This window comes from Magnolia sinica, chromosome 1 (assembly GCF_029962835.1).
Source record: "Magnolia sinica isolate HGM2019 chromosome 1, MsV1, whole genome shotgun sequence".
In the NCBI taxonomy this organism is placed as follows: domain Eukaryota; kingdom Viridiplantae; phylum Streptophyta; class Magnoliopsida; order Magnoliales; family Magnoliaceae; genus Magnolia; species Magnolia sinica.
The window spans coordinates 141,032,116-141,176,294 of record NC_080573.1 but is presented as its reverse complement, the minus strand read 5'-3'; the positions used below and the strand labels follow the sequence as shown (position 1 = coordinate 141,176,294).

At 40.8% G+C, this 144,179-nt stretch overlaps 5 protein-coding genes across 11 annotated transcripts; 3 read left to right on the top strand and 2 right to left on the bottom strand.

The window, feature by feature from the left end:
• The first annotated feature begins 26,356 nt into the window (after positions 1-26,356).
• On the top strand, positions 26,357-104,221 carry LOC131221439 (guanylate kinase 1-like). Its single transcript, XM_058216694.1, has 11 exons — positions 26,357-26,822; positions 27,090-27,197; positions 27,324-27,400; positions 27,485-27,614; positions 28,176-28,538; positions 28,681-28,802; positions 28,891-29,026; positions 29,139-29,184; positions 29,297-29,405; positions 29,498-29,716; positions 104,211-104,221. Exons 1-10 carry the CDS (start codon positions 26,820-26,822, stop codon positions 29,628-29,630), a joined length of 1,227 nt encoding a protein of 408 aa, XP_058072677.1. The 5' UTR covers positions 26,357-26,819; the 3' UTR covers positions 29,631-29,716; positions 104,211-104,221.
• LOC131221444 (nuclear transcription factor Y subunit A-7-like) lies at positions 38,046-49,646 on the bottom strand. Of its 6 annotated transcripts, XM_058216723.1 has the most exons (8): positions 49,551-49,599; positions 46,937-47,284; positions 44,812-44,930; positions 44,048-44,119; positions 42,623-42,787; positions 38,897-39,025; positions 38,558-38,797; positions 38,046-38,461 (listed from the first exon to the last, which is right to left on the bottom strand). In XM_058216723.1, exons 2-7 carry the CDS (start codon positions 47,199-47,201, stop codon positions 38,582-38,584), a joined length of 966 nt encoding a protein of 321 aa, XP_058072706.1. In that variant the 5' UTR covers positions 47,202-47,284; positions 49,551-49,599; the 3' UTR covers positions 38,046-38,461; positions 38,558-38,581. The 6 variants fall into 6 exon arrangements, with proteins under 6 accessions (XP_058072706.1, XP_058072691.1, XP_058072685.1 ...); XM_058216708.1 differs by having other exon boundaries at positions 38,558-39,025; positions 46,937-47,242; positions 49,551-49,646; XM_058216702.1 differs by having other exon boundaries at positions 38,558-39,025.
• Positions 81,037-83,047, bottom strand: LOC131221477 (probable cytokinin riboside 5'-monophosphate phosphoribohydrolase LOGL10). Its single transcript, XM_058216739.1, has 7 exons — positions 82,689-83,047; positions 82,426-82,523; positions 82,308-82,338; positions 82,141-82,240; positions 81,970-82,040; positions 81,717-81,860; positions 81,037-81,280 (listed from the first exon to the last, which is right to left on the bottom strand). The coding sequence occupies exons 1-7, from the start codon at positions 82,821-82,823 to the stop codon at positions 81,182-81,184; spliced, it is 678 nt and encodes a 225-aa protein (XP_058072722.1). The 5' UTR covers positions 82,824-83,047; the 3' UTR covers positions 81,037-81,181.
• On the top strand, positions 99,450-118,392 carry LOC131221423 (sulfite reductase [ferredoxin], chloroplastic-like). 2 transcript variants are annotated; one of them, XM_058216677.1, is made up of 8 exons: positions 99,450-99,950; positions 104,971-105,756; positions 105,840-106,136; positions 106,420-106,617; positions 107,557-107,691; positions 107,846-107,962; positions 108,101-108,259; positions 118,033-118,392. In XM_058216677.1, exons 1-8 carry the CDS (start codon positions 99,783-99,785, stop codon positions 118,237-118,239), a joined length of 2,067 nt encoding a protein of 688 aa, XP_058072660.1. In that variant the 5' UTR covers positions 99,450-99,782; the 3' UTR covers positions 118,240-118,392. The 2 variants fall into 2 exon arrangements, with proteins under 2 accessions (XP_058072660.1, XP_058072667.1); XM_058216684.1 differs by lacking the exon at positions 99,450-99,950 and adding an exon at positions 100,212-100,332.
• Positions 118,393-119,988: 1,596 nt separating this feature from the next.
• LOC131221491 (uncharacterized) lies at positions 119,989-121,473 on the top strand. The gene is made up of 2 exons (XM_058216761.1): positions 119,989-120,450; positions 120,967-121,473. Exons 1-2 carry the CDS (start codon positions 120,171-120,173, stop codon positions 121,209-121,211), a joined length of 525 nt encoding a protein of 174 aa, XP_058072744.1. The 5' UTR covers positions 119,989-120,170; the 3' UTR covers positions 121,212-121,473.
• Positions 121,474-144,179: the final 22,706 nt, after the last annotated feature.

Here is a 144,179-nt window from a genome sequence, read left to right as displayed (position 1 = left end):
CGCGAAAGGCCAAGGACCAGTCATCGCGTTAATGCTTCGGGTGCTTGCCTCGGAATTACCGCGAACCGTTGGCATCTGTCGCATTTTTGAACGAGCTCGCGGGCGTCGTGTTGGATAGTGGGCCAGTAGTATCCCTGTCGTAGGACCTTGTAGGCGAGGGATCGCCTCCAGAGTGGTTTCCGCAGATTCCTTCATGAATTTCCCGTAACACATAGTTTGCCTCGGTGGGTTTGAGGCACCGCAGCAACGGGGCGTAGTAACCTTTCTTGTAGAGGGTTCCGTTGAATATGGTATAACGGGAGGCTCGAATCTTAATTCGTCGAGCCTCGGCACGATCCTCGGGCAACTTTCCTTCGTCAAGGTATTGGCGGATTGGATCAATCCAGGAAGGTTCCGAGTCGATTGTATTGACGGCCTTGCTAATTGGTTCATCTATGCTGGGCTTGTCAACGTATTCGACAGGGACGGACCTGGGTATCTCATCTTCATCGGCCGAGGCGAGCTTTGCTAACAAATCGGCTTTGCTGTTTTTCGTACGAGGGATCCGAGTGACGCGACAGAGTTGAAATCCGTTGATGAGTTCCTTTGCTTTCTGCATGTATGCCCTTAACTGGTCTTTTCGTGTCTGGTATACACCGGTAACTTGATTAACAACCAACTGAGAGTCGCTGAAAACACTGAGGTGCGTGACCTCCATGCTAGTGGCGAGTCGGAGGCCGAGTAACAACGCTTCATATTCCGCCGTATTGTTCGTCGCTTGGAATCCAAGTCGTAAGGCATACTGTATATAAGTATGATCGGGGGTTTCCAGCACAACCCCAGCCCCACTGGCCTTCGAGTTGGAAGAACCGTCAACATACAGATTCCACGGAATAGGGCAAGGGGGAGCGGTTGAGGTCGGAGCTGCACCGTCCTTCGGTGTATCATTTGCTGAAAGTTCGGCTGAAGACGTTTCCTCGGCGATAAAATCAGCTACGGCTTGCCCTTTGATTCTGCCTTTGGTCGGTATTGAATATCAAACTCACTCAGCTCGATAGCCCATTTGGTGAGTCGGCCGGAAGCTTCTGGTTTCTGCAGTAACTGGCGAAGCGGAAGGTTGGTCATTACAATGATGGTGTGGGCATGGAAGTACGGCTTAAGTCGCGAGAGGAAGTTATTAAAGCCAAGGCCACTTTTTCCAAGCTTGGGTATCTCGTTTCTTCTGGCAATAACGCTTTGCTGACGTAATAAACCGGCAGTTGCTTTCCTTCGGATTCTCGTATCAAAGCCGAGCTAACCGCTGCCTACAACTAGATAGAGGAGCAACGACTCCCCCGGTTCAGGTTTTGATAAGAGAGGTGCAGAACCGAGATATAATTTTATTTGCTGGAATGTTGCTTCACACTCTTCCGTCCAACCCATCGCTTGTCTTCCTTTCAATTGTTTGAAGAAAGGGAGACACTTGTCCGTTGCTCTGGACAGGAACCGATTGAGTGCTGCGACTCGTCCGGCCAATCTTTGGACGTCCTTAATGGTTTTGGGGGATTCCATATCAATCAGAGCCTTTATCTTCTCAGGGTTTGCCTCTATTCCTCGCGACTGACCAAGAAACCGAGGAATTTAGAGCCTACTCCAAAAGCACATTTACTTGGATTGAGCTTCATCCGGAACTTCCGTAGGATTAGAAACATTTCTTCCAAATTATTCACATGATCCGCCGCGTGTATGCTTTTGACGAGCATGTCGTCGATGTATACTTCCATGGTTCGGCCTATAAGCCGAGCAAAGATTTTGTTAACTAATCTTTGATAAGTTGCGTCGGCATTCTTCAGACCAAATGGCATCACTCGGTAACAATAAAGGCCTTTGTCGGTGACAAAGGTAGTTTTGATTTATCTGTTTGATGCATTACAATTTGATTATACCACTGAATATGCATCCATGAAGCTAAGGAGCTCATGTCAGGCTGTAACTAGCTGATCTATCCTCGGAAGCGGAAAGCTATCCTTGGGGCGAGGCTTTATTTAAGTCGGTATAGTCGATACTAGAGACTCGCCACTTCCCGTTGGATTTCTTTACAAGCACGACATTCGCGACCCACTCGGATAGTGTATTTCTTCTATGAAATTAGCACTGGAGGAGTTTATTGACTTCTTCTTCGATGATAGCGTATCCTTCGTGGCCGAGCGGTCGCCGCTCGTCGGATCGGTCGTCTGACGGATCGATGTTAGTCGGTGAGTCACCACGAGAGGGTCGATCCGGGCATGTCCTCGTGACCCCATGCAAAGACGTCGGTGTACTGTTTCAGTAGGCTATCAGCTTTTCTTTCAAAGGGGACTGCAGAGACGAGCCAATTGCCGTCTTGGATCCATCTGTCTCGACCAAGGGGACCGAGACAAGATCCTCGACCGGCTGTCCTCGTTCATAATTCTCGCCCCGAGGGTCCAGCGATTCGATTGTTAATATGTTGGTCGGACTTTTGTCGGCGGCTCCTTTTACGGCTATCATGTAGCATCGCCTCGCATCCTGCTGGTCTCCTTTGACAATCCCGACTCCCGATTCGGTCGGGAATTTCATGGAAAGATGGTAAGTGGACACCACGGCCTGGAGGAGACTCAACAAAGGTCGGCCGAGTATTGCGTTGTATACCGATGGTTGATCGACGACCAAGAAGTCTACCATCACCGTCGTCTGACATGGGGTACTGCCAGCAGTGAGTGGTAACGAGACAATCCCTTCAGGCAGCACCTGTCCTCCGGAAAAACCGATCAACGGGGTCCGAACTGGGCGCAGTGTGGATCGTTCGATCCCCATTTTGTCGAACGCCTGGGTAAATAACACGTCTGCAGATGACCCCGTATCGACGAGTATACGAAACACCTTTCGGTTAGCGATGGTCAGGGTGACAATCAATGCGTCATCGTGGGGGTGATAGATGCCTCGGGCATCTTCTTCTGTGAACGAGATGCGATATCTTTCTCTTTTCTTCTCCTTTGATGGCCGATCTATAATCATGAGCTCGGACTGAGGCTGACTAAGTTTTCGCGCATGATTCCTTCGCGCGTTGTTTGAGTCGCCCCCACATTGTGGACCACCGATAATCGTCCGGATTTCTTCCATAGGATGACTCTCGGTCGGGCGCGCCTCAGATGCCCCAGCTTTGACCATATGTTCTCTGAGTCGGCCGTCTTTTATGAGTCTTTCGATCTCTTCTTTTAAGTGACGGCAATCACTTGTGTTATGCCCGTGATCGCGATGATAATGGCAGTACTTATCCTTATCCCGCCGATTAGGATTACTCCTGAGCTTACTGGGCCAGCTAACAAAGCCTTCGTTTTTTATTTCCATCAGTACCTCTTCCCGAGTCTTATTCAGGGGAGTATATGTGGAAAATTTTCGATCCGGCCGTTTTCCTGACCTTCGCTCGTCACGCGCTTGATCCTCTTTGCGTTTCATTCCAACGGCCGAGTCGGCTTCTTTTTTGGCCGACTCTTTGGCCGAGGTTTTAGTTTCACGCAGGATTCGCGCTTCCTCGGCGTTGGCATATTTATCGGACCGTGCCATAAACTCTGCCAGAGTATCGGGCGGAGTTTTGTCTAGAGATGCCAGGAATGGCTTATCCCTAACTCCTTGCATGAGTGCATTGAGGGCCGTTTCTTACGAATGATTCCGAACTTGAAGGGATACGAAATTAAAACGCTTGATGTAATCTAATAGCTCTCCCTGCTTCTGAACTAGGTTATTCAGATGTGCAGGGGGCTTTAATTTTTTCTTTCCGCCGATGAAGTTGGTGAGGAAGGCGTTGCTCAGCTCAACGAATGAACTGATGGACTTTGGCTTCACTGTTTGAACCACGGTCGAGCTACATCGGTCAATGTAAGAGAAAAGGCCCGACACATTACCGCATCCGAGGCATCGTGGAGTTCCATATAGGTTCTGAAGCACTCAATATGCCGGTCGGGTCGGTCTTGCCGGTGAAAGGAGTGATTTGAGGTAATCGAAACCTCTCGGGCAATCGGGCTTTCATTACCGAGTCCACAAAGGGGGACGCTTTCGCTTCGGACCCGGAATATACATTCTGGCCGTGCTTTATGTCCGCCATCTCTTTTGCCATCTCTTCCCGCACTTCTTTTTTGAAATTTTGAATGTCGGCTTTCCAAGGTTAGCTGGCCCGAGCAGGGGACCCTCCGATGCCAAAGTCAGGCCTGGACTCGGGGTCTCAAAGTATTGGAAGGTTTTTAGGAGGAATTTGTTTCGTACCTCTCAAGGTGACAAGGGTCCTCCTTTTATAGCTGCTGGGGTCCTCCTGATATTGAGCGCGGGATCTTCTCGGGTATCACGTAGATAGGATCGTGCCCATCTTGAGCCATCATCCGATCCCGTGAGCTTCGGGGTCGGAGATCTTATCCCAAGATATCCGGGATGAGATCTGACCTAGCGACGGTCGGTCTTGCAAGGCGGTCCGCCCGACACATGCCCGAAACGCTGATAAGTCGTTCGAACCGACTCAACCATTGTCTCGGTTTAGCGAACCATGCCTCGGATTTGACGCATCCTTCGGCGACCCGAGGTATCAAGTCCGAGTCCCGAGGCATTAAGTCCGAGTCTGTAGAGGGTCAATATCAATGATAAAACCTTTTTCCAGTAATGGACTATTTTCGTATATATACAGCAACCATGGTTTAACATCCAACACAAAATGCACATTGTCTGCATTGACGAATGATCTTATAAATATTTCATTGATTGTGGAAATTTTCTTATTGACCTTTTGTTCAATAGCCCTTAAGTAGGTCGCAGATGCAATAGGCATGGCACCTGCTTGCTGCTCAAATATCATAATATCGGCATACATGGGTAGACAGTGATGAATGATGCAGTCTCCTAGAAATTATTAAGAGATCACATAGAGTCATGCAATTAAGTCAAAATAAACTTTCTAAATTATCATCCCCTTATATGTATCTTGAAAAAGAAATTGTGTTAGCTTGATTATCTAATTATTGGATTGGTGGAGATTTATTGGACAATTTAAATTGAAAATACCCTCTACCTATTTCAACAAACAAATATACACGCATCTAAGGTTTGAATTGATTAACCAATCCCATGATTATAGGAATGGAGTTTTACTAAGCCCCTACACTTGCACAAATCATCTAATGCATGCACAAGCAATGCAGGAGGGGGATATTTTTGTATGGGGTATAACACATATCAGAAAATGGGCATAAAATGTACATGTTGGGGATTTAAGTGATTTATTAAATAGGATACAACGTGGACATGCCATGGACCAAAGATAATGTTTATTTGTTAATCGGATAGATCCAAGAAAAATGGACTTTTGATCTAAGTATGAAATTTCTAAACATCTTCCAATCATCGTTCACGAGCTGCTACAGCATGCAAGTTTTTTCCTCTTGGAAATATAAACAAGTAGGATACGGCGTCGTTTACGCGATAAGTACAGCGATACGATATTTTAAGACGATATATGTGACGCCGGTGTATTTGGGAATGCTCGAGTACGACGGAGTTATTACATCCGCGTTTTTCAAATCTAACTTGATTGTGGCAGCTTATCCACCGTCCATCTCGAATGGAATTACACAAATCAGAACCATAAACATCCATGTCCATGTTGTAGAGCATATCCCGAAAATAACAATGATCAGTTTTTACTATCTTCTTGATTTCCCTTCTGAAAATTTGGATATTTGATGGCCACTCAACGCTCGCATACATTCCACTATAATCAGGAAAATTTTTTGGATGGTACGGATTAACGTGTGTACGGTATACGTACAGTTACGGGGAGCTGCCACAATGTAGTGAGTGATCATAAACGCACATTGTAATTTAAGTGGTTCAAGTAAATAAAGAGTCAAGCCGACCGGTCGTTGCGGGCCGCTATCAGCTGCTAAAGTGGTGGTCCGTCAACGGCACTTTCGCCCATCCCAAGAGAAATTTAGGACTGTGGACCCCACCCTTTTTTCAGCTGTTTTTACGAAACAATACAAACTTTGTTTGGCAACTTAGACCTGCGCGTACGGACAGCGAATCTGAGGACGAAAATACCCCCTTTCAAAGACGAGCGCTGCCGTTCCTCCAACCGAGAGTTGTACGAACGGCTCAAAAGAGATCAAAGTTAAATGGCCCCACAACTATGTATTTATTATATCCACAACGTTCATCCATATTTCGAGATCATTTCGGAGCATTATCCAAAAAAAAATCATATCCAAAGATCAACTGGACCACACCACAAAAAGCAGCGGGAAAACTGATTTTCACTGTTAAAAATTTTGTAGGGCCCACCACTTGATAGTTAAATCTGTCTTATTTTACGTATCAAGCTTAATATTAGCTTGCCAAATAGATGGACGGTTTGGATATAACACAGACCTCATGATGGGACCCATAAAAGGCAGTGGGGATTGCAACTGCAAAAAATAAATAAATAAGGAAGTATAAAAAGACCAGGAACCTGTAGCTACGGATTATAACTGTAGCCATAGGCTTTTTCAATATATATCAAAGGTCTTTCGATATATCGAAAAAGGTCCCAAACTGTCCAATGAGTTTGCCTCAAAATCCTTGCAGTTTTACCTATGGCTACAAATTATAACTGTAGCCATATCTGTAGCCGTGCGATTAGTCCAATTTTTTTAAAATTTTTTACATGGAGAACTTTATCCTACCTACATTTTTCTCTAATACATATTTATATAAATATGTATATATAAGCATATAATTTTTTTTCTCTCTTTTAATTAATTTCTTTGTCTATTTATTCAACAAGCGTATCTCTTAAACTATAATAATTTACTTAACATACCATATATGATTTTGGGGTAGGAGAAGCTAATTTAGCCAACAAACCTAGTTATTTTCCAAGATTCTATCGGGTCGCTGGTTGAAAATCCATTTTATTCACTTCGTGGTCAATTTCAATCACTTCGCGGTCAAACTGGAAATTGAACGGGGCAAAAATGAAATTGAGAGGGGCAAACTAGAAATTGAGCGGGACAAACATGAAATTGAGCGAGGCCAACGAGAAATTAAGTGGTGCAAACATGAAATTAAGCGGGGCAAACACAAAATTCAGCGGGGCAAACATGAATTTCAGTGGGGCAAACATGAAATTCAGCGGGGCAAACACAAAATTCAGCGGGGCAAACTAGAAATTCAGCGAGGTAAACATGAAATTGAGCGGGGCAAACTTGAAATTGAGCAAGGCAAACTACAAATTTAGCAGGGCAAACATGAAATTGAGTGGGGTGAACATGCAATTGAGCGGGGGGCCAACGAGAAATTAAGCGGGACAAACATGAAATTGAGTGGGACAAACATGAAATTGAGCGGGACAAACATGAAATTGAGCATGGCAAATGGTGAGAAACAAAATATAGTTGTATTTTCCCCTCATTAATGTTTAAGAGACCTTATGAACTAGTTAGATGGGAAAAAAACTTGTTAGGCCTAGAAGCACTATTCTGTCTAGAACTCAGAACTGGTAAGGCAGTACCTAATCCACCGTTAGACTTTTTTAACATGTCAGCGCCTCAAATGATCGCGTGTTGTGCCGAAGAGAGAAGCTGATTGGCTAGTGTACAACTGTTGTAGGTACGTGTCGTTGGAAGAGGAGCACTGACACTCCTCGATCTCCGCATTGTACGAATGGTTCAAAGGAGATCAAAGTTACATAGCCACACAGTGATGTATTTATTATATCTACATTATTTTAGAGCATTATCCAAAAAACTAAATCATATCCAAAGATCATTTAGACCACACCATAAATAGTAGTAGCAATAATGATTTTCACCATTAAACAATTTGTAGGGCCCACCGTAATGTTTATTTTACGTCCAATCTTTTCATAAGGTCACAAACACCTGAATGAAGACTAAAAACAAATTTCATATTAATCCAAAACTTTTGTGAGCCCAAAAAGGGTTTCAATGGTAAACGTTCAATCCTCTACTGGTTTTTGCAGTGTGGTCCACTTGATAGTTAGATCTGTCTTATTTTTCATCTCAAGCCTTAAGACAAGCTCCTCAAATGGATGTACGATCTGGATATAACATATACCCCGTGATAAGACTCATAGAACTCTCTCCCATAGCTACTCCCCTATATAAAATGTATTCGGTCCTTAACACAGACCTCATGTTTGCCCCGCTCAATTTCATGTTTGCCCCGCTCAATTTCTAGTTTGCCTTGCTCAATTTCATGTTTTCCCGCTGAATTTCTAGTTTGCCCCGCTGAATTTCTCGTTGGCCCCGCTGAATTCCATGTTTGCCTCGCTCAATTTTCAATTTATCCCATTGAATTTCGTGTTTGCCCCGCTCAATTTCGTGTTTGCCTCGCTCAATTTCTACTTTGCCCCGCTCAATTTCTAATTTGCCCTGCTCAATTTTCATGTTCGCCCCGCTTAAAGGAGATCAAAGTTACATGGCCCCCATAATTTTGTATTTATTATATCCACAACGTTCATCCATAGTTCGAGATCATTTGGTAGCATTATATAAAAAAAAAGAATCGTATCCAAAGATCAACCGGACCACACTACAAAGAGTAGTGGGAAAATTGATTTTCATCGTTAAAAATTTTGTAGGGCCCACCATAACAAAAATTGAGCGGGGAAATTAGAAATTGAGCGGGGCAAACTGAAAATTAGGCGGGTCAAACATGAAATTGAGCGGGGAAAACTAGAATTTGAGCGGGGCAAATTGAAAATTGGGGGGGCCAAACATGAAATTGAGCGGGGCAAACTGAAAATTGATCGCGAAGTAAATGAAATGAATGAAATTGACCGCGAAGTGAATGAAATGAATTTTCGACCATCGACCTGATGGAATCTTTAAAAATAACCAGGTTAGTTAGCTAAAGTAGCTTCTTCTACCCCAAAATCATATAGGGTACGTCAAGTAACTAATTTTGGTTTAGAAGATATTCTTGTTAAATAAAGAAATAAAGAAATTTAAAAAAAGAGAGAAATTTTTTTTATATGCTTACATATACATATTTATATAAATATGTATTAGAGAATATTGTAGGTAGAATAAAGTTCTTCATGTAAAAAAATAAAATAAAAAAAATAAAATAAAAAATAAAAATAAAAAATAAAAATAAAATTTGCTTAAATAGGTACAGACTACAGTTATAGCTACGGTTATGGGTTCTTCGATATATCGAAAGTCTTTTAATACTATCGAAAAAGTCCAATAGTGTCCAGCAGCCTATAAAATGGTAATTTTCGATACACTATAGCTACGGATTATAACCGTAGCCATACTGCGCGGCGGCACTCCCGCTCCAATATGTGATTTTTTTTTTTTTTAATGCTATGTTGCTTATGTGGGTCCCATGATGATGTCTGTGTTATATCCAAACCGTCCATATATTTTGTGTACTCATATTAAGTCTTGAGACGAAAAATAAGATAGATCTAACTATCAAGTGGACCACACTCTAAAAGGCAGTGGGGAATTGAACGTCTACCATTGAAGCCTTTTTATGGGTTACAGAAGTTTTGGATCATTATGAAAGTTGTTTTTCCTCTTCATCTAGGTCTTTGTGACCCTATGAATGAACTTAGACAGGGAGGATTTCTCACAAACATCACATTGGGCCCCCTAAAGGTTTCTAATGGTTGACGCTCATTCAACACTATTTCCTGTAATGTGGTATCCTTGAGATTGGGATATGCCTTATTTTTGGTCTCATATCATAAAATGATCTGGAAAAGTATATGGATGCCATGGATGAAAAGTATACATCGGGTGCGGCCCATAGACCACTGACCATCCACCATTGGCTGGTGGTAGGCGGAGTACCCAGTCCGTTTCCGTGAAAGGAGGGGTATTTTCGTCCTCAAATTCGCTGTCCGTACGCGCATGTCTAAGTTGCAAAGGAAAGTTTGCATTGTTTCGTAAAAACAGGTGGATAAAAGGTGGGGTCCACAGTCCCAAATTTCTCGCATCCCAATGTCGACCGGTGGTCCCGTACATCGAGCGATGGTGTTCGGTGTGCTGTGCTGTACATCTAAATCAATCCAAGCCATTCAAATCGGTGCATCCCCTTGTAGTAGACAACCTGAAATGGTAAAGTCGCTGATCAGGTGGTCCTGATTTTTGCTCTCGTGTCTATCAGATGGAGGTTACGTGAAAATGGTAACTCAAGGGTCCAAAATCAACGAATAAATGTTCACAGATCGAAACATTGAATCAACGCATAAAGCCCAGATTGTGGACCCCACGATTTGGACTTTTTGGATTGATGCATATATGCCGCGTGTAACACCCTTATCTATAGCTTAAGTGGTAGACTGAGTGGAAAGATACTTCGTTTTAACAGTGAAGTCTGAAGTGGGGTGGCTAACAGTGAAGTGTGAACTGACGGTGGAAACGGATTGGCTACTCCCCCTGACACCAGCCAATGGCTGGTGGTCGGTGCTCTGTGGGGCCCACCATAATGTATGTGTTTCATCCATTCCGTCCATATATTTTTACAGATCATTTTACTGTAGTAAACCAAAGATGAGGTATATCCCAATCTCAATTGGACCACATTACAGGAAACAGGGTGAATGAGTGTTGACCATTAAAAATATTTTGGGGCCCATAAAAGTTTTGGATTGAGCTGATTTTTGTTTTTTCCCTTCATGTGAGCATGTATGACCTAATCAACAGATTGGATGTCAAATAAATAGTACAGTGGGCCTTAGGATGATTTTAATGGTGGATATCCAATTACTATTGTTTTCATGTGGTGTGGTCTACTTGAGTTTTATATACATCTCATTTTTGGGATAAAGCTCTAAAATGATCTTTAAAAATGAATAAACATAATGGATGAAACATATACATTATAGTGGGGCCCACAGAGCACCGACCACCAGCCCCAGGGCTGGTGTCAAGGGGAGTAGCCAATCCGTTCCCACTGACGGTGGAGTGTACTGGCAAGCTAACAGAAAAAATAAAATAAAAAATGCCGCGTGTACGGTAGATGTGGGAGACGGATTGGCTACTCCCCCCTACACCATCCCCGTAGCTGATGGCCGGTGCTCTGTGGACCCCATTATGATGTATTTGTTTCATCCATTCAGTTCATCCATTTTTACAAATCATTTTATGAATTGATAAAAAGAATGGTAGGGATATAAATCTCAGGTGGACCACACCACAGGAAAATAATAATGATTGGATATCCACCATTAATATCCTCCTAAGGCCTACTGTACTGTTTATTTGACATCAAATCTGTTGATTGGGTTATAAAGACCCAGATGAATGAACAAAATAAATATCATTTTGATCCAAAACTTTTATGGCCCCCAAACGTTTTTAATGATCGCCGTTCATTTAAAACTGTTTCCTGTAATGTGGTCCACTTGAGATTTCAATATACCTCATTTTTTTCTCCCACAACATAAAATGATCTATAAAGATAAATGGACTGCATGGATGAAACGCATACATCATGATGGGGCCCACAAAGCACCGACCACCAGCCATTTGGGTGGTGTCAGGGGGACTAGCCAATCCGTCTCCGTAGATGTGTGTCCTTAGGCTGCAAGCATGGCAAATAAGTCTTCGGCGTATGAAAGAAGTAGTCTCGCCGACAAGGTAGGTGTCAAGCACATTCCGGACGCGGATTGCGTCCTACCCATGCCCGGACGGTAATCCGTCCGGGTAGGGCTCTGTGGGGCCAAACGACATGTTTTTGAGAAATCTACACTGTTCATCCGTTTTTTGAGATTATTTTAGAGTAATATACCAAAAATAAATTGGATCTAAAATTCAACTGGACCACACGAGAAGAAACAGTGGAAATTAAGTGAGAACCGTTGAAACTTTCTTGTGGCCTTAAAAGCTTTGTGTCAGGCTTAAATTTTTGTATTTTCATTTCATCCCAATGGTAATGACTTTATAAACGGTTTGGATGACATATAGACATCAAGGTGTAGCCCAGGAAGGTTTCAACAGTAGTTATTTCTTTTCCCAATTGTCCCTCTAGTGTGGCCTACTTGAGTTTTTGATCCACCTCGTTTTTATTCTATTTTCTTAAAATGAACTCTCCAAACGGATGAACGGGGTAGATTTTCCAAAAAACATGGAGGTGGGCCCAACCCAGCATCCTTGCGCAGGCTTTCGCAGGAAATCCGCGTCCTTCCCGAGGGAGCTGTTAAAATGGTGTTCCTTGGGAAAGAAGGTTCATGGAACTGCAGCAGCAAGTGGTGTCGATGACGTAGGAGAGCAGATGAGGCGACAGGTTGGTGGGCCATCTTATTGATTGGCGAACGCTTACCTAAAATGGTGGTGTTTTGACGTTTGGAAACCACTTTTGATGACTTGCCAGGTTAGCATGTGCCGACGTTCACTGAACTCATCAGGTGGGGCCCACTTGACCAATCCTTGTCCGTACGTTAGGCTGGTTCACTCGTTATGTGGCCCAACGTGTTTGTCACTCCAATTGCCTCTGCCCTTCGGTCATTGGAAAGTTCCTTTACATAAACCCCAAAATTAATATTCGTGTTTCCCATCATTCATCCTGCCCGCGTTATCCTTATTTACAGTTTGGATGACATGTAAGTATTACCATCTGCTCAAAATAATAATAAATAATTATGACATTTTAATAATCACTATTTTGGCTCACTAGGGTTTTGAATTTATTTAATTTTGGGCCCCAGTCCCATGGTAAGATTGTTAAAACATATGGATGGAATAGATATCTCAGCAGGCCCACCGAGGGGGATATCTATTGCATCCATATAAGTATTACCATCTTCTCAAAATAATAATAATAATAAATAATTATGGCGTTTTAATGATCACTATTTTGAGTTGTGTGGCTCACCCTAGTTTTGAATTTATTTAATTTTGGGCCTCAGTTCTATGGTAAGATTGTTAAAACCCCCAAGAGTCTACCATCGGAGCAAGAGCAAAGATCCACACACGGTTTGACTGTGGACCTGAATGAGACGTGAATGAGAAAGTTTTAACCAAAGAATTATTATTATTATTATTATTCTTAATGTTTTTTTTTTTTTTTTTTTTGGGGTGTGCCTAAAGTAAGTATTGAATCTACTTCATTTTTAGTTCCCAGTCCTATCGTGAGGTTGTGGATCAGATGGATGTAATGCATCTGCGTAGGCCCCATGTAGCTTTCTGTCAAAGAATAGTACACGGTTCAACTTGTGACTCCGAATTGGAAAGTTTCAAGTATGACATTTTCTTCATCATTGTTTTTAGCAGTGCATTACTTGAGGTTTGAATCTACTTCATTTCCATGTCCAGTCACGTGAATTAGATGGATGGAATGGACATGTTGACATTCAATTACTATTATTTTCCAGTAAATTGTACTACTTAGATCAGCCTCATTTTTTAAATCAACTTTTAAAATAATTTAAAAAAATAGATGGACAGCATGAATAAAAACAGATTTATTATGGAGTAAGCATAGCCCTTACTATTAGTCATTTGACTAGGGCCAGCGTCCATACCTAAACCACCACATCTCCCACATCGCTGGTTCTGCCATCGGCCTCCTAGCAAAGGGATGGGGTAGTAACCCTGCCATTAGTGGATAGTGGTTGGTGATCCCTGAAACCTACTATGATGTATTAGATTCATCCAAAAAATGGCCCTATGGAGATTGATCCAAATCTCAAGTGAACTACATGACAGGAAAAATGTTGATTGACGGCTCACTATTAAAAACTCCCGAGGGCCACAGGCGTTTTGGATCAAGCTGATATTTGTTTTGACCCTAAATCTAGGTCCTAATCAATAGGTTGGATGCCAAATAAACATTGCAGTGGGCTTTAGGATGTTTTTAATAGTGGACATTCAATCACTACTGTTTTCATGTGTGGTCCACCTGAGATTTAGATCCCCTCCTGATAGGGAAAATGGATGGACGGCTTGGATAAAACACGTACACCATGGTGGGGGGCCACAGGAGACCGACCACACCGACCACTAGTCACCTTGCTAGTGTCAGCGTCACTGGCCTAACCGCGTCCGGTCCTAGCCAAGTCGCGCCCTGCAGACACGTTTTGGCGGGGTGCTGCACATCTTTCAACGGAGAGGTCCCCACCCACACACCCACCCACCCACCAAAAAAGGATCAATTGTAGAAAGATCCAAGTCACGAATATTTGGACCTGAAATTAGTTTTTAGTGTGGACCATTATTATATCTCTTATGAACCGTTTATCTTACAGTTCACCAGTCCGAAGGTTCATATAGTCCTCAAAAAGATAATTACACCCTTTGCTTCAAATATAAATAATAAGTTAAAGAATTTTAATATAAAACACTTATTTTCCCATCTCTTCTCTATTGTTGGAGTTAACCAGACACTTTGAAAATAAGGAGAGAAATAAATTTAAAAATAAAAAATATTCCATATTTTTCTTAATTTTTAGATCTATTATTTTTCTAGCAACGCCACCGTTTTCCTTACTGAACGGTGGTGATTCACCCTTCTCGATGCAGACTGTCCAATCATGGCTGTGTTGTTGATGGAGCATACTTGCCCAGAAATCAGTTGGAAGAATTAACACATGAACCATCAGCTTAATTTGTGACCACAAATTGGGTAGGTAAGATCATGGTTCTACATCTACAGTGGGCCATGCTTGAATGATCTAGATTTCGTGTGAATGCATTCCAAAGTATTTAGTGGACAGTCTCCAACCATCCCCATTAAAAAAATGCGGGAAGACATAAGTCTCTACGGTGGACTTTTGCTATCCCTACTATAAATGATAGAGTCATCTGAGCCTTACACTTGACAGGAAGATCAACTGAGTGCAAATCAGGTTGATTCATCATAAGGTGGGCCTCGAATGTAAAAGAAATTAAGTAATGGATGATTTTGAAGAAACTCGCCAACAGTCCTCATCTAATATTCACGTGTTGGCACGCCTGTTACATGAATTGGGCCAGAGGGCTGCCGCGGCTTTTGGCACGCTTGCCACGTCTACTAGAGAGGCAGCGTGTGGCGACAGCCAACCTCCTAACATTGGACAACGTAGCCGTCACGACGTTGCTCACACTCAAACTCCACGTGTCCTAAAATGCTCTACTAGAACATGATATCTGTGGGCCCCATGGCTTCAAATACTCGTGAGGACCTTTCTTTTGCATGTCTCTGCACCCTCTCAGATAGGGTTCATCTTACGACACCTGTTTTACGCACAATCGAGCTCACTCCTTCAGGTGATGTGAGAGCCCTTGTGAACCGTACGCACAAAATATCATCCCGATCAAAACCTCCCATGTTCCACACCAACGCTAAAAACTCAAAGTTGCTCGTAGCACCTCCAAGGTCACATGGTGTGGCCTACATATGTTTTGGATCAGGATGATTTTTATATATTCACTTTAATCTACTGCGTTACATTTGATTAACGGATCTGATGAATACATACACTATGTTGGCCTACGATTATTAGGTTTAATTTCCGACTGCTTACGCATGCACCATAACAACTCAAATCGTGCATAAAACGGACGCGGATTGGATACCATCCCCGCCCATCTCGAACACCGCAGCACAGGCGGGCGCGGATTAGCTACCGACAGGTTGAGTAGCGAGGCTCGCTACTGAAGTGACGTCACGTAGCTCGGTGGGCCCCACCATGATGTATTTTTGTATCCACACCTTCCATCCATTTGGAGAGATTATTTTAGGAAAGAATGAGTTAAATCCAAAGCTCTATTGGACCCCAGCACAAAAACAGTAGGGACAATGACGCCCACCATTAAAAACGTTTAAAGGCCACAAAAGTTTTAGATCAAGTTGATATTGTATTTTCTTTCATTTCATTTCTTTTTTAACTTTTAAACAGGTTAGATTTCAAATAAGCATTATGGTGGACTTTAGAATAGTTTTAACAGTGGGAATTATGCTTCCCACTGTTTTCTATAGTGGGTTTAGTACAAATTTTTATCTACCTTATTCTTTCACTAGTTACTTAAAACGATATCTCAAAATGGATGGGCAACTGGATACAACAACTTCGGCTTCTCAACCTGTCAGTATCTAATCCGCCTCCAGCCAGACAGGGACTCTGTGTGGCCACCGTGATGTATGGGTCTTATTTACAGCGCTCACCTATTTTTATATATCATTTCAAAGTATAAGCTAAAAAATGAGGTATATAAAAGCTTAAATGGAGCCTTGGATCTACCTAATTTTTAGGCTTACAGATTAAAATGATATCATGTGGGTGGCTACATGTTTTTGTGAGTCTCAACCGTTGATGCTAAGACCGACGCAGTTTGTCTAATAACCCCATCATCAACCAGCTAGCTGATGTCAATGCCCTGTGGGCCGAACATGATATATGTGTTTTATACACTGCTTGAGTCCATTTTGTTAGATTATTTCAAGGCATGGCCCAAAAATAAGGCATATTCACTTTTAAGCAGAACATAATATAGAAAACAATGGAGATTCAAATTTTAATGTGGAAAACTTTTTGGGTTCATAAAGTTTTGGATCAAGCTAATATTTGTACTTCCCCTCCGTCCCAATCTGTGTGACCTTATTAACTGGTTCGATGGCAAATAAACATTAAAGTAAACCATAGGAAGTTTTTAATGGTGGATATTCAATTGACACTGTTTTCCTGTGGTGTGGTCCACCTGTGATTTGGATCTGCCTCATTTTTTTGATGCATGCCCTAAAATGAGCTGTAAAATGGATGGATGGTGTGGATAAAACACATACATCATGGTAGGGCCCATAGAGCATTGACACCAGCTACCTAGCTGGTGGATGGATGGTGTGGATAAAACACATACATCATGGTAGGGCCCATAGAGCATTGACACCAGCTACTTAGCTGGTCTTTGGGTGCCAAACCGCGTCCACAATGGACGAGTGACGATCCTAAAAAAAATCTGGCTAGTAATGAAACACCGTACGATTGTATTAACAGTCGCATATCAGATACATGGAATGAACCAATCATAAAAAATTTATAGGAAATATTCCATATCAGATACAGGGAATGAACCAATCATAAAAAATTTATAGGAAATATTCCATATCAGATACATGGAATGAACCAATCATAAAAAATTTATAGGAAATATTCCATGGTAGTGTGGCCAATCAAATCATCGTTCTGGATAATAGTACCATTGGCCTAACTTGTACAGAATGGTTGAATGAGGGCACCACATCAGGACTCTAGAAATCCGCGTGACAAAAACACTCGAACTGATTTCAAGGAATCATCATGGGGCTATTCGGCCTTTGGCCTTTTCCCCAGAGGTGTAAGTTGTTTGATAAGGAGGCTAACTATAATGTACTAAGATTTATATATCCACACTCATACAAACAGAATGCGTACACTAGCCATTCATGTACCGCATCCAAGTGGGCCAAATAGTGGGGCCCACTGAGGATTAGTTTAAAACCCGAAGAAAGCGTTCCACCGAAAGCAAATGTCCACTTTGAACGTGATTCTGGAGCTGTCTGCTGTTTACAGTAGGTCACATGATTAACTGGATCGTAGGTGATGATCATATTCATTCCATTTGGAGATGGTGAGTTAGGCCCACCGACGTGTGTGTGTACCATCCAAACCGTCCATTACATGTGCCCCATGCTATGCATATATCTAGATTGATCCATAATTTAGTGCAGGGTTCAGTGTATTATTTATATGACATCCAACCCATTCATCAACTGTGGTCCATCCACATGAAAGGGATCCGGTCATTTAAGAGCTCAGTCGGGATTAATACCATTATTGCACGGTGATTGCATATCTGAAAATACTGTAATATTTTAACCCTCCAATCTTCATGTTTGGGATTAGATTCCCCCTAAGGCAAAAACAACCTAGTCAGCAAATCCCAAGGAATTGTAATCCAGGGACCAGATTTACAATTGATGTCAGTAACTTGCACACACATACACTCTCACGTGAAGTGTAAATGATACATATGAATGGACAGCAAAGATAAAACAATTGCATCAATGTGGGGCCACAGATGCAGTGGATTGCAAAATACATTGCAAATCCATCATAGGAATTTGGACGGAACGAAATACAATTCCATTCCCACTTAAGCCCACGTACGAAACAGGACCGTATATATGTATTTTGCACTTGAGTATTGCATCAGGATGATTCTCGTTGTAGTTGTATCGATGATCATATTCACAGGAGGGTCTGTGCCCAAACTTCTCCCCAAGTATATGATAAGAGTCTGGTTCAAGACCTATCAAAATAAACTCAGACCCAATGAACCCAGACTTTTGCTAGGGACCGCGGAAGCACAAAAAGATAAATCACGTGGAGTAATCCAATCACACCAAGCAACCACAACACAAACACAACAAATTTAACGTCAAAAAGCCATTGTGGGGAAAAACCACATCACAAAGCGACATAAAGCACTATAAAAGCTGAATATTACAAGAGATAAAGAGAATACCCAATTCTAACAAGCCTTAAATCTCCCTTACAAGCCCTTGAAACCTTATGAATGAATTACAAAACCTTAAATACACCATATTCCCGATTACACCCAAATATATAGCCTTTAGAAGAATTTCAATCAGATTTGGAAATAAATCCCGCAAATCTGCGAAAATCTGTGCGAAATCATTTGATGATTATGTAGAGCGGGTCACGGACAATTTCATGGCCAAGATGGATCAGAAAAGGCCCGGTCGACGACAGAAGTGATTCGGACTGTCAAACCTTAGATCGGGCGTATCTCACAATTCGGAATAAGTTATCAGGCGAAAAATATATGATTTTGAGGTAGAACAAGCTACTTTAGCCAACCAACTCCGCTATGCCGGGTTGCACAAGATGAATTTGTGAAATACCCCCGGATCGACGGTTGTTTCCTTATTTTAATTCCATTTTTACTATAAATAGTAAGTTTTAGTTTGATTATAACTCTTCATCCATTGGGCTTTAGGAGTTGCGCCCAACATGAAAAGAGCTTAGAATAATTAGGAGAACGGTTTAGTGAAGCCTAATAGGACACTAACTATTTTTGGCCGAAAACCTTGCGCACTAATAGACATCATGACTGTCTATAAATAATAAGTTTAGCGAATTCTAGGAGTTTTAGTTGTATTTTGCTTTTGATTTCTCTCCCGTTGCTTGGTATCTCTATTTAAAGGGTTGTGAACTCGTTTATTTCATTCATTAATCAATTTCAATTTTTATATAATTTATTTTCTATTTTTCTTGCTTTCTTTCTCGTGGATTGAAGAAGCCTCTGTGAAGAGTCCAAATAAATTCCGTGGATTCGAAATAGTTATCCTTTTGAAGAAGACGGTGCTCGACCTCATCACGTTCATCCCTACATCAGATGACATCAAACACACTTCGATGATATGGAAACTTAACCTTAGATGACATCAAAGCCACTTCGATGACATGGAAACTTAACCTTCGATAATATCGGCATCAAACTAATATCAAAACATTCCAACGACCAAATATGAAAATTGGATTTTCTCGATTGCATTGAATCATCTTCGATGGCAATGAACTTGATATTCGATGTCATCGAACCCTCTTCGATGTCATCGAAAAAACATCAAATATGTCCAACAACCAACTGAAAGAAATCTGGAGAATCTTAATGGCATCGAGCTGACTTCAATGGCATCGAACTTATCATTGAGAGACTGTTGAATTACAAATTTAAAACATTAAAAAAAAAAAAAACTTTCATTTTTAAATGAATTTGATTGGGACCTGCTGAAAATGCACTGAACCCAAGTTTAAATTCGATATACACCTGAGTGCCACATGTTTGAATATTACCAATCTCATGGAAACATACCAAAATTGCCCGGTGACCCAATTTTGTGGGGCTCAGTATGATGTGGGGCTTGTTACAATGGATGTGTTTTATTTACACCATCCATTTATTTTGTCAACTCATTTTAGGGCATGAGCCCAAAAAACACAACGAGAAACAATGGGGATGGAATGCCTACCATTAAAAAAAATAATAATAAAAAATAGGACTATTGATTTTTTTTTCAAGCTGATATGTGACTTTATGAACAAGTTGGATAACAAATAGACATCATGGTGGCACTTAAGAAGGTTTTAACAATAGGTGTTATTATCTCCACTATTTCCTATGGTGTGGTCTATTTGAGCTTTGGATCCACCTCATTTTTTGGCTCATGTCTCAAAATTAGATAGCATAATGAATAGACAACATGGATAAAACACATACATCATAGTGGGCCCCATAGAGTCCGGTCATTAGGAGATAACCAAGGATATCCCTATGGATAATCCGTCTCATGGAAGCAATGGATATGGAAAAAGTTTCCCTTGGATGGGATGGTGTGGTATGAATAAATATAATAAATGAAAAGGAGCAAACGATAAAGGCACTGCACTTTTTTGTCACTTGGATTCTTTGGCATAAGAAAATGAGGGTTTTCTTAAATTAAACATGAGGTTTAGCAGGAGACTTAAAATAAACCCACTTTTTAAATATTTATTTTTAAGACTTTTGACACTTTTAAAAAAAAAAAAAACATTTTATGGACAAAATTGCTCATTGATCTTCTTCTCTATATATTTTTCTTTTCTCACTATTCTATAATTAACTCTTCTTTTATCACCATACTCCAATAATGTTTAATGTTTTCTGACCACTTTCCTATGATTTTTTGTACTTTTTTTTTTTTTTTTTTTTGTTGTCTCTAATAGGAACTTATTTTTTGAAACTATTCTACTTAAATAGGTTTGTTTGGGATGAAAATGAGAGGAAATGAGATTAAAAAAAAATTATTATAAAAAATTTATTTTTAAAAGGTGAACTCTTCTTTCCTTAAAAGATTTTGAATAGATGTATCTTTTGCTAATAAATATAAATAAATAAAAAGTAAAGAAATAGTAAAAACTTTAGGTTTAGAAGATTGGTTCTTCTTTCTGTAAAAATAAAAAAATAAAAAAAATAAAATCAAATCTATTCGAATAGACTTACTTAAAAAGAAATTGACAAAGGTAATTGAAAAAAAAAAAAACCTCAAGTTCTAGAAAATGGTTTCTTCTTTTCTTAAAAATTTAGGCTTAGATGAGTCTTTTGTTATAAGTTAGACTTTCAGCCAACTTTTTGAAAAGTTAAATAATATATATATAAGATGATTCTAGTCTAATTTGAATGTCTTAGAATGATTTTTCCAAAGACCTTAAGAATGTCCTGATATGATCAGTGATAAAAGAGTCATGACCATTTTTGTAATAATAATGGACTCCATTTTGTAACAGTATGGATTGCTATTATGACAAATGAGCAATCATTTTTGTTACACATGAACGATTGCTATTATAACAAAAGCGCAAAGCACATAGGAGTGATCGATTTTGTCATATCGGATTGCATGGGTTGTTACACAAAAGTGATCGCTTTTGTAATAAATGAGTGCTCACTATTGTTTCAGCAACACCAGTAGTGCACAATTTCATGGAAACACTTATAACTCCCTCATTAAAGGTCAAATCAGGGAGATTTTGAGCTCATTAGTAAAATAATTTGGTTACCCTTTTAAATAAGTATTAAATTATCTCATTTGGACATCATGCAACCTTTTAAAAGTTGGCATAAAAACTATTTTATGTTTGCTTTTATTTCTAAAAGTGAAATTTTTATCTATTCTCTTTTTTTCTATCCATTTCTTGTCAAGCCGAATCTTTTAAAGAAATAAGAAGATTTCATCTTTTTAAAATAAAATTTTTGTAATATTTTTTCATTTCATTTGCTTCTCAAACAAGCTCATAACTCATTTTTCTGATGTGAGATCTTCTGCCGAAAAATAATTAGAAAACACAAAAGATTATTAAAGAGTAGTTGGGCATAAAAGATCATTGGAGCGTGGTAATAAAAGAGGAGATGGTCAATGAAAAAGGCACGAAAAAAAAAAAAAAGGGATTAAGGGACATTTTTACCATAGAAAAAATAAAAAACACTTTAAAAATTATGTTTTTAAAAGAAATACTATTTTGGGTCTCTTAACAAACCTGGAAATATTACTTGAGGAAAAGTTTGAGAAATATATAACCAATGTTTTATGAATAAGTGTTTTTAACTGACATTGGAACCAGAGCCTTAAAAGTAAATTGCAAGTTCATAAATATAATTATTACCTTTCCTTACTCTTTTCCCTTGAAGTGCATGTATCTAAATATATAAGTTTCGTGCATGTGACTTATTTGATTCACACGTGTATAATTTTGCCTATCCTTGTGTCAGCACAGCAGAAGTGCCAATATGGCACTGCAATATCGAAGTCGTTGGTCAGGTGGGCCCTGCCATACTAGATGTTACCTGCAAAAACATGACTTTTTCTTTTTATATCTGAATCACACCTAACCTAGACCCACCTAAAGCCCATTAAATAAATGGATTTGCTTACCTTGACCTGAATCTAAGCTGGATTTGAATAGGTTAGTTGCAGAGCCAAGATAGAGACTCCATTGTTAAATGGGATCCATTTTTCTCACCTAGATGCAGTGGGCCCCACAAGTGTCACCAAAACTTAAGAAATCGGATTGCATACTGAGTTACTCAGTACCCTCTTGTCGTGCTGAGTAAACTCAGTAGGGCCCACCTTAAATGTATGTGGTCTATCCACACTGTACATCCATTTTTCCATTTAATTTAAAGGGTTGAGCCCAAAATTCAAGTATATCCAGAGATTACACCCTGATCCATAGCTCAAGTAGTAGACTAGGTGAAAGATACCTCGTTTCAACACTGAGGTCTTGGTTTCAACACTGAGGTCTTGGTATCGTTTTTGTGTGGGGGTGGCTAGCAGTGAAGTGTGAACTGCCGGTGCTTGTACTAACAAGCTAATTAAAAAAGAAAAAAAAAAAGTATATCCAAGGATCAAGTGGATCAGTGAAACTGTGGGTATAAAGATTTCCACCGATGAAACCTTGCTAAGACCTACAATGATGTTTATTTGTCATCCAACTTATTTATAAGATCATACAAACATGAATGAATGGAAAACACAAATATAAGCTTGATCCAAAACTTCCGTCAGCCTGCAGAAAATTTTCAACGGTAGAAGTTCAAGTCAACTGTTTCCTATGATGTGGTCCATTTGAATATTATATATGTTTAATTTTTGGTCTCAAGTTCTAAAATTATGTGGGAAAATGGATGGACAGTGGGTATAAAATACATAAATTATGGCTGACCTCACCGGATTTACCCAGTGCGCTAAAGCGTAGTGAGTTACTCACTACGCAATCCGCTTCCAAAACTTAAGAAGTGGAGGGGTCCCAATCTCATTAGCTGGTTATCTGTGGTCCACTTATCAAAGGCGGTGTTTCTTCAATGAGTAGGATTTGAAGACATCCTCCCCAGGAGGTCTGGCTACCAGGTCAATGGTACGGATCATCGAGTCATTGAAAGCAGATTCCCGTTTAGTGGCAACGAAAAAAACGTATTCATATACACAGGTGGGACCCACATTGAAACGTTAAAAAATTTACCGCCAGAAATAACAAAATTTCCCTTTTAACGGGAACGGATTGGCTACTCCCCTGCCATCAGCCAATGGCTAGTGGTCGGTGCTCTGTGGGCCCCACCATGATGTGTGTGTTTCATCCATGCCGTCCATCTATTTTTCTAGATATATGACGAAAAATGAGATATATCCCATTCTCAAGTGGACCACATTACAGGAAACAGTGTTGAATGAACTTAGACCATTAAAAATTTTTTGGGGGCATAAAAGTTTTGGATCAATATGATCTTTGTTTTTTCCCTTCATCCAAGGTCTTTATGACCTAATCAACAGATTGGATGTCAAATAAACAGTACAGTGGGCCTTTGGAGGATTTTAATGGTGGATATCCAATCGCTATTGTTTTACTGTGGTGTGGTCCAACTTAGATTTATATCCCTCTAATTTTTATCATCAAGCACTAAAATGATCTTTAAAAATGGATGAACGACATGGACGAAACACATACATCATGGTGGGGCCCACAGAGCACCAACCATCAGCCACCGGGATAGTGGCAGGGGAGTAGCCAATCCGTTTCCCCTTTTAACTGTGTCCTGAATCCAGCATACTATATATATATATATATATATATATATATATATATATATATATATATATATATATATATATATATATATAAAAAGAGTCAGCGAAGCCCATCCATTTCGCTGCCTTTTTGACCGCGTCCATCCCAAGCATTCACCACCGATTCCACCGCAACAACGGCCCGGACACAGTTTCCTGGAAGGTTCTGTTACAGATAAGTTCTTGCAACAAAAAGCTACGTGGGGCCCACTGCTATGTTCTCATGAAATTCACTCTTTTCATCACTTCAAGTTCATGACAGGATGACAGCTCAAAAATAGGCTGGCCTAAGACTTAAGTGGGCCACCACACCGAAGATAACACTATCGAAACACCCACTGTAGAAACCTACTGGGTTTACCGTAATATTCATATGCTATCCAACTCATTTATAAGATGATTCCAATGGGATTAAAGAGAAAAAGACAATTATCACAGCAGCCCAAAACTGTTGTGAGCCCATTGTTTCTTGTGCTGTTGTCTACTTGAATACTGGATATCCAGTATTTTTGTCTTAGAACTGGGAAAAGTGATGGATGAAGTAAATTTCACAAGACATCAAGATGGGCCCCACAATACTTTGGGTTACAGCACTGAAATTTATGTAGCAGTAAGATGTGCAGGGACATATAGACACACATGACAATTTCATTCTAACCATCAATTTTTACTATTTATAGTTAATTTTAATTTAATTATAACTCTTCATCCGATTTAGAAGTTGCTGAGATTAGCATGGTAAAGAGAAATAAGATACTATTTTTGCCCGAAAAACATGAGGTTTAATAGGAATCATTACCGTATATAAATAATAAGTTTATTATGAAAGGAGTTGGGTTATTACCACTCAGATAAACTGTGGCACAATTTTATACTTCCGATACAAGACTTTTGTAACCCTACAAAGTATCCAACGGTGGTCGTTCAATCCCTGCCGTTTCATGCGGTGTGGGTCACATCAGTTTTGGATATACCTGATTTTTATATTCCTGTACCAGTGTTGTCTTGAAAAACTGGATGGACGTAGTGGATTTGTCATAGGCATATATGTAGGCGCCAGACAGCTTCCAATAACTGGAACTTCCCAGGAGAGGCAGGAAACTCGCGTCCCAGCAGCCCCAACGGTTTCTTAAAGTATTCATGATGGTGGGGCCAACCCTTTGGTCGGTTTAGATGTTTTCACACACATAACAGCGTGGGCCCGAGTGGCGATCCCGAGACGCGAGCCGAAACGTACGAACGAGAGGGAGAGATCGGACGCGGATTTCCTTCAAAGCCTTTCGCGGGAAGCTTCTGCGCAAGGATTTGGGGGCCCGATATAGATGTTTTTTAGAAATCCAATCCGTCCATCCCTTTTTCTAGCTTATTTCAGGTTTGCGATAGAAAAAGAGGAGGAACTAAAACTCAAGTAGGCCATACGAGATAAAACACTGGGGAAAGAAATGCCTACCGTTGATGCTTTCTTAGGCTCCACCTTATGCTTGTATTTCTTCCAAATCGTTTATTGGGTAATTTTCACTGAGATGGAGTGAAAACACGAGCACTTAAACCGATACAAAACTTTCGGGCTCACGCAAATGTTTCAACGGTGGTCACCAAATCCTCACTGTTTTCTCTCATGTGGCCATTTAAGTTTTGGATACACTTTCGTTTTAGTCATATCTCCTGAAATGAGCTCAAAAAATGAATGGACGGAGTAGCTTTCTCACGATCATCTCAGTGGACCCCACATAGAATCCTTGCGCAGGACGGAATCCGCATCCGGAGAGATTGCTCCATTCTCGGTTTCCCAAAAGCGGTTTTTAAAAGCGGTTTTCTCATTCATCGGTTTTGAATGGAAAAAAAAAACAAAAAGAAGCTTCGTAAAACACCTTTATAAGACTGGCGTTTGAACGCCCCAAATTCAATGCAACTCTCTCTCTCACTCTCTCTCTCTTTCTATCCTCTCCAAAGAATCTTTCCTTTCTTTTCCCTTCCAAAGAATCATTGGGACCAAATGCTCATTTGAAAAAAAATCGGGTTTTGATTGTCATCGATCAACGCTGAAAAGCTACTATTTTTAGCAAGTTCTTGTTTAGTGGTCTATTTTCATCTGTTTTTCTTTGATCTCTGCTCAAAACACTTATCAGATCCAAAGATTTCAACGAGGTTGAGGTGGGTTTTTCTTTTCTCTATCTGCGGAACAGATTTTCTCAGGCTTTTCTTCCTTATTCTCATCTCTTCTTTTCTTTTCTTTTCTTTTCTTTTTTTTTGAATGGGCTGTTGGCTATTTTTATTTATTTTTGCTGATGGGTTTTCTCTATTTAAGCGTTTGAGGGATGGATATTGAGTAACATTCAGAGAGATTGGGTCTTTAGTTTGATGAAGCTGAGTTTGGATTTTGTGGTTGATGGGTTTCATGTCTCTTTGCGAAGGAATTTAATTTTTGCATAATTTTTTTTTTAATTTTCTCTATCTATTTTTTAGTCAAATGTATTGTTTTTAGGCTAGAAATTTGGTCACATTTGATGGGTTTGTCTATTTTGCCTCTTTTTCTCGTTCTTTTTTTTTTTTTTTTTTGTCTCTCAAATTGTTTGTTTTTAAAGATTGTTTAGATTTTAACTTTACGTGGGATGGAGGGTTTTTTAGGCTTATATTCATTTTCTATTTCTGTATATATGATTTTTCAGGTTGAAGCTTGATTTTGGGACCAAGATTTCTCAATGGTAAGTGTTTATTTATTTATTTTTTTATTTTTGTGCGTGACATATATATCAGTCAGATGCACGATGGAATGGTGCATCTGACTGATGGGGTAGATGTGCGAAACCCATCACAGTGGGGCCCACACAGCTCGACCTCATGGGACGGACTTGTGAGGTCGAGCGCATAGTACCTTTTCCCATATATATATATATATATATATATATATATATATATATATAAATGTTGGTTCCATTAGTTGGGGAATGATATATTGTCTCTGTAAGCAGGGAGAAGCTCAGGAGTTCTTTCTAGATGAGCTACAAGAAGTTCTTCCAGTTGGGTTTGATTCAGAATCCAGAGGCTACCAGACAGCTACCGTCGTTGGCGAGAAAATTGTGAGTGATTTTGATATATTGATGTGATCTTTTCTTCTTGCTTCTGGTTCTGCGATAGATACTGAATCCATGCGGATTGTAAGTCTGATTGGTGGTTGCAAATTTTTTTTCTTTCTTTTTTTTCAGTACGCAATCGGAGGGTCAGATGATGGAGTGACCTTGTCGATTAGTGTCCGTATTTTCAATAAGTCGACAGGCAAATGGTGTGATTGTTAGTCGAGTTTGTTGTATTGCTACGTTTGGTTATCATTTGGAATTGGATTGTTGATTGATTCATGCATTGGCAGGGTGATTCCGACTATGTTAGGAATGAAACCTGCCCCATGTAAAGGGCACTCTGCTGTGCTTCTAAATAAAGATAGGATTTTGATTCTTAAGAGGGACGCCCCACCGGATGATTGCACTTGGTTTCTTGAGGTTTGAACTCTGCTTGTGGCTTGTATTCAATTGATTTCATTGATGATTCACAACATACATTCATAGGCATAACAATCAACTGGATAGTCCCCATGAGATTATTGAGTGAGCGGTGCCACTTTTGCGGTTCTGATGAATTCATATCAGGCCACCTCATGCCATCGATATGGAATAGATACTGTTGTGGGCCTGTTGATAACCAACTTATCCAACGTTTGAGATGCGGTAAATTTCAATCCAGCACCATTTTCTGCACTTCCCTTTACCTCTCATATAGAGATATACAACACTCAATTGAGCATTTGCATGGCCCAATAAACTGTAGATGCTTCCAAGTGGGTTCACATGACCATTGGTTGTGATTGCCCATTTTCATTGGATGGATAGGATCAGTTGATATGGAAGATATATAGCAATTGCCAATTTTCCCCATCCTATGTGTGGGCCACCAGATACCATGGAGTAGGTTACTAAGATATGGGTCCCAATCGTACCATTGTTGGGTCTATTGAAGGAACACAGTTTTATTGATCGTGCATCATATGAATTCCTCTGGTGTAGGTTGACACCCCGTTTGTTAAAGAGCAGAAGGAGATACTGGACACTGAGGTGGTTGCTTGGAGTAAAGGGGTGAAAGGTGAAGGGCCTAAGCCAGTTGTGATCAGCGGTCCCTCTGGTGTGGGTAAAGGTACATTAATAACCAAGCTCGTGAATGACTTCCCGTCCACCTTTGGGTTTTCCGTGAGCCACACCACCCGTGCTCCAAGAGACAAAGAGAAGGACGGAATCCATTACCATTTCACTGAACGAAGCGTGATGGAGAAAGATACACAAGATGGGAAGTTCCTCGAATTTGCACATGTTCATGGAAACCTCTATGGAACGAGTATTGAGGCAGTTGAGAAAGTGACAGATTCGGGAAAGGTAAAAATGCCATATTCTTCTCTAAACTCAAGCAGATAGACTCTGCCCTTGCAGTTATGATAATTCATCATGGTATTTAACAAATGATCACTGCATATTTGATACAATTGGGATTGTGTCCTTTGTTTTTTTCTGTTTGTAGAGATGCATTCTTGATATTGATGTCCAAGGAGCTAGATCTGTGAAGGCAAGCTCTCTTGAAGTGATATCCTTCTTTATCTGTCCACCTTCATTTGAGGAGCTTGAGAAGCGCCTCCGTGCACGGTAATTTCAAATCCCAATGTCTAGGATTTTCTTCTGAATATCGACCAACATCTAATTAGATATGGTTGTGCTTATGACTATTGAGTAGGGGGACCGAAACAGAGGAACAGGTCCAAAATCGTCTTAGAAATGCAAGAGCCGAGCTCGAGCAAGGAAATTCGTCGGGCCTGTTTGACCATATATTGGTAAACGGCGACCTCGAAACATGCTATGGAAGTCTTAAGGTGCTTGTTGCTTTTTCAACAATGAACTCTTCTCATTCACTATACAAATTTCAAAGCTGATTAGTAGAAGTCAACATCAAATTGACTGTTTGATTTAATTGGTTTGACTTAGAAAATCCTCGGTCTGGATGGGAGCACCAACACCGGCTATCAACCATGTAGGTCCTATATTTCGGTCTCTTGTGATGATTCCTCAACTTATCTTTTGTTTACTTTGTCCATTCTCTACAAAACTGGAATAAATAAAACAAACCTTTAAACATCATCCAGCTACGAAGAACATTGAAATCCCAGCAGCAGCCCAATCAGTCTTTGAAATGGATCAGAAGGTTCTAATACAGTGTGGAAGTACTGAACTCGGAAAAGCCTCAAATAGCTTGTAAGTCTTTCTATCCCAGTTAGTAATGGAGTATATTTCCCACATACATGTTGGATGCTCATATAACTTCTCCTTTTATATGAACTGACCAGGTTTGTGCTTGATGTATCTTCGCTTCGTGGAGGCGCTCCTGGCCGGACAAGAGGGTTAAACATGTATGCCATTTGGAAATGGCCCAAAAATAATCGAACAACTTCAAAATCCCACATTGAAACTTTGGAATGATCAAACAGAGAGCTTTTGCTTGTGCTAACCCATGCGCAAGTTTTGGATTAACTTGGAAGGACTAGATAAATATATTCAATTGCAAGTTTTTTTTTTTTTTTTTTTTTTACACGCACACACACCCCACACACGCACGCTGTGGGATTTCACCACCGTGGGTACTCAAACCCTTGACCTGGTGTTGAAACTCCTGGGAGTCTACCACCCGAGTAAGAGGCCGGACCCTATTCAATTGCAAGTTGTTACAGGAAACGAACTAAGATATGGATACTGCTGCTCTCGTCGCATTCTTTATTTGTTGCGGAGAACTACAATATATTAACTTTTTTTAATATCTCGACTTTCGAGGAGAAATTGAATGGAGAGAGGATAAATGTGTCTGGTTTGTGTTCCTTTGGGAGTTGGCTGATCTTTGTTGTACTAGTAGTGTCATCTTCTGCAAATGCTTACTGAAAATTCTAGGATGTCTTTTCATGTAGTGACAGCTTAATGATATATGGGCTATTTAGTTCAATGGATTTTTGTACCCATTCCTAGATATACTAAAACTAGAAGCATTTGGTTGCACCAAATTTCATGAAATATGAAAATTTGCATCAAATTGGATTAATTAATCATGAAATTTCATAATAATTTGGTGCAACCAAATGTGCTCTATAGGCATGGATGACTCCCTTTCTTCCAATTTTTTTTTTCCCCCCTCTTTAAAATAGGAAAGTCATTCGCATGGCCAATAAAACCACATCTAGTCATACCATGGTTGGTCTCGAATACGAACTTGCAAGGACACTTTGCGAAATATGTAGAAATTGGGATTGGGCGTCAGCCTCATGTACTTTATGATCATTGGCCTACAAGTTGAGATTTTTCTAGCTAGTGGCCGTATTTGGCTTAGCTATCCTCATCTTCTGACTGGTATATGCCAAATCCCCATTAACCTAAAAAGCCTGTTGAGGTGCTGTTGGGATATGCATTGGAACATGTGGATTTCCTTTTCCGTGATTGTTGCGTCTCCAAATTGAAAAGAATCGCTATTTTGTTACTGATTGGATTTGATGGGCAATTAAAAAGTGAAGAATCTTTTTTCCGTGTAGGCCAATTGCAATCAGCCCTTCCCTGTATTTACAATTCCATCTCTATCAATCATGACAAGTACCCAACAACTCATCTTCTTGGCTTCAACCAAACTTTGATACCAACTGTCACCGACTTTTATTGTGGTCATGTATCGCCTCACTTGTGCCGAGTTGTATTGTTTCTGCGCCGTCTTACACGTATGTTGTCAGGGCACACGTATTTAATATTCTTTTTGGCACATCTGGTACCAGACTAATGCCAGTCCATTATCATGTCATTGTACTGGCAAGCAGATGCAATGATGTAAGGGGGAAAAAAAAGAAAAAGAGAAGAAGAATGAAAGTTGATACTGGAAACATGAAGAAGGATGGTCACCATGCAAGAGCATCCGCCTGTCACTTATCTCATAGGACGAGCATCAAATTCGTTACAAGACGGGCATGGATGGTGGGAAAAGCTTGCAAGCAATTCCATTGAGGAAATGCACTGAACAACGGCAACGTGACTTGCTGTTTCCTAGGGCAACTTGGTATGTGAAACATGTGTTTTAACCTCACAAATGCACCAGTTGTTGGACAAACACAATGTCACGCCCTAAACTAGGAAACCGGGCTCACAAAATTTCTGTTTGCCAAATCCGGCGTGGACAGCCTCCGTAGTACCCCATTCTCAACTCCCGGCACCCATACACCAGGTTCCGATCTTGGGATGCTACAAGGAGGATTTCTAATCATCAATCTAATTCGTAATGAGCATAACCACAAGCATAACGCACGAACAATAACCGCAAGAACACCATCACAAAATCCACTATGATAAAAAATTTTGAGTACAAAGCGTATGAAAGGAAAATACAATACAATGAAAATAACAAAAACTCCAGAAGCTCGGCTGCACGCTCCAATTGCGGCGAGGCTATGGCTGCATCCTGGCGTCACCTGCACGCATCAATCATGCATAAGCTTATAGAAAGCTTAGAGGGTGGTGTAAGTATATGCGCAATATGAGCGTGCTCAGAATGCAAGGTCAAAGTAATGCAGAATCATGCTGATGAGTACATGAATGCAATCAGCCGTACCAAGGCTATGTGGTGCAAGATATGAATGTTATCGACCATATCAAGATCATGCGATGCATAATGCAAGTCAAGCATGCCAATCCACATCCACATATCAATGCAGCTCCTCACTAGAGCATCAAATCAGTACGGTTCTCAGTTTGGATAATCACCGGGGTCTAGTACACTCTACACCAGCTTGCCGCCCCTATCCGAACGCATAACTGGGAGAGTGAAAGAGACCTCACTATCCGCCTGCCAATATCGATCTCGGCTCGTCGATAGCGGACCCATTCCTCAAGCTGGTCAAACTCAACCTAGAAATTGCCGTCTCACTCAGGCGGGTAAGGTCACACTCCTTTCCAACCGACCACGATACATTGGGAGACGCGGCCTATTGGTATACGGCCCTCGCGTGCTCGTGTATCCACTCGGTCTCGACATTGGAGTCATCCTCTGGTACCATCGGGTTTATGAATTTTCATCCAAGGACATCTATGACGCCCCGATGCTAGAAATAGTATTTTCAGTATCTAATCTAGCCATCCACGATGTATCTGTGGAGGCTATGACCCTGATGTCGCTAGGACATACAATAATCATAATCACACAAATACAAGTACATGAATCACTCTACCAGACATGCAACAAATCTCACGCATACTGCGCGCTTATGAATGGCAACTCCGCATATTAGGGAACCCATAAACAATCTACCCGAGGGCATATACTATGATCAGTCACTCCTCATATCAAGCATAAATATGATGCGTATGATCATGAATCCTGGATCTATACTAAGCATGTTATATGGTAATAGACTCCATTCATAACGAAGATGGGCCTAAATGGCCTACACACTACAAGTATGGGCCTATTGATGGGCCTTAGGGAGAGTGACAATGCGAACATTTAACCAATATCATCCTTACAATGTAGATGTCAAACCAACATCGCTCCCAAGGCACGGCCTGCCATGAATCACACATTTCAATGGGCCTTATGTACATCCTATTGGGCCTTGACCCAAGGGCCTCCGATACATCAAATGGGCCTCATATATATCAAGTGGGCCTCAACATCGGGCCACAAATACATCAAGATGGGCCTCTAATTACACGGGCCTCATATATATCAAAGTGGGCCTCAACAACATACCTCATACACGTCAAGGTGGGCCTCAATGGGCGGACCACAAATACATCAAGTTGGGCCTAATCACATGGGCCACATGTATATCAAATGGGCCCACCCAAATATAAGTGATGATAATGATTTCCACCATTAAAATTCCCAAGGCCCGCCATAACCTTTATTTCCCATTCAATCTGATCATAGGGTCCCAAAGGATTTCCAATGGTAGCCGTTTAATCCTCACCGTGCAGTGTGGTCCACATGATAAATAGATCTGTCTTATTTTTGCCTCAAGCCTTAAATTTGTCTTTAAAAGGGATGGTTGGACAGTTTGGATGCAACACATGCATCATGGTGGGTCCCATAGGGATGGGAAGGATGTACGACATAGATGAGGTACATACCTCATGGTGGGGCTCACACTAATGGAAGGTGTGGATCACAATACATACATCATGGGGTCTCATGTGGGGCCCACCATAAAATTTATTTTTCCACTCAGCCTGTTGACAAGGTCACACAAATATGGGGCCCACCGAAATGTTTATTTTCCACCCAACCTGCTGATAAGGTCACGTGGACCTGGGGCCACCGAAACGTTTATTTGCCATCCAAACTGACCAGGGGCCCACGGTGATGTTTATCTGCCACCCAAACTATTCATAAGGTCACGTGGACCTAGGGCCCATGGTGATGTTCATCTGCCATCCAGCCCGTCGATGAGGTCATACGGACCCAGATGAAGTGGGAAAACAAATTTCATAATAATCTAAAACTTCTGGACACCCAAAAAGGGTTTCAATGGCAGATGTTCAACCCACTGTTTCCTACCGTGTGGGCCACCTGAGTCCCATGTACAGCCGATTTTTGGGGTCGCCCACTGTCAGAGGGGACCCGACAAAATGCACGGTGTTGATGATAGACACACATCATGGTGGGGCCCACGGCTGGGACCGTGGGTCCCTGCCAGGTCGTCCGCCCTCCAAGCATAGGCGCAGGCGCTGCCTGCGTGCATTTTGCAGCAGCAGCGTCAGCTGCTGCACCTGTTTTTTTTTTTTTTTTTTTTTGAAAAACTTGAATTTTCGTGGTTTTTACTAGGTGGGGCTCGCATCAGATGAATCCACTCCAACCATTGGTTTCCATGGCTCGATACAAATCCATCGAGTCCAATATTCGAGAGGTTTTAGTGTATAGAACATCGGGGGGGGGGGGGGGAGGGGGGGGCGGTGGTTATATTTCAATGGTGAAAATGCTATTTTCTATGCTATGGCCCGCCCAAAAGTAGGATTTGGCTCATTTTTCGGCTCAACGCCTGAAATGGGCTAAGCCACGGAATGGATGGCGTGGATTATCTACATACATCAAGGTGGGGCCTGCATGAGTGGCCCACCCTAAACTTAAAAAAAAGAATCTTTTTTTTTGTTAGTTGTTAGTACACACGCATGTCAGTACACTCGCCCCATGTTAGCTACACCCCACCCTCTTCACGTCCAGCATCCAGAGATGCTGGATAGCATGGATATAACACAAACATTATGATGGGTCCCACATGGCCATGGCCCACCTGTGTGGATCATTGATATTTGTGTTTTTCCTTCCATCCAGGTTTGGACAGCAAGGTGTGCTCCACTAGTGGGTTCTAGAGTGGTCCACTAAGTAGACAGCATGGATATAATATATATCATCTGGTGGGCCATCAACAATGCAAGAGAGAGAGAGAGAGAGAGAGAGAGAGAGAGAGAGAGAAATAGAGAGAGATCGGTGGAGTGGAGGGACCCCGCCACTATGGGTCCCTCTTTAATCACAAACACATACATCAAAATGGGTCCCATCATAAGTGGGCCTTTAAATGGAAATTAACGGTGGATCACCCACCTCTAGGCCTTCTCCTTACTCCCCTAACTTCCTTAGCTCCTTGCCTTCAAGTTTGATGGTGGTAGATAATGAATGAACAGTTGAGATGAGAGATGAGAAGGGAAAGTGGGCCACACTTGTTGTTTGGGGGGGAGGGGTTATATTTCAACGGTGAAAATGCTATTTTCTATGCTATGGCCCGCCCAAAAGTAGGATTTGGCTCATTTTTCGGCTCAACGCTTGAAATGGGCTAAGCCACGGAATGGATGGCGTGGACTATCTACATACATCAAGGTGGGGCCTGCATGAGTGGCCCACCCTAAACTTTTAAAAAAAAAGTGTGCTCCACTAGTGGGTTCTAGAGTGGTCCACTAAGTGGACAGCATGGATATAATATATATCATCTGGTGGGCCATCAACAATGCAAGACAGAGAGAGAGAGAGAGAAATAGAGAGAGATCGGTGGAGTGGAGGGACCCCGCCACTATGGGTCCCTCTTTAATCACAAACACATACATCAAAATGGGTCCCATCATAAGTGGGCCCTTAAATGAAAATTAACGGTGGATCACCCACCTCTAGGCCTTCTCCTTACTCCCCTAACTTCCTTAGCTCCTTGCCTTCAAGTTTGATGGTGGTAGATAATGAATGAACGGTTGAGATGAGAGATGAGAGGGTAGGGAAAGTGGGCCACACTTGTTGTTTGGGAGGGAAAGAGCTTGGACGTGGGATGGTGTGTTGCTTGGGAAGTGAAGAGATGAAATGAGAGAAAGAAAGAGAAGTAGTGGCTTAAGGGATGGGGTGATGTGGTGGTTGTAAGGAAAGGGTGATGGGGCTATAGTTGTGGTTGAAAATGGAAAAAAAGAAGATGGTGAGGGGAGAGAGAGAGTGGACTTTTGAAAAGGTAGGGATGGGTTGTTGTACTTGACATTGATTGATTGATTGATTGATGAGACATGTTGTAGAGATTCCTTTGAAATTCGCAACGCGCGGCGTTTCTTCGGAACGAACGCTGGCCCACGTCTCCTGGCCTGGGCCTCGGTTCGGTACACGAGTCGTGGCGTTGGAACCGCGGCGACAGCACGGTCGCCATGATACAAGTTCTGGTTCGAACTGACTTTGGTATGCGAGACCCGAATTAGGATCGCGTGCAAACGTCGAATACAGGTCGAGAATTGCCGGAATTCGATCAGAAGGACCGCGGAAGCCAACGAAACGGTACAGACTAGGATACGGGCCTTACAACTACGTCATTAAATGGTACAAATAACTTGGTTTGAGATCCATCCCATTAGGGTCTGTTTAGGAGGTGGGAAAATACAGAGAGAGTGTGACTTTTTCTTTGAAAATTACTTTTTAAGCATTTGGAGAGAGTTGAAAAAAAAAAAAAAACAGTGGAAGGGCTAGGAATATATTTAGGGCTTTTCTGTAAAAAATTCTTGAAAAATGTTTTCTGCCAAAAAGTGTACTCCTAGCCCAGGGTGATGTCATTTTCATGGAAACCATTTTCTTCCAAAGCTCCCAAAGAGGGCCACACAACACAAACAAAGGTATTAGTTAATCATCACACGAACTACCGTCCACCATGTGGGCATCGATTTGCAGCTAAACAGAAATCTGCAGGATGAAGAGGTTTTGAGATGTACCTGATGGAGTAATTGGGTACTCAAGCAGAGTGATGGTCCATAGTTAATAAATGCCTTAATTGCAGCACTTGGGCACAAATTAAACAGTCCAAACTGCAGAATCTACCATTGATGGCTCGTCATCTCAAAATCATATCAATTGACCAAATCTCCAAGCCTTCGACTGATGGGCATCTTCTTGTTGAATTTGGACCGTTGATTATTTTTCATTACGACCATCCATTAAATATCCACCCATCATCCAGTTAGAAACCAAATCAGTACAAGTTTCAGTTTTTGATCTAACTAAATTAAGCCCCCAAATTTATAAATTTAGCTACTTGCATCCGGCATGTAAATTTCTCAGCGCCTAAACACTACCTGTGTATCAAACGTTGGGTCAGTCTGGAGTTGGATGTGAAGAATAGCCAAGAGGCAGAAAGAAAGCTTTCTTTCTGCAACGAAATTCCCTCAATCATGTTTGGCTGATTGGAAAGTTAATCAATTCAATTATGAGAATATTTGTGGATCAGAAAGGAAAGACATGATAACCCATATTACATGAGAAAATATGCAACAAAATGCCCATATATGTAACATTTGAGACATTCTCAAGTGAACCCATTTAGATCTTTCCTTCATCCATGGATAAGGGACATTAGACATGGCATGCATGTCCGATCTCCCACTCGTGCTCACCAACATGTGGATGAGGGGTTCACAATATTCCAAAATATGGCCAGTTACTTCTGAGTTTTGGTGGAAAATGCAACTAGCCACTTTTAAAGCGCAATGACAAATTTCATTTGGGGCAATTTCTCAGGATTTTTTCATATTTGAGATTTTTCTCAGGATATATTCGTGAAAATATTGCTGAAAACAATAATTAATTTTTTTATCAATTAGTAAAGATTTTTAAATTTTTAAATGTGCATGCATATAATGAAATAACAAAAATATAACTTAAATATCACAAAAATTGCTCAATAAAATCATGAAAAATAAAAACAAAAAACAAAAAAAGGGTCTAGATGTTGAAAATCTTGCTATAGTACCATGACAATATCATTTTTTTTCCCGCAAAAATTATCACAAGATTTTCATTTTTCTCTTTAGGAAGCTACTACAGTGGTGGAAAGTCTTTACATAAGTGGGGATTTCCTTGCAACCAAACACCCCTTTTAAGACGAGGGGAGTTAATTGGTACTGCACAGAATGTGTGCATGAACTCAAATTAAACCGTCCAAATTGCAGGATCCACCATGGATGGGTCATCATTTCATAAGCATAAAATTTTAAAAGAAAATTGAAAATGTCAATGTCCCAACACAACAATATCAGAAAAAGGATGAAAAACCTTTTTCATCTATTTCTCAATAACAAAGAGAGGAAAAATCAAAATTCTACATTCTTGAAAAATGATCACTGAAAACCACACCCGGTTGAGGTTGCAGGAAAAGAGTCAAAAGAGACTGCTATTTCTATTCCCCATAAGGCAAGTTAGTCACAACAGATATTCTAAAAAGCACGCAGGAAGGAGAATTATGATCCAGTACGAATGTTCCTTACCTTATTATGGAACAAGTTTATCCGTTGGACCAACTGGGCCCATGTAGAAAGAAATGCTGGACAAAATGCTAACCACTAGCATTTAATAACATGAATCTATAACGAGAATGATAGGCGACTTTCATTGAACTACAGGAGCTAACATACCTGGATCATGTTGATTTGTTGGAATCTCAAAACACCAATATACATGTAAAAAAGGAAAGAGCTACCGATTCTTCTCATCTTCCACACTAATTCAGTTCTACATTCTACCACAGCCTTTTACCACTTTATATAGAAGGCAGGGGAAGTTACCTAGGTCTGTCAAACTCCACACACATACTAGCCTTTCTCCCAATCTCCGTCTCCTCAAAAGCATAAGAAGAAAAAACAAGCCAAGAATGAATTGCCTTAGAAACTGCAGACAAACAAGGGTTTCCTGCTCTGGTTGCAAGTGGGCCCCATGACTCCAGCATGCCTGCCCGATGATGCTCCAGTTTTGGATGTGCCACAAACGAGAGAAGACTCTACACCTACATGAAAATGCATGTGAGTAATCTGAGGAAGATTCAAGAAAAAAAAAAAAAAAACATGTGACACTGGAACTAATCAAGCGATGCTGGAAACACCCTTGGACCCTGTACAAAGGGGGTTTATTGGATGGTGAGGGCCCTGTGTTGGGCCTGGCCCACACACAAGCCACCTTGCTGCTGCCGTGAGCAATCACTTTCTTCCCCCCTTTTGACTGACAGGTTATGGAAGGCTGCCAGGTGGAAGTCTGAATGTTGCCGGTAACAGCCATTCCCATTGGAATACATGATCTGTTCGTGCATATCCTGCGTTGTTGAAGTGAGTCCTTTTACTTCTTGCTGGGTGATGGAGGAACCCCGGGTGCAAGCAGACAGTGAGTGTTCAGAATCAGACAAGCTCACAGACGGCATGGGAGCACCTGGGCTTGACTCCGTTACCTTCTCGGGGTTGGGGTTGGGGTTGGGGTTGGCAGCAATGCTATTTAGCTTCTTTGTGTTGAGGAAACGACCCCCACTTCCCCTCGCCCTTCTCATAGCATGCTGATGACGAGATTCATGAAGATACGGCTGTAAAGGAATTGCATGATTACCCACCTATAATCGACCAAGAGCATGGATCCAAAAAACCAACACTACTTTGAAAATAGACATTCGTAGTGACAGAAAATAAAATTATTAGAAAGAGTCACAAGAATGAGCTTGTCGAAGTTTTCACTCTTGCTTAGTGTGCTGCAGTTTAGATAAATGCACCATGTCATTATCTTGCCTAGCAGCTCCATGGTCTTAAAATTCGATTAATTTGAATAATCCAGGTAACATGGAGGTTGAGTAAAGAACAAGAGACTCTTTGGAGGAAAGGTTATCTCTGCAAAGTACAGCGAATCTGAAAGGAGTTGGATACCAGGCGCACTCACAAAGATAATGAGACTTCCATCTGGAAAGCCATTTCCAGAGTTTGACGCTATCTCCAATGGAGTTGGTCAAGTTGTCATGAGCATAAGCAGATTTAAAGTTGGAGATGGAGAGAGGATTCTCTTCTAGGAGGATTTGCGGTTTCGGGAGATTTCCCTTGCATCTAGATTCCCTGGACTCTACCACTGTGCTAGAAGAAACTGTCTTGTCAAGGGAGCTTATGAGCTAGTGGGTAAGCAAAATAACTTGGTCTCTGCAGTTCCTTGAAACCTATGGGACCACAGGATTGCAATGGTAGCTGACATTTTAGATCTTCTCAATGAGGCCATTCTTAACCCTTTTGAGGATGGCGCTCTCATTTCATCCAATAATAATAATAATAATAATTAAAGGCGCTAGGTCCCATAGCTTCTCCTAAACTCCCATGGCCGAAAGTGTAGGTGACCAATGCCCTTCCTGAGTCAAGACTTGTTGTTGAGCTGCCATTGCCAATAAAATCCTCAAGGTTGATAACTCTAAAAAGGTATTGGTCCATGCTCAATATGTGCTTTATGCTTTGTACCGAGGCGGAATCCATAAGTCACTTCCTTTTCAGGTGAAATTCGGCTCCAGTTGGTCTACCTTCTCCAGTCTCTTCAAAATTAATTGGGTTCTTCTCAACCTGTTTGTTTCACCGTTTACAATGGTAATTGCATGTAAATGGGCAATGATTATTTACCAAGGAAAATACATGTATGAAATGGTTTTGATGTTGATAGTTTCACAAAAATTAAGGTGGCAAAGAAGAAAATACATAAAATCAATGGAGCCCACCATGATGCATGTGATCGCTTGGGTGTCCGAGAGGTGGAAGCTTACTTTGATCCTCAATAGCTTAAAAACTTGTTACCATCTATAGTGATGAGTTTTCACTCCTCGTGAAGCTAATTGAGAAGCCAATCCCCTCACTAAGGGGTCCTTTGATCTTCTCTTTGTATGGTGAACACTATCCAAGCTTTGATGGATCCTTCTATCTTCTTGCTCGGGGGGGGGGGGGGGGGGTGGTCTTTTTGGATAAAACCACCAGCATATTGAGTAATTGGATAAAACCACCACTTTATTTTAAGTTCAGACATAACCACCTACATTTTGAGGGTGCTTTTGAAGGAACCACATTCCATTAAAAAATAATTTAAAAAGTCTTTTTGGATAAAACCACCAGCATATTGAGTAATTGGATAAAACCACCACTTTATTTTAAGTTCAGACATAACCACCTACATTTTGAGGGTGCTTTTGAAGGAACCACATTCCATTAAAAAATAATTTAAAAAAAAAAAAAAAAAAAAAAAAAAAAAAAAAAACCATGTAATGATCTTCTCAAGGGCCCATTTGATTTTCCAATTTTTGTAATTAGAAATAAATGAGCCATGATTATCTTTGGAAGGTGTTTGTTAACACACTAATTACAAATCAAGAATCAATATTCAAATGCAGTCAAAGGAATGGAAATCGTAATTATTACAATTTTCTATTGTAAAACTCCCTTATTTACAGTGGTTCATGGAGAAAACAAACACCCTAACTCAGTCATCATTACAATCAAATCACACTGACATCAATAGGGAATTATAAGGGTATGTAATCATTATCCATTTGTAGCCAATTACTGCTGCAATTGGAAAAACAAACAGGCCTTACATGACTGAAATGCCATCATATAAGTTAAAAGGACGAACATGAGCATGCTTTCTACGTGTGGGAGAATGGTCACACGTTTGCAAGAAAAGTCACGTGTGAGTTGAGTATGGCCTTGGTTCGAAGATTGAGATCAAGATCATCAGTGTGACTTAAATACGTGATAAGTGAATCTATGCCATTTTAGAAGATGATTGGCCAAGCATTAGGGTTTTCTTAATGGAATGTGGTTCCCACAAAGGCACCCTTAAATGTGGGTGGTTACATCTAAACTTTAAATAAATAAATACATAAAAGGGGAACTGCCAACATGTAGATGGGAAGGCAAAATGGTTGTCTGCTTTAATGACAAGACATCTAAGCTTCTGAAATTTCCCACGAAAAAAATGCAATGTATAATATATAGACAACCATATGACCTAACCTTATTGAAAGACATGTTTATTTAAAGGTGAGACTATGGGAATAGTTCACCACTTATTGAATAATCTCAATCATACTGGTCTTCCTGCTGAGTTTGGAGCCACTGCTCCTTTTTATTCTAACCATTCATTTGTTAGCCACCAATACGGTGCATAGGATCGCATGATCAGTGTGATTTTGGGATGATTCTCTGTCCACAATGGGCCCTAAAATTTGTACAGTTAATCATGTAAGATGGACGAGACCAGCAACTTAAAAGATGAAAGATGGTGGCACTATCACCTCAACCCGTCCTAAAAAAGCTTGAGGTTACTCCAGATGTTGTATCTATGATACAACTGCAAAGAGCCATTGCATGCTAATGTTTTAAGAAATATAATTAAAACTATTGCAACTGCGTGGCAATTCTGATGCCATGACTTTACATTATCCTGAAGGGCAATTTTCATAAAGTCTGTGAAAGGAATTGATAGTATCCAATTATTTCAGATTTCTCAGTAGAGCATGTGCCAGTGATCATAAATTCCTACAGATTAAATAATGTAGGACCACAGCTTAAAATGCAATAAAGAAACGATCGAACTTTCACTCTAAAGATGCGTCCGCTAACAATGCCAAAACATTGACAATGCTGGCATATGTTGTATTGTATCCACTCAATAAGAAGCAAGTACCACGGAACTATGGCTGCAACTTGGGTTCGGGTCAACCTGGACCCAATTGACCCAACCTTAGTACGGGTCAGGTTGTCTAGGACCTTGGGTTGGGTTCAGGTTGGAAAACGTCAACATGATTTGAAATCAGGTTGGTTTCAAGTTGAGCAAATTCAGTTCACGTTAGGTCAGGTTGGAACTAATAACATGTATTTGGTCGGGTTATTGGGTCAAGTTGGATCGGGTCGGGAATGACATTGTGTATTTGGGTTGGGTTGGGTTGGGTCAAGTTGGGTCTGGGTGGAGTATCAAGGAATTCGGGTTGGCAACCTCGGGTTGGAATTTGTTAGGTGGGATTGCGGATTGGGTCCTCTTGAAGTTGGGTCTGGCTCAGGTTGACCCTCAACCCAACCCAACCCGCCCCAGTTGCACCCCTAGTGTTAACCTCAACCATGCCCATACTAGTTATGGATGGGTAGTTCAATGCACATGTACCTACCTTTCTACCTCTTATCAATTTCTTTTCCAATTCGGCCTTTGCACGCAACTGTCTTCGTCTCAGAATTCCATGGTATTGCTTGGCATTTACATAAACAGGTTCCTCTGCCATTTCAAAGGGCAAAGGCATACGACTATGATGCACCCCGAGTATTTGAGGATGTACCTGCAAATTGCAAGAACCATTAGCTAATATCTTCATCATCTTCAATTGCAAAATTTGGTAAATATTACTGTTGACAGTATCCCGTAGTAGTATCATTTCGCAGGGGATCCCAGGAAAAGGAAAAGGTTTTCCATTGATTTGGCATGCAAGCATGTTTGGATATCGATGGAAAACCATGGATTCCAAGGTAACATTTCCACCCTAATCCGGATGCACATTTCTCAAGAAATATTATTTCATGGAGATTGGAAGTTTCACTTGTGAAACAAACATGACCGATGAAAATGGACAATGGAAACAATCATAAACTTTCCATTTCCATGGATTCCTGTCTATCCAAACATGGCCTGGCTTTAGAAAATTACCCACATACATGTTCAAACTTCACGTATAACATGGCACTACAACCAAAAAATAAAAAAAAATAAAATCCATGCAATACACTTTCCTTTCTTTTTCAGTGTGTGCTTCTTCAGTACTCAAAAACTCAATATTGTAAAAATAAAGCATATACTTATGCATCCAGAATTGGATAAAATTCATGACAAACTGAGTCGAATTTACCATAAATTAAAAGGATAACATGACGAAACTGGTACATGACCGCAGAAGACAAATGAGTACATTATAACCTGAGTATGGTGTTAGGTTCAGGACAGATCATTCACTGTCACTAGAGCCAGCACGAGAGCATAACTATCTGAAATGAAAAACCTGAGCATTGTTTTGCTTGTTCCTCTTACCTCTCTATTTTGTAGATCAAGAAGTGAAAACCTTTACTTTCCCAATTTTGCAACCTACTGGTGGTCGTCCGATGTTCTGGGGTTTTCACTATTCCATTCATTGTTGGTTTACTAAGCTAGTGAAAACAGCAGTTTGTGTGCTTGTATTTTTTTGAGTATGTGGATGCAGCAAGAAGGCCATCATAAAGTGTGCCCAAGAATGGAACAAGAAGATTAGAAATATCACAGATCCTATAATGCAACAGAAATTAACGAGGAACACTTTGGAGCAGTACTTCCACAACACAACCAACCAGAGTGAACCTTTCATTATATGAACGTAACTACTACATTAATAATTCCTGCTCAGCACCAAGATTTTTATTTTTTTATTTTTGAATCAAAACCAAGAAATTTTATCAAAGTAAAGAGAATGTCATTATAGAAGGGTTTCTATAAGTAGGTTATGGTTGCTAAAATAGCATAACCAAACCAGTCAGGCAAGATTCATTTATTTCTATGCATACAGGCTACATACCAGAGCCTGAGTTCCATAAGCAGTCACAATCCCGCCATAATAAGGATCTGGATATGGATATGATGCACAAGCCTGTAAACATTGAAAAGGAAAACACATAAGAGTTCCTTCAGAAGTATATTACACAAGACGTGAAAATTCAAGCTCCATAGCAAATTGACAAAGAAGTCCCATCCAACAAAAAGTTTAAAGGGGTCGTTTGGCAGCTTGGATTTGGTTTTGACTTGAATCCAAAAATGGGAATTAGAATCCCTGAGATTTCATTAAATTCAAGCTCCACAATAAATTGACAATGAAGTCCCATCCAACCAAAAGATTTAAGGGGTCATTTGGCAGCTTGGATTTGGTATTTCACTTAAGAATCCAAAACCAGGATTTAGAATCCCTGAGATTTTCATTCAGTCAGTAGTGTTTGGAAACCTGGATTTTCAATCTGTGGAATTCAGAAACTGTCTTTGGATGCTGTTGGAAGGTGTGGAGAGGAGATTCTGTTGCTCTCCTCGAGCAATTTAAAAAATATGACTGATCAAGAGGATTTCCAATCATCGGATTTTGTAAGCTAGCCTTTCGAGAGGAATTGAGAACTGAGCTTTGCTTTGGATTTCAAATCCTAGATCCCCCGAATTCCAGGGTGCTAAACACAATATTTTGGTCTGAATTTGGATTCAAATTCCAAAAGCACAAAATCCAAGCTGCCAAATGACACCTAACTATCTATGTCACAACCACATAAATGAGAAGAGATAGGGAACAAGTGCTCTTACAACTGTACGACCAAGTTCCAAGTGGGTATGCGGCACAGCATAATCAGTAATTACATGAGGTATTGTAGATGTGGCATTCTGAGCCTGTTGTTGTTCTTGCCCATGCTTTCCATCAGATCCTGAAGGAAGGCCTCTATTAGTATCAGAATGATGTAACTATTTCCACCCAAGTAGATAACAAGAAACTGTTGTTCAGCTGCATAGAAAAGTGTATTTAAGGTGAGATTAGGCCCATTTATATCATGTAAGAGGTAGTGATATAGACATAACCTATCAAAACAAACAAACATTGATATAAAAATACACATTGGGCTTCTATCCTACACATGAGAGATTTTGTTCTATTACATGCACTTTTTAAGTATGTGGGGTGATGGGCCTTTCAACAACTTTGTGAAGATGAAAACACACAAGGATACTATAACATTACGAAAATAACCATGACAAAGAACTAGAAAAAGGTTGGAAATTCTAAGTGCTCAAGGCATAATATTTGAAACTCATAACAGAAGTTATAACACCACCCATTGTGCCACATGCCTAGTGGCAGTTTTAAGTTCATTATGAAATACTGCAACATGCAGACAGGTTTCTCTATTGCAATCAATAAATTCTCTGAAACTTACCACGTTGAATAGCCTAACTGGCAAGGAAATATGTTACCAAACACAGTAGGAATTCTGAATCAACCAATTAAATGGCATAAAATATTAATCGAGTGTCCACACTCACAGATCCCATCAAATATGCAGATCAGTAGAAAGAGAACTTTGACAGACTTGAACTGTAAAAATTCAATAGAATTTCACATCAGGCATTTTCGAATGACAAGAGCACTGGTGGGACTGATACAGGTTCTGAAGAAAGATTGCTAAGACAGAATTATTTCAATGACATGCATGCAAGACCATGATATGCAAATTGGTGTTCTGTTCTTCAAATAATTCTTATGCCAAGCATGCTTCTCACTAGCTAAGTTACATCTTTTCATATAGTTCAAAAACTCGGAAACTCGACTCGAACTCAGCATCGACTCGTCCTGACTCATCGAGTCAACTCAACACGACTCAAAGCGAATCGCTTGCTTATGCAGCATTTTTATTTATTATTTATAAAAATAATTTATTTTTTATTTTTACAAAAAAAGGTAATGAAGGGGTTTCAGACCCAAGACCTATGACAACAGGAGCAGCGTCTCTAACCAACAAGCCACGCACCCTTTCCAATATATATATATATATATATATTTTTTATCTATATATAACTATTTAGAAATGAGGTCTCAAGTCTAACTGGTTGGACCACAGGTTATGGTCCACCGACTTCTAACTTGCTAAGTGCATGGGACATCCAACTAGTTCAATAGATTAGCCCACCATGAGGAAAACTTCATGCAAAAATCAGCTCCATCCACTGATCAAGTGGACTACACTAGGGTCTCCCTTCCCATGGCTCAGTGGTGGACAGATTGCGTTTCAAGACTGAGGTCATGGGTTTGAGTGCCCATGTGGGGTGTGTGTGTGTAAAAAATAAAAAATAAAAAAAAATTTAAAAAAATAGTGGACCACACTTGTATTTTGCTATACACCGTATCCTATGGTGTGACCCACTTGATGATTGGATAGGGCTGATTTTTGCACTGGGAAATTCCTCATGGTGGGGCTAACTTATCAAGAAGATTGGATGTCACAAGAACTTAATCAGGTTGGAAGTAATCCACCACGTGGACTGTAAACTGTGGTCCAACCAGTTGGACTTGAGACCCTCTCTTTAGAAATATTTACAAATAATATTAAATATCAAGTCAAGTAAAGACTCATCCAGGTCCTTGAGTCAACACACCCCACTAGACATAGAGTCAAGTAGAGTTTTGGGTTTGTAAACTATGTTTTGTCATGGTTTAAATTGTCATCTAATACATATTGTATCACTGTTATGGCACCAATAGCTACCCAGAAGAGGCAATAAGCCAATAATCCCTTTGTTCTGTAATCTGAAGAATCTTTTAAAGAAATTTTATACTGATATTGACGGCTAATCTTCTCCAATATGTTGTGATACAAGAGCATGATTTCAGCCTTTCCTTGAAAACAACTTAAAAGGATACAAATTAAAGATAGAGAACCTTTCTGTGTCGACATAACTTGCATTTCTTTGCTAACATTAGCACCCTCATCAAGTCTATCATCAGCATGTGATGAAACTCCTTTGGCTCCTGCACCTCCATTGGCAGTTCCAACTGGAGACTTTGAGCTCTCCAATAACATGGCTACTGGAGAGACAATACCATACCCAACATCACACCACCGAAGCCGAGAACGGATTGTTGCTGGCAGAACACTGTGAACCTCAGGTTCTACTGTGTTCGTATTTACGGATTCTGAGGGCATGCTTCCCGACTTCAGCAAAAGGATATATTCCCTCTATCCAACTACATCAAAAGTAACTCTCAATCAATGCAATGTAGTAAAACCTGTTACAAAAGGGACATAGATGAACCCAAAAATAGTATGAGAAGCAATAAGATATAGCAGAAAAATAAAAGAGGCACAGATAGAAAGCTGGTGAAATCAATGAAACAGATACGTGTAGAAGACAGGGAAAAGAAAGGATAAGAAGGACAGTGAAATCATGCCCAGATCACACACAGTGTGTGTAGGGTTTTGCTAACGTCCCCACCCCCAAGCTTTTAAATGGGACATGGGGTGAACTATCATCTATTTGAACTGTTCATTCATTCATACAACTAGGAGCACGCCATGGTTCAAAAATCACACCAATCGGATGATCCTAAGTATCTGATCAATAGCATTGGAAAATAGATGGTCAAGATTGAATGGAGAAACAAAATAGGCTCAATCATCATCTTGAAACATCCACTAGATAGATCCCACTTTGTATGGCTTATGATTCCAAAGTAGCAATTTGGTTTGAAGATTCCAACCATGTGATCTATTGCTCCTAAACAAAGGACGGTTGTAACGAATTGGCCTCATACAAAGGGTTAGGATCATCCGTTAGGAGTGGTTTTGCACCCTGGCTTTCTCCCAATGGTACTATCAAATGAACCGTCTTGATCAATGGTAGGGCATCCCACGTGTCATTCAAAACTTTTGGGGACAATAGGAAAACCCATATATGTATGTATGTAATTTAGAGGTCTTTTGGTGGTGGGAAACCAAGTCTGGCAAACCAGTCCTGTTACTTACAAACAGGATTTCTAGCCCCACATGCACCACTTACAAAGAAGAAGAAAATGGGGGGGGGGGGAGTGTGTGCAGTCCAGAATTAGGCAGGCAATATGTTTTAGTTAAATGTGGACCGAGGGAAATTCTTCTAAACTGTTAATTTTTTCATAAGACAGATGGACCACATGACTAGCCTGAACTCTACAGCAGATCATCTCATAGTGGATTTCAACTCATATACAACTTGGATTTCCCAATCACATGTTGGGTTGGAACATGTGCCATGTGTGGGGATTCTACATGTAGAACCTAATAGAAATGCTGTGGCAATTTGTGAGTGGAGAGATTGAAGAGGTAGTAAATCATATGTGGCACACATGCCAGCCTCAAATTAGGGGGAATCTTCAATCTCTACTTTTGAGGATTGGAGAGTGGTAGGTGAAATAAGCAATCCTGAGAATTGGTCAGTCGTGGAGGCTCCAAGCAAGGGTTTGGGAGGGAATGCTTGGATTGGCCAATCCAGGATTGACTGATACAAGGATGGAAATGGACCCTATTACCTTATGAAAAACCACAACCATATCAAAAGCATTGCAAAAGAAACTAAGGCCCTGCTTCAATACAAGGATCCAAATGGACCCTATTACCTTGTGAAAAAGCACAACCATATCAAAACCATTGCAAAAGAAACTAAGGCCATGTTTGGTTGCCACTTATAAATCATTTAATCTCATTTTAATTAACGGTAATTATGCATAAGAGATCGTAGTTTGTATGAATTAGAGTTATCAATACATCATTACTGTTAACTAAAATGAGATGAACTCATTTTTAAGCGGCAACCAAACAGGGCCCAAGTAAACAACCAAGCGGGAAAAAAAAAAGCAAAAAAATAAATAAAATGAGAGAGAGAGAGAGAGAGAGAGAGAGAGAGAGAGAGAATCTCATTTCAATATATGAAATAATTAGAAAAAACTGAAGAAAAACAGAAAGTAAATGTTTTTTTCCTGATTAACCAAAAGTGGATAATCTTTAGAGTGATCATATAATCCTTGGCCCAGGGACATCACACGAGTGGGCCCACAGTTTAGCGATCGACACAATTGATCTGTTGGGCCCCACCATGGATGGTCCAGCCCCAAAAAATCTCCCACATAAGAAGTCCTATCCATACAACCTTCGGCCCTTTTCCCATCGAATCCGGACCGTTGTTTCGTTTCCTTATTAATCACCTACTTGCAGGCAACCAATTGAACCATCAGGACTATCGGATCTGAGAGATTTTCGGGGACACGATCCATCCACAGTTCGGCCGATCAGACCAATATCTGGAATATTGATCTAGGACCCACTCGTAGAAATTCAAAACCCGAGGACTCTGGAGACATCCTCCGTAGGAAGGTGGGCCTTTTTCGCTCAGATAGGGCATGAAGGACCAAATTCTAATCAAGACCACAGATCATTCAGGAAGAAAGAGAAGGGACGAAAAACTACTGCAAACGCAAAAACAAATTCTATAATGGGAGCGATGCAGGGAACTAAGAAACGTACTAGTTTATAGCAGTGAAAGAAACCCTAGAATCTTCTTCTTCTCTTCTTTACGGCAATCGATTCATCTGAGAATCCATTTCCGGTCTGCAATTTTATGAAGACAGAAAAATCCAATTCTCTCCTTCCTATCTGAAATACCTCCAAAACAGGTTTTAAAATGTTTTAGGCACAAGGACGGAATTAACCTCGTTTTTTTCTCGTAATGACGTTGCATTGCATCCTTGCGTTTTCTTCTCTCTACTCGCGAGGATAGCAATCTCGAAGTCATCCTGACCGCACGTCCCTTAGCAGCATGTCAGTGCCAGATCTGAACATTTCCTCGAGTGAGCCATAAATGGCTTGTGCTTTGACCTGTAAATGAGGCCCGTATGGTGATTATGTCGTTCACATGGACACGTCAAACATGGGCCGTTGGCCTTTTATTTCTAACCATCCATTTTTGGGTAACCCGTACGACTCACCTGATGACCGGACAGGTCAGGTTTTCGGCCATGATACGTAAACAGTGGGACCCACTTGATGAGTGCACTGGATCTTGCTTTCGTATTGCGTTGGTACGCATTGGGAGAGATTCCTACTCTAGAGAGTAGCCGTCTCATTCCTTGGGTCCCACAGTCACATATATCATGGTGGGCCCCACAGTCATGGGTCGCACCCACCACGTGTTGCAGTGGGCCATACAAAAGACTGCTCGTTTAGGTACTCGAGATCTCGTTAGAAGTTTCCCCACTCGCCACGTATTAGATGGGCTGCTCCCCAATCGAGATTGCGATTTGGAGCAATTGAAAATGAAGAGCAAGGTAAAGAGATCCATGCCGTTCGTCCCGAAAGGCCCACCATGAACAAGCCCTGGCAAAAAAATCAGGATGGTCAAACTCATCAGGTTGGCCACATTTGTATTTCGACTAAGGAACTAGTCCATATCCAAGTCCAACCACGCACGAGATGAATCTTCCGATTCCTCGCACACATGATCACTCATCAGTATACCATGGTTTGGTGATCCAAGCCATTGATTCGATGGGCCCGACCGTGGATTGGGGACAGACGAAAATATGGCTTGTTAAAAGATAAGCCTGTGTCGGATGAATGTCAGACCATAGATGAATTTGTTTTCCACTAGACCGTGTCTGCCACCATATCAACGGTTCAGAACGTTTCGATCCAGGTCGTCAGACTTTTAAGACGCACCCAATCGCATCAAAGCTTTGGGTACCAAATCATGTGCCCCACATGCATGGAATCCTGTACATAACCAAACCCTGGCCCCACATGTGTGAATCTTAGCCATCCAAACTCTCCTTTTCCAGTTTGGAGGGGAAGGAGGTCATTTTGGTCATTACATTCAACGAGAGGATACGCTAACGTGGATAGGTGAGTTTCAGTTATTTTACACAAACTGCCAAACTGAGTTCTTGCAGAGGCAAGGGCGTGGCTCGACACGTGGCGAGAATCTGGCTGAAGTAGATGAGTTAACGGCAAAATGACGGCTCTACGCCGTTAGCGTCGTCATCTGTCGTGGCAAAGGGTAGCAGCCCGTACGCTGTCTCGCCTGCTGGTTGACGCGCAGCACCAAGTGACGGCAACACCTGACTGCCACGCATGCCAAGGCGGCTGGACGCGGATTTCCTGCTAAAGCCTTTTGCAAGGAGTTCCTGCGCTGCAAACTTTATGTCTGTGAGATATTTATACTGTTTATCCGGTTTTTAGCTTAATTTAAACTTGAGATAAATATTCAGCAGGATCCATGACTCAAGTAGACTGCATTAAAGGAAAACATGGACAAGAAAATTTCAACCGTTGAAACTTCCATAGGGTAAACAATTATATTTACATGTCATCTATATTGTTTACAACGTCATTACTATTTAGATGAACTGAAAACACAAATATCATCCTAATTCAACACTTCCCTGGCTTCATACATATTTCAACTGTGGTTGTGTCTTCGTCACATTTGAGTCTCATATCCAGTCTTTTTTTTTTTTTTCCCACGCCTTGAAATGAGCTTAAAAAAGTGTATGGACGGGGTTAATTTCTCACAAACATTACAGTGGTTCCCACCTAAGTTTCTAGCCCAAAAACTTTGCGCGAAAGGGTTTCACAGGAAATCCGCTTCTAAGGCGGCTGAGGAAATGCTCCTGTGCTTCCGTTTCCATGGAAATATCCATACACCCTACCCAGCCTACCTTCTTCTTTACCCATGTTTGAGAAATAGGTGGTCCGTACCTTGAATCTGATTTAATATTAGTATACGTTCCTATTTAGAAAAAGATTACTGATCAAAGAGATCCCTCCCTTGAAATTGGCAGTATAAGAAAAACAAGCGGATGATGGATGATTTTTTAATTGTTCACCGTTCGCATTAGGGTCAAGTAAATGAATGGTTTCGATTGGTTATCCCTTAACCACTTCTGAGATGTAAGTACGTTGCACTGAATTCCATGGAGGCGGGTCTACTGACTCTTTACCGGAATATGGATGGATAGGATACGTACACGTGGGGATTCTGGCGGCTTCTAGAAGATTAGAGCCGGTGAGGAAAGCTTTCATACTCTGGCGGATGAATGATGCACAGGTAGCTAGAAATTACTTTGAAATTGTATGCGTTGCATATGAGTAAGAATAATCAAACTGTCCAAATTATGGATAACAGATTTGATGCAACGTGACCCGTAAACTGATTATTGGGCAATCGGATTGGTGGACATATATTGGACGGTTGAAAATTATCAAAAAGTTCATTCTATAAATAAGTACCCAAAACAGTTGTCACTTGCTATTTATTTATTTTTCTTCTTATTCATTGTCTTAGGGTTTTTGCTTCATATATACATGTAGGGTTTTATTTTTTCTATATTTATATTCATGCAGTTTATTGTTGCTTAGTTTCCTTGCTGTAGAGGAATTTTTCTACCCAATTTTTATATGTTACTTCATTTCCAGTAACACTTACAAATATACTTCATGTACACCACACATAAATGTAGTCAATCACTTATTTTCACACTGTTATACATTTTTTATATGTACCACCTTAACATCCATTAACCTAAGACCCACGATATCTCATTACTTAGGGCCCGGCCGGGTGGATTGGAAGGGATTGAATGGTATTAGGGTGGATGGCATAGATTTCAAGGTAATAATGGTGTTGTCAGTGGATTATCTTAAGATCTATGGGATTGCTTATATCGCAGGATTGCTATACAAGTCTGTTTGGCACGCACAGCCAATTCCGGGATTAAACCTTACCATCCCTTCCAATTCCTCAAACCAAACACGTCCCAAGCAAATTTGAACGGATTAGGGTGGATTGGATGGGTTTTGAGGGCCCATTTGGCCGGGTGGATTTGAAGGGATTGAATGGTATTAGGGTGGATGGCATGGATTTCTAAGTAATGATGGTGTTGTCAGTGGATTGTCTTGAGACCCATGGGATTGCTATATCCAGCCTGTTTGGCATGTCGGGCCAATCCTGGGATTAAACCTTCCCATCCCTTCCAATCCCTTGAACCAAACACGTCCCAGGCAAATTTGAACGGATTAGGGTAGATTGGATGGGATTTAAAGGTAATGATGGTGTTGTCAGTGGATTGTCTTGAGATCCATGGGATTGGGATCAGATCACAGACTCAGTTTGGCACGCCCGGCCACTCCCGGGATTTAACTTCCAGTCCCTTCCAATACCGTCCAATCCCTACCAATCCGATCGGCCAAACGGACCCTAAAGGTAATGATGGTGTTGTCAATGGATTGTCTTAAGATCCATAGGATTGCTGTATCCAGGGATCAGATCACCAAGTCTATTGGGCACGCCCGGCCACTCCTGAGATTTAACTTCCAATCCCTTCCAATACCATCCAATCCCTTCCAAACCGCCTGGCCAAACGGGCCATTAATTATTCCAAAGCAAATCTAAACCATTTTTTAAATATATAAAATAATGTACAGGATGATTCCAAAATCAATTGGTTAATATAAATGATTTGTAAATGCAAGTTCTGCCGTCATGTTGATCAATTATTTCAATTCTTAATATAAAGCTAAGCACATAATGATTGTAAATCCTTTATTGAGAATCTTAGTCTTAATAAAAACATGATTAACCAATCAACTCACCATGATCCATCTAAAACACTCACATGTTAGTGAAACAAACTAAATGATCATATCATCACCGGTAACCTAAGTCCCTTGAAGTCTGAGAATAAGTGTAACAAGCATATTTGGCATGATGCATAAGGATTCCATGTGAATCCAAAAAGTGAATCCAAAAAAAGAAAAAAAAATTTGTATACTTAATAGTGGCCCACCATGAGGTCTATGTGAAATCCACCCTGAAGTGTGTCACACCATATTACTTGTAGGGCCCAAAACTTAGCTAAGTCTGTAATTTAGGTGGTCCATATGATTGGAAATAATATATAGGGGATACTTCTCCCAACTATTTCCCTTCATATGACCCACCTAAATCACGAATCAGACTAATTTTTGAGCCCTATGGCTAAAATGGAGTGACACATCTAATAATCAGGGTGTATTTCATGTAAATATTAAGGTGGGGTATACCAATTCTTGAAGCCAACAAAGTCATTATCATGTCTTGACGTGAATTCGTGGACTCCTTAAAAATATTGTTAGACATGGTCATCATGATGTTTATGTAAAATCCACCATGATCATTGAGTGTGTTGCTTAATTTGAGATGCATGGCCCAAAAATCATATTCCTCTATCATTCAAGTGGGACATACGAAGGGAAACAGGAACCCTCATCCTCCAAATTGTTTCCTTTCGTGTGGCCCATATGAATCGATGATGGGCTTGATTTTTTATGTGCACCTAAATTTTAGCTTTGTATCAACGGTTGGAGTGGATTTCATATATATAATCATTATAGTGGCCGTGAAAAATCAAGTGTGGGTGTGTCTCTCTCTCAACTTTTTCCTTAGTATGGCCCACCTGAATCACACAATGAACTGCTTTTAATGTTGATGTCATCCATGGTAAACCGTGTTAATCAGATTTGGAAATATAGCTCTTGACCAAGAATCCGAAATGACTAAAAGGGTGGCGAATGGAATCCATTTAGCACCTCCCTACCACTCTCCAAACACACCTACTTTATACCTTTATCACCCATTCCTACCGTTTTCTTGGTGCCAAATGACCCTAATATCATACATTAAAATCCAAATTGATTTCCTAAATTTAATCAATATTATATGTATGGGGACAATGGGGACAATATCACATGGTCAAGACTCACATCGTTCACACAACAATTACACCATATATAGTAGCTTATAAATTAAGTTATCCCAACTTATCCGCTAACCATGATAATATTCTAGGTTTACCAAGGAGAAGAGGAATTACATTTTATAATGTATTTCATAAAAACCTTGTCCTATTTCATTCCTTAAGGACACAGAGATCTTCATGAAGTCTCCTAATTATAGCCAACGCATGTATATAAAAAATATACATGCAAATTCATCGTAGTAAAAGAGCATACATTCCACCATCTTATATTGTCAAAAAGCTAAATCCGCCAACTATCTCATTTTGGAATATGAAATGATGCAACTGCATTAAATGGAAGTTTAGGATCTTAAATTCTCTTTTCATTATTTTGATTGTTAATTAATTATTTTTTTTGAAGAATTATCAACACCCCACCCTGTGGTAATTGCAAACCGTTGACTGATCATAGCTGGCGCTGCAAATTCCACGCCTTGGGATTTCTGACAGATTTTGCATGTAAATGAGTTGCCAAGTATCCATCGGCCTATCATGGGCGTAGACCTAGTCACAAGCCGAGTTAGCTCGATAAACTCGATTGACTCGACTCGAAAAAACTCACCTCGACTCAGTGGGACGAGTTGAGTCAAGTACCATTTTAGAGCTCGAGTCAAAAAATGAGTCAAGTTTGAGCACTAAGTCACTCGACTCGAAACTTGACTCGACTTAAGCTCAACTTAGGCTCGACTCGGTTCGAACTCGACTTGACCCACCATATTTAAAGCAGGCTTTGAAAAAATAAAACTCTAATCTATTTCATACTTTCTTTCACCTCACGCAGCACCCACAACTCCTCGTTCTTTTTGCTTTTTCCTTTCTTCTCCCTTTCCCCTTTTTGGTTTTTCCTCTTCTTCTCATTCTCCAATTTGTCCATTCCTCCTTCCCAAATCCGATTCAAATCCTGCAGTCTTCGTTGGAGCCTGGAAGTGGAATCGAAGAACTTAGTACTCTCTCTCTCTCTCTCTCTCTCTCTCTCTCTCTCATTTTCCTATGTTGGAGCTAGAAACTAAAATCGTCCATCATCATCATCATCATCATCTCTCTCTCTCTCTCTCTCTCTCTCTCTCTCTCTCTCTCTCATTTTCCTATGTTGGAGCTAGAAACTAAAATCGTCCATCATCTCTCTCTCTCTCTCTCCTGTTCTTTTTTTACGTTGCCAAAAGAAGAATCAAGCAAGCCTGTCAAGGCAGACTGTACCTCATCAATAGAATGTTATATTTGATGCGGAATAGCCAAAGGATCTTCTGTGCATTGGATATGGAGATCTAGAAATTTTAATACATGGCATACCTGATTGAGATGGCATCGTTGTAGATAGGATGCCGAAGTCTTCCTCTCCTTACACTGTAACACCCCGTCCAAAAGGGGAATAGTGTCCTGAGGCACTCACGTGCGAATTGACGCAGGACCGAATGATTTGATCACACGTGTGGGCCTAAGGTGGATTAATTAATTCCAATTTGCCCTTCTATGCAATTAAATTAAAGAATGACCGGGCCGAGCACAGGCCGTAGAGCCAGACAACCGAGTCATACTTGGCGACTATCCGTATAGGTTGTATATCGCCCGAGGAAGGTCCAAAAATTTTAAAATTTTGTCAGGCCTTGTGTCTCGCTGGGCTCGTGGTCTTACGCGAATGCCAAGCCCAGAAGATGCCTAAAAATGATTGAACGATGTTGCCCCGCTGGCACTTGAAAGTCGCGAGTCGCCTGGCTTAAAGGACTCAAATCCTGAAATTAAATGAAATAGCCCTGCTGCTTGAGTCTGCAATCCAGGAGTTCTAGCTGTTGGATCTCTTCTAAATTCACACCGAAGGTTGGAACTAATTCCTCACCCTTACTCACAAAATTTGACTGTTGATCGTGGAACGATGACCGTTGATCGCGAATTGGGTCTCTGCGGCAAAACCCCGCATCCGTTTGCGATCAGACTTTGCCCAACCCTTCATCGGGCCATGGGGCACCTGTCCCATGTGTCAAATGGGCCAGGGGTCCATCAGAGCAGCTCCAATAACATAAGATGGGCCCCACTTGGCTATTTGGGGAATTACCTAAAAGCCAGGGTCAACTGAAATAATCTTACACATAGAAAAGCTCAATCCTCTCTCAAATCCCATTCTCAGCAGCTGAGAGAGAGAGAGAAGAGGAGAGAGAAGAGGGCCATTGTGCTTGCATGTGGTCCCGGTGCTCAAATTTGAAAAATCTCAACGTCCTCTCCCCTCCTCCGTCGTTAACCTTGATCATTCTCCACCGCTGGAAGAGAAATTCCAACCCATCTAAGGTGAATTAGGGCATACACCCTATTTCTTTAATTTTTCACAACATGCAAGTAATTGTTGACCATTATATGCAATGCAGGGACCCGACACCTCGAACTTGCGGGCCCAACATCGCTAGAACCATCTCAACAACCTCCGACTAAGAATAGGTGAGGACCATTACCTTTAGGTTGTCGGTTATCGCGCTTAGTATAGGTTTAATGAACTTGTTTGGTGAATGTTAGTGCATGTGGCTGAATTTTCCCTTTAATGGTATAATTAGGGTAATGAATTAGAAATTGTTGAAATTATGGAAAGACATTAGGCCACAAACCCCCAAACAATTAATTAGCAAATTTGAATGCCATGTTGGATATGAAATTGTGGATTTTCCCAAATTGTTGCTAGTTAATTGTGTTTTTCCTAGTTTGGTGTTAACTATGCGTAACATGATGACATGAAGTGCTGGAAATTGTTATTTGGTATTTGAGCCTTTGATTTTCTAAATTAGTAACTAATTATGCTTGAATGAAGGCATGAAATGTCGTGGATTGGCTGATTGGTTGAGTCACTTGCCTTGAGTTTCAATGTATGGCTTAATTATGTAATTTATGTTGGCCTATGGGAGAGTAATATCGAAATATTACTATATGACTGCCCATGTAATTTTATAGGCTGGAATATGTTACGTAGAATCTGAGAATTTGGGTGGAATATTGCATGTTGCTGTCATTGTAATGATTACACGGAAATCTTATTTTTCATACTTGAGTCGTATCCAAGAAATCCCTGTTTGTTGTGTTTTGATGCATATTTTCCCTATGGATCGTCCGATTACTTTGAATTTCTTAGGCGGTTCTTATTGGATCTGTCCGTGAGTGAATCTGGCCCAAATAGTTGAACTGTAGGTTGTTGGCCGTAGTTGGACTACACAAGGCAGCGTTCTCAGGCTAATTAGCTACGGTTTAGCCCGTCAGGCATATTGACTATAAGTCGACCATCCTTATTCATTAACCATGTTTGATCATGCCTATATGAATCTGAAGTACCCTAAGACCATTGTATCCAGTTCTAATTGTTATGTACGGCTCACGAAGTCTCATAAGCCGGTGATGGTGGTAGGGGACACTATACCCATGGTGTCGGCTTATGCTGGGGTGATGAACCTCCCAGTAATGTCCATTGAGCACTTAGACTCATGAGCCGAGAATGGTGGTATGGGACACTACCCATGCTATCAATCTGTGTTGGGATGATGACCTCCCTACAGTGACCACGAGTAGGACATTTAAGTCTCAATCTATTTTATTTATGTTTATGCTACTTTTTAGGATTGACAACCCCAATATAGGGCTAAGGGTCGCGAGAGTCACATGACCACGGCCCTTGAGTCGCCCGATCGGGTTAGGGCAATAACTCCATTAGGGTATTTCGATTTTCCCAGCCTGCTGAATGAATGAACTTAACTAATCAACCTGGTTAACATGTTCCACGGTATTGCATTTATTACTATTGTCGATTATGCAGTCGATGTCGCTTTTAAGGGAGTGTTGGTTAATTATGAACGTGAGATGTCCTTGCTTGAAGGAGTGATGGTTTGAAAGGAGCATGCATTATATCATAACCATGCATTTACATTAACAACAGTGTTTAGGATTCTATGCTGTTTGTTGTTCATTAAATGTATCATATGCATGATAAATTGTGTGTCTATTGCTAATGGTACCACTGAGTTAATCACTCACTCCCACTCTGGGACGGTGTTCTAAAACACCAACCAGAACCCGATATAGATGCAGGCACCCTGGAACAGCACGCATTGGACGATGTCGATGCCAACGACGACGAGGAGTGGGCATACTACCAGGAGTTTGGTGGGGCATATTAGCAAGGTGGATGTCGGAGGGACTGGGCCAGAGCCCAGATCATTTTGGGATGTGATAAGCGTATGAGATTGGATCCCTGGATGACTGTTATTTAAATTTATTAAGTTGTTAAGATAAATATGAATTTACTATGGAATTTTAAACTGGTTAGTAGCACTTGAAACTTAATTATCTGATTAGCGATTAAACATGTTTAGCTTAATTCATCATTGCTTATTAATACATGTTAACTATGTGCATCAATGACTCATCATTGCACACGTGGCACTCAGGAATTCTGGAGCTGAGTTGTTAATCAGTCCTTGAATTTTGGGGCGCTACATACACCCTTAAAGAAGCTATGATGGGGCTGAAACTTCTATCGGTGGTGTTGGATTGGAGACCCAGCCCTATTTTATAATGCAAAGGGCAGAGGAGTTTGACTCATCAAAACTCCTCTCCCTATGGCTCCACACGAATTTGACAATCCTAGTTCCTCTAAAACACTGTGTGTGTATCATAGTTGTAGCACTCCACCCCTTACACGAATTTCTGAATGTATCACGACTTAGTGGGGCCCACTAGTATACTCAATCATTTTATCCAACCTTTAAGACAATCCAAACCGTTGATCAATAACGCCTACCTTATAGAATTATTACACAGAAACTACTGATTTTGAATGGTGGGACCCATGTCCTTAAGTGGGCCTTACAATGTTTCACGTGGCCCAAATGGCAAGCTATGATTTCATCTCAAGACAGTAGTCTAAGGTGTATTGGACCTCTTAGAAATGAGAACTAGTGCATTCCATGCAATGGATGCCACCGCGAGCTTATATTGGTACCGATAGATGTGGGGCCCACGTGATGCATCAACACTACCTAACCCATCTATTAGATGCATTGCCTCAGGAAATCCCTAGCACTCAAAACTTAGCCCGATCTAAAACTAGGGTGGGCCACAAAAAAGGTAACAATGTGGATTGGATTAAGAGTCTGGACGACGTTGATAACATATGCACAATACAGTGGGCCTCCAAATGTAATCAACAGTGGTCGTTCCCTGTCAACATGTTTCTTGTGTTGTGGGTCATCTGAGTTTTGGATCGGTCTGATTTTTGGGTTATTTAGGTTTTTTGAGGTAACCCATCTTATGGACGAGCCCATCTGGTGATCCAAACCATCTGATGGTAGAATGATCAGAACCGTAGATCTTCTACGTGATGGTCGGATGTGGTCTCAAAAACTACTATTGAGAGAGCATTTGACCTTAGGAAGTTTTTAATAGTGGGTGTTCAGTCACCATTATTTTCCTGAGGTATGGTCAACCTGAGATTTGGATCTACCTCATTTTTGGGCTCATTCCCTAAAGCAATGATACAAAATGGATGGATGTCGCGGATAAAATACATACATCATGGTCCAATGCACAAAACACTGTCCAATAGCAAGGTTGCCACTAGCAATGTAAGTATGCAATCTGCACTCGGTTTGAGTCGGGTCTTTCCTAGGATGGCCCAAATCAGGTTAATTTAAAAAGTAAGGGCCACGTTAGATTTTTCAGGTTGATTTTGAGAGGCAGGACTCGACTCGAGGCAAGCTTGACTAGACTTGATTCACTAGCTCGACTCGAAAGCTTTGTCAAACCAGCCAAGCTCCAATGTTGAACTCGAGGGTGAGCTCAAGCTCGAGTTTGAACTCGAGTAGAGCACAAACGAGTCAAGCCGAGCATGGCCCACCTCGACTTGACTTGGTTCGATTTACGGCCCTACGTGGGTTGGCGATTTTCATACCTATTTAAGCACCATCTCACCCCATGGGCAAGGAGGAGGTAGAAAAAACAACAGAAGGAATGTTATAAAAGTTTTCTAATTTGAGCACAAACGAGTCAAGCCGAGCATGGCCCACCTCGACTTGACTTGGTTCGATTTACGGCCCTACGTGGGTTGGCGATTTTCATACCTATTTAAGCACCATCTCACCCCATGGGCAAGGAGGAGGTAGAAAAAACAACAGAAGGAATGTTATAAAAGTTTTCTAATTTTTATTGGTTCCCCCCCCCCCCCGATGATCAGGAAATTCCGCCGCCTAGGCTCCCTGATAGTAGCTTTACCTAGAATAGGTTCTATCTTAGCCAGCAACAACGCTCTAACCCGGCCAAGCCAATCTCATCATGTCAAGAGTAGAGTCATGATTTGGGATATCTGAACATCTCCTTTCTAATAAAAAAATTTGCATATGATTTTCCTTTTTTCTTTCTCACATCTCAATCAAGGTCAAAGCATAGTCCGGTTTGCACATTCCTTCTTTGCTAACATCATTTTCTTTCTATAATGCATTTACTTTTTATTATTTTGTTTTGTTCTGTTCGTGTGCTCGGGGCTTCGGCCCTATGAAGCAAGGCTAGGACAATTTATGTTTCATGTATTGTTACTTTGTTTTATTTGTCTACCTTTTGTCTTTTGATATTACAAAGCAAGTGTAAGATTTGCTTACTTTTTCTTTTTTTACTTACCCAACACTCTCGTAGGGTTATGCATAGTATATCCATATGATTAACATTTCTTGCAGATATATAGTTTTCATGATGATTGCACACCCCTTAAAGTAGAGACTGTACGCGAGTGTGGGCGAGATGATGTGCCTAACCCATTCTTCTCTCATAATCGATACCCTTACCCAGACCTCCAGGATCACAAGTCAATCACAGGAGTCATTTAGGTCAAAGGAGTTTCACGATTTTTCGACCTTATTAAGCGAGTTTGCAGCTCTGGCTAACCATGAATTGTTACCTCATCAAATCAACTAGTGGCGACTCTAGTTCTTTACAAGCACATTCTGGCCACCTTGGAAAAGTATTGTATAGCCAAGGAAGCTAAAATACACCAAATAAACATATACATCACGCCGTTGTAACCCCCAAAAAATATTAACCGCACACGATAGCAAAAGGACCGTCTAATGAGAAGGGCATTTTTCCACCGCGTGTCACATATCCAACACTTCTCACACGCGCGTCGGGGGAGGACGTTCACAAGAATATATTAACTTGATTGTAAATTTGAGTTGATTCCTAATGTATCTTCTGTAGTCAGAAAGCTGAATTCCTCTACCATCTTTTTGAACTACAGTTAATTTTTACATTGGTTGTGAAATATGACCCTTTGTAAGTTTCAATGCAACATCATTGCAACTGGCTTCACTGTTGAATGCAACTACTCTTATTTATCATGTGGTTCTGAGTGTAATGGCAGATTTTTTAGATGCAAAGCTGTAATGCCCTGAAAATCAGGGGGTCGAGCAAGAGCCCAACTCCCGAGTTCCAACGCATCACTTATGCAACATGGAAAGAAATGATTTAATATTGTCCGCGTTAGTGCATTAGACATGAGTGAGATTATACCAAAATAGCATATCATACTGCAGAGACAGTTAAATTTTGCAAGCGGAAGACTGTGATAGATATATATATATAAAACACATAAGTCGTAGTGCATCTCCGAAGTATAATCATGTTCCAGGTTAAACAAGTACATGTATCATTTCAAATTACAAAATATCAAAAGGTGTAGGTCTGTCTACATTATGAAATCCTTGTAGCCCCGGCGATCAGAATGCGGCCTACATGAACTTGCCTGAATACTGCATATATGAGAACTTCTCCTCATCGACATCAAATTCAGGCTCTGCTTCATAAGCCGCGTCATCATCTGCAACTAAGACAGAGTCTGGTTAGTGTTTTAAAACACCGTCCCAGAACGTGGGAGTGAGTGTCATCTCAATAGAACTACAAGGCAAAGGTTAACATGTTATCAATTCAGTCAAGTAGTAATGATAATGCAGTATAGCAATCATATCCTATATTACTCTTGTTAATGCAAGCATGGTATATGATAATGATGCATGCCCTCTCCTACACTCCCTCAGCGACTTCATCTCATGTTCGTGCATAGCATCCTCTCGAACACATGCGCTTTTCGCCAAAGCATATGCAATGCGGTGCATGATCGTGTTAGCAAATACTTAATTAAGCATGTTCATATAGCAGAATTTGGAAAGCTAAGGCACCTCCTTTTATATCATTTACCCAAACAATGATCTATCTAGGGTCGTCAAACCTAGTTAAATCACATACGATAGCAGTTCTAGGTCGCTACGGAGAGGCTCGTCACCATCAACGTAGGCCTAGTTTATACTCAAGGTTACTACGGAAAGGCTCGTCGCCTTAACATAGTCCTAGTGTAAACTCGAGGTTACAACGGGCTCGTCACCTGATCATAGGCCAACAGCTTGAATATAGTATCCCATACCACCGTATTCGGCTCACGAGTTTGGGTTACTCACTGGTCACTACGGGAAGGCTCGTCGCCCCAGCGTAGGCCAACAGCTCGACCACGGTATCCCAAGCTATCATGCCCGGCTCATGAGTCTTAGCGAATCGAGGTACCAAGGTTAAACGGGCTTTTCCACTGGTAAGTTGATACCTTAGATTCAAGCAATAACGTCCATACATGGTGAACATACATTGGACAAATCGGGTTACTTGACAAGCTCAACTAGTACGAGTGTACATTGAATTAGTCGACATGGAGCGCATATGCACCCCTCGTGGCCTAATCACTGTCGGTAATCACCGTACGACTCGGATTTATTGGACGTATCCGTCGGGGCTAAAACAGCTTAGCCACCGACAGTGAACCATTACCGATTGCCTCTACTATATCGTAGCCCCAATCACACTTCAAGTAGTGTCATTCACATGTGATCGTCAAAGACAACACGTAACAACTATTTCAGATATAAATCTCACATAAGCATTTTAACGAACACATAGAGTACATGTTATCATACATAGGTATTCCATACATAAATCACGTAGTGGCAAGATAGATTACATAAAGGAAACTGTAACTATAGATGAGGGAGTTGAGGATCTCATCTCCACACCCTCATTAAATACATCACATAGAGCATTTTCTCATTCAGGCATTTTATCAAACACAGTCTACACATATTATATACATGTAATAAGTAAGTTAAAACACATACTATAACAAATCCTTCCACATAGGAGTTGCCACACGTGCAACCATCATGTGTTCCAAATCGTCCATCACAACAAGCACAAATCATAATTCCATATCCATTTGGACATTTCAACAAACACATAGAATGCATTTACAATAACCATAGTTTACGTATATGTGAAATATGCGGAAAACATTGTATCTAGGCATATGTGATAGCAATCAAGTTAGACATAAATCATTGTTGACATTGAAAGTCTTGAAAACCATAACCTAAACATTTATAGTCTGCACCTTACGCCAGTAGACTCGTAACGAACTCAATTCGAACACTAACTCGGGGTCTACGGCACAACGACAACCTATAGTATGAAATAGGTTAACTGTTTCTCATTTTTCTCTACTTGAATCCCTCAAATAGATTAAGCTTAGGATTTCTTACCCAAGAATGGAATCAGAATCACCGGAATAGTAATACGGTAACGGTGGTTAAGCACGTGGAGTGACAGGGAAGAATCCTAGGGACGATCTCCCACTTTCTCTCTCTTTCCTTCTCTCTTTACTCTCTTCTCTCTCCTAGGTTTACAAATTCGTATGGAGTGAGAGAGGGGTGGGTTTAGGTGCTTATATAGGTCCAGAACTGATGAGATTGGCCCCAGTGCCATGGTATACTTAGGTTATAGCCAAAAGTCGGTTGTTTCGATCCAATGGAGCACATCTGGAGGCCCCTTTTCTGCGTACAGTCTGAGGAAAGTTCTCTGTCGATGGAATTATTCCAAGTTAAGTTTTCAGTCCGATTGGATTTACTTATCGACCACGGAGGATCAGTTTCAATTCAACAGTCACTAGTACTCGATCAGGGTCATAAGTACACTGACATGTGTTGAAAATTTTCCCTGATCCGAGGTTGTAGTTAGGTCAGAATCTGATGCTCTGAAATGTTAGATTTTTGCCTGCAAGCGAACGAGTCAATTCACTTAAGTTTCAGTTCATTTTCCAAATATATTCGCATTTTTTACACACTTCGCTCCAGGCTCAAGTTGTGCGCTTGTGGATACTATTAGGACTTGATTTTTGAGATGGTCGTCAAGCCCAATGATGCGGTCATAACCGTATAGTTTGGTAGTCGTCGGACTTTCGACGCACGGTCCAGGTCCGATATGAAGTTTCAATGTGCTCCCGAGAGCAACTGGGTTTAGGGGTTGTTCCTAGATTTCAGGGTAATATAGCGTAAATGACTCTACAAGTTTTGGGTCTTACAGATCGTATTTTTAGTGATCTAAGCTAATTTCACAGATAATCTTGTTTAACACTTAGTTAATTCTCGTCTAATTTCTAAAGGATTTGGTCCTGAGTGATTTCTACCTGAGGTGGTACTCGGGTCTTAGTACGGATTTTTTTGAGATGTTACAAAAGCCTGATTGGTATTTGCTATTTTAAATGTTGATTTGGATGCAATGCTTTACCATATAAACTCCTTTTTACATCAAAGATGGCTAATTAAAGGCAACAATATTACTACCTACTTATGTTGCTTGGAATCTACCGAATGCTATCATGCCCAGACTTTTGATAAACTACTCATGCCTTAAGTAGCTTATCGTGTTTCTACTTAATTAGAAAAAAAAAATATTTTTGGTAAGTAAAACACCTCATAATACGTTTGGAATTTCTGTGTTTAGTATTGGAGGAAAAACACCCTCTTTATAGTATGATTACAACCTATTGATAGGCAATATACATAGCTGTAAAATCCTAGGTGCTAAATATAGGATATTACATAACTAGAGATTTACAATCTAATACTCTCCCTCAAGTTGGAGAGTGAGCATTAAAGACTCCCAACTTGGAGCTCAAACGGTGGAATAGTTCTCTTCCCAAAGGTTTGGTGAATAAATCAGCAATTTGAAGATGTGATGGAACATAGGATGTCTGAAGTAATCCTGATTGAATCTTGTCACGAACAAGATGGCAATCAAGCTCAATGTGTTTTGTTCATTCATGAAAGACATGATTAGCAGCTATATGAAGAGCAGCTTGATTATCGTAAAATAATAAGGCTGGGCCGACATGGCGAACATTAAGATCGTGAAGCAAATAAAGGAGCCAAGTGAGTTCACAACTCATAGAGGCCATGGAGCAATACTCGACCTCTGCATAAGAACGAGAAACAGTTGATTGCTTCATTGTTTTCTAAGAAAGAGGAGAGTCACCAAGAAAAGTGCAATAACCGGTCAGAAAGCGACGAGTCATAGGACAACTGGCCCAATCAGAATCACGGTAGGCCTTCAAGGTGAAGGGACTAAAAGAAGACATAAGCAAGCCTTGTCCTGGTGTTCCTTTGAGATAACGAAGAATTCAAAGTGCTGCATCCCAATGTGGTCGTCGTGGTTTGCTCATGAATTGACTGAGAGTCTGGACCGAGTAGACAATATCGGGTCGAGTAAGAGTAAGGTAAATAAGGCGGCCAACCAAGCGACGATAGGGGGTCGGATCAGAGAGTAGATCACCAATATCATCAGAGAGCTTGATGTTAACATCCATAAGTAACTCAGTCGGTCGGGCACCAAGTAATCTAGAATCAGAAAGGATATCAAAGGTATATTTACGCTAGCTAAGATAAATACCGCGATGGGAACGAGATACCTCAATGCTAAGAAAGAATTTAAGTGATCCAAGATCTTTAATCTGAAACCGGCCATGCAAGAAGGATTTAAGAGCATTGATTGCAGAGAGATCATTACCAGTAACAATAACATCATCAACATAAACTAAAATGGCAGTAAATGTTTTGCCATGGTGCCGTGTGAAAAGAGAATAGTCAACCTTGGAATGTATGTAGCTTGCAGTATGTAAGGCGGTGGAAAATTTAGCAAACCATTGTTGAGATGCCTGTTTGAGTCCATAAAGAGACTTGTGGAGAAGGCAAATTCGAGACTCCCCCTTTTAGGAAAAACCGAGCGGAAGGGACATATAAACCTCTTCATCCAGGTCACCATGTAAGAAAGAATTATGAACATCTAATTGGTAGAGGGACCATTTGCGAATGGCAGCAATGGCGAGGAGGCAACAGATGGTGACCATTTTAGCGTCAGGAGCAAATGTCTCATGGTAATCCAATCCCTCTTATTGAGTAAAGCCTTTAGCGACAAGGCGAGTTTTGTACCTTTCAAGAGTACCATTTGAATGAAACTTGAGTTTATATACCCATTTACAACAATTGGAGTTTTGCCAGGAGGCAATGAAGTGAGAGTTCACGTCTTGTTGTGCTAAAGGGCTTTTATTTCAGCAGTCATAGCTTCACGCCAATGTGGGTCTTTCATAGCCTGAGAATAGCTGGTAGGTTCGACAAGAGAAAAAATACTAGCAAAGAAAGATTTATGGGAGGAAGAAAAATTAATGTAAGAAAGAAAATTAGATAAGAGAAAGGGACGGACCTTCGTAAAATAAACAAGGCCTGGGAAAGAGGCATGGTGGCAGTAGAGCACTCAAAATCACGAAGCCAAATTGGTGGATGTTTGGGACGAGCAGTGCGAGGAAGGGGAGGAGAAGGAGATGGAGAGGATACCATCAGAAGTGAGGCAGGAGATAGGTTGGATAAAGGTTTGTCAGGGACGGAGGGGTCCAAAATATTTGGAGTGGGAAATGGAAGGACTGGAAGAGTAGAGAGGGGAAGATGGGCCATATGAAAAATGTCCTTATGAAAAACAATATTCTGAGAGATAAAAAGTTGACGAGAAGAAAGGTAAAAAACCCGATAATCTTTTTGTGCGTATGGATAGCCCAAAAAAAGACATTTTCGAGCACGAGGCTAAAATTGTCGCAATGGCTAAACAAAGTGGAGGCATAGCAAAGACAACCAAAAATTCGGAGATGTGTGTATGAAGGAGGTTTTGTGGTGAGTTTTTGGAATGGAGTGATACCAGAAAGGAGGGGAGTGGGAGTGTGATTAATAAGATACGTAGCAGTAAGAATGTATTCTCTCCAAAATTTAGGCGAAAGGTGTGCATGGAACCGCAATGCACGGGCAACGTCAGGGAGGTGGCGATGTTTTCTTTCTACGACGTCATTTTGTTGCGGAGTGGCAACGCAAGAATGTTGGTGGATAACAACAATGTCTTGAAAGTATGAGCACATTGTATGAGAAAAAAATTTCATTCTATTATCTGTGCGGATTTGTCTAACTTGTGTTTGGAATTAGGTTTTAACCATAACCAAAAAAAGATTTAAGAAAAAAATAGGTATCAGATTTAGATTGCATGAGATATGTCCAAGTTGCTCGTGAAAAATCGTCAACTATTGTTAAAAAATAACGAGCACCAGAATGAGATGGAACTGAGTAGGGTCCCCAGATATCACAATGAATTAAATCAAAAATACCAATAGTAAAAATATAACTGGAAGGGAAAGATACACAAGTCTGTTTTGCTAGAGGACAAACATCACAATGAAATTGTTTAGAAAAAATAATAAAAGGTAAAGTGGTGGATAAAGCGTGGATGCCAGCTTGTGAGGGATGGCCCAGGCGCCGATGCCATAACTGAGGAGAAGAAGGAGAAGATGTGGATAGAGTGGTGGAAGAAGCTCGTGGAAGAAAATGGTAGAGACCGCCTTGCTCCTTACCCAGTCCAATCGTCATCTTCGTAGCTAGGTCCTGAAAAAGGTAAAAGTCAGCAAAAAAAGTAATGGAACAATTTAATGAACGAGTCAATTGACTAATGGATAGAAGATTAAAACGAAAAGATGAAACACAGAGTGCATCAGTAAGGGAAATGGATGGGGTGAGAGGAATGGTCCCCATATGAGTAACTGGGGCAAGATGACCATCAGGTAATGTGATGGGGGGAAAGGTGGTGGATTGGGAGGAAGAATGAAATAAAGATGGAGAATGAGACATATGGGTTGTAGCACCAATGTCAATAATCCATGTGGAAGGAGAGGAGGAAGCAGAGAGACAAGATGAATTACCTGCAAGATATGCCTCAGGCTGTGTTGTACCTTTATTGAGTAGAGATAAAAGCTGTTGATATTGCTCTGAAGTAAGAGATGGAGTAGATGGGGCAGAAGTGGTAGCACTTGTATTGTCACAAGATGGTGCTCTGATTGGTCTTGATGGAGTGGAGCCATGTAAACGATGGCCGGGTGGATATCCATGAAAGGCATGACATCTGTCTTTTGTGTGACCAATCCATCCACAATGATCACATGTGAGATTGGGTCGACGCTTGCCGCGGTTGTATTTGTAGGAGTTACGTCCAGGATTGCGACTAGGAACCATAGGAGATGGAGGATTGGCAGCAACCAATGCCATAGTAACATTAGAAGGCTGGGGAGACGAAGTGACTTCGCGTTGTTTCTCTTCTTGGAGCAATAAGGAATATGCTTTATTAATCGTCGGGAGAGGATTCATAAGAAGCAGTTGTCCTCGTATAGCGGAATAACTTTCATTAAGTCCCATAAGGAATTGCATGAGACATTCCTTCTGTTGATGAGAAACGAGATCTTTGGATGCGTCACAAGTACACGTGGAAAGTGTAGAGAAAGAAGATAATTCATCCCAGTATGATTTCAACTGAGAAAAATATGAAGCAATGGTGGACTGATTTTGTGTATGAGAGCAGATGGAACGTTGGAGTTGGAATATACGTGGACCATTACTTTGAGCAAAGCGGTCACGTAGATCAATCCAAACATCATAAGCGTTGTCAGTGTAAACAACACTATTGGATAACTCCTTTGTGAGGGCATTGAGAACCCAAGAGAGAACCATATGATGCATCAGTCCAAGAGGCAAAATCAGGTGAAGTAGTGAGTGGTAGTGGGTAGGAACCATCAACGAAACACAATTTATTTTTCGCGCTAAGAGCGACAATCATAGCACGGCTCCAAGTGGTATAATTATCTCAATTAAGTTGTTGAGAAACAAGCACAATACCTGGCTGATCTGAATGATAAAGGTAGAGTGGATTGGAAGAATCCTGTGATGCAAGAGTAGTACTTATAGTAGACTCAGGAGACTTTGAAGTGACCATGCTGTTGTTGTCTTGGATTCTAGTGCTAGCAGATGTCAGACAGCTTATGATGAAATCGCAACAGATGATGAAATCGTAGCTAGTAATGGAAAGATGGGTTGCGGCAGAGGATGAGAACCGTCGTGCTAATGGGGTTGGTGGGAGTAGAGATAGATTGAGGAAGATTATACACTGAAGATCGGTGTATACTCTGAACAGTCAAGAGATCCTGACCGTGCAAAATTTGGATCAACGGCCCTGATCAAAATTGTCTCTGATACCATAATACGTTTAGAATTTCTATGTGTTTAGTTTTGGAGGAAAAACACCCTCTTTATATTATGATTGCAACCTATTGATAGGCAATATGCATAACGGTAAGAAAGATCCTATGTGCTAAATATAGGATATAACGTAGCTCGGATGTACAATCTAATACCTCAACTAATGTCTTTAGGTCCATGGGGTCTACCTTGATGTATATGTTATGTATCTACTCCATCCATCCGTTTTGGTAGATAATTTTAGGGTATTGGTCCAAAAATGAACTAGATCCAAATCTCAGGTCGACCACAACATGAAAAACAGTGGTGATTGAACCTTACCATTGAAAACTTCCTAGGGTCCACCATAATGCTTATTTACCATCCAACCTATTGATAAGGTCAAATAAACGGGAATGAAGGGAAAACAAAAATATAAGCTTGATCCAGGACTTTCGTGGCCCCAAGAAGCTTTTGTAATGGTGGGCATTTAATCATCATGTTTCCTATGGTGTGGTCCACCTAAGATTTTCGATCTTCTTAATTTTTGGGCTCGTTCCCTAAAATGAGCCAGAAAACGGATGGACAACATTGATGTACAACACATACACCAAGGTAGGCCGACGGTCACGACCTAACGGAGCATGTTGTTACCGAGTCCTGACCAAACCGAATCCGTTGGTCCCTCTCCTCTCTCTGGACGGGACTGTAGGGTGAACCCAAAGCCACCTACCTAGCGCCACCATGATGTTTTTAATAATCCACCTTGTCAATCCGTTTTATCAGATTATGTTAGGAGGTGGTCTTAAAATTGAGGCAGATTCAAAACTCAGGTACGCCACACGGTACTAAACAAAGGGCAATGCCTATCATTGAAACCTTCACTAGACCCAGTCATGTAGGTAGGCCCACCGTGATGCATGTTGAGAATCTACCCCATCCATCCGTTATTCCAGCTCATGTTAGCGTGTGGGCTCAAAAATGGGGCAGATCCAAAGTTTAAGTGGGCCACATTGAAGGAAACAATGGAGATTGAATGGCCACCGTTGAAATCTTATGGGGCCCACCGTGCTGACTATATGGCATCCAAACCAGTCATGAGGTCGTTTCCACCGATTAGATTATATGAAGAAACTGGTTAATAGGATAGATATTTCAAAAAAAATTAAAAAATAAAATCAATATAGGCCTCGTGAATATTTCAATAGTGGAGGATTCAACATGGCATAAATCATGGGTTGAATTTCCAACATGGCATAAATCGAGATCCCATCCATTGGAGGATTCAAAACTTTGGAGTGCACAGTGAGATCATTTAAGTTACTTTTGAAAGTCGAAAAGCGAGAAAAATAAATAGAAAGGAAATAAATTACTTTATCTAATAAGCTACTTCCTTAAGTTTAATAACCCAACTAACTTAATTAAGAAAAATACCTTATTAACTTACATAAGTAAAAAAAAAAAGCTACTTATTTGATGGCATCCAAACACGCCGTAATTGTTAACCAGTTTTGGCCCTTGGTTAGCTCATGGCATGATCAAACCTGTCTACAGTTGCTGCCTATTGAAGGTCATGCCATTCTTGCTAAAACTTAATACGTAACTTTCAATCTCAAATTGTCGGGTCTTCGTATTGTCCTCCAACTGGCTTTGCTTTTCCAATGTCGTTTTGTTCTCAACTTGAGATAAATTTGGGAATTCAGCATGTACAGTTCCTACAAATTTTCTACCCTTGTATGCTCTTTGGAGATTGCAATAGGAAGATGTGTCACACCATCCAGATGGAATCTTTCCCCCTCAATGCTCTATGGAGCTTATAAGCATGGTAAATCAGAATTTTGGCACAATTAATGACCGAGACTTGAGAGTTCTTACCTTATAAGGTTTTTGTGTTTTCTTTTCCTCGAAAGATGCCAGAACCCAGTTCATATATACCGACCGAACTCGTTAAAGATATTCACCGACCTGCCCTTACATAAGCTGGGTCCTTAGAGCTTAGGCCCAAGCCTGGAGAATAGACCCAAGCCCTGCCATTAACTAGGCTGAAAAAGGGTTTCGGACCGGGCTTGGGCTGATTAGTTTATGGTCTTTTTGAATTGGGTTTCCGCATAGGTATTTTAGCTAGTTGGCCTGGACCAGCTTGCCGGCCCAATATAATGTTTACTCATGTTCTACTTCTATCCAACAAATATCCATTCCAAGATGAAGACCGTTTTCTAGCCCGCCTGATTAATGGAGATTTGGACCGTTCACTAGCTGGGGCCATCATGAACATGCCCTGGCGCAAAATCATCATATGGTCACGGAGGGCCCTAGTTCTGTGCGAACTAACCTGATTTTGTGGTTGGCCAAGGTTACAGAGGACCCTACCTGATGGACGGACCTGATCTTGCACATACGTCCCAGGTTGGCAATCCTACCTGATGGACGGACCTGAGGTTTTCAAGCACGTTTTTAGCTATTAATTTATGGGCCCATTTTCGTGCACGCCCGACCCTGGAGCAGGACTAACCCACTGTACACGTGTCATACTTGCCTATTTTGGATCATCCAAATTGTGATGTGCCCATTTTGGATGAAGCATAACTTCCCTGATTGGACTATCCTAACGATCTTAGATACGCGGCAAATTTGGACCACTCCCATGTAGGGATAATGATTTAGGCGAGTCCAACGGTGTAGATGACAAAACGAGAAAAAAAAGAAGAAAAAAGGCAAGTCCAACGGTGTAGATGACATAACTCAAAAATCAGCTCGGTCCAGTCAACGGTCAGGTCAAATGTCTACATTGAATGTGGACGGTTGGCAACTTTTCTTAAAGCGTTCCTAGTTTCCTCATGCACGTGGCCCACTTGCGAGTTCACTGAACTGAATTTCGAGCCAGGTTCATCTGTACGGTTGAGTGGGCCTATTTGATACATGGCCTGGAAGACACACACGTGTCATTTTACGGGCTAGTGGAATACAGGTGGTACATGGATAGCATTAACTTTGTAGTATCATCCATCCAAAGGTAGTTTTTGCAGAGATCAAAGGCTATACTACTAATATCTTTGTAATATTTTTATCAAGAAAAGGAATGTCAAAAGGCAGAAGCAACAAAAGAGACACAACTGTTTGCGGGCCCCACCTACGGAAACAAAGGGCTCCCATCCACACATGATGGTATAACAAACAAGAAGAACCACCTCACAAAAGTAAGAAATAAGGACTGCAATGCCTCCTCGACACCCCGAGAGATTGTCAAAGGAAAACTGAGAGTCCGGATCTTTTACACAACACCGTATGTCAAGCTTAACCTACAACGCAGTGTGTGGGTCCGAACGTGATGTGTGCATGAAATCGAATCCGTCCATCATGTCCCTTATCCCTTATTTTCTCTTTGTTTCCAAGAAACAGGCTGATCCAACTCAAGCGAACCGCACCAAGTAAAACAATACCCAAAACTATAAGATTAGGTGATGTGTTTCAATTGAGTTATCAATAGACCTGGTTTTAGGAGTGTCAAATCATCCTTGTGGGATCATCTTTTGAATGGATCGGATGAAATAATTTTTATTTTTATTTTTTTAAAAAAAAGTGAAGCAAGACACAATCTAGAAGGTATTGATGGTGGCCGTCCTCATCTCAAATATTACATGTAGTATGGCACATCTGATTCTTGAATCCAGCTTATTTTCAGAAATCAAGAATAACAAGAGGGGACTCACACTAGGATCGATTGGATGTCATTAAAACATAACGGTTGGCAGCACACATTACGTTGTAGCTTAAGCTTAAGCTACTGAGTTTTGCAGTGGACGGTCTTAAAAAAATAAAAAAATAAAAAATAAATTACGCGTACTCTCGGTTCTCTCCTTGTTTTTTTTACTCTACGTACGTATGGATTTATCTAGTCAATCCCTGTCAGACGATGTTGGTGCAAGCACAACCACATGTCCACATGTACCACATTCAGGGGACGCGGATTGCGTCCTACCCCACCCCGGCTCCAGCTCTGAACGGGTAGCAGCTTTGAGCGGCCACCGTGATGTACGGATCTTATCCACACTGTCCATCTATTAGGAAGATCCCAGGCTCAAGTGTATCACACCATGAAGCAGAGGTGATAATGATTCTCACCGTTGAAACTTTTTCAAAGGCCACCGTAATATTTATTTTCCATCCTATTCAAAAAGTTACGTTGACTTGGATGAAGAGAAAACACAAATATCTGCTTCATCCAAAACATCTAATGCCCCCGAGAAATTTTTAACGGTAAGAGCTTAATCCCCATTGTATAGTCCACTTGAGCCTTGGATCTACCTCATTTTTTGGTATATACCCTAAAATGATAAGAAAAAAATAAATTGACAATGTGTATGAGACCCATGCATCACGGTGGCCACACAAAGCTGCTGCCCGTTTCCAGCTGGAGATCGGCGGGGCAGGACGCAATCCGCGTCCACATTTAGGTATGTTAATCACATATTATGTATACTCTACGTATGTCTGTATATATGTATGCTGTATATAAAGACACAAACCCTAGCCTTGCTAGGCCCAACGCTTGTGAAAAACAGCTCATGCACACGCCACACATGTGCCAGTATGGCTCGTTGGTACGAGATCCAATTCATTCATCAGGTTGGTCTAACCTTTTACATGCTTGCCCAAAAATAAATATGGTCCACTCAGCATGTGGATTGGTTAGAAAACTTTAGCCACGGAGCCATATATTAGTTTTTCAAACCGTGGCCCACCTGACATGCGGATGAACCTGATTGGGCTATGTCATTAATATAACGGTGCTATTCCGATGGATGGACTGGATCTTGGACCTGTCGTGCCATGATGGCACATGTGTGATGTGCACATCAGCTGTTTATTGTACACGCGTGCGGGCTTGCCGAGGTGCAAAACCACGAATGCATTTGTTGACTTTATTTCACGTGAACGAAGGGGAAGCGCATTGGCTGGGTACCACACACCAGCTATATAGCTGATGTATTGACGTAAGCAAATTCTGGGGATCACAGCATGAGGTATGTGTTATATCCAAACCGTCCATCCATTTTTCGAGCTCTTGTTAAGGCTTGAACCAAAAAATCAGACAAATCTAAATATTAATTGGACCACACTGCTAAAAGCAGCGGGGATTAAATGTCTACCATTGAAACCCTTTTGTGTTCACAGACGTTTCGGATCAATATGAAATTTGGTTTTCCTCTTCATCTAGGTATTTGTGACATTATGAACAGGTTGGATGGAAAATAAACGTTATGGTGGGCCCTACGAATTTTTTAAAGGTGAAAATCATTATCCCCGCTTCTATTTTTGGTGCGGTCTATTTGAGCTTTGTATATGATTACTTTTTGGTTAATGATCTAAAATGTTCTCGAAAAAATGGATGAACGGTGTGGATATAACAAATAAATCATCTTGGGGCTCATGTTACTTTGATCTCCTTCGAACCGTTCGTATAACTCGTAGCTCGAGGAGCGTTGGCGGTCGTCTTCGCAGGACACGTATCCACACAGCTATACAGCTGGTGTGCGGTACACCAGCCAATCCGCTTCCGAAGGAAGGTTACATGCGCGCGGGCGCGGATTAGCTACTGACAGGTCGAGGAGCGAGAGTGGCTATGAAATTGACGTCACCAAGTTCCGTGGGGCCGACCATGATGTATCTTTGGTATCCAAGCCTTCGTCCAATTGGAGAGGTCATTTTGGGGCAAGATTTAAATCCAAAGCTCCATTGGACCCCGTCACAGAAAAAAGTGGGGACTGTGACGCCCACCATTAAAAATTTCTAAAGGCCACAAAGCTCCGAGTTCTAGGAACGGTTAGAGGAGATCAAAGTTACGTGGGCCCTACTGTGATGTATTTATTATACCTGCATGGTTCATCTATTTTTAGAGATCATTTTAGAGCATTATCCAAAAAATGAATCATATCCAAAGATCATCTATACCACACACAAATAGCAGCAGAGAATGATTTTCACCATTAAAAAATTTATAGGGCCCACCATTACGTTTATTTTCCATCCAATCTGTTCATAAGGTCACAAAGACTTGAATAAAAAGGAAAAACAAATATTATATTGATACAAAACTTCTATGACCCCAAAAAGTATTTCCATGGTAGACGTTCAATTCCCCACTGCTTTCTGCTTTTTTTAGTTTGGTCCACTTAATAGTTATATCTATTTTATTTTTAGTCTCAAGCCTTAAGACTAGCTTGCCAAGTGGATGGACAATTTGGATATAATACATGCATTGTAATTAAACCCAAATAGTTTGTTGACGTCAATGCTCCGGACTGATCGAGTAGCCAGACCCGCTACTGAAGTGACGTTATCAAGTTTTGTGGGCCACGCCATGATTAATGTTTTGTATCTACATTGTCTATTCATTTGGAGAGATCATATTAGGGCATGATCCAAAAAATGAATCAATCCAAAAAATGAATCAAATCCAAAGCTTGGACCCCACCATTAAAGAAGTGGGGAGAGTGACACCCACCGTTAAAAAGTTCTAAAGGCCATGAAAGTTTTTCGATCAAGCTAATATTCATGTTTTCCCTTCTTTCTTGTCTACTTTAACATATGAATAGGTGGGATCTCAAATAAACATTATGGTGGACCTTCGAAAGGTTTCAACGGTGGGTGTCACTCTCATCACTATTTTCTATGGTGGGGTCCACCCCAGCCTTGGATCTGCCTCGTTCTTTGGACCATGCTCTAAAATGATCTCTCCAAATGTATGGACGGTGTTGATACAACACATACATCATAGTGAGGCCCACAGAAGTTGGTGACATCACTTCAGAAGCAAGTCTCGCTACTAACATTATCCAATCTACGTCCACGAAGTAGATGACACTTGTCATTGGGCCCATTAAAAGGTAAATGTAATCCATTTATCCTCTTGGTGGCCCATCATTTTTTAGTAAGGCAATAACCTTATATTATTGCCAGCTCCGTATGGTCCACAAGACTTGACAGATGATAATGGTGGCCATTTATTACCAATTATTTCCATGTGGTGTGATTCATATGATCGGTGAATGTGGGTTGTTCTATGAAGCATAGTCTTTTATCGAATTTTGACTTCAATGGACGGAATGGATTTGAGACATACCCCATGATAGATTCAAAAGACATAATCCAAAGACCTTTTGTGTAAGGTCGGAGGCCATTCGAGGACCCATTATTGTTTTTTATGAATTTTTTTTTTCAAACATGTCTCCTAAGGACCCACCACCACTTCTTCCAAGTGCATTTTTTAGTGTATGATTACCGTCATTAACTTTTTTAGCGTATGGGCACTGCTAACTTCTACAACCCTAAAAATGAGTGTGTGTTTTTTTTTGTTCCGATGACCTCATCTCTTAAAGATGAAAGCCACTGATATGTGGAAAATATTTTGAATGAATTTTTATTTTTTATTTTTTGCACAATATCATTTTCTTAGAGATATAAGTAGTTACTTTTGGTTTTGGAGAGGGATATGGTTATGGTTGTTGTTGTGGGAAGAATTGATTGTCGGAAGTGATTTGAGGTGGAGAGGGATGGTCGTAGTTATTATGTTGAATACAATAAAAGGAGATAAATGTTGAGACAAAAATAATGCATAATTTCTCCCATTTATATCTTAGTTTTATGAATATGAATCAGCTTAATGTTATATTTTACTCATGTTTATGTTACAAGGTGAATTTAAGAGCTTGAATTGAAAAGGGTGCTAAAAACATAAATTTGATGCTAAAAAATCACCAAGGCAAGGGATGGATATTAGGAGACCAAGATTGAAGAATTCACATGTCAAATATCCAAGAAAACCAAGTAAGGAATGAAGACAATCAAAGATTTAAAGTAAAAAATCTTGAAATCGTCCTGAAAAGTGTATTCTAAAACTAAAGTCTATTTTGAAAAACTGTGTAGAATGAAGTCTATTTTAACAAACTATGTAAATATAATGTGATTTCTAGATTTTTTTCAACTTGTGCGAAAGTTGGAGTTCCCACTACAAATAGGGCTTCTTAGGGCATTCCTAAGCATCATTCAAGACATTCCAAAGCAAAATCTAGAGTTTTTAGAGAGTTTTATAGTTTTAATTTATTTTTCTTTACAAGCTTTTAGATATTTATTCTTTCTTTTGACTTTCTTTCTCTATTCTAGTTATATTTTTCTAGTTTCCTCTAACCCAAGCTAGAAGGGAAGCAAATGAGTTTAATAATTATTTAAGTTTTGATGATTAATTATTTTTAATGATGAGATGAATGGTGTATGCATGTTATCAATTGTTTAGGTTTAATTTTTTATCCTTATGTGAAATCCATATGTTTCCATCATATGAGATTCACATTGATGGATAGGCTTATCCTGAATCAATTAGATTTCCTAGATAGGAGAGGTTCTCGACTTGTTACATTTCTTTGAAATCCATTATCTTATAGATATGAATTTTTAAAATCACTGGCGCTTGAGAATATATATCAATGGTGTAAATCCACAATTTTCTAATATTTTATATCATTTATTTAAAATGTTTAAATTATTTTATTTTCCGATTAGGCCAATTATAGTGATCGGATCCTAGTTGTGTTATCCAAGTCATCATGATTTTAAAACATTAACCTATATGTGGAACTTTGAAGCTTGGATGTTGTTTTAATTCAGTTGAATTACATCCATTCAAAACTCCTAAAATCAAATCATCAGTTTAGTTTTTATTACTTGGTTTGTTTTGCATTTGATTTTCTCATTCTCGCAATTCATCTCCCTTTGAGATCGACCCTGTATTCATGGGATATTACTTACAAACCTCTGCACTTGGAGGCAAGCAATCAATAAACTCTAGCTTTTGTAATGCACGTATTACCTTGATTAAACAATTATGTCAACCTCGACCCTTGATACGTGACAACCACAATACAAACTCTTAACACATGAGAACCTAGACCCTCAACACATGACGACCACAACACAAACTCTTAACACATGAGAACCTAGACCCTTAACACATGAAAACCACAGCACAAACTTTTAACACGTGAGAACCTAGACCCTTAACACATGACAACCATGACACAAACTCTTAACACATGAGAACCTAGACCTTTAACACATGATAAGGGTCAAGGTTGTCCTATGTTAAGGGTTTGGATTGTCATGTGTTAAGGGTTGGGGAGCCCACCATATGATATTTGTTGAATCCACTCCATTCATTGTAGTCGGAATTTAATTTAACTTCATTAGCCAAAGAATGAGTTACATCCACAGATTAGCTGGACCACACCATAAGTAAATAGTTGGGAGTAAACATCCACTGCTATTGATTGTTGTTGGCCATCGTGATGTGTATAATTTATCCACACCATCTATCCATCATGATAGAACAATTTAGAACACCTCAAAAAGAAGCAAACCAAAGGTTCAAGTGGACCACACCATAGGAAACAATGGGGGATTGAACTGCCACCGTTGAAAACTTCTTAGGGCCCACCATGATGTTTATTTGACATCTAACATGTTCTTAAGGTCACATGGACCTATATGAAGGTCACATGGACCTAAATGAAGGGACACATAAATATCAACTTGATCCAGAAATTTTATAGCCCCTAAAAAGTTTTTAATGGTTGGTTTTCAATTTGACTACTTTCTATGGTGTGGTCCACTTAAGCCTTTGATATGCCTCATTTTTAGGCTTATGCCTTAAAATAATCTTTCAAAATGAACGGATAGCATGGATAAAATATGTTTATCATAGTAGGCCCCATAAAACACCTAACAGGTCCATTGGGGTGGTACCCGATCCGTGTCCCTGCCCGTCCAACTAATGTCTTTAGCAAGAAGTTCTATGTTGGGTCCATCGTGATGTTTGTGAGAAAATCCACTCCATCCCTTCATTCGGTAAGATAAATAATAAGGAATATCCTATGCTCAAGTGAGCTATATGACAGGAAATATTAAACCTTCCTAGGCTCCACAGTGATGTTTATATGCAATCCAAATAGTTCTTAAAGTAGTCTAAATGTTCTTAAGGTCATACCACTAGGTTAAACTGAAAGAACAAAAATGTTAGCTTGATCCAAAGCTTCTGCGGCCCTATGAATGTTTCAACCGTGGGTTTATAGTATCCATTGTTTTTCTTTTGTGTGACTCGCTAGAGCTTTTGATCTTTTTTATTTTTGGGTTCATGCCACAAAATGATTTGGAAAAATATGTGGACGGGGTGGATTTTTCATAAACACCGTAATGGGCTCCACAGAGGTTATAGGTACAATCCACTTCAATGCCTTGACGGGCATGATGCACAATGCATAGGGGCAGTTTCATCCTTATGCATGCACTCATGGCTGAAGAAAGAATATATTTGAAAAGGTTACCTTTTGCTGCGTTTGGCAATACCACGAGTCTATTTTTTTTTGGTCAAGATCCCTTTACTTTGTTAGGTGTGGCCCACGTGAGATGTTAAATGGCCTTATTTTTAGTCTAGAAGATCTAAACAGAGTAACCAACCTGATGGAAAGCTCAGATTTCTTACACATGTTCCATATTAATACATGTTGCTAAGCATGATATTAGCAAACCTCTCAACAACCATATTAAAAATAATAAAAAGTAGAAGAAACAAAAGAAAAGAAAATCTAGAATATAACAACATCAATGGTCCCACAATGATCAAATTAACAAAAGAATATATATATATATAGAGAGAGAGAGGGAGCAAAACCACATACCTGTGCACACGCACATACAATGATATGACATGAATGGAGAGAGGTTATCTTTTCAGAGGTTTTATTGGAACATGAATATGATGTAACACACAGATGATGATGATGTATAAAGATGGTTTATAATTATACATAGATCAGATGATGATGCGTACAGAGGAGGTGAGTAGGAATTAGGATGTTGAGGTATACCCACTTGTAGGAGACTCTGACGATTGGCCCACTCCCCAGCTTTGTTTGGGTGCAACACTGTCATGTAGTGGCGCATACTCCTGCAATACAAATAACAATCAAACCCACACCAGTTCAAATCATTCCCCTACAATTTCTTGCAACTTTCTTTTCTCATCCCATCCAATAATTCCATTACAAATGCGCTCTCATCTAATTAGTTGAAAGGTAAGTTACCGTCCACCCAATGTATAACTTTCAACATTTCAAGTGACTGTGAGATCCAATCCGTCCAACAGGTTGTGAGCCCACGTAATGAGTGGATGTTGCTGATTTTCATACAACCTTATCCTCATGGTGGGGCCAATCTATTGGACAAGGTGTACATCGCGCCCATATAAGAGGTTGGAAATTATTTGCTAGGTGGAAGGTAGTTTCTGGACCAACCAGTTGGATGTGAGAATTTCTCTGATTTCATCAATCCACCTTATGAAACAAAATAAAATAAAAGCCGAAGCATCTCCCTATTATATTTACCTCCATTTTTCTAAGTAGTTCTTCTGCTGTCTCTGATGAAACTATAATATGTCTTGCAGAATCTTCTATAAAACCTTCCTCTACTCCTTTATCAAATAGAGCAAGCAAGCTGTTGTAGTACCCATCTACATTTAACAACCCTACCTGTTCAAAATCCAAATTTAAAAAAGAAAGAAAGAAAGAAATCAATACCCCTCTTTTGGATTTTTTATTTTTTATTTGAAAAGAGAAACAAATTAAAAAACCATCTCACTGGTTTTTCATGAATTCCTAGCTGAGACCATGTTATCATCTCTAGAAGTTCTTCCATGGTCCCATAGCCACCTAAAAATATTGAAATTTCAAAATACATGAAATTAGGATTCTAATATTGCCAAAAGAAATAAAAAAATGTAAAATTGGGATTATGTTTGGATGAAAGGACCAGGGAGGGCAATGAAAGCATCTGCATTTTTTGCCATTTCTGACTTCCTTTCATGCATGTCTGCAACTGTTCGCACTTCTCCAATGGCTTCTCCTGAAATCTGCCACTTTGTTTTGAGAAAGAGTTTTAAAGAGAAAAGATTACTTGGAAAAATGATGAAAAAGTACCTCATGTGGAAGGAGAGCTTTGGGAATTACTCTGAAAGAAAGCCAATTCATTATATATATGTAGAACTCATTATTTTTCTTCAAAAAAGAAAATCAATTAAAAAAAAAAAATACATACCCAAGAACATGGCATCCACCATTAAAAACAGTTTGAGAAATCAATCCCATCAGACCTACACTTCCACCACCATAAACCAAATTGATTTTTCTCTCAACCTGAAAAAAAAGGATGATATCAGAGAAAATACACATGTGAATATACTTATGTACTTTTCATGGTCCATAAGTATGCATGTATCAAAACAATGTCAATATTCATGTGGGATTTTCAACATTTACAAAAAAATTTCTCAAGCAGGGTATTTAAATTTTATGAATTACCAGCTGTTTTCCAAGCTCAAGAGCTGCATCACTGAATGCAGGACTGTATCCAGGCCGACTCCCACAGAAAACACATATCCTTCTAAATCTACTTCTTCTTTCACTTGCACCAGCTTTCTCTTCATCTCCTTCCATTCTCCCAAAAAGAAAATGAGAGACAGAGAGAGCCACAAATATAAATCCCTCAAATAAGAATAGTATTAAAAAAAGAGGAAAATCTCAAGATTTTCTACAGGAGAAGCAGAAACCGACACCCTTGCTTTTGAGTCTCTTCCCCCTTTATCTCCAACATCTCCTTTTGTCTGCTTAAACAACTAGTACTTGGTGTTGGAGAAGACCCCAACAAGAACTGCTCTCTCTCTCTCTCTCTCTCTCTCTTATACACAGACTGCTATTGGTTTCTCTTTCCTGGATTCCACAGGAAGACCCATACCCATTTCTTCCCATTTGTCTCCATCCAATCAATTCCTTTCCTTCTCCACTCGATTGTACTTTTGGTTTTTCCACTGTAGGTATTAGCTAAGCCTCTCTCTCTCTCTCTCTCTCTCTCTCTCTCTCTCTCTCCTAGAATCCCCTTCCCAGATCCCAATCCTCTCTCTCCTAGAACCCCCTTCCCAAATCCCAATCCTTATATTAATATCCATAAGTGCTTTTTTATTAGCTTAGGTTTACTTGTAGATTTAAATTATTTTAATTTTTTAATATTTCAATTTTATGTTCTATTTGTTGCCAACTTAATGTGCCCCTTTTCCTCTATCTAGAATTGAAACCACTAATAGAAGGATCACAAATAAAAAATTAAGCTTGTGTAATTATCTTAGCATCATATCAAGAGACATTAATTGGACAGTTAAAAATGAAAAATAATAAAATAATAAAATAATAAGATCCAATGATTTTATTTCAAAAAGCAAGTGTTTATAGATATAGAGATTAGGATTGTTCAACCAATATAATTTTTGGGATTCCTAATTTAGTATATTTTATTATATGTTTTATTAGAGTTAATATATACAACGTGTATCACTTTTAAGAGTTAATATATACAAGGTTAAAAAGCCGCCAGAGTATAAAAACCCCTCAATGCTTTAATGGGCATTACACCTTCCTCTCTCTTCTGCAAGCATTTATTGCCCATCTGGGATTCTAACCTTTATTTTAATTAGGTCCAGGGAGTTTCAAAACCCCGGAAGAGCGGGTTTGAAATTAGACCTTTTTTTTTTTTTTTTTTTTCTTGTTAGCTTGTTAGTACACCCACTGTTAGATCACACTTCAGTGTTAGCCACCCCTAATAGGAACCGATGCCAAGACCTTGGGTGTTGAAACGAGGTATCTTTCACTCCATCCATCACTTGAGCTATGGATCCGGGTGTAATTCACATGAGACTTGCCCCTGTTTGGGAGCATGTATTTGTAACCCTTTGGATTCAGAGCCCCTAGGATTAGAAACCCCCTGGATTTGCAATCCTCATGTTTGGCACCTGGGAGTGTGAATCAACTTTAATCCAAAGGTACCTATCGGTGGTATATTTACGGGGATTTGAATTTAATTAATAAATCAACTTTAATATCTCTAATTAGTGAGATATATAATTTTTGATACAATTGTTGTGATAAGTCCGTTGAAATATATGCTTTGCCCGAAAATGATGAAATTTTAAGTCTTGGATGGGCCACAAGCACAAGATCATGTCTGAGTGGCTAAACAACGATTTTTAATCATTGATTTATATGAACAATGTTTGGATGGTGTTGGATAATGTTTGGACAGTGCTGATTTACATAGACAATGTTTGGACGGTGCTGATCATCATTAGTGGGCCATGTGCCCAATAGAATAATAGTGTGTAGTGACACACATGTTACACCTGCAACTATTGAAATGATTTTAGGTGTAATCCAAATTCTGGATTGCAAACCCCCTTAGGGAGGGGATTGGAAACTCCTTGGATTTAAAACCCTCTGCCAACAATTAGGGGATTGGAAACTGGAAACCCCCTCCAATCCCCTCCGATCTAAGGTGCCAAACGACCCCCTAGGATTACACCTAAAATCCTTTCAATAGCTGAAGGTGTAACATGTGTGTCACCATGCTATCACTTTATTGGGCACATGGCCTACTAATGATATCAAAAAATAATTAGATTATCAATTGTATCACTATAATTACTTTAATATGATGATCAACACCGTCCAAACATTGTCCATGTAAATCAACGGTTAAAAAATGTTAGTTAGTTACTCGAACATGATCTTATGCCTGTCCGAGACTAGGAATCTCATCATTTTCAGGCGAAGCATATATTTCAGTGGGCTTTTTACAACCATTGTGTCAAAAATTACATTTCTCACTAATTAGAAATATTAAAATTGATTTAGTAATTAAATTCATACCCCTATAAATATACCATACATAGCTACTTTTAGATTAAAGGTGATTCACAATCCTGGGTGCCAAGCAAGCTAGGAAGATTTCAGACAAACGTACTAGGAGGATTTCTTCAACTCCAGGGTTCCAAATCCACGCTCCCAAACAGACCCTAAAGTTCTGTACAAACAACATCTTCCATCCAATTGGTTACTTTTTTTTTATAGCCATGTACAATGGAGCGAAACAGGTCAATCTAGAAGATTTAAAGCAGTGACCCACCTGATGGAAAGCCTAGATCTTGCGATGTGTGCTCTGCAGTCGCTTCCCAATCAACCACTGGAACTCACAACTGCACAGCTAGAGCTGTCCAATGGCTACGGTTTTTGGCTCATGCTCCATCCACGTGGTGCCCAACAAGATCAACGGTCCTGATCACCTTAGATGTTTGCTACGTGTTTATTGAGGCGGAACTGGACAGAACCTGTATGCAACAATATGCAGATTAGGATGCCTTTGGCTTTAGAAATGCATGGACGGTTGAAAGACTACCTACTGAACAGGCCCCACCTCTTATTTAAAGCAATTTTTTAGGGAACCATGCTTAAATTTTTGTGTTTGTTGGTTTGCGTAGTTGCTCAGCTCATCTCAGCATTTCCTTTGGTCAGACTGAGGATAAAGGGACCCTCCAGGAAAAACATGAAAGTGGTCCCTTTATTACCCGTGGAGGATGATTAATGTGAGAGGTGGGCCACATCCAAACTAACGTCTGATCTTCGATTGGGTGGTGATCGTTACAACCCTTGGAGTCACGGGCCGGACTGCAACTGGGCTGCCAATGCGTTGGTTCTTGTTGGGTCCTACAGCACCTTTCCTAGCTAGGTTGATCCAGTTTTAGGGGTTCTTCCTGGGTCCGGGTATTTTTTTTTAAGGACCCCATCCAGATGGGATCAGGTCTGATTACCCATCAAACATCCATCAGGTCTTTGGAACCTGGATTCGAGCCGGACATGGGTTGTATCCGTATCGAGTCCAAGTCAAATAAACCCATTTACATGGTTGGGACCACCCAATGGATGGATTAAATTGCACAAATGCATGCCTCGTTGACTCATGTGCGGCATCTAAAGTGACACTTACACGCATGTGGCTTAGAATATCTCCTTTCATTGCTAGATTAATTAATATATATATTTTTATATAACATTATTAATAAACGTAGTTGTACCTGATCCACTCGATTTAAAATGGGTCCAAGACAGTGAACCCCGATCCAAACCCCACTAGAACTGATATTTTACTGGGTTGAAAACGGTGGACCCGAACCTGATCAAATGTCCACTCAGTACCTTAAAAATTGGACCCGGAGGGTAATAATCAGGTCATGGGTACGCCCTTTCACAGCCCTAACTGCCAGTTAACGAGCCATCTGATGTCTGCCCATCACCATAGCAGCAGGGTGGTCCCCGGTTGACAATTGCTTTATCCATCTTATCAAAATTTGGATGGTTTGTGGTGTTGATTCACGTAGAGCCACTACCATCAATCTAGAGGTGGCGATCTCAGCTATTATTATCAGAGATCATGCGATTGTGTCCATGACTTCCTATGGTCATGCTTACTGTAAGATCCTACCCATTGAATTGGTGGCCATCAGTGGACGGTCAAAAAGGAAAAGGTTTCCATCAGATGGTTGAGATCGTCCTATGACTGTAAATGTTCGGCTACTCAACGATGGAGTACAGCAACATTATGGTATATGGAGGGGAACTTAGCCGAGAGTGCTCGATGTTGGTGATCTGACGTTCTCAATCTGTCATCTATGGAATTTTGTAGTGACTGGGGATAATGAACGGTGATGTGTAATTGGGTCATAGAACCACGTAGAGGGGTTCCTGTTTTTTACCCATTAAAGGACAGAGGAGGAAAGCTATTTTCCAACGCCCCATTTTCCAACCGCCAAATTCAAACGCCCACCTTGTGTAACATTGCACATTGATGTACAACGTGTTACATGTATATAATCCTATCATGGTTAGGCCAAAAGAAGGTGGACTGTAAATTGACAGTAAGTTTTGATCCAGGCATCATTATAGGATACCCAACTTATCAATTTTTACTAAAACAAACCATCTGAAGTGAACTGACATACAAAGTAGATCGCATCTATCCATATTATAAGAAAACATGCACTTCTAGCTCAAAAGCGAATTTTTTAAAAAATATTACTATTTTTAATAATTGCGAATTTTTTAATATTTTTCTATTTTTAAAGTTTTAGATTTTCTTTATTTTTAAAAATAACTTATAATTATACTGGGGCAATTTTAGAATTTTTATTAAAATTAAAAATTTATTACTTTTAGTAATTATGAAATTTAGGTTTTTTATTGTTTTTTTATAATAACGATGTAATAGAGACATCTAGATTACTCCTTCATGAAACAAATTACAAATTTTATAAAACTGTGGATCCGAGGAGTCTATGTGAAGAGCCCAGACGAGCCCGGTTGATTCAGAATAGTTATCGCCTCGAGGAAGCCTCGTCATGTTCATCCCTACATCACACTCGTGCACGTTTCTTTATGTTAACAGGGTGGTCTCTTCCACGAATGTTCAAATATACGGCCGGATTATCTATGAAGTAGGCCACAAAATGCCATTAAATGTACGGCTGAGAATGGTGTGGGTTGGCCTGACTTTGAAAGGTGCACTGAGGGGACCATCTGGTGAAGATCCCATATCGGACGCACACATACCATGTTGGCACGTGTAGTGCATGTGTTTAGCGCTTGAAGATGGGGCGCGTCTAGAAATAGCATCCTTGGGTTGGAGAATGCTCGTGCGCCATGATTTCCGTGTTGGTGGGGTCCGCTACTTGCTTTGGTTCTGGATGCGCTTATGTGTGACTGTTTCTTCCATTTCATTGATTGTCTTGCACGTGAATTATGTATACACAAAACGTTGGTGTATACACCAACTCTACTACATAATCGGTGCATATGCACGTTGATCTGGACCGTCCACTAGATGAGTCAAACACATTGGCTTTTTTATGAACGCTTGGCTATTGACTTTGTTATCGTCCCAAAAAGAAGGGAAGTGATCGAACGTATAGGAACACGTCCTCTATCCTAGAGCGGTCCACTGGTTAAACTATCCCATGGACGACGATATCAACAAACTAAAAGTAGATATGGTTTGTGGACGTGGATTGCGTAGTACCCCCGCCCGTCTCTAGCTACGAACGGGCAGTTCTGTGGGCCGGCCCACCGTGATGTATTTGTATATCCAAACCGTCTATCCCTTTTCTCAGATTATTTTAAGGCATCAAAACAAAAATGAGGCAGATCCAACGATCAAATGGACCACATCACAGATGACTCTTGCATTTAATGCTTTGTGCATTTTAATGCAACCAAAATTATTATTTGGTGTGGTCCACTTGAACTTTGGATATGCCTCATTTTTGTGTTCGTACCGTAAAATAATATAAGAAAAGGGATTGATGGTTTGGATGTACAGATACATCACGGTGGACCCGATCACAGAACTGCCCGTTCAGAGCTAGGGACGGGCGGGGGTGCGTCCTTGGTTTACTCTGTGCACAAGTTACAACGCAGGATGCATGGATTCATTCCTAAGAGCAGGGAATGAGCATGTATACATGGTTGTGGGCCCATGTATACATGGCCAGGACAATACATGTAGATATGAGATACCGTACATATGACCAGTACCCTATACCTGTGGAGCCCACTTTTGACAATGATGGAGATGAGCAATCCGAACCATTCAAGTGCTGTTATCCAATGAATGGTTTTAATAAATGGCCACTAGTGGAAACTCAAACGAAAAAATAAAAAAATAAAAAATCAAATCAAATGATTAACATCATCCAATTGGTTTTAGGATCCATGTCATGCTACATCCACTACTTGCCCCCGATTTGGATGGCCTAGATCGCCGCACTTGTGCACCACAAAGATGGTGAATGAATCACCATGATTAAAAGAAGTGGCGAAGTATGCACGCCCTCATGGTGCCCCTCATTAGATCAGTGCTACCGTCCATTGCCCTTCCTCTCTTTATTTTTATTCAAATACAAAACGCGCTTACTTTTTCCTCTCTATACAAGGTCTCTTTTGTCAAAAGAACCACTAAAGAAATGAAATATTATAAAAAATTACCTACTCAACATAACTTTGAAATGAAATATTATAAAAAAAATTACCTATTCAATATAGCTTTACATATAGATACCTTCAATGACCTACCTGCTAAGTTAAGTAATTATTCCTGTTTAATTAGTACACTAACATAAGGGTCGGGTTCAAGTAGGCCCCATCATGATTGTTATGTGAAATCCATCCCACGACCACCATGTGCGTCAGCTAGTGGTGAGCCAAGGAACAAAATTAAGCTCCATACCTGATTCATGTGAATCACATGATTCGAAATAGTGCATGGGGTAACACTCACCCTCTAAATTATTTTCCTATGGGTTGGTCCACCTAAATCATGTATAGGCCTGTGCCCTATATCTAAAATTTTCTGTGGTATTTAATGGTTTGAGTGGATTTCATATATAATCACTGCAGTGAACCTTGTATAAATCAAAGGTGGACATCTCTCCCAACTATTTTCTTTTATGTGGGTCACTTGAATCACAATTACTCTAATGTTTTGTTCCAAAACATAAAATTGGACCACTTATCTAATGGTGAGAGTGGATTCTAGATACACATCATGGTAGGCCTTGTAAATATCAAGGGTGATGTAGCATACTGTTTCCTTGGTGTATAAAAACAAGAGAATTCTTATGGAGGATCACCCTTGAAGTTTGGCGGGCCCACTATAATGTGTACATGAGATCCACTCTAAGTATTATGTGTAGTCCCATGTTGGGTACAACACAAAAAAAGGTTGATATGTAATTCATGTGGGCCACACTAAATGAAATAGTGAGGGAGAGATATTCACCTCTAATTTTTATATGGCCCACTATGATAATTATTAAAAATTCATTCCACCCATTAGATAATTTAGGTCCTGTACAAAAAAAATAAATATATAAAAATAAGGCCATGATTTAGGTGGGTCATACCAAGTGAAACAATTTGGAGGGTAAGCATTATCCTATACATTAATTTTATCTAAAATCCACCTGAATTTGTTGGGTTACAATTCGACGACGTGGTGCATGTATGTAGTGTGCGAGTGTGCCAGACCTGATTGTGATCTGATTCAAATTGAACACCACTAATCCCTAACATTGAGATAGAGCAACAGAATTAAATATAGATAAACTGATTATATATTGTATCATCTATCAAGTGTGTTTATCATGCGATTTACAAAGGATTGGGTTCTTCCTCTAATGGATTCTTTTTACCTTGAAAATCAATGACTTACAAAAGTTTGAACAGAAACTAATCATGCAACTTGAGGTCAAAAATAAAACTTATCACTATTTAATGATCATCGTCATAGCCAAGAGCAACTGGGTGCTTAATTGAGTAGTGTGTTGATGAGCAAGAAATAGGTAATGTTGATCTTACAAATTACTATTGACCCAACGTATGAGTGTAGATTGACAATACATAAGATCAAAATTTTTCTTTAAATCCTGCACACAAACACAGATGAAAGAGAATTATAGCTATTAGCTACAACTAAATCGGTCCTGCATGAGGCAAGGACAGACAAGATTATTTCTAAATGCTAAAAGGTCCACACTGATGAGCAGTGGAGAAGATAAATGTCCTAAGGGACTGGATAAACAGTGTTGTGCTGGAATTGATTAGTTATGTTTGAAAATTTTTTGGTTGATTGATTGATTATCTCAATTACTAAATGATCTTCACTATTTATAGATTTTTCAGCGACAACGTGAGAATAACTACACCACGTGGCGACGTCCTACCGCCAACTGTAAAATGATGGTTACTTTTAATCATACTTTGCCTTTGTCAAATGCGTTCTTATCAAAAGAGTCAGTTTCGATCGTGTCTTGATATTGATATAGCCTTAGCGGTTGATCATTCTTATTCACGGATATTCAAGCAGTACAACTTTTAGAGACCCAATCATCGTTGAGTTGGCCTTCATATATCAAGTGCACAACGTGAATCTTGCACTTGCCATATGGTTACATCTGTATTATCAAATTCAACATTGCCAGATCTTGTCCAAATAAAATCATGGATGAGGGGACTTTTACCCATGGGCCTAATATTGGTTGAAACACCCTAGGGGGAATTTTACATAAATGTCACAATGTGGCCACCCTAGTCCTAGGCCCTTTTCTAGCACGCTGACCTGGTCGTCCTTAGCCAAGGTGCTATAATCATATCTACTTAAATTAATCACACAGCTTATTGAAAGCCTTTTTGACAAAGGAGCCTGAATTTTATTTATTTATTTTGCAAAATTCTAAAAAGAAAGGACAACAATGGTGAAATGATCATAATAGGTGTAAAATGGGGGAATTTTAGGCCCTTGTTTGGAACGACCGGCCTTTACGCGAAATTCCAAGTCTGCTCCATTCGCAAAGCAAAAAGACGACCTACCTCTTTAGACCTTGGACGGCCTATACAAAAGTTAACCGTAGGACCTATATATTTTATATTTTGGCACCCTATCTTTAGACCATGAAGGCAGCCGGCTCCTAAGCGCAAAACAGATGCAAATGGGTCAACGTTCCAAAACCCGGCTTGGAAATCAACCGGCTTTCATAGCAGTCCGGTGGAAACGGTCTAACAGCAATTGGACCAGGTCAACAATAGCATCCCAAAATTAAATTATTTGAACATATCTCTATTGTACATACTTTAAACTTTAAAAGGAAAAAAAATTGATCCTTTGAATATTAATTTTTTTTTTTTTTTTTAAATTCATTTGTGTGGCAAAATGCTTTATTTTTTTTTCTCTTTGTGTGTAGCTCACATATAAATAAATTATCTTTGCAGCTCATCTCAACACATTGCAAGAAGGAAACCAGTTCATGTCGGGCAATATGTACTGGATTCAAATGAAACATTAATAGTGATGTGGTCCATACAGCCCAGCGGTCAGATCAAACAGTTCAGCACAAATGAAACCTTGATGGTGATGTGGTCCATACATTCCAGAAGTCAGATCAAACAGGTCCACATGTATTAGTTGTCGATGGACTCTTCCTGTTAGGTTGTAAGATTCTTCATTTTTTTTTTTTTTTCTTTTGTTAAGTGAGCTTTTGGTAATTTATAAAAGTCATATGACACAAATGTCAAACAGGCATACTCCAGTTTCATTAATTAGCATTTGATAAAATCAGGATTACCAAACATAGATTCTCAAATCCTATTTCTTTTCTTTTTAAGTGCAAATATACTAAAATACTAAGATAATTACAGGGGAATTGCATCAACAACTAAGATTATCTTATGTAGTCAAGCAATGGCTCAAAGACAATACTAATTAAAATATAAACGGAAAGTGCGGACGTATCTTCTAACACTAAATGACCTTGTTTAGGAATCTTGGCATGCGGAAATAGTCATTTAAAAATTCGCATTATGAATAGGGCTGTTGATGGTCTTTGCCCAGCCCTAAATTTAAGCCAGTTCATTAAATAGTCCAGGTTGGTCTGTGTCTAAGATCAGATCCTGCCAGCCTGGTTTGGCCGGTTTAGGATTTCAAAGGCATCTTTTATATATCATGCATTGTAGGGAACACTTGCTTAACGGCTTATATCTTGCACCGAAGTGGGTGGCCGTGATTGGGCTATGGCTCGGTCTTTGTATGACCATCAGTCGCTGAGTGAGGGCCTATTTGTTTTGACCCATCACTGGCCTGGGGGTCAGGTTCTGGCCTAGGATTTACTATGTGGGCCCAGCCGGCCGACCTTGTTATGGCCCGTCCACACCTTGATTATGAAATGATTGCTAGATTCCCGCTAACCATCTTTTAACAGTGGGAGATAAGGCGTGGACCGACTTTGGTTGCTTGCTGTGATGGTCTTAAATAGATTTGATTAAATAAAAGCGGGAGAAAAATCAATGTAGGTATTGTTGATAAATTATTCTCGAATCGTCCATTAGGTAGGCAGGTAGTTGAAGGAGATTCGATCAGGATTGGGGCCCACCATTACTCATTTTGACCAATTCTACGATCCAGGCTAACCTGCTTTGTCCCATTTCACACTGCAAGTGGGTCCCAGCAGGGTCAGCGGTCCACTTTTTAGGTATTGGGGGTGTTTAATAGGTGGGGTCCACCATGGACATGCTATGGCCTAAAAATCAAGCTGGTCCCTTCGATGTAAATAAGAACCAAAAAGATTGGTTAGCATGTGTAGCGCACTCTAGCTCTGGGCTAACTTGATTTTTGGGCCCCACCTGATGGATAGCCTGGATCGTTTTAAAGGACACCCTCATCTTCTTAGGGCGAATTTGAGATACGTCCTTAGATAAAAGCTGATGACATTTTTCAGGAAAAATAGACCTCAGCTCTTGCCGGAAAATTATTGCTGGTACACAAATTAGGTGGGCCACAGTTTACATTCTCATCAGTCCATTTACTTCTAACATCGTGACCTACCTTTTGAGTGTGCAGTCTCAACTTTTGGATCAATATATCTACATGGTGAAACCCTCAAAATGGACGGATTGGATCTCACGCTTGTATGCTGCATAGACTGGATTCCACACTTGCATGCAATAAGTCACAGTCTGGTTGCTCGGGCTGGGCCTGACCAGTCAACATTTACGGACTCGGCCCCGGTGGGAGTCCAGATTTCAAGCATGGCCTGACCCGGCCTATTACTGACTAAATTTCAAGACCGAACCTGGCCTCGAACCAACTTTAGAGGCCAGCCCTATTGTAGACACGTGGTGTCCAAATGTTCATCTAGTGGCCCACCTCATGAATGGTTCAGTGGACAAAAATCACAATGATCGGATAACCCTTAACCATCAAAGTTGTGATTTTTGCTAGGTGAAAATGGACTGTTGGTCTACTTTAGTTAAATGGTCCCTTTCCTGATGGATCCGGAGTCAAGTCCGCTTTGCACTTTGGTCACTAAATCAACGGTCCCAATCACCCCACACGAAGTTTCACATGAATGTTTCGAAGTGCATGGAGCTCCATGAGGCACGCATTGGAACGTCCTTGAGCCCATTCAGATACCTCGGCGTGGTGCATGCCATGATTTTCTGTTTGCAGGTTGAAGATGTGTTTGTTAATGTGGCCACTAAATCAACCGTCCCTATCACCTCATTAGAGAATTTTGCTTAGCGTGCATGTCGCTTCGAAGTATGACTTGCCAAGTCTCCTTAGGGATGGAAATGGGCTGGGCCTACTTAATGAGAAGCTGGACAAGATGGTCATATGTCCAAAATTGGAACTCATGGTGCAGGTTTGGGTCCAAAAGTTCGACCTGATTATTAGTTGGCTCAGGTTCGAAAACTCTCAAAAGCCAATTCTACTGGGACCCGATTTATAGACGGGTCTAATTGAGCCAATCCTAAAATGGATCCAACTTAGACCCAACCAAGACCCAGGAAACTGGATAGTAGTTAACTACTACTACTCCCAAGGAAAATTGGGAGTTAGTAAAGGTGAGAATTGAAAAATTAGTAGTGAATGAATGGTTGGATGAGAACGTTGGTGGGCATTGGCCTAAATGAAATGGATGGACGTGAAAGTTTGCATACAACTGTTGTATGTGATCACTTCTGGTCCATCTACCTAAAGAAAAAAAGACCACGTTTCATCCATCAACTAAGGATCACCATGGAATACTTGACCCGAGTCAGACCCAGCTCATGAATCTTGTAGGCCATGTCCAGATCCTCATGTACCAGGCCCGGTCCTTTAAATAAATAGTTGGCATGTTGTAACTTGGAACTGACCCATATAAATACATAATTATTAAATGAGTTGGGTTGGGGATTTCCCTTGACCTGACCTTATATTAATTTCTTCCCTTAGGCAGCTTACTGCGTGCACTTGATCTAATAGGTTTCTTTTGAACTGCTTCTCATACACACTACAGAAATCCCAAGCTTTTCACTCCGTTGATAGATGGATGGTTGAAACAAATCACCGACAATCCCAATTGGACTACATATCTTGCCTGACTAATTGATGGACTGGATTCATTTTCTTTCTGCTAGGGCATTGTCAGAGCCGGTACTAGATCATTTACACGTTCTATGTCATGGCATGCCTTGAAGCCATCCATCTGAGAGTTCTCATCTCAGGTGAGAGAGCAGACTTAATTAGGGCATCTTTAGTAGCAGCAAAGGTCTAGTTTTGAATGACAAAAATAAGTTGTTCGTGTGACTTGTATGGGCTAATTGTTTTTTCAAGCACTTCTAGGGCCTGTTTGAATGCACCCTCAAAATGAGTGTTTGACCCCTAACCTGAGTTTTTAATCAAAGCTTAGCTTGTTTTATGTGTTTGGATGCACTTTGCAAATTTAATTAATTTCCTTAGGCTCCATAAAAATGCAAACCCTTTTTTGTAAAAACTAGTTAGCAGTAATACGTTCCAATCATCCCTTCATAGCAATTATTTGGCACATATAGCGCCTTTGGATATTCAGAACTTGCCACACACACACAAAATGAAACTTGAAGTTTGGAAGGTGTGATGCATTTCATGGTGCTTGAAAATATGCAATGGTACATGTGAATTGTGACTATGTGGTATAAGAAAATGCAAATGATCAAGTACTGCCCTTTATATATATATATATAAAGGGCAGTACTATATAGATATATATAGTAGAATTTGATTAGAAAGCAAACTGCTGTTAAAAATAAAAAAATACAAAATATGTTTGAAAGTCATTAAGTAGAGTTTGTACGGTATCAAGCTTCATCTTGCGAGCTACACCCGTGAGAAATTAGTACCATCATTCGGTAGGCAGGTGATGGATACACCATTGTCCATGCATCAGTCTGAGTCACTCATCCAGTGAGTCGCACACGTGTGCCAAAGATAAACTATCATAAACTATCACACACGTCTACGCTCATGAACGTAGAGAGACGTGTGGCCTTCCTAATTAGTGGAAAACGGAGACTACAGGGTCAAACCAGGCCCATTGATCAGATCTATCATAAATATTGTAAGCTTAAACGTGTGCAGCGGTTCACCTTTTCAATCTATACTCACGCCGATACAATTTCAAAAAATGAAAAATGTGACGAGAATCCTAGTGATGGGACCTTACATGTTTTGCCTTTGTTGCCATTTAAGATCCAGATAATTAATGCGGCCACCCACCAGTCCCATATGCATAGATAGTCGGATGATTAAAACTGTTCAGATTCGTCAACTGACAGTGGGGGTGTACTAACAAGCTAATAATAAAAAAAAAAAACCCATAAATAAGAAATTATCAAAATAGGAACACATCAGTTTTTTAGCCTCTGTTTTCATCTAACAGGAAGAGGAGTAGAAATGCTTTGGCGATTTGCTTGAGGATTGATGTGTGTCTTATATGCCAAATCCAAGCAATTCAAATGGTTGGGCTTGCTTTGAGAAAGCTATTACCTCAGAATCAGGCTTGTATTTGATGCAAACAATCAGTTATTCATCTAGCTGTCAGCTCTCTTATGATTGAACTAGCCTAATCTTGGGACATAGCAATCCACATCTACATATTAAAAAAGGGTTACGTAATGGCCATAACCTAATAGAACCGGCATGGGCCGTATAGGGCCGTAATGGCTTGTATGTACAAGAAATGTTATACTGTCCATTGTGACATTGCATAACGGCTCAACTATTACGCTTATATGACTCCAAATTTACTTATTTATTTATTTTTTTTTTTTAAGATTTTCAAAAGTTTTCCAATTTTCTTTCATTTTTAACATTTCTGCTTCTTATGACTATTTTTAACTCATTCTCAATTAGATTCATGCGATCCTTAAAGATTAAAATGCAAGATTTAAGCCATTTTAGAATAATCAAAGTTGCGAGGTTGAATTTGAGAAAATTTTAATAAAAGGTAAAAATTCTTTTTTTTTTTTTTAATTTTAAATGTAAATTTCTTAATTTGACATTATATTAGCAAATTGGATATAAAAAAAAAAAAAAAAAATAGATTTTTGTTTGATTTGACAGTGTTTATATAAATTTTCATTTTTTGTACTTTTGTTGGTTTTTATGTAATTTCTAACCATTTTCAATTTTTTTTTTTATACATCTGATCAAATATTTCAACCGTAGATTATTCACATATAAGTGTGGAGTTTATTCCTACACATGCACGCTTAATTAATACTTTTTGCGTATCTTTTTTCTAGTTTTTCAGTATTTTTTATATATATATATATTTCAAGTCATTTCATAGATAATAATAGAATTAAAAAAAATTAATTTATTTATTTTTTGTCTCAAATTACTTTATGAAAATGATGTTAAATGTTTAGAGATATGCATTAGTGAAACAAATTCAATAGATTGTATGAATTTCAGGCTATTTGGAGTCTCATCATTAAACTTATGTTCATTAATTTTATTTATAATAAATTATTAATATTAGATATTTAAAAAACTAAAATGTAATAGCTTTGAAATCAATCCAAGCTTTAATATATCATCGGCTTGCCAAAGGACGAAATGTTACACTGTTGTAAACATGTTTAAAAAAATAGAAAAAATATTTCGAATCTCTTCATTAAAAAAAAAAAAAAAAATTCCTCTTTTTTTGCTTAAAATATCAACCATTATGGGAGTTCAATGACTGGCCATTAGGCCAGCCGTTGCCACTATATATTAAATACCATAATCTGCATGGAGTTACAACTGATTAATCATCCCAAACTGGCACACACATGATTCAAGAATCAAATTTTCAACTTCACCTGCCATGAACACCCTTGGCTGTTGGCCTTTCTCCCAACCAAAAACTCAGATCAGGGAAGTAATTTGATAATCAAGCTGTGTATGACCCTTGATACATAGGCACTACGTAATAGTATTCATGGAATATATTAACTCAAATTAAACAAATCAAATTATATGGAACCCATTGTCAAGTTAGAATTCAGAAATTAGATTGGTTGGAAATCATTCGTGGACACTTGTTTATTGAAATAAGACTCATCAGATTTTATTTTATTATTTTTATTATTTTTAAGCATCCAATTAACGTCCACTTACTTGATAGTCAGATAATCAAACAAGAGTAATATGTATTATAATTTGTAAGTGCCTGTATATAAACTATCACTCTGCCAGAATATCAAATCATGTTACCGATAGAAACAATCGAAGTCTCCTCTTCCACTACGCAGAGTGCGTCGTGAGCGCACGCAGCATCCCTTTCAAAAGGCCGGGCTCTAACAGACCTCACGTCCGCAGGAAAATGAAACATGGGCTAGACTCTGCAACAGGTTAGCACCTTTCTAAAAGTAGTGTTTACTCTACAACCATACACATGGCATAGCATAAGGCAATACCGACTCTGATTGCATACGACTAAGCCTGAAAGTCAGGCGGTCTGTGACCAACCCAACATTGGATTGGACTTGGGTAGGATGTATCCGGTTGGTTACAAGCTTGGGTTATATAAACACTAACTCGATGAAAGTTGGGCCGCGAGTTATAAATTATAATTGAGTACAGATCATTTGTGTTGAATGCATAGGAAATTTTAATGCTATTGGGTTTAGTTGGGCCACACCATTTTCGATGACACAAGCTAACAGAATAATCTGGACTCCTCTCCCAAATATAAAATTTAGCTTGTTTGTTTAGAAAATATGAAGCTCTTTCCAAAAAATAACTATATATATATATATATATATATATATATATATATATATATATATATATATCCTGTCACTTAATAAATATGTTGGATGGCAAGAAAACATTGCACTGTTCCTAGGAAAATTTGAATGACAGCATTCAATCGCCAATGTTTTCATGTGGCATGGTCCCCTGAGTTTTAGATCTGCCTTAATTTTAGATTCATCCCCTAAAATAATAATGCGAAAAGGAAGAACGGTGTGAATAAAATACATGTCAGTATGCAATGCGCGTCATGGCAATCCAGTCCTTCAAAATTTCTGAGCGTAACCCAAAATATAGGGGATAAGATAATATTATCCATATAAGTTTAGAATCAAATTCCTGGTTGTAAAGGCATGCTAAGACGCAACTCGCGTCGTAGAAATTCTGTACATCTCTCTTGTGGTGATAGATAACATTGATATGTGGTCGACTAAGTGGATGGGCCGCATCACGAAAAAATAGTGGGATTGGGCAGTTACAGCAAAGGATATGTGGTCTGCGGAAGAAACATCTGACGAAACTCACATAAATAGATGGTAATAATGTCCTACCAACTTCATTTCTTCATGATACCATCCACGCCGTGTCCCACCTGATCAACAGCCCAGATCAGCCAGACATATTTTCTTCATGTATAGCGAAATGGGAGGTGCATGGAAATTCTATGATGCGATATGCATATTATCGTTTTGCTTTTAAATTTTAATTATCGTTCGGTAGCATCCCACTCACTTCTCCGCCACTAACATCAGTCACCAAACCAGAGAAATCTGACGCTTTTCGCCTGACGTCAGATTCCGTCGTGGTTTCCGCCGCTCCAAAGCCTCCATATTTTGGGTTTTTTTTTTATGCCAACTTACCCTCCAAAACCCTAATTCTTCTCTGCTTGAGTAAGGGGATTCGATTTGCCTTCAACCGAATCTCCGGCCATGGCGTCGTCGATCGGAGCGGCGAATACGGCCGTTCTGAAGGATCCTATGCTCCAGATCCAAGGATTTCAAGGGCTGAGATCTTCCGGTCTGCTTCCGTCGGGGCGATCCCTCAACACCTTGCCGGTCCGTCCGTCGAGTTCTTCGGTCGTGAGCGCTGTCTCTACCGTAAGGATTTTACTCCATCTCTCAAGCCTTTGTAAGCTTAGGTTTTTTTTTTTTTTTGATGTTCTGTTCTCGATTCCGCTAGCGAAATTTTCGTCCTGCGTTCCGAAATATTACTTCTAATTGAGTGGAGTTGGAGTGGGATTTTTATTTTATTTTTCAGAAAATGACCTAACCGAACTAATCTCTTTCCAGTCCTTGGTGGGCCGGCTGTGGGCAGGGCCTTCTTGGTGGGCTGCTGATCCTAGCCCATGGTGGGGCCCACTATGAAATATATTAGGTGTACAAGACCGGAGACAAGTTACGAGAAATGCGAAGTGGTGTGAATCAGGCCATTCATGGGGGGTACCTTCGTTGTGGAAAATCCAATCCGTCCAATCATCAGGTTGGTGGCACCTGAATGAGATAAATGTATGCTTTGTGAAAAATTGACTGTGGGTCTATGTCTGACACACACGATGGCCTGCCTGATGAGTTGGTTGGCCTGATTTTTGGGTCAGGGCAAGCTCATGGGGGGCCCCACCTGATGAAGGGCCTTGAAACTTATAATATATGTAGATTATATGTTGATTGTAAACATATAATTTATATATTATGATAAATGATCCAATGCTGGTAGAGACTTAAGAGCACTATTAGTAAGAGCTCTCTAGTTGCATTAGGACACTTGGTCAGTCCGATTGGCTGATCTGGACCATCATTAGGTCCAAGACACATTTCATGGGCAACCATGCGAAATCACACTGACTGGATGCTCCATACCATCCATAAGGTGGCCTTTTTTTCTATAGCCATCAGTTTTCCAAGTGATGGATGGGATGGCTAGGATCATGTTTGGAGTGATTCTTCAGAACCACAAGCGATCATGATGGGATCCACATGCACAATAACAATACATCAACTCCGATTGACTTGTTCAGGTTGAAGGTCATCAAGCTTGAAGTGTAAGCCCATGGTGTTAAAAGTAGGCTGATCTGGACCATCATTAGGTCAGTCCGATTGGCTGATCTGGACCATCATTAGGTCCAAAACACATTTCATGGGCAACCATGTGAAATCACACTGACTGGATGCTCCATACCATCCATAAGGTGGCCTTTTTACCTATAGCCGTCAGTTTTCCAAGCGATGGATGGGATGGCTAGGATCATGTTTAGAGTGATTCTTCAGAACCACAAGCGATCATGATGGGATCCACATGCACAATAACAATACATCAACTCTGATCGACTTGTTCTGGTTGAAGGTCATCAAACTAGAAGTGTAAGCCCATGGTGTTAAAAGTAGGGGTGGCAATGGGTCAGGGTTAGCCTAAACCCAACCAGTTTTCTAGATAGGCCAAGAATTGTAGCCCAAATCCGATCACAACCCATTACCTTGTGGCCGGACCAAACCCAGTTAAAATTCACCAAGCCCATGCCCAATCTGATCTAACCCATCCAACTATAACTGGATTGGGCTTGACTGACCTAATCCGATCAACCAAGACCAACTCGGATTTAAGAATGGAATTTGAGGCTGAGGGTATGACCAGCCCAGCTGAATTGGTGAATGCATACATTCATAAATAAATCATCTTTACTTTTTTTCTTTATTTTGTTTTGGGTTTTGGGTAAGTCATTTGGCTAAACCCATTGATAGGTTATATGGCTGGGTCAAATCAAGTATGGTTGAACCCAAGCCAGAGCTGTTACTTAAATGGGACACATCTATGGTCCGAGCTAAGGTATTTGGTAATGGTAATGGCCGGCATAAAGGCCAGCCATGTGACCGTTACGATACGGGCCATAATGGCCGTTTCGGCCCTTGTAATGGCCATTACAGCGCTGTAATGATTGACTTTTTTTTAAAAAAAAGGAAACCTTGTAATGATTGACTTTTTTTAAAAGGAAACCCTGTAATGATCGACTTTTTTTTTTTAAAGGAAAAAAATGTATAAGGATATTGGAAAATTTAGAAGAAATATGAGGATCCGAAATATGTATTCTTTTCTTGTTTTGAACATGTATTTGATGATGTAACAAGCCATTCTTTGGTAAAAATGCCGTCTCGGGCTACCTGATACTATTAACTTTGGATTGACTCTAAAAAGTAAACCTCTCATATTTAGGCTTCTAAATATCTAATATCAATAGATAATTAAAATTAAAATTATAAGTCTACATATGAGTAATATTGAATTGATGACATAATTATAAGTCATTACCTACTCACTATATAGGCTCCAAACAAAGATCGAGCATGGTTTGGTGGATTAGGGCCTGCTACATATAAGTATAATAAAAGGAAAATTGAAAAATGAGAAAAAAGTAGTAGTTACCACATTCGATATTTCTTAACAAGGTCCAAGCAGCTTAATTCATCGAATCCCACTCAATTTTGTGTTTTGATCCTCAAAAATATCCTATTGTAGTTTAAACTTAGTTTGTAAGCTTCCTTCATGTTTAAGACGAATAATGAAGTGGAAAAGGTGAAAAAAGTTTAGAATAAAAATTTTCAAAATGGGTCCTTTTTTGTCATATCAGCCTGTAATGACATATCGGCCCTGTAAATGCGCCAATGCAGGGCGTATCAGTCACTACAGGCATATACAGTCCCTTTTTTTAATAATGGACTAATTCACCCCTGTAACATAATCATTTTTTAATACCATTGGTCCGAGTCTAACCCACTACCCATTTAGTTTGGCCTGAATTGACACAGGACGTGAATTTAAATATGATATGCAAGATTTCAACCTTAGATCACACCAATTAAGAAACAATCACACAAATTCCACATCCCACATGAAAATCCAAACATTCAATTAAAGGGGAATCTATGTGGGTCCAAGCCGACACAGGCTAGGACTGGACCAATAAAATTATAATCCAAACGATGTCAAAGGGAAATAAAATCAACTACTCATGCATAAAAATCAGTCCCTAATCCAAGAGATTCCCTAATTTCAATTCAAGGAACCCTAAGGTGATAAAAATGGGCAAATCAATTAGGGATCATGTAATATAGGGTTAGGATTCATGAAAAATGGCTATGAGAGAATAAAAGAGGATAAAAACCTGAGTCAAAAGATGATCCTGCGTGTGGACAGCAACAATGGCCCAGACGAACGTGCGTGTGATCCCAGCCGCACGTGTGTGGGGCCCACTATTCAGAAAAAGGCCACCTTGGCCCTGGTCGGCCAGGGATGGACTCCAAAACCCTCAAATCTCAGCTCGATCCGATGTACGGTTTGTGCGTGGTGCTCCGCCGAAGTTTCAGCTCGCCTGCGGGCCATAATCTGAAAACCTGCTGTAATGAAGAAATCTGATGCAACAAAAAGACAAATTCAAAGTACAGATGGTGGGGGGAGATGGAAAAAAAGATGATGGAAGATGGGGGTGAATTGGGATCGATGTGGCTTCGCACCACGGTAGTTAGCCCTTCGAAAAGGGAGGGCTTCGCACCCACTTTTGAATTCTTCCACAACTCACGAAGAGAGTAGAAAAATAAAGCAGGAATTTTTTATTAACTTCAATGAATGAAAAGAACTAGAAGGGGTGCCTATTTATAGGGAGAACCCTATACCCAAAAACTCACACCATGTGCGACACCTATTACTTGGCGATGAAGTAAACTAAAATAAAAACTAACCAAGGAAATCTAATGCGTTCACGATGTTCTAAATAATAACAATAAGCAAAACCTAAAATATAAAACCAATCCGACGAGTGGGCCACGATCATGAGATTCCATGGTGGGCTTTTCTTGACTATCGGGCCACTTTTCTAAACCAAAACTTGTCTTATAGGTAGGAGGCCCTCCCTGGACGTCGTCATCGAGCCAGATCGATGGTGGGGTCCTCCTTCTACGTACGTATGTGCGTAGGGGTGGTGGTGTGCGGGCGTGTGTGTGCACGATGTCCTCATCAGCCTGAATCCATCTCAAAAGCAGGTCAGGCCAGTTGATCCACGGGCCAACCTGACCTGTATCTAAAATAGTCATTTTGCGCAACTCATATAGACTAAATGCTGGACATGTCCACAAATCCAACACCTATGAGCTTTGAGACACATGCCAAGCCAAGGTCTTGATTCAAAATGGAGAGGCGAGGCCGAGGTATCTAATAACGGAAATGGTCACTGTAACAACCAGCCTTATGGCTGTTATGATATGGGCCGTTACGGCCTTGTAACGGTCAATTTTTTTTATTTTTTATTTTTAAAAAGGAAATATATCGGCTCTGTGTTGGACAGTTACGTGCCTGTAATGGGCCTGTATCGGCTGTTACAGGTCCATTTCTGGCCATTTTTTTCAGAATGGCATTACGACCGCATTTTGTGTAACAGGTCGCACTGTTCCCATTACGTAACAGTAACCTGTTATGAATACCATGCTGTTAGCAATACTTGCAATCTGTGCTACTTGAGTAAATATATGGGTTTTGATTATTGAGTATGGCAAGGATTGATCACGGGGGTTCATTTAACCCACCATGTTCATAGGATGCATGGGAAGGATTTGATTACTCCTTACGAGTCATAAGCCTAATTGTGTGAAAAGTATTTCCCAAAAATACTGTGGCCCAGCTGGTAGTGCTCACTCTAATTTGTAGCCAGTCCAGAGTTCAAGCCTTGAAAAAGTGGATCCCTGATCAACATATCCAAGTATCAAAGAAGGGTAGTCCAGCCTTTTGATCTGAGATTTCTGCATTCGACATTTTTACTTTGCCGATTCCTAGTTAGGTTATTTGCCATTCAACTGCAAACTAAAGTATATACTGGCAAGTCTTGCATGCATCTTAGGTGCTATTCATGCCTTGTGTTTCTCAACTATAGTTTGCACCTGTTGTCAGTGGATCAACCTCTCTCTTTTTAGTCAGTATGCAGTTTTTAGCCATTCAATCTCTCTTTATTTAAAAAATAAAATAAAAAATCTTTCCAGTGTTATTGGTGTTAACTTGTATAACATTACACAAACATTCAAAACTAAAAGAAAAGAAGGAAATCTTCAGTGGTTGATCAACTTAGCTTTTTGTCTGCAGCCCGCAAAGCCAGAAACTTCTCTACCAAAGCGTAGCAAGGTTGAAATATTCAAGGAGCAAAGCAACTTCTTGAGATACCCTCTGAATGAGGAGTTGCAGACTGAAGCCCCTAACATAAACGAGGCTGCCACACAATTGATCAAGTTTCATGGTAGCTATCAACAGGCTAACAGGGATGACCGTGGTCCTGGTGGAAAGTCTTATCAGTTTATGCTCCGGACGAAGAACCCATGCGGTAAAGTTCCGAACAAGTTATACCTGGCCATGGATGACCTTGCCGATGAGTTTGGAATTGGTACCCTTCGTTTGACGACCAGACAGACATTCCAGCTACATGGCATTCTAAAGAAGAACCTCAAGACTGTTATGAGCACTATCATCAGGAACATGGGATCAACCCTTGGTGCTTGTGGGGATCTGAACAGGAACGTTCTCGCTCCTGCAGCACCCTTTATGAGAAAGGACTACTTGTTTGCTCAGGAGACCGCTGACAATATTGCTTCGCTGCTAACTCCTCAGTCAGGCGCTTATTACGACTTGTGGGTTGATGGAGAAAAGATCATGTCAGCAGAGCCTCTTGAAGTTGTGAAGGCTCGTAATGACAACACCCATGGGACGAACTTTCCCAACTCTCCAGAGCCCATTTATGGCACACAGTTCTTGCCTCGGAAGTTCAAGATTGCGGTTACCGTTCCGACTGATAACTCGGTGGATATTCTCACAAATGACATTGGTGTTGTAGTAGTTTCTGATGCTGATGGGGAGCCTCATGGCTTTAATATTTATGTAAGGCAAAACCTTTTTCATGTATCTGGTTTTCCTTTCTTTTTTTCCCATTATTGGTGCCTCAAAAGTTGATGAAATGTCAGGTTGGAGGTGGCATGGGAAGAACGCATAGGATTGAGACTACTTTCCCTCGCCTGGGTGAGCCTCTGGGTTATGTGCCAAAAGAGGATATATTTTATGCTGTGAAAGCAATTGTTGTTACACAGCGAGAGAATGGGAGACGGGATGACCGGAAATATAGTAGAATGAAGTACTTGATCAATGAATGGGGAATCGAGAAGTTCAGGAGTGTTGTCGAAAAGTACTACGGGAAGAAGTTTGAGCCCTTCCATGAGTTACCAGAGTGGGAATTCAAGAGCTATCTGGGATGGCATGAACAGGTGGACCCCGGTATCTGTTTATCTCTCTAACTGATGTATGATGCTTTTAATCTCTCTGGAGGGTTTTTGTTTTTATTTGTTTTTTGTTTGTTTGTTTGTTTGTTTTTATTTATTTATTTATTTTTTAAAATTTTTTTATTTTATCTATATACAATTTCAATCATCTAATGTTTTCTATGCTTTTGAATATATGCCTTTTATGCTCAGAATCATATCTATGTTATGGCTTCTGCTTCTGGTTTTCTCTCTAGTTTTTCTTACCTTTTGACATTTCTTCTCACAGGGTAATGGTGTGATGTTTTGTGGGCTCCACGTTGATAATGGCCGTATCGGAGGGACAATGAAGAAGACGTTAAGGGAGATAATTGAGAAGTATAATCTGAATGTGCGCCTTACGCCAAACCAGAATATTATCTTGTGTGACATTCGCCGTTCATGGAGGCGGCCCATCACCACGGCTCTCGCACAGGCTGGTTTGCTGGTAATAGCTATTGTTTGAATTCAGCTTTCTTTGAACATTATTCTGAGTTGGTTCTGTCTAGATTTTGTTCAAAGGATTGGGGGGGGAAATCATCTACGATAGGTGTAATATTCTTGTACTCTTCCAGGTTGCAGAGTATGTGGTTTGGTTTTAGCCCATAGTTCTAGAACTCGGTGACTTGACTTGAAACTTGGCCGACTCAACTCAACAAGATATCAAGAGTCACCATGAAATTCGATTGTGAGAGTGCTTAGGTGGTCTTGACTCAGCATAACTTGTAGAGTTGACCGAGAGTTTATTCAATGACTCGGTCAACTCAAAGCAACTTGCCATGACTCAAACCAAGTTTCTTACTTGGAAAATCATTTTTAAAAATAAAAGATAAAAAGTAAGAGGGGGGGCCCAAGCCCAAGACCTCTCTCAAAAGTACCAACGTCTCTAATCAGCACGCCAAGCACTGTTGCTTGGAATTGCTTTTTCTTTTTCATTTCGACCTTGTACAACTACGTAAAATGTTGATAACAAATTATAATTATTACATATTGCGTCTAGTCAACCCAACTCCACTAAACATCGAGTCGAGTCAAGTTTTTGAGTTTTTGAACTATGGTTTAGCCCCAGTGCTGAATTTCTCAACTTTACAAAAGACTGTAACATCCAAATGATAGGATCAAAGTAAACAAAAGCAAATGAAATGTAAAATTAATTAAGAGGTTGGATAGAAGATTGATGGGGGAAGTCTATGAATAATTTCCTCTCACTACGTACTGTGGAAAATGTTACAGATCCTGGTGAAATTTCAACTATTCGCAGTAATGCTGTTACTTGTTGCAACTATTTCTTGGGATCTCTCTCTTTACTCGGCTTGGTTTAGACATGCAATTTACATGTAGAATAACACATCTTGATGCCGGCTTGACTAGATTTCTCTGTGGACAGCATCCTAAGTACGTGGATCCCCTCAACTTGACTGCAATGGCATGCCCTGCACTACCACTTTGTCCACTGGCAATAACCGAAGCTGAGCGGGGGATACCTGACATTCTCAAGCGAGTTCGAGCTGTATTCGATAAGGTGAACTAGGAATTTCTCTGTCCTACTTTTGTTGAATTTTTTCAAGCATATAATGTGGAAATGTTACCACATAACAAAATCAAAATGCTTGAAAGAATTAGTAATATGTTGGTTTTTCTGGTACATGAAAACAGTGGATGTTTTCTTATTTCAGGTCGGTCTCAAGTTTAACGAGTCAGTGGTAATAAGGGTAACCGGATGCCCCAATGGTTGTGCCAGGCCCTACGTGGCTGAGCTCGGACTGGTTGGTGATGGACCCAACAGTTACCAGGTATGCTGAATGCTGCAATTGTTGAAATCCGATAAGCACAAATATCTGAGAGTGAGGGTTGCAATTCTTTTGATTTAGGTGGTGTTTGGAAGAGAACAAATTGAGAAATAATAATAATTATATTGCATGTGTGAACAGATCTGGCTTGGAGGAACTCCCAACCAGACCACTCTAGCCAAATGCTTCATGAACAAGGTGAAGGTACAGGATCTAGAGAAGGTCCTGGAGCCATTGTTTTATAACTGGAGACGTAAACGACAACAGGGAGAATCATTCGGCGACTTCACAACCCGTATGGTGAGGATGTAAAACCCCATTCACTTGATGAAAACCCTGATATCTGCACAGCATCCATTCTGTTACTTAGAAGCCTCTGAACATACCCTCCAATTAGGGGTGCGGGTGCCAATGAGTCGGGTCAACCCGATGGGTCATTGGACCTGACCCGGAAGCTAGTGGGTCTAGGTCCAAATTTTAGACCGATGGGGCGGGTTTGGGTCCAAAAAATTCAACCAGAATTACTAAATGGGTCAGTCTGGGTCCTCAAATTCAACCCAACCCAACTTGGACCCAGTTTTTAAATGCATAGATTTGAATATCGGTATCGTATCAGCCAATACAGCCGTATTGTATCCATATTGGCATGAGACGATACATGATATGGGGCTGTATTAGCTTGATACGAAAAAACTGACCCATGTCAGCCGATACATCGACATTGATAGGGGGCCAATGTAGGACGATATGCCCCATAAAAGCTCAATTTTTATTTTTATTTTTCAAAATTTCACACATCTCTTTTTCTTTTTCCATTTAAACAGTGGAGGAAGCTTAAAAACTCATTTTAGACTAGATTTAGACCTATTTTGGGGTAAAAACAAGTGATTTGAATGGGATTTGACAAATTATAACAAAGTGAACCATTATGGGAAAAATCGGAAAGAATGGTAAGCCTTCACTTTCTTTTTGATATTTTCATCTTCTTTTTGTTCTATTTTAGTGTAATGGGCCCTAATTCACCAAACCATGCTTGATTTGTGTTCAATTAGGGCCCATTCAGTTGACCTTGAACTAGTCAAGCCGACAGACAACATTCTCATCAAAGAATGGTCCAATACACCATCATATGCATGTCCAAAATACAAAAAATAAAAATAAAAAATAAAAAAAATAAAAGAAGAAGAAGAAAAACAGATAGATTCTTGAATATCTCATTATTCCCATTTTTCCTGATATTTTCTTTAATTCTTTGGCTTTATTTTATTTTATTTTTTCGACCGATATGGACCGATATTGATATGCGACTCCTATGTCGTATCGTTTTTTGGCCATGCCAATACACTCTCGGATACCGATATTCAGAGCCATGTTTAAATGCATCAATCTTTGGTCATGCTAAAATGGACCAACCTAGACTCATACCCAATCTAGACCTAAGAAAAAGTAGTTAATGAAGTATGTGGGTTGGCTTGTTTTCTTTTGGGTTTTAGTAAAAGGTGGTTATCCATCTGCTTGACAATTTGGACTGTGCAAGTCGTGGGCCCCACCATTGATCGAGAATATATCAAAAATAACACAAGTTGAACTACCTTAACGATTTGATTTTACTTGTTAAATATGGACTGCTGGCCATTTTATTTGTTACCATCAAAATTGATTTTGGTATTGCTTTTGACTATGCCAATAGTTATGCCACCTTTTTCAAAAAGGTGGTTATCAAGGTATCCAAAATTGGTTACGTATTGGCCGTAATGGCCAATACGTAACGGTAACAGTGTCAACCGTTACGCGATATGGCCCCAAAACGGGGCACCTCGGTTTTTTGGGTTCGTAACGGTCTTTACGGTACCGTAACAAACGTTACATACCGTAACAAACGTTACGGGCCATAACCCTAAAGAAAAATGGAAAAATGAAGAAAAAAAATCTTTTTTCTTTTTTCCTTTTCTTCTTCTTATTCTTCTTATACTGTTGTGGTTGTGGTTGTGGCGTTGCTGCAGCTGCTGCCCTTCTCCTTGCTCTCTCTCTCTCTCTCTCTCTCTCTCTCTCTCTCTCTCTCATTTCGGTCCCCTCTCTCTTCTTTCCCTCTTTTCTTTTCATTTCCCTCTCTCTTCTTTTCTTTTTCCAGAAAAAAACGAATGGACCACGCAGTTTACACACACACACACACACACACACACTCTGCAGTGCACACGCACTATTTTATTACGTGGGGGTGGGGACCACCTTGATTTATGTATAGTAAATCCATGCCATCCATAATTTTTCGGGTTCATTTTAAGGCATGATCCTTGAAATGAAGGGATCAAAATCTCAATTGGACCACGCAGTTAAGATTGAATGCCCACCGTTAAAATCTTCTCAGGGCCCATTATAATGTTTATTTTCGATCCAACCTGTTGATGAGGTCACATGGACCTTCACCTTGATGAAGGGAGAACACAAATAACAGCTTGATCCCAAAATAAAATGTGTTAAGAAATTTTTAATGGTGGGAATTAAATCCTTATTTTGTGATCCACCTAAGATTTGCATCAGCCTCATTTTTTGGTCCATGCCCTGAAATAAGTGGGCAAAAAGGATGGACCACATGGATATACAACAAATGCATTAAGGTAGGCCCTACTATTAAAGGCATGCTCACTAGTAGTCCACCGAAGATTTAGATCTACCTGAATTTTTTGGACCATGCCTTAAAATGAGTTGGCAAAACGGATTGACGTCATGGATATACAAATACATCGAGGTGGCCCGCCTAGCCCACTAGTGGTCTAACTAAGATATGGATTTACCTCTTTTTTTCCAATACCCTTAAATGAGTTGACAAAACGGATGGATGACATGTATATATAATACATAATCGAGTGAACCCCACGTACATGGCCCTAAAAATTTATACATGAGGTATATATCAACTCAAAATTAACCAATTAAATTTTGGGACCATTGTTGCTGAGTCACAATCCCAAAATTAAATTGTTTGAACAATTTTCACTATTAGTTTGCAGACACTTGTTTTTTGAAATAGGAACATTTGATATTTTTCATTTTTCACTGTCCAATAAATGTCCATCAATCCATTAGTGGGATAAGTGCCAATAGATTGTATTAATTTGAGGCTAGTTTAGGGCATCAAACGGTCCCCTAATTAGCCCCGAATTGACAACACTATTTACCCCAATTTAATTTTAATTTTTTTTAAAAGATCTATTGAGGAAAATGATATCAAATTGTTAGGTATATGAATTACATAATAGGATACAAAAGTCCCTAAACTCTGTATATTGAAACGAAATGTATGTGAGTCACGAAGTATGCAATGCACTAGCACTATAAATAGAAGGAAAACTTGAAAATATAAGATGTTTGGGTATTACATTCATTATAGTAAATTTATATAGATATTATATAGTTAAAAAACTAAATATAAAAGGTTTGCAGTTAATTCCAGGTTGTCAAGTTCATAAATCCATCAGACAACCTGGTATAGCATTCTCACCAAAGAGTGGACCGTCACACCACCATAAACATGTTCCGAATTATAAATGAATACATATTTGGAATATTTAGAATATTACGGATTTAATGGATATTTTTTTCATAATTTTTTGACCTTTTTTTTTGGCACCGTTACACACCCCGTATCAGCCGATACGGGGCGTATCCATATCGGTAATGGTGGGCCCCGTTACGCCCACCGATACCGCAACGGAACACCTTGGTGGTTATCCATCTACTATTGATGACAATTTGGACTATGCGAGTCATGCTCCCCTGCGCACCTACGCACGTGCGCACCTTTGCACACGTGCCATGAGTGTCAAATCTGAACGGTCCATGTGATGCGGAATCCCATAAAACCCTATAACACAAGTTTTCACCCCGATCTAATATTCTGGTGGGCCATAGCAAAGAGAAATGCAAATCAAGGGAGGAAACTGTTTTCAGTTTTCATGGCCCATCAAAGTTTTAGATCAAAGTAAAACTTGGACCTAGGGGGTTTCAGGAGGTGCTGCTTCACATGAACGGTTCAGATTTTTGATCCACCTCACATATGATGGGTTCCCAAAAAAGTTCGTACTACGCTGGTGAGCGTTTCCCTATATATATATATATATATATATATATATATATATATATATATATATATATATATATATATATATCACACAAATTGAACTATCCTAACCATTTGATTTCACTTGTTAAATATGGACGCTGGCCATTTTATTTGTTACCATCAAAATTGATTTTGGTATTGCTTTAGACTATGACAATAGTTATGCCACCTTTTTCTAAAAGGTGGTTATCCATTTGCTACTTGTGACAATTTGGACTATGTAAGTCGTAGGCCCCATTGTCGACAGAGAATATATAAAAAATCACATAAATTACACTACCCTAACCATTTTATTTTACTTGTTAAATATGGACCGTTGTCCATTTTATTTGTTACCATCAAAATTTATGGCCAGCAATGTTGTTAAATTGCACAAGCAATTGTATACCATCCAACTTGTGTGGTCACTTATGCGATTGCACAAAAAATAAAAAAAAATCAAAAAAATCAAAAAAATTTAAGAAAAATTGGAAAAAATCTGTTTTTCCCCCGTAAAGACTTAACTACTCCCATCAATTTTCAAACTAATTTGTATAATATTACCTATACTATCTAAGTTTTTAATTACTAAAAATTAACAAGTCAACAACTCAATAAAAACTTAATACTTTTATTGATAAACAAAACCTACACAGTACAAACTATAGATTTACTATATACATTGTTCCCTCTCCCATTATAGCACATCACTACCATCACCATCATCATCATCATCATCATCATCTCCATCATCAGAGTCATCTCCTTCTTCACCGTACATTTTATCTTCCTCCGTTTCTTCATCATCTGTCTGCACAAGTTGCTCATCCATTTCTAATGACCGAGCATCTTCTTCTTGTACTTCAATCTCAATATCATCGTCTTCTCCTTGACTGCTAGGCGCAAGCCTTGTCCTACTGGTCGCCCTTCCAACTCCTCTTCTCTACCGTTGAGAACCTTTTCCAAGTGTCAATCCATAGGCAACGTCTTCGATTTGGGCCCATGTAAGGTCCTTGTCAGCAAAGACTGGATCCTCTATCTCCACAAGCCACACACTATCTGCCTGCAAATCATTCAAGCTGATGGGATTATAGAATTCAGGCTTTTCTCGCCTAGCTCGGAATCTTTCCCGCAGCCTCTGGTTATATTGGACGAAAATCAGGTCATTGAGTTTCTTTTGTTCGAGCCAAATTTTATTTTATTTTTCGTGTGAATCGGCATTAACATTTACAATGTGTAATATTAACAATTTAGCATTGAAATTGGAAGTGAATTATAGAACTTTAAGTTGTAAAACTTACCAGCTCGAATGTAACTCTAGTTACGCTTGCAACCGATTAAAGAACACGTAAGGCCAAGAATTCTCATGGCCAGCTTCTGTAGTGCCAGATCCCTCCCAGTCGGGTCATCTCCATCCATAGACCACCAGTCAACTGTGCAAATAAGTCTAAGGTAGACACTTTCTCACTTAAACTTCTTATATTGTAAGTTGTTAATGCAGGGGCATTTTCACATCGGGCTCGAGTGGGGTAGCCCGTGGGATGCGGGGACGCACTTGGGGGTGAGTGACCTATGTTATTTGGGGCTTACAGGGGAGGTCTTGTGTTCGAGACTCCTCACCGGGGGTGATTAATGCAAGGGCATTTCACACCAAGCTCGAGTGGGGTAGCCCGTGGGATGTAGGGACACACTCGGGATGGGTGGCCCATGTGATTTGGGGCCCACGAGGGGGTTCGGCAGCTTTTAGAGCAAGTGGTTAATTGTCCTGCATCAGTTGTACAACTTAATAGAATTTCATACTTGGCAATTTCATACTTCTATGCCTGATAACAATCTCTCTTGACCAATTCTCTACACTCTTTAGGTAGAAGTTCAGCTCTCGAGAAATTTTTTCTCCTTCTTCTTTGTCTGGAACCATTTTTTCTAAAGTGTCTAGAAATCCGATCATATGGAACGCGGTTGCCGCAATCCGATTGGCGGACGCAAAGAATACAACTAGATTTAGGATGTAGGCAGCCGAATACAAAGAGGATGACATTTGCTGCCCTATGTAGCATCTATAATATTTAGGATGGGCTGGTAATCATGTTCTTTATAGTTGATGTGTTCCATTATTTTGTTTATAGCGTTATCCATCGCATCATAGATATAACTCATGGGTGGATTTTTATCACCGTCCACCAATCACAACACACTAAGGGTTTTGATGATTTTAAGACCTTTACCACTTGAGCCCAAAATTAAGCTGAAAGAATGGTTTGTTGGACCGATTTTTGTTTAGCATTCTTTGTCCATGGCCCGTTATTCCAATCGGCTGACACTACCAAAGAGCTAAGTTCAACTTTCTTTGAATGTAATCTTTGTAGTGTTAAGAAAGTTATTGCGAATCGGGTCACGGTTGGACAAAGGAAGTTGCACCAAAGGTGGCTTCTCATTTGATGGAGAATAAAGGCATGCTTGTACATAAAAACCATGATCCTCCAAGCCCTAGCAACTACTTTAAGATATAACTTGCATATATCTTCTGACATTAAATTGACACAATGTGTTGCGCATGGTGTCCAAAATAAGTGTTGCCTCTTCTCCATAAGTTGGCAACCGACAGCTGGAAAATTAGCTACATTGTCCGTAATAACTTGGACAACACATTCCTCTCCTACCTCTTCAACTACACTATTTAACAATTTAAATAAATAATTGGCCATGTGAGAATGGACCGATGCATCCATGGGCTTTAAAACGTTGTCCCAGTTGGACAATTTACAAGAAAGTTTATCAATGTCCGACCAAATCTATCAGTCCATCCATCGGCCATTAATGAACAACTATATATTTTCTAACTTTCTTTGTATTCAGAGATAAAGCTTGTAGTAAAGTTCACCTCCTTTTTAAGGCAACTCCCCCTCACTTCATGATAGGAAGGGGGTTTCAAGCGAGGTTCAACTTGACCTATAGCTTCAACCATTACTTTAAAACTATTCATCTTCACGGTGTTGAAAGCTACACCAACTTGATACAACCACTTTGTAATGTACTGAATCATGGTTTTTTCTATCTTTAAACTGGTTTTTTAAAGTGGTTTGGGCAGGTCCTTTACCCATTTGGTCAACTATATTTTTCGAATGTAGTCTACACCATTTATCCATAAGCCCATGCCCATGGGCCCTTTTAGCGACCGGTCTAGATCACCTTGTGGATGTAGGTGGTGTAGATTCATCCAAATCTACCACATTTATGTCCTCATAAGCTTCTATCTCCATAAATTCTTCTTGTATGGTCGATGTGTCATATCTTTTTCAAGCATGTTTTCCATATACTACATGATTTCCCTACAGATTTCTGGAGTAACATTAGTACATGCTCTTGCATTTGCTCTTGATGCTTGCATAATGTGTTGTTTATGTCGGCTAATACCACTGGAACTTACTTATCCACATATGTCAGACACTACATGGGACTTATTGCTGGCACTTTGATAGTGCCCGTACTTCCAACCTAGGTCATTTGACTTTGCCCCTTAAAGTAAAAGATTGGGAAGAAGACATGATGGCACTATGTAGTAGCCTAATAGGGTAGAATAGTTCACTGTAGTGTGTGTAATATATTAGAGTCTAAGTACTAAACAAACTGAGTGAGTAGTGAGGAGTACATACTACTAGGTATTATTTAGTATAGTAAGCAAGTAAAGTAACTACTAACTACCAAGTAGTAAGTAAATACTACTAAATAAAGTAAATACTAAAAATACTAAAAGAGAGAGGGAGAAATTGTCACTAGTATGGTTGTAGAGTTACAATTGAGAGAGAGAGAGTTGACTATTCTTGAGTCCTTGGAAGTTGGACAAGTCCTTGGAAGTTGGAAGTTGAAACTTGAAAGTCTTGAAAGTGAGTCTTAAATGTTGAAAACCTTTCTTTTCTTGAACTTGGAAGTCTTGAACTTGAAACTTGAATCCTAAAAACTACAAACTATAAACTTGAAATAAACTAGAAATTAAAAATAAACTAGAAACTAAAAATAAACTAGAAGCTTGAAATAAAATAGAAATTAGAAAGTTAGAAATAAACTAGGATCTAGAAACTACAAACTACAAAGTACAAACTAGAAACTACAAACTACGAGTCTACAATTACACATTTACAATTACAATTTATAAATTACAATGAAACACAAAATAGGAGACTTTGTTGTTGGTTGACTTGAATCTGGAGGTTGTGTGCTTGCCACTTGAGAGTTGAGACTTGACTCTTGAGTTGAGTCTTGAGTCTTGACTCTTAATAAATGATAATATCTGAAAGAAATCAAGAATATATCAGACAACACAAGTTAAAATAGAGATTATAAATTAAAAAATTAGAATAGGATATTAGAATGGAGATCAGAATAAGAGAATAGAAGAGAGAGAGATAGAGTGAATAGTATAGAGTGAGTGATTCTTTTTCTTGCTTCTTGCTTTTAACTTCAAGTGAAAATAGTAAAGAATAAAGATAAGAGAAATTATGAAGGAGATTACGAGAGAATGGGGACTTTAGAATGATGTATGAGAGCAAGAGAGTGTGTGTTGAGAGTTTTAATGAATATATATTTCAAATGGAGGGGGAAGTGCTTTTTTATAGGCAAAACTTTCGGAAAAAAAAAAAAGTTCTAACGGTCAGATTTCTTACCGTTGGAATGTATGCGATCACATATGCCATTATGCAATCGCATACCATCGCATATGGCATATGCGATGGCCATATGCGACCATCGCATATGCCATATGCATGGATCTGCGTGATTATGCGATCACATATGACCAATGTTTTAAATATCGTTATCGCATAATGTATCGCACCCTTGGGATACGGATACATATTGGTTATCGGTTGTATCGTGCAATGTATCACTGTTGTTGGGAAACATGGGAACATTGGGAAATTGGTCGAATTTTTCAATTGAACTTCAGAGATTGTTGAAAAAGTCATCAATAAATCAAAACATTACCAAAAAAAACTGCACATAATAAGGGTATCCTTTGTATGGGGTCCTAATATATGCGCTTTCCAACTAAACTGATGCAAATATATTCAAACTCTATTCATATAATTTATAAACGTAAGAAGACGTGTATGGAAACAAAAGCAATACATTCAAAAGCAAAAGAAGAATCACTAGATCAGGTTACATACATGTTTAATTTTGTGTTTGGATACAAAGATTGCAACTGATTTGTGAGAAATTTCGATTTTTCTCAATTTTCCGCAACTTGACCCATCTCGCCTAAATCTCAAAATCAAAGTTCCAAATCCATGATTTTTCATGGAAAATATGAAGAATCATATTTTTGTAACCATTTGACACTAGTTTAACGTGATTTACAACAAAAACATGGATCAAAAATCGAAAATGCTCACTGAATCGAATAGGTGGGGATATATCGCCACTACCTGTGCATTTCGTATCGTATAAGTGGGATACAAGATATATCATGGGATACATCGCATAGGTGGGATATAAGATATATCGTGGGATACATCGGCTGATATTGTCGATATTTAAAACACTGCATATGACAACTTTGATAGCCACCACCAATTGGATGAGAAGGAACATTATTTGTGTGAAATCTATGTTGTATTTCTATACCCAACCCACGTGAGGGGTTGGGTCTTGGTCGACTTAGACCTAACCCATTAAATTAATAGGTTGGCAATTTTTTACTTTGAACCCAACTCTTACCCCAATTATAATTGGTTAGCTCTGGGTCCAAAAGTTCGAAGCAGTTCTTTAAATGGGTTGGGTCCAGTCCCAGCATTTGCACCCCTATCTCCAAATGCAACCAAAACAATGACAAGGAAGAAATCCTCATTGTTTCTGCACATGTACATTGTTGAAATATTCCCTTTCATTTTTTGTGGTTGCTACACCATTCCCATCTGATTATTTCAGTAGATTAGATTTAAGTTGTAATTCGGCCACTTGCGCTATGACACAGGGCTTTGGCAAACTGCAAGAGATAGTCGACAAGTGGGAAGGTCCAGTGATCGCACCATCACGGTTTAATCTGAAGCTTTTCACTGACAAGGAGACGTATGAAGCCATGGATGAGCTCGCAAGTCTGCAGAACAAGACTGCTCACCAGCTGGCCATGGAAGTGATCCGCAATTTTGTCGTGGCCCAACAAAATGGCAAGGGTGAATAATCTCGCACCATGGAAACACAGATTGGCATATCCTTTTGTTTGTGTCAGGACCATGGAAGAGTTTTTTTCTTTTTTTCTTTTTCCTTTTTAATTTTGGTCAGAAGATGATACTTTGGTTGGATATATACATAAACACGGATTGATTTTTTCTTATTTTATTTGTTTTGTTTTGTTTTTTTTTTTTTCTTTATGGGTAACAGTTCTTTATGGGTAACAGTTTTGAATGCAGATTAATCTTATCCCTCTCATGTCAATCTCGATATGAGAGTTTGATTGCTTGTCTGGGGAATTGTTCTCAGTTGCTGCTTGCAGAAGGGTCTTGGAGAAGGCAGAAAGGATCTGGACTGAAGAGGCGATTTGCTGCGCCCATGTGCAGATCCAGGGCATTGAAAAGGTGGGATCCATGGTGAACATGCCTTGATGCAAAAAGAGGTATACTTTGTTACTCTTGCAGATTGTGATGGATGATAAGCAGGTAGCCACAGGTAATTCAAACTGAACTGCCCAAATTATGGGTCCCATTTTAGGTGTATCACAAACTACCTCATATGACACTTCTTTTATCATACAACTATCAGGATGGTGGATTGGTGGAAATTTATCAGATATAAAATGAAAAAATTCTAACCATCCTATTTCAGTGAACTAGTTCCATGAATCAAAGGTTAGGTTTGTTCAACCAATCTGATTTTGGGATTGTAACTTGGCTACAGTGTCTACAATTAAGACAGTTTATTTCAAGTTAAAGGAGTGCAGTGTGTACCATGTGTGAGTGACTTTGTATCGAGCATCATATGCTATAAATATCATTTGACTCGCAGATCTGAAATGATCCCGCTTGATGAGTTGACCTAATGAAAGTTTATTTTTGGGCCGTGGGACATGCTCACCTAATGAAAGCCGTGTGAAGGTTTGCAAATGCTGCAAACTACCTCTTTAATACTTGGTCATGCAAATATGTCCTTGGAGAATATTTAAACGATTTCTACTCATAAACCGGTGCTTGCATAGAAACAAATAGGCCAGTCCGTGAGTGTGCTGTAGCATATATATAAATATCACCGTATGGATGGTTGGAAATTCTTCTGTTAATAACACAGTTATGAAGTACGATATACAGAGAAATTTTCTGGGAAATGGAAACGCTAGCGTAGGTTAATGGATTCTTCAGCTATGTCCCATCCGTGGGATGGCCCATTGGTTGCTAAGCTAAGGTCTACGAGCATGTACATTAGCTGCAACTATACACTGACCAGAGCGATGCGGCCATTCATCAGACCAGTCCTATGGTTTCCGGGTCCTTGGCTAGCCAACCGCCATGCCCCCACACGTATACATGAAATTTGTATGGTTGATAAGTAACTAAAAGAGCAGCCCATCAGATCATCAGTAGGGCTGTTGATGGGCCACAATTGTGCTGGGCAGGCTATGTAAGACCTAGATCTGATCAAGGCACGGTCAAAGTGGACAGGCCTGAGCATGGCCGGTTCACCCACTTTGGTTCAGGATCTGGGCTGTCCACCAGGTGTGCCCCATGGTGGCTCACAAATCAGGACAGTCCAATCAAGAAAATGCCCTTGAAAACCCTAAAACGGGCTGGGTGGGTTGCTTTTACAAGCATTCTGAGCCCGGCCCACTTATTAAACAGGCTTGAATTAGAGGCCCTGGCTTGGTACTCGGCAATTAACGGCCGTGATGGTCAGACAGGCATCCTTTTCTAACCACAGCATATAGATGGTGGGCATCCCGCGAGAAAGACTGACCGGATAATGATAATAATAAAAGAAGCGACGCTGGGAAGAATGTCTCACTCCCAGTAGGATTCGCAAGAGTAGTATCCTCGAATCATTTTTAAAGGTTAGCGTTACTGTATATGTTGGGTTTTGAAACGTAGTGCAACGAGTCTATCCTCAAAAGAGGTCTGTGTGGTGATGCTGCTTCGGATCGTCTCCTCTCAAACGCCACTGCTCTCTCCCTTCTCCCTTCATCCCAACCGTACATTCCCTTCTCCTTCTCACGCTAACAGCAATTTGGAGAGGAGGAGATGGTCTCTCCATGCGGTGGAGAAAGAATCTCAGTTCCAGATCGATCGAGAAAAAGCCCGGGAAGCGTTGCAGAAGCTCGACCAGCAGCTCCAGTCCCTCTCTCAGAGAACAGAATCCCCCTCCAAGAACAAAAGGGATTCCTCCTCCCCCTCTCCTCCTTACTTTGGTACTCTCTCTCTCTCATAGTAGTTTCTCAATCTCTTTCTTCCTTCTCTTCCCCTTGGATCTCTCCACCTTCTACGAGTAACAGAAACAGGACGTTTGTGATTATAAGAAATGATGCAAAAAGCCAATGGAAGAAATCGGCCATCACACATTATGGGGGAGTCTTACTCTTCTCCTACACACCAATATGGCATGTGTGGTTGAGATCCAGGCCATTCAGTGGGTGGGGACAATCTGGCCCCGCCCTGATTTTGCCTGTTGAATTTCGAACCTTTCTTAATGATTTTCCATTGGATGCCTGCCAATTTGAATGGAAGAGTAGTCCTACTAGTGTGATTTTCGGGCTATTTCATGTGCGCCAAACGTGCATGATGAGTTTCTACAAATGAATATTCCATGGAAATGCAAATTGCTTCTAAATCTCTCTACACAAATAAAATATAAAATTCATAACTGGAATCTGTGGGAAATCGCTTAGTCTCACCTGATTTTTGTTGAATTGGTGTAATCTTCTCAGACCCCAGTTTAGAGAGAGAGTTAATGACTGGAAGGAGGACTGAAGAAATGCCAGAAATTTCCGGATCATATCTTGCATATTCTGCGGTTGCTCTTGTCATCCTCACCGTCTTTAACAATATAGTGTTCGGCCTCTTCATCAAACCATCAGTGGAAGGCGTGGAGCCTGCCCCAGCCACTGTAAGAAGAGAGCCTTTGAATGCAGAGATGATGAAGCAGGCCCCACCACTCATGGACCAACGCTGATATTGCAGTTGCTTCAGCTTTAGTAAGTGATGGACTTTCTCTAGCTCTAATTCAATATCCAACTAGTGATTATACTATCTGTACTGATCGTCGTATGCAAACGGGTATGTATGCATCCAAATTTTATTTTATTTTTCTTTTAATATTTAAATCGATATCATTTTATTGCTGTAAATTGTGTTTTAAACAGAGATCAATGTCATAGTCCAACGCTTATGTATTTTTAAATGGATTTCAATATCAAATGGGTTTGTACCCCTCACGCAATCTAGTTTTCTTCTTTCGTGGGGACATCAATTCGATTTTTTTTTTTTATTTTTTTAATATTTTATTTAGAAGTGTTAGGGAATTACTTAGCACAAATGATCCAGGGTAAATTGAGTCGATACCTGAGCCATCCATTGAATGATTAGTAGGGCTGCAACTTGGGTTCGGGTCACCCCTGAACCAGACTGACCCAACCAGAGAAAGCTATTTCATTTGTTTTCCCTTCTCAACCGGTGTCAAAATGGTATTAATGCACAAACAGGTGTTATTAATATAAATAATCATTAAGTATTTATAGAGAGGACTTTAGGTTGAGTCCGGGTTGGAATTCAGGCAGTTCAGTTTGCAGGTTGGATTCACCTGAGTTTGGGTTGGGCATGGGGTCACCCTCAACCTGAACTGATCTCCCTCATTTGCATCCCAAATGGTAGCTCTAAGTGCAGCTCTGGAAGATATATAGGGCTCTTAACTAAGTTGGGTTCAGGTAGGATCCTATGGTACCCATACCCACATTGAGTTTGGGTCCTTTTTTTTTCTTTTTTTCTTTTTTCTTTTTTATTTTTTATTTTTACATACCCACACTGAGTTTGGGTCTTGCCTACCACTCTTTTCAACTCCATGTCTCATTCTTGATGACCTGGACTCCGGTCCAATTAGGTTCTGTTCCACTTTGGGTACCCAACTGTTGGCTATTTATCATTTAAAAAACTGGATTTGATTAACCATAGGATCCCCTTCTTTAAAATTTCAGATTTTTAGAAATCTAAAACCCAAAAGATTAATGGTTGGGATCTTACCAAAATAGACGTGCGTGCAATGTATAAAGTAAAACCATTGGTGATGTTAAAATCTTCCAGCAAGGGAAGTTTCTCTCTGATTTATCACAGGTGGAAGGAGAGTTCGAATTTCATTCAAAATGATTAATTTGAATGAAACTTGCCCATCTTTAATTGAAGAAAAGGTTTCATTTTGAGAAGGGGTTTTTATTGATTTTTTTTAAAAAAAGAATCTACTTCAACCAATATGTAGTCGAATCCACTTTGAATTTGATATATGAAGAGTAAGAACTAGAATTCTTATTGATATTGGAACTCATAGAGAAGAAAATGGATGGAATCAAATATGATATTATTGATCATTCTTTAATTCAAAGGATCATTCCATCTCAATTAAAAATGCAAATACCTTTTTAGGAAGAAATTTAGTTTTGCTTTCTTATTGCTCGTGGATTGTCATAAAGAGCAATGAGCTTAAAGAGAATGATTTGAAGTTCTTGCAAAGAATCGTCCACACCAAGAGGATGCCACATGTCAACACGAGTGGTGAAAATGAGGGAGAGATGGACAATCTTTCTCTTAAAAGGACCAACAAAATCTTGTATCCATTACACACTCACACTCTCATGCAAGGTAGCGCGAAGGTGATATCAATACCAAGTATAGATTATCCATGCTGACCCAAATTAGTCCCCTACACAGGATAATCATACATTTCATCATATAATAACCATAGGCCTGTCTTCAAATCTATGATAACAATGGTATACAAAATATTTAGATTCAAACATCATAACTCTCCCTTGGTCAACGACTATTGTATCTAATTTCAAGTTCTCAAGAATAATCAAAACTTCAATTATTTCATATGATCACATATATTTAAGGTGGCATCACATATTAATTAGGGCATACCAATCCACCCACCTCGTTATCATGATATATCATCATTAAGGTTTTGAGTCAAATAAGAGCGTTTACATTGTAGGACCCACCCAATGGATGGGTGGGTGGCTAGAATTTTCCATGCTTGGGGTGGTGAGGACAATGGTCACATGATTCATGCATCATGGGGCCCATCAGAACATTGGTCACAGGCCCTTGCATATTAGGAGCCCATCAGAACATTTATAAGGTGGTCCAACTATAAACGGGTCCCATCGTAAAGGTGGTCACATCGTTCATCCCTACATGTACAAAACTGTAAACTAGAAAATCATTGGGCAATAGGAAAGTTCTTTCCATCAATAAGAGAGAGGAGCATGGGGATTGAACAGTGAAGACTTGGCGACGGACTCGGCCCGTCCTCAGTAGAGTTGTGACTCAGCCAAGTAGTAGTTGACTTGTCCGAGTCTCGAGCCAGGTATATCTTCAATGTTAACTCGTGGTGCCATACCCGACCAAACTGGATCGAGACCGAGTCAACTCAGACGAGTTGACAACTCATGACGTGGAATGCCAAGAAGGCTTTCCCCGTGTAGAGGCTCGTCTAAGGTACTCGCTCCTTCTGCCCAGCCACGTGGTAATCCAGACCGGTCATTGGGAAAGTCCAACCATCTAGGGTCCACGTGTGAAAAATCTCACCAATTGGACGTCCATACATATATATATATATATATATATATATATATATATATGCATGCAATCTAAGCCGATCACCTACCATCGTATATAGCGCTGAACGAATCACGCAGATTGGGCAATCTTAACCATTCATTTGCAGGAGTTTCAAGCAACGTAAAAGAATCGTCCTGCTGAAGCGTTAGGATTGTCCAACAAGAGCGTGAACTTTGGCCTACGCCCCATCAATGGTACATTGTCGCATCCCGCAAAATCAACGGCCACTAGTACACGTACTGAGATTGCCTCAGTTTTAATGAAAGAAGCGACACGTGGAAGGAGATGCGTAATAAGCGAGACATTTCCCATGCAGTAAATCTACGTGGGACCATTTAGATGAACGGCCTTGATCATCATGTTGTGGGGCAGAAGGGCTTCAGCAGGCCTTAGTAGTGGAAATGAGCTGCACGGGCACTACAGGCTTCTTAGCCGGGTTTGTGCCAAGCTAAATGGGTAGTGAGTCACACTCGGGTTAGAAAATGTGGCCCACTTACGTAAATGGGTCCGCTGGTGTTGAACCCTACCCAACCCAACCTGCCCATATAGCTATCAATAGCTGGGTCAGATGATCAGGGCCAAAATAAAACAAAGTAATAGACGGCAAACATAGACACATGATGAATGTATGTTTTTCAGTAGCTGGGGAGGGCTGGCATACCGTCAGCCTTATAATCCATTCTTAAACCCAAGTGTGGTTGGGTTGGTCGACTCCAGCTTGATTGCAATTAAATTGTACGGTGGGATCGGGCTTGGGCTTGATCAATTTAAAGTGGCTTCACCTTCAGGGGTTGACTTCCGGCTATATTCTTGGCCTGTCCGGCAAACGGATACAACGAAAGCCAACCCATTGCCACCCTTAGACCCAGCTTTGGGCTTGGCTTGGACTTACTAGATTGGCCTGTGGGACGGGCTTGACCCTCTCATGCATGGCCCTATCAATTTTCAGCTCTGGCTTCTGCTCAAGTTCACTTATAGCCTGACCTGACTTTATATGTATGCTTTAAATCCTACAAATAAGCCATATCAATCCTCGGTTAGACAACCCAACCATCGGCCTATTTCTTTGTGCATGTGTGACCCACTTGCTCAATGTATAGGTTAGGAACACTCCAGCTGGAATGAGGGATTTTATCATTTTTGAGCCACGCCAGATTGGGTTGGGTCGGACCCTAGCCCAACTAATTTGTTCAGGCTTGAGCTTAGGCCTGCTGTTCTAGGCGGGGTCTGGACACACAGGTACTTGATGAATCCATTTTTTAAGAATCCTTTAGCAATCTGGTCGAGTTTGGATCAGCCCCGTGGACCCGATTGAGAAACCAGGTCTAGTCAGCTTGGGTCTATGTCCATCATCGTGGACTCAGTTAAAATCGGGTCAGATCGGGTATGGTCTCACTTCCACGTGTCAAACTGCCACACAGGTGCATCATCTAATCCATCCATTACAAGCGGGCGTGTGTTGTTGTTTGGGCATAAACCCAAACGCAACTCAAAACCCAGGTCTAAAGACCTAAATCTCAATCAGATAGAGATCCAGTTCCTAAAATCCCAGATCTAAACCAAAAAGGACTTGAACATGCAAGACCGGACGTTGATTAAATTAGTTTTTGAGAACTCCAAGCGCAAAAACTTCAGGCTGGCCTGTGATTAAGGTAGCTGCACTGAAGAAAAACAGTTGAAAGAGAGACGCACACTTTTAACTTTTACAAGGCCCTACTGCAATGCTTAGCTTATATGAAATTGACTCCAATCATTAGATGATATACTAAAATTTAAACATCAACATATATGTGATTCAAACAGGGCCAACTTGGAAACCGTTTGGAAGGATAGAGGAGTCATCCTCTACATTATTTTTAATTGTGTGGTCTACCCTAATCATAAATGAGTCTGAATTTTAGACTATGAGCCTGATATGATGCATTTAGTTGCTGAGGTAGATTTTAGGCGGACACGGAGTAGCTACTGACAGATTGAGCAGAGAGACTCAATACTGAAGTGACGTAACCAAGTTATGTGGCTCCCCATGATGTATGTGTTGTATCCACACCGTTTATCCATTTTGAGAAATTATTTTAGACCATAATCCAAAGAATGAGGCATATCCAAATCTGGAGTGATCCCCACCATAGAAAACAGTAGGAAGAGTGACGTTGACAGTTAAAACCTTCCTAAGGTCCGCTATGATGTTTACTTAACCTGTTCATGTGTTAACACGGACATAAAAGAAGGGAAAACACAAATATTAGCTTGATCGAAAACTTTTATGGCCGTTAGAAGTTTTTAATGGCGGTGTCACTCTCCCCACTGTTTTCTATGGTGGGGTCCACTCGTTTTTCGGATATGACTCATTCTCTGGATCTTGCCGTAATATGATCTCTCCAACATCATGATAGGGCCCACAAAACTTGGTAACGTCACTTCACCTCAATTGCGAGTCTAGCTACTCAACTTCTTATTAGTAGCTAATCCGCGTCTATTTTAGGTAAACATCACAGTAAGGCCCACCAAGGACACTTACCCCATTTGCTTGCATCCCAGGGCAAAAAAACAAAACCCAGCTTACTGTTAGAAGGAACCAGAGCCATAATTACTTAAAATAATGTATAGGTCGTTAAAAACCTTTTAAAAAAAGTTTTAAAATGTAAATTTCTTAATTAGGTAGGTTTTTTTCTAAATTCAGTTTTAAAATCTGCGCCAGCGCATCTCACATGCATCGGGTGACAACATCGTTTTAACGCACATCGAGACATTTTTAGAATATGGGCAGTATTTGTCATAGTTTAGCATCTCACACGCTTCCTGGTCTATTGCTGGCTTTTCTCCTGAGATTCCTTCTCCGGACTGGAAGCGATTCGGCTAGCCACGTGTGACGTCAGTAAAGCCCTGAAGTGATGAGGTGTGATTGGGCCAGCCCGTGTGACGTCGGTCGAGTACCGAATCACTTTCAAACGGCAGCCGATTCGATGAGCCGATGCGGCTTAGCTGCCGCCTCTGAACCAGCAAGTGGGTGCGACCCTCACCATGGGGCCCACCTTGACACCATTGTTTCTCAAGGTCGGGCTACTTGATTTTTGAATATGCTCCAGCAATATATAGTGATGGTTGAAGAGGCACCATTAAAAGCTTCCTAAAGCTCACTGTAATATTTATTTGTCATTCAACTTATTAATTACATCATACATGACTTGGGACGCCAAGAAGTTTTTAATGATACGCATTTAATCACCACTCTCAGGTGTAGTGTGGTCCACTTAAGATTTGGATCTCATCAATTTTTGGGCTATTGTGATAAAATGAGCTGGGAAATAAATGGTTCAGTACTAACCAATACAGGCCTAGTCCTGGAGGGCGACTATGGAATCCAAAATCATTCCTAAGTACCTGTTTATCATTGATCTCATTAGTGCCTATTTGGAAGCATGGATTTGGAACTCACTGGATTTGGAATCTGTCAGGATTGAAATCCGCTTGTTGTGTTTGGCACCCTAAATTTAGAATCCCTGTAATTCAAAAGTAGTTATGCATAATACCTGATATCGCGTGCGGGATCCTCTCCTGGTATCACGGAGACAGGATCGTGCCTATCCCCAGTCTTCGTCCGATTCCGTAAGCTCCGGGGTCGGGGATCTTGTCCCAAGGTATTCGGGATGAGGCTTTATCTTGCGCTGGCCGATCCGATAAGAAGATCGGCCCGATGCATGCCCGGATTGCTGATGTGTAGTCCAAGCCAACTCAACTTCTGTCTCGGCTCAGTAAACCATGCCTCGGGTCTGACACATCCTTTGGCGACCCGAGGCATAGAGTCCGAGTCTCCGAACTCCGTATCTTTTGTCCCCAACAGTAAGCCCCCTTACTCCGTGTGTTTCATATGACACTTAGGAGTAGCGAGTTTTGAGTCGGTTCATAGCTCAGTCCGAGACAATAAGTAGTCATTTAATGCGTTCCGTGTCTCCTTTGACGGGAGACGGTTCAGTTTCTGACATCGCATGCGCCGTCAGCCGTCAAATCGCTCACCCCGCCAATGAGGGTTGGACACGTAGCAAGGGCATTATTGTCGTCAGTTAGACGTGCGCCACGTGTCGAGTGGGGGAGTCGATGCAGGCGTCGAATCATTTCCCCATTAATTGCTTCTGCTACATGGCAATCTTATAAAATGGTGGGGGTCCCGCATTTCGAACTTCTACTGCCATTCCCGCTTTGCTTTTCCTTTGGAGCTTTTTCGGTCTTGCGTCTTCTTCCTTTCCTCTCTCTTAACTGCCAGCGCCTCCTTTCGCCATTTCCGTTTTCCTTTCTTCCTTCGGTGAGTCTCTCCTTCCTCTTTATTTAGCGATAATGGCGGCTAGAGGTCCTCGAAGTCCCCAGGAGGGAGTTTTCGGAGATTAAGGCGAAGCGCAACGTTTTTGGAATGTTGCGGAATCGCCTTCTTTACTGACAGAGATAGCAGTTGATGCGAACGCTACTTTTCTTTCTGAGAGGGTTACTGAAGCTCCGGCGGAGCGCCCTGCTTCCGTTGATCCTTCTCGTGGTGGGTCGTCTTTATTGACCCGCCCGGGAAGGCCTAATTTTCCAAGGGGCATGGAGGAAGAAGAGGAGGAAGAAGAGGAGATGTTGATTGCCGAGGGAACCTCTGGGTCGGTTCCTGTTGATGAGTCGGCACACGCCGAGTCTGAAGGAGAAGGATCGGGGGATGATCTAAGCGGCCCGGTTCCTTCAGTTTTGACTGAGGCGGATTTAGACAGAATCCGAATCGGGTATCACATCCCCGAATCGGTTATCACTTATCTCCCCCGTCCGAATGACTTGCCGGATCATCCTCCTGCTGGGGCGGTCGCGATCTACCAAGTCTCAATGCAATGCGGCTTGCGTCTGCCCCTTCAGGCCATTGTCCGGGGAGTTTTATCTCGTATTCAGATTGCCCCGGGGTAAATAGTTCCGAATGGGTGGAGGAACTTATTCGGGTGTGCGGTGTTGTGGGCTGAGATGGAACAGCCACTGCTAACAGTCGACGAGTTTCTCCACTTGTACCAAGTGCGCGTGAACCCGAACTACCCCGGCTTTTATGTCTTCGCTGCTTGGCGGGGCGGAGGCGGCTCCCTAATAACTGACCCTCCCACTTCCAACAAACATTGGAGAGAACGTTGGTTTTGGGCCTGTGGTCGCTGGGAGATGCTGAGTCCGGGTCCTGCGAGGCTCGTGTTCCTCGGGCGTTCCAAGCAAGTGACTTGGGTCTTCTCCCTTGCCCTTTTTATTTTCGTAATATTACGAGTCCGACGGGCTTGTGTCGCAGATATTCAAGAAGCGGCCAGCTCGGCTCGGTGCTTGGCTCGGATCAAAGAGTTGAGGGCGTTGGATCCAGCAGATAGGTCCTGGAAGGTGCTTTTACAGCCGGAGCGTCTTCATCTCGCAGGTCTAGACTCGGCCGTCACAGGTAATTGAAAATGTATCTTCATGCATCTTCTGAATTTTCCCTGACTTACTTCATTTTTTTTTTTTAATTTTTAGATTTGCCCGAAGCTCGACCCAATCTCAGGATTGCTCCCGAACCGGCTCCCTCGAAAATGACTGGAGCTCGTCCTCCTCTTAGGGCGGTTACGAAGTTAAAGGCTCCTCCGCGATCAGTTCTTCTGTCGGAGCCTCGGCCGCCGAAGAGGCAAAGAGTGGTGCGGAAGGAGAAGGAGCCTGCGAGTTCTTCCGCCCCTTCTGTCGTCGTAATTTCTGACCCGGAAGAAAGGGTGGAAGCGACGGTGGCCGCAGCCTCGGAACCTCAGGCGGCACCCGACTCGGGACACGTTGCGACGGATGTTCCGAGACAGGAGGAAGAGGCTAGGGCTGCGTCTTCCAGAGGGGAAGAAGAGACGAGGACTGCATCCTCCAGAGGGGAGGAAACGCATCAAGAAGGGCCGTCCGTCCTGCAGAAGGTGGTGTCGGGGATGGTTCCCTGGGCCTTAGCCCATGGGGGCGAAAAAGAGTTCATCAGCCTCTACAACGCCCCCTCATCGCAAACCGTCGGCCATGCAGCAAGGGTGCTTTTTGAACTTGCTCCCTGCTTGATTAAGGCCAGCAAGGAGTTATCTTCGACTCATCGGCTGCAGGCTCTTCTGTCGGAGGCCGAAGGGCGACGCGAGGAAGCCGAAACTCGGGTCGGCGTTCTGATAGGCGAGGCGGCCCTTGCCCGGAAAGCTGCCGAAGACGCGAAAGCAGAGGCGGCTTTGTCTAAGGGAGCCCTTGATGAAGCGCAGGCTGAGGTCGCTCGGGTGTCGGCTCTCCTTGCCAGAGCTGATGAAGAGAACCGACGAGTTCTCGCAGCCCATGCTTCTTGTGCAGATGACTTGGCTCGGGCTAAGCTTGAGGCGGCGGAGCACATTCAGCAGGCCAACGAGAAGACTCGGGAGGCTGAGAAGGCTAGGGACCAAGCCGTCAAGCTTTCCTTGAGTCGGCGGAGTTCGAGGATGAGAGCGACCGCTTGTTCCAAAGCGGATATCTGGAATGCGAAAAAGGCATAAAGAAATCTTTTCCGACCTTGATCTCTCGGAAATCGAGGGAGGAAGAGCCTCGAATCCGAGAATCCGACGCCGCTGTTACTGCTGGGGATGAGGCCGGTATATGCGAGAACGCTTCGGGTGCCGCTCCTACCGGAGGACAGTAGCCAGGGCCCCTTGTATTTTTTATTTTTATCGATGTACTCACATGTTGTATTCGCATGCATGCGATTGATGAATGAAAGGAAACGTTCAGTTTTATTCATTTGACTCGGCTTCAATCTTTCTTAGTTCAGAGTTTTTAAACATTGAGTACTAAGGATAGTAAATCTTGAGGTGCTCAGCGTTCCAAGGATGAGGCAACGATCGTCCGTTTAGATCTTCTAGCCGATACGTTCCTGGTCGGATGGTGCCCGAGACGATATAGGGTCCTTCCCAATTGGGCCCCAACGTACCCGATCCTAATTCCTTGGTATTGGAAAATACTTTTCGGAGAACCATATCTCCCATTCGAAACCTCCTGATCTTAACTCGGGTATTGTAGAACCGAGCCACTTGTCGTTGCCGTGCCTCCGTGCGCAGCCGCGCCACTTCCCTTTGTTCGTCCAGAAGGTCGAGCCCGAGTGCAAGGAGTTCTTCATTTTCTTCCGCATTGAACGAAGTGATTCGAGCCGAAGGTAATCCGATTTCAACGGGAGTGACGGCTTCCGAGCCGTACGCGAGCGAAAAGGGGGTTTCTCCTGTGGCGGTTCGAGCTGTAGTTCGGTAAGCCCAAAGAATTTTCGGGAGCTCTTCGGCCCATGCTCCTTTGGCCCGGTCAAGCTTGGTCCGAAGATGTTGCTTGATAATCTTGTTAACCGCCTCCACTTGTCCGTTAGTTTGAGGATGATGCGGTGAAGAATAGACGTTTCTGATTCCGAGGTTGTCGCACATCTCGCGAAAGCTCCTATTATCAAATTGCCTTCCATTGTCTGTAATAATGGTACGGGGTACTCCGAATCGGCAGATAATGTTTTTCCATACGAACTCGGTGATCTTCTGCTCAGTTATTTTAGCTAATGGCTCTGCCTCGGCCCACTTCGTGAAATAATCCACTGCTACCACAGCAAACTTGGTCTGACCTTTTCCCATAGGGAGTGGACCTACGATGTCGACACCCCACTGTGCGAAGGGCCAGGGACCAGTCATCGGCGTCAGTGCCTCGGGGGCTTGCCTCGGAATTGCCGCGAACCGTTGACATTTGTCGCATTTTTGGACGAGCTTGCGAGCGTCGTGTTGAATAGTGGGCCAGTAATATCCCTGTCGTAGGACCTTGTGGGCGAGAGATCGCCCTCCAGAGTGGTTTCCGCAGATTCCTTCATGGATTTCACGTAATACATAGTTCGCCTCACTGGGTTTGAGGCACCGCAGCAACGGAGCGTAGTAACCTTTCTTATAGAGGGTTCCGTTGAGTATGGTGTAACGGGAGGCTCGGATCTTAACTCGTCGAGCCTCGGCACGATCTTCAGGCAGCTTTCCCTCGTCAAGGTATTGGCGGATTGGATTGATCCAGGAAGGTTCCGAGTCGATCGTATTGATGGCCCCGCTAATTGGTTCATTTATACTTGGCTTATCGACGTATTCGACAGGGACGGACCTGGGTATATCATCTTCATCGGCGGAGGCGAGCTTTGCTAATAAATCGGCTTTGCCGTTTTGTGTACGAGGGATCCGAGTGACACGACAAAGTCGAAATCCATTGATAAGTTCTTTCGCTTTCTCCATGTATGCTCTTAATTGGTCTTTCCGTGTCTGGTATGCACCGGTAATTTGATTAACAACCAACTGAGAATCGCTGAAAACACTTAGGTGCGTGACTCCCATGCTAGCGGCGAGTCGGAGGCCGAGTAACAACGCTTCATATTCTGCTGTATTGTTCGACGCTTGGAATCCAAGTCGTAAGGCATACTGCATATAGGTATGATCGGGGGTTTCCAGCACAATCCCAGCCCCACTTGCCTTCGAGTTGGAAGAACCGTCGACAAACAGTTTCCAGGGAATAGGGCAGGGTAGGGTCGGCGGAGAGGTTGTTGTTGGAACTGCAACATCCTTTGGCATATCGTTGACCGGGAGTTCGGTTGGTGGTGTTCCCTCGGCAATAAAATCAGCTACGGCTTGCCCTTTGATTGCTACCTTCGGTCTGTATTGAATATCAAACTCACTCAGTTCGATAGCCCACTTTGTGAGTCGGCCGGACGCTTCTAGTTTCTGCAATACCTGGCGAAGCGGAAGATCGGTCATCACGACGATGGTATGGGCATGGAAATACGGCCTGAGTCGGCGAGAGGAAGTTATTAAAGCCAAGGCCACTTTTTCCAAGCTTGGGTATCTCGTTTCTGCTGGCAATAACGCTTTGCTGACGTAATAAACCGGCAGTTGCTTTCCTTCGGATTCTCGTATCAACGCCGAGCTAACCGCTGCCTCGGATACTGCTAGGTAAAGGAGCAGGGACTCTCCTAGTTCGGGTTTTGATAAGAGAGGTGGAGAACCGAGATATGATTTTAATTGTTGGAATGCCGCTTCACATTCTTCCGTCCAACCCATTGTTTGTCTTCCTTTCAACTGTTTGAAGAAAGGGAGACATTTATCCGTGGCTCTGGACAGGAACCGGTTAAGTGCTGCGACTCGTCCAGTCAACCTTTGGATGTCCTTAATGGTTTTAGGGGATTCCATATCAATCAAAGCCTTTATCTTCTCAGAATTTGCTTCTATTCCTCGCTGACTAACCAAGAAACCGAGGAACTTTCCAGAGCCCACCCCAAAAGCGCATTTACTCGGATTCAGCTTCATCCGAAACTTTCGTAGGATGAGGAACATTTCTTCTAAATCATCCACATGATCTGCCGCGTGTATACTTTTGACAAGCATGTCGTCAATGTATACTTCCATGGTTCGGCCTATGAGCCGAGCAAAGATTTTGTTAACTAATCTTTGATAAGTTGCGCCGGCATTCTTCAGACCAAAGGGCATCACTCGGTAACAATAAAGGTCTTTGTTGGTGACAAAGGTAGTTTTTGATTTGTCTGTTTGATGCATTACAATTTGATTATACCTTGAATATACATCTATGAAGCTAAGGAGCTCATGTCCGGCGGTACTATCTACTAGCTGGTCTATCCTCGGAAGCGGAAAGCTGTCCTTCGGGCAGGCTTTATTTAAGTCAGTATAATCAATACAGACTCGCTACTTCCCGCTGGATTTCTTTACAAGCACGACATTCGCGACCCATTCTGGGTAGTGTATTTCTTCTATGAAATTAGCCTGGAGGAGTTTATTGACTTCTTCTTCAATGATAGCGTATCATTCAAGGCCGAGCGGTCGTCGCTTCTGTCGGATCGGTCGATACGACGGATCAATGTTGAGTCGGTGAGTCATCACAGATGGGTCGATCCCGGGCATATCTTCATGACACCAAGCAAATACGTCGGCGTACCTACGGAGCAGGGCTATCAGCTTTTCTTTCAAGGGGGACTGTAAGGACGAGCCAATTCGTACCGTCTTGGATCCATCTGTTTCGACCAATGGGATCGAGATAAGATCTTCGGCCTGCCCTCGTTCATAATTCTCGCCCTGAGGGTCCAATGATTCGATCGTGGATATGTTGATCGGACTTTTGTCGGCGGTTCCCTTTACAGCTATCATGTAACAACGCCTCGCATCTTGCTAGTCTCCTTTGACAATTCCTACTCCCGACTCAGTCGGAAATTTCAGTGAAAGATGGTATGTGGATACCACGGCTTGGAGGAGGCTCAATGAAGGTCGGCCAAGTATTGCGTTGTATACTGAGGGTTGATCGACGACCAAGAAATCAACCATCATCGTTGTCTGATGTGGGGCACTACCAGCAGTGAGTGGTAACGAGACAATCCCTTCGGGCAGTACCTGTCCTCCGGAAAAATCGATCAACAGGGTCCGAACTGGGCGTAGCATGGATCGTTCGATCCCCATTTTGTCGAACGCCTGTGTAAATAACACGTCTGCAGATGACCCCGTATCGACGAGTATAAGGAACACTTTTCGGTTAGCGATAGTCAGGGTGACAATCAATGCGTCATCGTGGGGGTGATAGATACCTCGGGCATCTTCCTCCCTAAACGAGATGCAATATCTTTCTCTTTTCTTCTCCTTTGGTGGCTGATCTATAATCATAAGCTCGGATTTAGGCTGACTGAGCTTCCTCGCGTGATTCCTTCGAGCATTGTTTGAGTCGCCTCCACCTGGCGGGCCGCCGATAATTGTCCGGATTTCTTCCATAGGCTGACTCTCGGTCGGACGTCCCTCAGCTACCCCAGCTTTAACCACATGCTCTTTGAGTCGACCGTCCCTTATGAGTCGTTCGATCTCTTCCTTTAGGTGTCGGCAATCACTTGTGTTATGCCCGTGATCACGGTGATAATGGCAGTATTTATCCTTGTCCCGCCGATTAGGATTACTCCTGAGCTTACTGGGCCAGTTGACAAAGCCTTCGCTTTTGATTTCCATCAATACTTGTCTGAGTCTTGTTCAAGGGGGTATATACGGAAAATCTTCGATCCGGCCGTTTGCCTAACCTTCACTCATCATGCGCTTGATCATCCTTGCGTTTCCTTCTTCCGACCGAGTCGGCTTCCTTTTGGCCGACTCTTTGACCAAAGTTTTGGTTTCACGCAGAATTCGCGTCTTCGGCGTTTGCATACTTATCCGACCGTGCCATAAATTCCGCCAGAGTATCGGGCGGAGTTTTGTCTAGAGATGCCAGGAATGGCTTATCTCTAACTCCTTGCATGAGCGCATTGAGAGCCGTTTCTTATGTTTTCGAACCTGAAGGGATTCGAAATTGAAACGCTTGATATAATCTTTCAATAGCTCTCCCTGCTTTTGAACTATGTTGTTCAGATGTGCAGGGGGCTTCAATTTCTTTTTTCCGCCGATGAAGTTTGTGAGGAAGGCGTCGCTCAGCTCAACGAATGAGCTGATGGACTTTGGTTTCAACTGTTTGAACCACAGTCGAGCTACATCGGTCAATGTAAGAGAAAAGGCCCGACACATTACTGCATCCGAGGCATCGTGGAGCTCCATATAGGTTCTGAAGCATTCGATATGCTCCGTCGGGTCGGTCTTGCCGGTGAAAGGAGTGATTTGAGGTAAGCGAAACCTTTCGGGCAACCGAGCCTCCATTACCGAGTCCACAAAGGGGGACGCCTTTGCTTCGGATCTGGCCGAGTACATATTCCGGCCATGCTTTATGTCTGCCATCTCTTTCGCCATTTCTTCCCGCACTTCTCTTTTAAAATTTTGAATATCGGCTTTCCAAGGTTCACTGCTCTCGGCCGTGCCTTCCATGGAAGGGCGGTTGCGCCTTCTTCGCTCTATCTCGTGTCGAAGATCGGTCGGGGGCAGGGAAGCGTTGGCCGACTGCGCTGGAGATGGTTCTGACTCGCCTTGGGGTTGGCTCGGCCGCAAAGACTGCGGCGCGGAAGGTTGAGGATCAACCGCCGCAGTCGGTACGTGCGCTGTCTCCCCTTGAGGATGCGGGAGTGGCTGCATTTGCTGCTGATACATTCGTTCCAGCATCTGCTTCATCATGTTCATATCAGACCGGATTTCTTGAACCTCCTTGTCCAACCGCCCATCGTCGCGACCCCGCTGATTGTTGCTTGTTCTGGTCGCTCCTCGTTGGTGGTTGTTAGGTGGGTTCTGGGCTGCGGGGACCGCGACTGGACCCGCTGGCCCTGTAATCGCAATCTCATTCAAATCTTCTTCTGGGACCGTCCTTCTAGTCATCACCATGGAACTCAATATAGAAGTATGAGATGGCTTCTTTGTACGGTTCCCACAGACGGCGCCAAACTGTTGATGAGGTTATCTGGTTCGCCCTCTTAGACCTTCGTGTACCTGCACAAAAAGAGGACAAAGGAGACCCTGGCTTAAGCAGGGGACCCTCCGATGCCAAAGTCAGGCCTGGATTCTGGGTCTAAGCGTATTGAGGGGTTTTTAGATAGAATTTTTTGCCTTTTTTTTCGAGACGAGGGAGTCCCTCCTTTTATAGCTGCTGGAGCCTTTATTTGTACGAGGATTCTTCTCCTGATATCGTGTGCGGGATCCTCTCCTGGTATCACGGAGACGGGATCGTGCCTATCCCCAGTCTTCGTCCGATCCCGTGAGCTTCGGGGCCGGGGATCTTGTCCCAAGGTATTCGGGATGAGGCTCTATCTTGCGCTGGCCGATCCGATAAGAAGATCGGCCCGATGCATGCCCGGATTGCTGATGTGTAGTCCGAGCCGGCTCAACTTCTGTCTCGGTTCAGTAAACCATGCCTCGGATTGGATCTCATCAATTTTTGGGCTATTGTGATAAAATGAGCTGGGAAATAAATGGTTCAGTACTAACCAATACAGACCTAGTCCTGGAGGGCGACTATGGAATCCAAATTCATTCCTAAGTACCTGTGTATCATTGATCTCATTAGTGCCTATTTGGAAGCATGGATTTGGAACTCACTGGATTGGGAATCTGCCAGAATTGAAATCCGCTTGTTGTGTTTGGCACCCTAAATTTAGAATCCCTGTAATTCAAAAGTAGTTATGCATAATATATTTACAAGGGTTTGAATTTAATTACTAAATCAAATTTAATATCTCTAATTAGTGTATGTGTGTAATGTTTGACACAATGGTTATAATGGAAAATGTTTGGACAGCGCAGATCATCGTATTTAAGTAATTCTAGTGATGCAATTGATAATCTAATTGTTTTGAAATATCATAAGTGAGCCATGTGTCCGATAGATTAATAGTCCAGTGACACATGTTACACATGCAACTCTTGGAATGATTCTACCTTCCAGAGGATTTGAAACCATCAGTCACTTTGTGGTGCCAAATATACTAAGGGATTTGAAAAACATGTGTAAAGTTGGCAATTGCAATGCGGCTCACCCGCTCAGACTCATGTGGGAGAGTACAAACAAACCGGACCAAAGCGAAAGAGACGTGTACAGTGTACTGCATAAGGAGGCTTATCATCAAGCTCGATAGGCTAGCTAGAAATAGTAAGTGACTTTTTTCGGGGGGCTTTGCTGACAAGGAGGCTGCCCCTTCTGCCTCACCATGTGATGATCCAGACGGTATCTAGAAGGTCCCACTTTTATATGACTCACATGCTGAAAACTAGGGCTATTTTATTTTATTTTTTGACAAATGGTTCATGTATGTTGTGATCCTTTAGGTGAACCGTCTGGATGATGACTTGGCGAGGCATAAGGCTCCACCAGAAACACAACAATGCGTTGAGCCTGGGTCTTTTATTGTGGCACTTTATAAGGTCGCACTCACAACATGGACGGTTTGAATTGTATATTTATGCATGGGCCTACTTTGTAGGGTGCAATTTATACAGGGACTCCATTTGGTGGGTAGCCAACAGGACAGCTTTGGTGGTGTTAGAATGTGGCGGATTTGATTGAACCACATCTTGCCGTTGGGTGTGTTTGGGATTTTCAAATTTGCTTTTGTGTGGACCACCATCTTCGAAGTGGTACTGGCACATCCCAACACCACCCAACTACATATGGTGATGGAGTTACATTAAAATCAGTGTATTTGCATGGGATGCTACTGTAGACACCCCACCCTGGGTAAGGCGGAAGGCTGTTCATCAACTGACGGCCACCTATGGCACGTATATTGCCTCAGGATTTCTTAGCAGAGTTTTGATAGATTCTGCGTGTAAAAATTTCACCAAGTGTTCGTCGGCTGACTATTAGTTGATGGTTTTTAAAACTATATAAATGGACATATGTTCCGTGTCCAAGGAGAGGCAGATATGGTAGAAGGAATGTTCCGAGCTAATAATTTGGATCGAACAAGATAAAGCCAAAGGAGAGACTTGTTCGGATTTGTAGGAAATGAATCCCGACTGAAGTTGAGAGTCAAGAGCCTTAGGCAAGTATAGGACACATTAAGTTGACTCGGTTAACGAGGCAGCAATGTCTAAGGAGACCTGTTAAAGGTCCCAAATCAGAAAGCCACCTGACCAATTATAAAAACAACCCATGTATGGTTGGTTGTAGTATCGGCTAACGGATAGAAGGAAAACATCAGCCCTGAATCGACCCAGTTTCCTCCGATAGTAGGCAAAAAGTCTCCTATGTGAGCCAGCTGAGATTACGGATCTATTAAGGCCGAGTCAAGGAAAGGAGAGATGATGTAATCTTAAACACCATCCCGAGAATTTTGTAGAAGGATTCCCGATCCCGGAAATCTCAGGATCGGGAAGTATCCATAAATAAAATACCATTTAAATCAAATCTCCAAAATATCGAGAAAGAATCCCCATACGGCGAGATCCTCCTCCTCTTATAAATAGGAGAGACTCCAAGGATGAAAGGTACACAAAAACTCTCTCCTGAACTCCCACAATACAATAAGACCCATATTCCTAGCCTGACTTTGGCATTAGAGGGTCCCCTGCTCTAACCAGGGTCTCTTTTGTCTTCTGCGTGTAAATATTTCACCAAGTGTTCGTCGGCTGACTATTAGTTGATGGTTTTTAAAACTATATAAATGGACATATGTTCTGTGTCCAAGGAGAGGCAGATATGGTAGAAGGAATGTTCTTAAAAAATTCAGTTTTTTCCAGCTTTTGCTCATAAAAGATTTTGCCGCCTAGGTTCTCTGATAGCTATACTTAAGCCTAAGTTCTGCATCAGCAATCTAATTCTGCAAAGCCCACCCCGTCACATCAAGAGTAGAGTCAGGATCATATACATTTGATCATCCATTTTCTAATTCAAGAAAATGGTATATGATTTTCCTTTTCTATTTTTCATATCTCAATTAAGCTCAGAATGCATTCCAATCCGCTCATTTCCTTTTCCGCAAAGGTTAGTTTTTTTTTATATTGCATTTACTTTATATTGCTTTGTTCATTAGTGTTTGCCTGCCTAAGGCCTCGGCTCTATGAAGGATAAGATCCTTTACTTTTCCTGCACATTTTATTTCTATTTGCCTGTCCAAGGCTCCGGTTCTATAAAGCAAAACTAGGATTTATCCTTTTCTTTTGCCTATATGATCCTCCCGTAGGGTTATGTGTAGCATGGTCATATGACTAACTGTTTTTACATATATACATTTTTTTTGAAAACTGCAGGCTCCTTAAAGTAGATACCGCACGCAAGTGCAGGTGAGAAAATATGCCTAACCCGTTCTTCTCTTGTAACCGGTATCCTTACCTAGACTACCATGATCGCAGGCTAATCACATGAGCCATTCAGGTTAAAGGATTTTTTTTCAATTCTTCAGCCTTACCTGTCTAGTTTAAGGCTCTAGCCAACCGTGAACAGTTACCTCACAAATGGGCTAGTGATGACTCTAATCATTTCAAACATATTATTCTTCTCACCTTGGAAAGGTATTGCACAGTTAAGGAAGCCATGACGAGTTAAACAAATCATATGTATAGAGCCATTGACCCCACCTCAAATTATCCACAGCATACAATCATCCAGTGAAAGGCAATCTTCCACTACATGTTGCACATTCTAGCATTGCATTCTAAGGTTCAACTCAGAAATGAAGGACATACAATCTTCAGGAACTAACCCGCTAACATCCAGTGTATACCGGTATTGTACTAAACTTTCTTGTATCTATTTTATCAATGTTGTCCACTCATTTTACAAGCTCATTTGCGAGAATGAACCCAAAAATGTGATACATTTAAATCTCAAGAGGACCGCACCACAAGGAAGCAGTGGGGATTGAACACTTGCCTTTTAAAACTTTTTGGGGCCACAAAAGTTTTGGATCAATTTGATACGTGTGTTTGACCTTATCAACTAGGTTAGATTGAAAATAAACATTACAGTGAGGCCTAAGAAGTTTTTAACGGTGGACTTTCAGTCGACACTGTTTTCCTGTGGTGTGGTCCTCCTGATATTTAAATCTGAATTATTTTTGAGCTCACACCCTAAAATGAGCTAGAAAAATGGATGCACGGCGTGGATAAAACGGATACATCATGATGGGCCAACAGGGCTTTGACATCAGTTAACTGGCTCGTGTTGGGGTCACAAGCCAAACCGCGTTCCTTTTTATGATCCCATGCGTGCTGGGGAATTTGCCCACTAATTCAAAAAGCTATAAACAGGCAGAATAGGACGATCCATATCCTTGTGCACATGTCGCAGGGGTCGCATTAGATGGAATATATCCCTATCCAATCCTTTGAAATTGACATCGTTTATCCAACTTGAACGGTTGGATTTTATTTTATTTTTATTTTTCTTTCATTTTAACAACCCATCTTGTTACTCTGATCGGACAGCTTGAACCGTCTGTCAGTGTTTCTAATTGTGCCTGCCCCATCGACAGTGTGTCATATTACATTGAACGGCTGTAACTGATGTTCCTGTACTTCATGTGTGCCATGACAGTAGCATCCGTGTGCATATGGTTGTACTTTGCCACCACATCATAATATCGAAAGGACTTTCCAATCAGTTAGGGGTGGCAACCGGCAGGTGCTGTCCATTTTAGAACGGTCTTGGGCCTTCTTGCTTGGTCTATTGGCCCAGGGTTTGGGCTTGACATATATATCCTGGTTAATTTGGCAGGCTTATACTTGTTGACGTAGGAGAGCTCACGGATGGCTTCATGAAGATCCATGATCAAAAGAAATTGCTCTATAAACTTCATTCCACACTTAAATTGTAGCAGTATTGTTTTCCATTACTATAACTAAGATATTATTAGAAAACTATCAATATATTATATGATCTAGCCAATGACCAAGGTCTATCACTCCCAAACGGTTTTGCATGTTAAGATTATTTTACAAGTTAACAAATTAAAAGTTATTATTTTAGTAAGTTACAATTCTATTAATTTTAGGATTTTAAAAGATTAGGTAGAGTTGGTAATAGGTTATGACTTGCTAATTAATAAGTCCAATAATTTAGCCCTAATATCTTTTGATTGTAAACCGACTTAACTTATGTAATGGTAATAATAAGTTGGGGCTCAACCAACCGACTTAACTTATGTAATGGTAATAATAATATCTTTTGATTGTAAACCGATAAAGTTGCTTCCTCATATTAGAAGTGGAGTTTTTACTCTTTTATTATCCTTCATTTTTTATATTTTTTAATTATCATTCATTGATGTCCATTATTTTTGATTGAATGGAATATGTTAAAAGAAAGAAAGAAAGAGTTTAAAAGGAAAAGAAACTCAAAGAGAGACTTGAATGTCCAATTTTTTCTTTTATATATTAAGTGAATGATAAAATTACAAAAATAATTCTTATAGAAAATGAACAAAAAAAATTAATAAAAAGAAATTAGAGACCCACTGACCAAGTCAAATCCAAGTAAAAATCCCTATCTTTTTTATTCATAAAAATAATTCAGATTAAAAGTACTAGAATCTCCATAATGAGTCATTGCTAGGTCAATATTATTGATCACAATCAATCCCCTAGTCAATAGCGTTATTAGACCATATAGGTCACTCTAATTTAATAATGCTTCTAAAAGAAATGACCCATTACTCTAGAAATATCGCCTAATTATATCAACAAAATGCATTGGCAGCTAAATGCCGATTTATTTATGCACGTATGGCCTACCTAATCAAGGGATGGATGGGGAACATTCACCATATGAATATATGGACCTGCTGGCCCCAGCCAATTTAGGCTTGGGATTGGACCTGCTGGGATATGGCCATATGGGCTTGGGGCATGGACCATAGGCCTGAAAGTTTTTAGACTGTATCGACCCAAGCCAGCCCATTGCCACAAATAAAGTAACATGTGGGACACACGAGCGACGCTTTTCCAGAAATATTGAAAAATCAGGTCTGACGGTTCCCGCTCATGCCACGACACCGCAGGCGTCAAACTACGAACGGCAGCTACTGTGCGAAAGCAGACCCAAACATTGACTCAGTTATCATTTAAATGACGGAAATACCCTTGGATTCGTTCCTTCTCTGACCATGTCATCAATCTAAAGTCAAGACGCAGTTTAGTGGCAATTTCGTAAAATTTTATGTCACACCAGAAGGAAGTTTCGGTTTACCACCACCAAATAAAAAAACAGAAAACCAAATACCGAACGTGGGAGTTCATTTTTCTTGTACTCGTTTTCCTCACGCGCTTGCTTCCACGCATACAAGATATGCGAGTGCTTGGATTTTGCATTATTCGGTAGAGCCACTTGTCCATAGTACACCTGGCAGAGTGAAGTAGCAATCATGGCCGCCCGTCTACTGGGCCCCGCAATGGATTAGCTTCTCTCTCAAGAAGCATACACTGATACAATCCTATACATCACTTAAATAAATAAATAAATAAACCTTTAAGCATTGCCGTCTGTTTGAAGGTCTCTGATCAATGCACACAGAAACCTCTTGCCAAGATGTAACTAGATGAACGGTCGCGATGCTTTCTTGTTTGTTGGGGCTGTATCCTATCCATGGTCTACCGGTTCTATGCTTCTAGACGTATGCCATGTCATTAGGCGGTGGCCAATTAAAAATTCCCACGTTGAAGCCCGATCTGGTGGGAGCAATTGAAGGGGAGTAATTTGATACTCTGGCAGAGCATGATAGTTGGTACGCAGGCAATGAGATTTTCAAACTCATAGGAAACCGGTTATTAGTTCTTGTTACTCACTGGAGGAATGTCTTTATTCGATAATTATATTGACTGAAAATTTTTAAATTCTGATTAATGGGCATTTGTGTTTTGAATTATGACCGTTAAATGTTATTTATCTTAGCCATCAAATAAATATCCACTAATCAGTCAGTTCAAATTTTAAACGAGTGACAATTTGTTTTTACGATCTATCTAAACATAGGCCGCGATTTTCACGGTCGGATGCGAGTTAATTACATGCGACGGTTACATTTTATTAGTGCCCGAGTATCAACCATCACACTCTGTCAGAGTATCAAAGTTTCTCGTAATTGAAAGCCGCGGCCTGCAACGGCCAAACGAAAGCATCAACGTGTCGGCAAATACGTTGACCAAGGATAGCCCTGAGTGCATCTAAAATTACGAGATTGGCCAAGTTTTGAAACTTTCATCTATTATTTAATATTTACCGAATTACCCTTAGAATCCCAGTGACAAAATTGCCCTTGCTGTTTTTGAAGATTTCCACATGTAGAATTATGTTGACGACTCGTCTGAGTCGGATGCGATTCCTCCGAGTCGACTCGGACTCGTTCGAATCCTATACGGCAACTCGAATTGGGAACGGGAGTAGGTCTGAGTTGCCGAGCCTTAGAACTTGCCTTGCTTTGAAAGGTATATTATTATTATTATTTTGGCTAGTTTGGCAGGAATGGTGAGGTTTGACCGTCAATGCCAAATTTTCGTGTGACCCAAGCATCCTCACCCGCTGATTGGATGACTCTGTGGTTTGATCGGACGAGTAAGAAGGTGTGTGGTCCTCCACCCTAATAAGTGACGGTTACTCATATGGCCGTTATTTCATCCAAACCTTTTATGTCACAATTTGAGATTGGACCACTTAGCCCAAAAGCCAATTGAAGGCCATAGTATAGGTTTTGGTTTATAGACTTTTTCTCCTTTCTCCCGTGCGAAGTTTCGGTTTTGTTGGGAAGCTAGGTGGGGCCAATCAGGATGTTTGTGAGAAATCCAACCCATCCATCTGGTTTGCAGCTCATATAAGGATATGAGCCTAAAAATAAGGTGGATCCAAAACTCAAGTGGGCCATGCTATAAGAAAAAGTTAGGAGGGAAATGCCTACCATTGAAACTTTCATGGGTCC

Excerpts from the sequence above, each read along its gene's own strand:
- LOC131221444 (XM_058216708.1), bottom strand. The coding sequence starts at position 47,201 with ATGCCCTCAGAATCCGTAAATACGAACACAGTAGAACCTGAGGTTCAC. Across the intron at positions 42,788-44,047 it reads CTTATGGAACTCAGGCTCTG|GTACATCCTCAAATACTCGG; the intron begins GTATGTAGCCTG and ends TGCAATTTGCAG. Across the intron at positions 39,026-42,622 it reads AATTGATAAGAGGTAGAAAG|CCGTATCTTCATGAATCTCG; the intron begins GTAGGTACATGT and ends ATTCCTTTACAG.
- LOC131221439 (XM_058216694.1), top strand. Across the intron at positions 27,401-27,484 it reads AATAAGTCGACAGGCAAATG|GGTGATTCCGACTATGTTAG; the intron begins GTGTGATTGTTA and ends ATGCATTGGCAG. Across the intron at positions 29,406-29,497 it reads GGAAAAGCCTCAAATAGCTT|GTTTGTGCTTGATGTATCTT; the intron begins GTAAGTCTTTCT and ends TGAACTGACCAG.
- LOC131221477 (XM_058216739.1), bottom strand. The coding sequence starts at position 82,823 with ATGGAAGGAGATGAAGAGAAAGCTGGTGCAAGTGAAAGAAGAAGTAGA. Across the intron at positions 82,339-82,425 it reads GGTGGATGCCATGTTCTTGG|AGTAATTCCCAAAGCTCTCC; the intron begins GTATGTATTTTT and ends GCTTTCTTTCAG. Across the intron at positions 82,241-82,307 it reads AAGCTCTCCTTCCACATGAG|ATTTCAGGAGAAGCCATTGG; the intron begins GTACTTTTTCAT and ends ACAAAGTGGCAG.
- LOC131221423 (XM_058216677.1), top strand. The coding sequence starts at position 99,783 with ATGGCGTCGTCGATCGGAGCGGCGAATACGGCCGTTCTGAAGGATCCT. Across the intron at positions 107,692-107,845 it reads TTCGAGCTGTATTCGATAAG|GTCGGTCTCAAGTTTAACGA; the intron begins GTGAACTAGGAA and ends TTCTTATTTCAG. Across the intron at positions 108,260-118,032 it reads GCGACTTCACAACCCGTATG|GGCTTTGGCAAACTGCAAGA; the intron begins GTGAGGATGTAA and ends GCTATGACACAG.
- LOC131221491 (XM_058216761.1), top strand. The coding sequence starts at position 120,171 with ATGCTGCTTCGGATCGTCTCCTCTCAAACGCCACTGCTCTCTCCCTTC. Across the intron at positions 120,451-120,966 it reads CCCCTCTCCTCCTTACTTTG|ACCCCAGTTTAGAGAGAGAG; the intron begins GTACTCTCTCTC and ends TAATCTTCTCAG.